This window comes from Bombyx mandarina, chromosome 21 (genome assembly GCF_030267445.1).
Source record: "Bombyx mandarina strain Sakado chromosome 21, ASM3026744v2".
In the NCBI taxonomy this organism is placed as follows: Eukaryota; Metazoa; Arthropoda; class Insecta; order Lepidoptera; family Bombycidae; genus Bombyx; species Bombyx mandarina.
Genome location: NC_143227.1, coordinates 10,064,659 through 10,201,790, shown reverse-complemented (window position 1 = coordinate 10,201,790; position 137,132 = coordinate 10,064,659). Strand labels below are relative to the sequence as shown.

The 137,132-nt window shown below is 38.0% G+C and overlaps 5 protein-coding genes, 2 long non-coding RNA genes and 2 other non-coding genes across 11 annotated transcripts; 2 read left to right on the top strand and 7 right to left on the bottom strand.

Annotated features, from left to right (window-relative positions):
• Positions 1-44,126: 44,126 nt before the first annotated feature.
• Positions 44,127-47,906, bottom strand: Cyp6au1 (cytochrome P450 Cyp6AU1). Its single transcript, XM_028181442.2, has 2 exons — positions 46,552-47,906; positions 44,127-44,850 (listed from the first exon to the last, which is right to left on the bottom strand). Exons 1-2 carry the CDS (start codon positions 47,873-47,875, stop codon positions 44,684-44,686), a joined length of 1,491 nt encoding a protein of 496 aa, XP_028037243.2. The 5' UTR covers positions 47,876-47,906; the 3' UTR covers positions 44,127-44,683.
• Positions 47,907-79,796: 31,890 nt separating this feature from the next.
• Positions 79,797-79,915, bottom strand: LOC114248285 (5S ribosomal RNA). The gene has a single exon (XR_003624938.1). It is a non-coding gene; the product is annotated as a 5S ribosomal RNA (ribosomal RNA).
• A 2,815-nt stretch (positions 79,916-82,730) lies between these two features.
• On the top strand, positions 82,731-82,849 carry LOC149500469 (5S ribosomal RNA). The gene has a single exon (XR_016324936.1). It is a non-coding gene; the product is annotated as a 5S ribosomal RNA (ribosomal RNA).
• Positions 82,850-85,534: 2,685 nt separating this feature from the next.
• LOC114248253 (putative ATP-dependent RNA helicase DHX34) lies at positions 85,535-104,829 on the bottom strand. 2 transcript variants are annotated; one of them, XM_089736300.1, is made up of 20 exons: positions 104,021-104,829; positions 103,773-103,891; positions 103,378-103,544; positions 102,747-102,950; positions 102,165-102,297; positions 100,548-100,696; positions 100,047-100,154; positions 99,382-99,487; positions 97,748-97,953; positions 96,311-96,514; positions 95,260-95,445; positions 94,568-94,665; positions 93,315-93,525; positions 92,015-92,086; positions 91,153-91,334; positions 89,501-89,611; positions 88,810-88,931; positions 87,865-88,014; positions 86,978-87,116; positions 85,535-85,836 (listed from the first exon to the last, which is right to left on the bottom strand). In XM_089736300.1, the coding sequence occupies exons 1-20, from the start codon at positions 104,545-104,547 to the stop codon at positions 85,551-85,553; spliced, it is 3,480 nt and encodes a 1,159-aa protein (XP_089592426.1). In that variant the 5' UTR covers positions 104,548-104,829; the 3' UTR covers positions 85,535-85,550. The 2 variants fall into 2 exon arrangements, with proteins under 2 accessions (XP_089592426.1, XP_028037241.2); XM_028181440.2 differs by having other exon boundaries at positions 92,015-92,077.
• A 250-nt stretch (positions 104,830-105,079) lies between these two features.
• Positions 105,080-107,871, bottom strand: LOC149500468 (uncharacterized). Its single transcript, XR_016324875.1, has 3 exons — positions 107,547-107,871; positions 106,970-107,090; positions 105,080-106,878 (listed from the first exon to the last, which is right to left on the bottom strand). It is a non-coding gene; the product is annotated as an uncharacterized LOC149500468 (long non-coding RNA).
• Positions 107,872-114,003: 6,132 nt separating this feature from the next.
• LOC149500467 (uncharacterized) lies at positions 114,004-114,848 on the bottom strand. Its single transcript, XR_016324872.1, has 2 exons — positions 114,723-114,848; positions 114,004-114,361 (listed from the first exon to the last, which is right to left on the bottom strand). It is a non-coding gene; the product is annotated as an uncharacterized LOC149500467 (long non-coding RNA).
• Positions 114,849-116,641: 1,793 nt separating this feature from the next.
• LOC114248248 (ubiquitin-conjugating enzyme E2 Q2) lies at positions 116,642-127,471 on the top strand. The gene is made up of 8 exons (XM_028181434.2): positions 116,642-116,939; positions 118,398-118,514; positions 119,997-120,100; positions 121,180-121,315; positions 122,395-122,566; positions 124,861-125,052; positions 125,433-125,660; positions 127,033-127,471. Exons 1-8 carry the CDS (start codon positions 116,778-116,780, stop codon positions 127,062-127,064), a joined length of 1,143 nt encoding a protein of 380 aa, XP_028037235.1. The 5' UTR covers positions 116,642-116,777; the 3' UTR covers positions 127,065-127,471.
• GSTe6 (glutathione S-transferase epsilon 6) lies at positions 126,047-135,505 on the bottom strand. Of its 2 annotated transcripts, none has more exons than XM_089736298.1 (7): positions 132,889-135,505; positions 132,451-132,668; positions 132,256-132,314; positions 131,718-131,865; positions 131,176-131,369; positions 129,606-129,750; positions 126,047-128,463 (listed from the first exon to the last, which is right to left on the bottom strand). In XM_089736298.1, exons 2-6 carry the CDS (start codon positions 132,589-132,591, stop codon positions 129,606-129,608), a joined length of 687 nt encoding a protein of 228 aa, XP_089592424.1. In that variant the 5' UTR covers positions 132,592-132,668; positions 132,889-135,505; the 3' UTR covers positions 126,047-128,463. The 2 variants fall into 2 exon arrangements, with proteins under 2 accessions (XP_089592424.1, XP_089592425.1); XM_089736299.1 differs by lacking the exon at positions 126,047-128,463 and adding an exon at positions 128,470-128,725.
• A 139-nt stretch (positions 135,506-135,644) lies between these two features.
• LOC114248254 (phosphoribosyl pyrophosphate synthetase) lies at positions 135,645-136,755 on the bottom strand. Its single transcript, XM_028181441.2, has one exon. The coding sequence runs from the start codon at positions 136,694-136,696 to the stop codon at positions 135,668-135,670; it is 1,029 nt and encodes a 342-aa protein (XP_028037242.2). The 5' UTR covers positions 136,697-136,755; the 3' UTR covers positions 135,645-135,667.
• Between the last annotated feature and the right edge of the window lie 377 nt (positions 136,756-137,132).

Genomic DNA, 137,132 nt, shown 5'->3' with positions numbered 1-137,132 from the left:
AATTATAATATGGTCAAAACATGTTAACGTTGACTTCCACGGTGAAGGAATAACATCGTGTAATAAAAATGAAACCCGCAAAATTATAAATTGCGTAATTATTGGTGGGAGGACCTCTTGTGAGTCCGAGCGGGTGGGTACCACCACCCTGCTTATTTCTGCCGTGAAGCAGTAATGCGTTTCGGTTTGAAAGGTGGGGCAGCCGTTGTAATTATACTTGAGACCTTAGAACTTATATCTCAAGGTGGGTGGCGCATTTACGTCGTAAATGTCTATGGGCTCCAGTAACCACTTAACACCAGGTGAGCTGTGAGCTCGTCCACCCATCTAGCAATAAAAATAAAAAAAACCTTACAAAACCCTGCAAATAGCTTAGCTATAAAACATAGCTCAGTCACAGAAGTTCAAGTGCAGTAGCTTTTATAAGCTTTTGTTTTAAAAACAAAGTTGAAATACTTGAACGAACACGGAAACAAACTTAAAATCAATTTGTGAGCTCCCCTCAGACACAATAAAGGTTGATAATGGAAACTTTAAAAATTAACTAGTTCGGCGCACGCGACGTCACATGTGACAGCCAAATGTCGCGTGACGTGACACGCTAAATGTCACGACGACAACCAAATGTCACGGAGGTGAAATATGGCGGGAAATAGCGTAGGGCTTCCTATTTCTTATGTTGTAAACGTAGACCAATTTTATGAGTTAATAAATCGCTATCTAGATTTTTTATTTTTAGAATAGATTTGACGTTCGTTGTCAAATTATAAAATAATAATATCGAATGTAAGTTGAGTTGAAACAAAACACAAACACGAAATAAAAACTAGTTAATACGTGAAGCAAATAATTTGTATCCCTTTTTACCAAAATAGCGCGGACGGAGGACTATGAAATTTTCCACACTTATAGAGAATATAGAGAAGAAGTGCACAATGCTAATATTTTTTGTAAAATAATGCATAAAAGATACATTAAATTAATAAAGAAAACATTACACACACTACATACCATGTATTTGACGCACACACACATGCATACTATTGTTATTGTCAAACTTTTGTTCTAGACGTCTGTTGTCAAATTGAGAATAAATTATATATTGTTTGTCTTTGTTAATACTTTTTATAGTGTAGTCTTGGCGAAATTTGTGATTATAGAAGTATAAAATACAATCATAATAGTGTACAAACTTACGTTCCAATTAATTATAGTCGAATTTCGACTACTGCGGGACCACTAGTAAAACCTTAAAACATTATTAATTTCAAAATTCATTAAAAAAAAGGCTAATTTTAATTCTGCGATATAAATACAATAAACATAAAAGACCGTTTAAATATCGAAGCCAGCTACTTTTTCAACATAACAATATGCACATCAAGAAGTCCCACAAAGCGTTAGTCCGTTCTCATTTGCATAATCAACTCTCATCAGCCGCATTTGCATCTGAAACGCACAACGAATTAAATCCAAAATATAACAAAACCATTGCGTAATTTGTTTTATTCGCTCCCGTCAAATCTTAAGTCGATGTGATAAAGTCGAAAATGCTTTGGCGAAACGTATAATTTGTTGAGCCTAAAACTGCGGTTGGCGTATTTCAAAATAAGCATTCGAACGTCTTGTCTGCCAGCAATTTGTTTTGAAGAGAGAGAACTTCTAATTTGCAAAAAGAACGAGCGTTCTATGTTTAAAAAGCATCGTCACGCAATCTAGGTAAGGGTGCGTTTGAACTTGCAAGAATATATCACAATTTCACCCAAATAAAAATAGAAAGGTATTATTAATGTCACATACAAATCCTTTTTTTTTCCTCTCCTCATTAGCAGACGAACTGATGGAGACTAGTAAGAACAGGAAAATAGCTGAGAAGCCGTCAATGCTTAGACTTATTTCAAAATTAATTTGAATGATATTTTATAACGCCAGGGTAACGAGGAGACTGACTGTGGATATACGCAGTGCTATATGACGAACATATACCCTAGAGCTTTCAAGCGATACGTGAGAATGTGTGAATTACAAAGCTCAAGCCCACGCTTTCAAGTAACGCTTTGCTTTGTTGAAGACTCTCAAACTTTACAAGCCAACTTAATGTAGCCTGTCAAATGAGAGCGAAACTTAACACCGCTTGAAATATCGATCTCTTAGAATCGCAGAGCTGTGACAAAGAATTTCGACTTCAAACGTCATATTAATTTAGAGTTGGCATAAGAGAAAAATTAAACAGAATTCAGTTATTGGTGAAGGGTAGATTTTCGTCTTAATTTCACTGAGAAACTATTTATTACATACATATACATATATATTGTTATACTGTTTTTTTTTTATTAGCCTTGTAGGCAGACGAGCATATGGCTCACCTGATGGTGAGTGGTACCGTCGCCCATGGACTTCAGCAATGCCAGGGGCAGAGCCAAGCCGCTACCGACCGCTTAATACTCTCCACAAGCCCCATTTGAAGAAGGACATGTCATAGCACTCAGGAAACACCGTGGAGGGGAACTCATTCCTTATCCGGATAGTACGTGGCAAAAAAATCCTCTGGAAACGCATTGTGGATGACCGCAGTGGCTCCAGGTAGTATGAATAAACTCTACTCCGGTGGCAGGTGGTGCGATGGTAACAACGAGATGATGGTATCATCTCAAACAATTCCTCAGGCCTCATGGAACATACGGTACAAAATACAGAGGGAACCGAAGTCCCTCCGCAGACCCAGAGGTTCCAAAAGATTCGTGAGAATGGGGTTATCGACAATCCCAACGGCCCTCTTCTGTATAGAGTCTGGAAATGGAAGCTGGTTACCCAAATCAGAATTCCTAAAGTCTACTGGTCAATTTTGATAGCTAAATCTAACGTGCAAAATAAAAAGCATTTTGAAATGATCTTAATTGCTTCCAATCAAACAATTACTATAGGTAAGCACATTACATTCTCACCACTGTCTCGATGTTTGATTAACACTTAATCGCGATATCAGATTTAATTCAGTGTCAAAAAACAAAAATATGTTTTACGCTCAACTGTGATCGCGTCCTTACGAGCTCCGAATTTGAATTTGGAAATATCGAATTATGCCTTAATGTTGGAGTAGGTAGCGTTTGTTAAATGAGTGTGTAGTCTACTGGACGTACCGCATCGTATCTCTTTACCGAGTTCTTAGGTGTCTAGAAGTCAAAGGGAATCGAAAATAAATTAATCAAAAAAAATGTAAAAGCGTTTTTAAACGAAATTCTAGAGATTTTAAATAATCGAAAAATTCGAATCCCGGGCTTCGATAAATTAAAAAAATAATATAACAAAGGTAAATACAGAAGTGTGCATTCAACATGCAAACTTGAAAAAATCAGCGTTCGTGCTAAAGATATTTGAAATTTAATTAAATATCTATATATTAAAACGCTTATAGCTAAAACACACGCACACACACATACACACAATCAAATGAGTAATCTAAGTGAATTTAGAAATTTGCCATCTACCAAATCCTACTTTAATAACCAATATTAATTTAAAATTCAATTACAATGTACCTACCTACTTGATTCAGAATTTTGTATTGCATTACCTAAAAATAATTTACGTTTTGTTTATAATTTAAAAATAGGATGACTCTGTTATTCGTAAAAAGCTAATCTCAAGAAGCACAGAATTCATTCAAAGTCCATAAGATGTGATGGTAACTTATAGCCGAAAACAAAATAGTTCAGTACTTTTTTATCTCGAAACATTCTGTTCTTACATTTAAATATTGACGAGTACTAAAATATTAATATAATACTACATATAACACTATATACATATATGTATATAAATATCATATTATTGAAATAGAACTATTTTCACGCCTGTACAAAAAAATTAAAAAAATAAAAACTTTACAGGTACCTACAAATTCGAATCTTTAGGTCTCAGTGATTACGGTTGAAATTCGATCACTCGACTAAGACTAGTTATAATCTTAACAGATATTTCGATCGAACACGCCGCTCTAACTTCGGGACGCGAATTGTAAACATTTCGAAATTTGAATTTGGAAGCATCGGTGACGGAGACGTTTTGCCGCCATTATAAATAAGATAACAATGAAATAAATTTAGAAATAAAACGAATTTTATCTTTTTTTTATTTATTGCTTAGATGTGTGGACGAGCTCACAGCCCACCTGGTGTTAAGTGGTTACTGGAGCCCATAGACATCTACAACGTAAATGCGCCACACACCTTGAGATATAGTTCTAAGGTCTCAGTATAGTCACAACGGCTGTCTCACCCTTCAAACCGAAACGCATTACTGCTTCACGGCAGACATAGGCGGGAAATATCTAAAAATAATTTCACAAAATCGTTATAGAGAATGACGTACTTTAAGTTAAATTGTTTCTCGCCGAATCTTCTCAGCGCAACGCGATTCCGGTCCGGTGGTAGACTCTGGGAAGCAGTATTTTTTGCTACAGCTTGCTAATTTTTTTTATTGGATAGGTGGATGGACTAGCTCACAGCCCACCTGGTGTTAAGTGGTTACCGGAGCGCATAGACATCTATAGCGTAAATGCCGCAACCCACCTTGAGATATAAGTTCTAAGGTCTCAGTATAGTTACAACGGTTGCTCCACCCTTCAAACCGAAACCCTACTGCTTCACGGCAGAAATAGGCGGGATGGTGGTACCTACCCGTGCGGACTCACAAGTGGTCCTACCACCAGTCATTACGCAAATTATAATTTTGCGGGTTTGATTTTTATTACACGATCTTATTCCTTCACCGTGGAAGTCAATCGTGAAAATTTGTTAAGTACGTATTTCATTAGAAAAATTGGTACCCGCCTGCGGGATTCGAACACTATTGCATCTCCATCCACCAGTGCATCCTTTAGGCCACGACGATTTCAAAATTACGGCTTGTAGGTATTAGCAAATTCTCTCAGATTGAGTCCGTGACGTCACCTTCCCGTATCGGCGTAGGTATTTGACTCCGTATGCCACTAATGGATAAGGTAGAAATAAAAACTTTTTAAGCTAGACTCGTCACAGCTTCGAACCTATCAACGATTATTTTGTACAGCCGTCCTTCGAATCTCAAAGTATGTTTACGTGATTCGCGGAAGTAATAAGCGGGTTTGTGGTACCTACCAGGGCGGGCTTACAATAACATCAAGTAGCTATAATATTTCATTTTTACTTACGGCAGCTACTGATATTACCTTTGTAAAAATAATAAGTGCTAAAAAAAGCTACTTATTTAAGCGCCTAATAAGTTCCTGTATTCTCAGAATCTGTTCGACACTTTGTGAATATAATCAGACGCTTTTGTTAGTAACATAAAGTAGCGTTTATTATTTGCCAAAATTGTTTGTTTCACGAAATCTATTCGAATTAAGTATGTAGTAAGTATTTATTTTCAAAACATTCTGATATAAAAGCAAAATGTCGTTCGATAAAAAATTATGCAAACCTCTTCAGGCGCCACGCGTTTTCGAACGAAATAATTCTTGTTCGAAAATCTTTTTGAAAACAAAACCATAATTCCTAATTCGTGCGACCTCCGTCACCGAGCGCACGTGTCAACATACCTTTCGAATTTCGAATATCAATTTGTCGCTTCGAGGCTACAAAAGTCCGTGGGAAGCAGATCACGTGCCTCGAAATTCAAATTATGCGGAATGTTTCTTCGTGTGATCGACCGTTGCGATTTTCGAACGACTACCGAACACTTTAAATTCCAGTTTTTTTTTTTCTTCAGAATTTAAGCTGTCATTTAAAGGCATTCGGGAACATTTGAAATTCAAAAGAAATTCCTCGCATGATTCTAAATTTGAAATTAATATTTTAAATAATCGGCTAGGGCTAGTGTAGGCACTTATCTGAATTTTTGAAGGTTTTTTTCAGACGATTATTTTTATTGTATTTTGCTTAGGGTTCAAACATAAAATCAATTGATCAAGTAACAAATGAGGAAGTAATTTCCTTATTAAAACTATATTAGAACTAGTCTAGTAGGTTTAACAATAAGTTAATCGTCTAAGTGAGTTAAGTGTCTCTAGACGCTGTTAGTACCATGATTAGATAATAATTTTAACAGAACCAACTCCCTAACGCCTTAAGGGTTAATCGAAAAGGCTAACTAACAATTCGATCAAAGAGAACAAAAAATAATATTCTAAATTCGGATTGTTATAATAAACTTCTGTAACGGCAGCCGTTCTCGGATTCCGACACGGAAGCACGAACGCAACAAAAATTTAATCGAAATTAATCGAATTAAAATCGGACGGGAGCGAGCGATTTGCCGAAATCACTCGATTATATCTCCGGGCACGCTTCGTATCGCACGCAACTATAATTTTTTTAAACAACAAACACGAACGCATCTTTTGTTGTTACTCAAAAAAATAGACTGTTCTGGAAATTATTTATCCACATTTAATACAAAACTGAGGTGAATAACAAAACATTTTATTAACAATGTTTATTTATGAATACATTTTTTTTTCAGGAAGCAATCGCAACCTTCATTCGATATAAGCTATTCCGTTCGCGCTCGCAACTAATTGAATATGACTATCCTGGTCTAATGCGACATGCGACAAACAGTGACATCTACGTGTCGTCAACCAATGGCAAAAGCGGAGCTTCCATTGGCCGAAATACTTACTGAACAAATAATCCTGAAAAACATAAAAACTTGCTACCCCAAATCACTTTCGAAGCAACGAATTAATGTAAGCTATTCTTTATATATTAATCTAAAATAATTTCTCTTGCGTATTTTTTCCCGACCACTGTATTATTGAAACTCGCTGAAACATAACCACTGTTATGTGTCAAGCGTCGTAAATATTTAATTCGAAGCTGTCGCCCCTAAGACCGTACAAGTAACTGTAATAATTTATAACAATGGAAACGATTCGAGAATGTAATGAAAAACGCGTGGGCGGGCTTAAAACGGTTGGTTAAAAATGTCACCGGCACGGACGCGCGCTCGTCTGCTATTGGTCCAAACTGTCACCGTGTCGCAACGCGTGACATCCGTTATTGGTCGGACCACGCCTTTCCGGAGACGTATTCAAAAATTCGAATGACAGTTCTGGAATTTCATTCGATTTCTTTCAATGGAATTTTGTTTGTTCGAGTTGAAATGTCTTTTTTTTATTGCCCTTGTACACATCATAATTTGACTGGTTCAAAATGACATTTTCTCGACTGTTAACAAGAATTTTTATAGAAATTTTTGTATTCACCCTACCAATATCATCTTTAATATTCCTGTTGAGAAAAATCTTAGATTTTTTTATTGCCCTTGTAGGCAGACGAGCATACGGCCCACCTGATGGTTACCGTCGCCCATGGACTTCAGCAATGCCAGGGGCAGAGCCAAGCCGCTGCCTACCGCAATGTCGTGTAATGTCTCGCCGTTCGACGAGTACCTTCGGAGTTGCGCGGAACTATTGATTGAGACGAGCGCCGGCCGACGCCCGCCACTTGTCCCGCACAACGTGACAAATGATGTCCTCCGACCGCGTTATTTATTTACGTTGCGCACCGATTGCTTGATTCGATTTTCTTTTATTTGAATTTAGAATATGCACCGACTCTTAGTTAAATTGCTGACGTAATAGGTATTCCTTTTTCGAATTTGAATTACGAGACTAGAGCTGAATTTAAGTAACAAAACGACGGATGAAGGGTTATTTAGTTTAAGTGACATTTTTACAAATTAACAGAAGTGACATTTAAATTTTTAAATTAGGAAAAAATATCATAACAGAAAAAAACTTGTTCAGATAATTTGAATGGGTTAAACTTAATTGAAGTTCAATTAAAAAATACGAACTGTTGATGCTAATACCAAATAAAACGGGCATTTAATTACAAAGATAATAAATGTTGCGTGTTAAGCGAAATGTCGCCTAAAACAAATAGCTTTTCGTCTCTTGAACGTAATATTTTAAAATCTAAAACAATGTAGGTATTAGGTACATCTTGAACAAAGATACCCAATTACGAGTATTTTTGTGATACAAATCTTCTAATTCCTTTGTTGTATCCACAGCCACTAGGCATTACAAAATCTTAACGCGCGGAACATTGACGTGGTTCGACATTAGGGCACGTACATACCTACTTACGTACCTTACCAAGTAATCTTCAAATACCAAAATTCTAAATACGTAATACTGATTCCGTATCTTCGTATAAAGCTTTTATGATACCTACTGACTTGCACGATATAGGATATACCACCTGCCCATCACGTTGTAGAAGTATTTATATTTTGCCAAACATCTCTATTATTAGGTAGGAATAGTCGAAAGTTAGGAAGTCGTCGTGGCCTAAGGGATAAGACATCCGGTGCATTCGTGTTGAGCGATGCACCGGTGTTCGAATCTCAGGCGGGTACCAATATTTCTAATGAAATACGTACTCAACAAATGTTCACGATTGACTTCCACGGTGAACGAATAACATCGTGTAATAAAAACCAAACCCGCAAAATTATAATTGGCGTAATTACTGGTGGTAGGACCTCATGTGAGTCCGCGCGGGTAGGTACCACCACCCTGTCTGCTTCTGCCGTGAAGCAGTAATGCGTTTCGGCTTGAAGAGTGAGGCCGCCGTTGTAACTAGGTATACTTGAGACCTTAGAACTTAAGTATATCTCAAGGTAGGTGGCGCATTTGTGTCGTAGATGTCTATGGGCTCCAGTAACCACTTAACACTAGGTGGGCTGTGAGAACGTCTACCCATCTAAACAATAAAAAAAGTAGCTTTTTATATAGATACCGAACAACATAGGTACAATGAAAATGCTCTTACTACGAAAGCTCCAATTAAACAGTTTGTTAACGGCACGCTAGGTCGGCCCTAGGTATAGTTTTTAATAAAAAAAAATTGTATTTTCTTTTCATTAATAGCTCGTTACGAAAGTTTTTCTAGTAGGCAACGGAATGAAATTCTAAACTTTATCGGCGTTTGGTTATGCGAACGTTTTTACGTAGTAGGTACCTACCACAATTTAATTCAGAACGTTAAAATATTTCTTGGTTCTATGTTTGCATGAAACGATTTTATTCAGACGAGGCTCAGAATAAAAATCACTCATATTTTACGTAAAGTTTTAAAATCGTAAAAATTTAACATAAAAAAACGACTTCATCAAATTAAATTGCGAATATTCTAGATGTTGTCGAAATAAATTAAAAATGCATTATTATGGATAATCCAAAAAGTACTAGTCAGATTTCAATTAAATTTAACGGAGACAAAAAAGAATCATCAGCTTTCAAATAAAATCTATACTTAATCTATACTAATATTATAAAGAGGAAAGATTTGTTTGTTTGTTTGTTTCGAATAGGCTCCGAAACTACTGGACCGATTTGAAAAATTATTTTTCCATTAGAAGCCGACATTGTCCCTGATGAACATAGGCTACTTTCTTTTATTTATTTTTTTGTTTCATGTGTGTTTTAATGTTTCCGAAGCGAAGCGAGCGCGGGCCGCTAGTATAAAATAATTATCAAAATCGATACACCTAAAAAAGTTCAGAGTGTAACGTCACTCATACGAGGGCGGCACTAAAAATTTCGGGAATTAACGAAGTGACACAACATTACTATTTAAAAATGTATTTATTGCTTTTCGAAGTATTCTCCGCGAAATTTGACACATTTTTCCATACGATGGAACCAATAATTGAAGCAACCATTCCATTCGGAAGTTGGGGTCTCCAAAATGGCCGTTTTGTAGGCGTCCACAGCTTCTTCAGGTGATGAAAATCTCTGTTCACGCAATTTATTATTTATTTTAGGGAAAGTATAGAAATCATTAGGGCTTAGGTCGGGGCTTTATGGCGGATTGTCTAATAATTCTATGTTTTCTTGCTCTAAAAACTCTTTTGTTCTGTGCGCGGTGTGAGAACTCGCATTGTCGTGATGGAGGATGATGCGGCGGTTGCAGTTCTCTTTACGGAGTTCAGAAACGACCTGTGGCAAATAAATGCTAGCATACCATTCTGCATTAACCGTTCTTTGTCCCTCAAGAGGAATAGTCGTAACATGGCCGGTTTTGGAGACAAACGTGGCCACCATTTTTTTTGCAACACTCTGTGAACGAACAATTTTTGTTGGCTTTAACTCATTTTCAAACACCAAACTCGTGACTGGTTTTTTGTTTCGGGTTCGTATGCGTATATCCAGGATTCGTCACCTGATACAATGTTGTATACAGCATTTGAGGATCCTGCGTGGAATCTTTCGAGAGTTCTAACGCACCAAGTAACGCGAGCCGCTTTTTGCTCTTCACAGAGCGAATGCGGTATCCATCGGGAAAACAACTTTTTTACACCTAATTGTTCATGCAAGATTATTTGTATTTGACTCATGCCAATGTCTAAAGTTGCCTGAATTTCGCGGTATGTCACATGTCGATCTTCCTCAATCAGCTTACGCACAGCATCAACGTTTTCTTGGGTGACTGCAGTTTTTGGACGACCTTGACGGGGATCATCACTGAGCTTGACACGTCCACATTGAAACTCAGCAAACCAGCGATAAATTGTGGTTTTAGATGGGGCTTCATCACCAAATGCAGAAATCATCAGGTCAACACACTGTTTTTGTGTTAAACCACTTCGAAAGTCATAATAAATCATCTCTCTTGAATTTTCTCGAGTCAATTCCATTTTGTCAACGACTAAACAAGTTTGACAAAACCTCGTGACAAGACCGAGAATCTTTTTTTAAATAAATAAATGGTATTCGATTTTTAAAACCAAGGAGTTTTCAATTAAAAAGATTTTAATATGACAGGAACAGTGGAAATATTCCATTCCCGATACTTTTAGTGCAGCCTAGTACAAAAAAATTGCCGCTTTTTTTTTCTTCCATTTGTAGGCAGACGAATATACGGCCCACCTGATGGTGAGTGGTTACCGTCGCTCATGGACATGAGCAATGCCAAGGGCAGAGCCAAGCCGCTGCCCACCATTTAGAACCTCTTTTTTGGAAGTCGGTTAAAATTTTTACGTAATTACAATTTTTTAAGCTACCCTCGTTTAGACTTTTGAAATAGTTTCTATTTTTCCAATAACCAAAAAAAAAAACCTAACCTCATACGATATAAAGTTAATTAACATGAAAAAAGGATAGGAAAAGCAAGGTATCTTAGATAAAGGGGAAATAAATAGGAATAGTAGTGCAGCTTACGAAACAGGCCTTTCGAACATTAAACTTTATCTGAGACGGTAAAAGCTCCGCATACGAATATCAACAAGTTATGTTATTTTTACATATTTCATTTTACGGTACTTCATTACCTATCTAAAAGGACTAGTGGTCCCGCCGTGGTCGAAATTCGATTATAATTAATTGAAATTATAAATTTGAACATTATGAGGGTTCTATAATCTATAATCACAGATTTCGATACTATAGACAAATAACATTAAAGATAAACAATATTAACCTATTCTCAATTTGACCACAGACTTTAAGCAATAATAAAAGTTTGACAATAAACACAGAGTATATACATTTAAGTGTGTGCGTCAAATCATGGTAGTGTGTGTAATGTTTTATTTATTGATGTAATGTATTATTAAAGCATCATTAAAAAAAAATAGCATTCAGTGTGCTTAGTGTGAGTTTTTAACGTTCTCGATAGCGTAATAGTTAACTCAATTTTGTATGCAGTTGGAACAGCGCCCCTAGCGGCAATCGTAGCCAGACGTTACGACTCCATACAAATATGAGCTAACTTTTACGCTATCGAAAACGTTAAAAAACTCGCACTAAGCACACTGCACTCCTTCTCTATATTCTCTATAAGTGTGGGAAATTTCATACTCCTCCGTCCGCGCAATTTTCGTAAAAAGGTGTACAAAGTTTTGCTTCACATATTAATATATAGATAAACATGTCACACGAACAATAAATATAAAAATGAGGTGTTGACATAATTGCACTTCCAAATCGTTGTTTACAATCCAACAATTAAATAACTAGATTTCTCTTGATCATTAGCTCTTAGAGTAAAAACGTTACAAATGACAACCTCTGATTCGGTTCTATCCTAATGACACCGTTTGACCGTAATCGAAAAAAAAAAAAAACAAAAAAAATATCTCTTCTTCAACCCGTATCCACCCAATGCTGAGTGTAGGTATCTTCGAATGCACCCCACTCTCTTCGGTCTCTTGCCTTTCGCATCCAGTCTCCACCAACCACTATGAACAGGTCATCGGTCCACCTCGTTGACTGTCTGCCCACGTTACGACGTCCAGTACGAGGTCTCCACTCCAGTACTTTTGTGCCCCACCGATTGTCAGTGCGACGACATATCGCCTTTTCGCATTAAAAGTGTACCTACAATTTCCAAAAATATTCGAAATATGAGTTAATATGCGGAAACATTTGGTATCACCAGTATTTTTCTCATAGATACTGTCAAAAGAGAGAGTTTAGTAATAGTTCTATTTTTTTTTAGTTTGCCTATGTTTTGACTACTATTAACAAAATTAATACATAATTTTATCTTAGTTTAAAAGACAGATAATGTAACTGGTAAAAAATAAGAAATAAATGTTGCAAAGATGATTAATATTAAAAATATTACATGTTAAACCTTCAAAACACTCTCCTGTAAAATTAGTAAGTTTTGAGATTATACAGTTTTAATGCGAGAAGACGATATGTGGCCGGCCCACTTCCATTTTCTCCGAGCTATTACTTTGGCTATGTCAGTCAAACCAGTTCTTCTGCGGATTTTGGTAAACAAAAAAAAAATGTAGTAAAAAAAACAACACGAGTCCCTCGGATGGTATATGTGGATCGCAATACACACGAGTGAACGAATAAAGGTTTAGCGGGCAGTAAACCGACTTCTAGGAGGGCCACTCACTCCGATGAACATTATAGGAGCTCCGTTCACACTGACACGTCGGATCCGATACGATTTATTCACAACGCTACTCAACCCTTTGACTGCTATATAGGTCACCGGTGCCCTGCGTGGCGCGCTAAAGTAATTATGTCGATTTCTGTTACTAAGGCGTTTGCATTGCCTAACTTTCCCTTCTTTTGTTTTTACTGGTGCTAGGACCTCTAGTGAAGCCGCGCGGTTAGGTACCACCACCCTGCCTGTTTCTGCCGTAAAGCAGTAATGCGTTTCGGTTTGAAGGGTGGGGCAACCTTTGTAACTATACTTGAGACCTTAGAACTTATATCTCAAGGTGGGTGGCGCATTTATGTCGTAGATGTCTATGGGCTCCAGTAACCACTTAACACCAGGTGGGCTGTGAGCTCGTCCACCCATCTAAGTATACATACTGTACAAGTTTAAACAATTCAAATACAATAATCATATGTAATTTTGCCTACATATTGGAGCACCTATATATTTTTACGATATTAACGCGAGTGAAGTCGCGTGCACAAGTTAGTTATTTCAAATTTTTAAATTCATATTTCAAATATATGGAAATCACTAATCATTGTAAAGTAAAATTTATCAACAAGAATACGAGTAAACAATTTATCATCAATAAAAAAATCTACAACGAATATCTTTAGATGTGAACGTACCTAAAAGTACTCAAGGAAATTACAACAACTGACTTTTATAGTTACCTTAAATGGGAAGAAGTGTACAGCATTACAGTGATAAAGCAGATTTTCAGTAAAAAGCTCTAACAAGAATCAATGCAGGCTTTCTGTGAGCGTAGGTACCTCACGAACCGTGATGGGAAGCACTTGCTGGCCTTGTACTTCTTCGGTAGTATAGTGGTCAATATCCCCGCCTGTCACGCGGGAGACCGAATTTTAATTCCCCGCCGGAGAGTCCTTTAAGCCCAGTGAGTTTCCGGATCTTTTAAGTGGGTCGCGTTTCCGATCCGGTGGTAGATTTTGCGAAGCATTACTATTGTTAGAGTCAGTGTTAGCAACACTCCGGCTTGAGCCCCGTGAGCTCACCTACATGTTAAGGTGTGGTGTATTGTAGTCGTCGCGGCCTAACGGATAAGACGTCGGGTGCATTCGTGTTGAAGCGATGCACCGGTGTTCGAATCCCGCAGGCGGGTACCAATTTTTCAAATGAAATACGTACTCAACAAATCTTCACGATTGACTTCCGCGGTGAAGGAATAACATCGTGTAATAAAAATGAAACCCGCAAAATTATAATTTGCGTAATTACTAGTGGTAGGACCTCTTGTGAGTCCACGCGGGTGGGTACCACCACCCTGCCTATTTCTGCCGTGAAGCAGTAATGCGTTTCGGTTTGAAGGGTGGGGCAGCCGTCGTAACTATACTTGAGAACTTAGAACTTGTATCTCAAGGTGGGTGGCGCTCGTCCACCCATCTAAGCAATAAAAAAAAAAGTAGTATGTACAAGTGTTCACCAAAATCGATCTTCTTAGCAAATAATAAAGAAATGCTTATTCGATGTATCGAAGTCCTCGTCGCTTAAAGGATAAGGCGCTCAGTGTCTTCGTATCCGACGTTGCGGGATAGATAACAATTTTTCAAGAAGATAACATATGCAGTATGTCTATAAGATTTCGACGATGTAGGAATAGCATCGCCTAATAAAAATCAAACCTGTTAAATTATAAACTGCTCATGGTGTACGAGAATACGTCTAGTCATACCCAAGTGACTATCGTTATTCTGTCTATTCCTTTCCCAAAGTAGTTCTGGTTTGTTATAAGGAATAATTGAGACATAGATTTTTTTTTATTGCTTAGATAGATGAACGAGCTCACAGCCAACCTGGTGTTAAATGTTTACCGGAGCCCATAGACATTTACGACGTAAATGCCACCACCCATCTTGAGGTATGAGTTCTAAGATTTCAACATGGTACAACGGCTGTCCCATCCTTCAAACCCAAACGCATAGCTGCTTCACGGCAGAAATAGGCGGGGTGGTGGTACCTACCCATGCGGACTCACAACGTCCTACCACCAGTACTTACTTAGTTACTGGTGGTAGGATAGGTTGTGAGTTCGTTCGGGTAGGTATTACCAGCCTGTTTCTGCTGTAAAGCAGTTATGGGTTTTAGTTTGAAGGGTGAGGCAACTATTCTACTGTAAAAACTAGACTTCAGAACTCATGTCTCAAGGTTGGCATTTACGTTATAGATGTCTATGGGCTCGGGTAACCTCTCAACACCAGGTGATCCGCGATCTCGTCCATCCCTTTAAACAATAAAAAAAAGGAATCAACTCCTCAAGTCGATGATTGTGATGATGCGCTTAAAAATTGCACGACATCTCAACGTATGCTGTGCTGCCCATTTTATCTTCTAATCAACGTTATTTTACCGATATTCGATGCAGTAATACACTCGTATCTCCGCATGATCAATTTCGCGACGCGATCGTCTGGACACACCCAAAAATCAATTCGGATAAAACTTTTCTCACGAGCGGGATCACACGCAGTTAAATCGAAAGAAAAAAAAACTCCTGAAACCCCTATAAACCCACAAAATGAAAATACAGTAAAAAAAACACATATAAAAACCCCTCGGGTTCGTGCGAATGAAATGGAATGCAAATCTTAGTGGTGGAATAAACAAATTGCTGGCACGTGGTTTTCCGGGATTAAATGGCCCTGGCGAAGGAACTCTTTATGGGCGTAGTTAGAGCAGTGTCGCTAATAACGTGTTTGTATCACTGACTGAGAGAGACAAACGATCGGTTGTTGATTTTCAATTTAATTAACTTAATGGGAACACAGTTCACGGGTCTGCTAGTCATTCAAGAATTTCGTTAGAGATCTTCTAATTCTATGGTACTATATTGTTATGGCATCCTCAGAAATTATAAGTCGTCGTGGCCTAAAAGATAAGACGTCCGGTGCATTCGTGTTGAGCGATGCACCGGTGTTCGAGTCTCAGGCGGGTACCAATTTTTCTAATGAAATACGTACTCAACAAATGTTCACGATTGACTTCCACGGGGAAGGAATAACATCGTGTAATAAAAATCAAACCCGTAAAAATTATAATTTGCGTAATTACTGGTGGTAGGACCTCTTGTGAGTCCACGCGGGTAGGTACCACCACCCTGCCTATTTTTGCCGTGAAGCAGTAATGCGTTTCGGTTTAAAGGGTGGAGCAGTCGTTGTAACTGTACTTGAGACCTTGGAACTTATATCTCAAGGTGGGTGGCGCATTTACGTTGTAGATGTCTGTTGGCTCCAGTAACCACTTAACACCAGGTGAGCTGTGAGCTCGTCCATCCGTCTAAGCAATAAAAAAAAACATCCAATATAGTAAAAGGCAGCTTGTCAATATGCCTTAAACAGCAAAGTAATTCCACGTTTGATACGCGAGGCAATTGAAATAAAAAAACTAAAATTTTTACACAGAAAATAGTTAGCATTTGCTTATCTAAAACCCTCCAACCTTTTATCGTGAATATTAAAACTTAAATCAAACCAACTGTCAAACTTCAAGATAATATTAATTCGTTCTGTGTGAAATGAAACGTAAAAATCTAGAAAATATTTTTTAGCAGAACAGAATGTAGTTGGAAGAATACTCAAACTGTATATGTAATCTCAAAACTTACTAAATTTTACAGGAGGGTGTTTTAAAGGTTTTAATATGTTACTTTTGTTGATATTTTTAATATTAATCATCTTTGCAATATTTATTTTTTATTTTTTACATTATCTGTCTTTTAAAGTAAGATAAAATTATGTATTAATTTTGTTAATAGTAGTCAAAACTTAAGTAAACTAAAAAAAAAACCTAAAACTAAACTACGCTCTTTTGACAGTATTTATGAGAAAAATAATGGTGATACCAAATGATTCCGCATATTAACTGCATTTCAATGACGATGCATTGCAATGACGATCAACAGTGTAATGAGTAAGAAAAAGAAAAAGACACCCACAGATGGAGCTTGGAGATTTCATTTATTATATATGTAGAATTTATTCAGGATCTCATGACCTAAGAGACTGTACCTATATAATCAAACTGCGCAATAGTCGATATACCGATGCTTCCCACTTTAAACGAATTAATAGAGAGTCGATCAATCGACGGTTGGCGCTCAAAGGGCTAAATACGATTTTCCTAGATACTTACATAATATATTTTGTTACATTGATATTTTCCACAACGTCACAGAATCCAGTTAATCTCTTGATCCCCGTTAGGGATTTAAAATGTTTTGGATTAATTGATTAATTAATATCATTTGAAAATGCGTCATCTGCTCAGGTAAATGCACCTTCGAATTTTTTTTGCAACGAACCGTTCTAATCTGGTCTTTAGCGACTGATAAGTTAAGATTAAGGATTGGAATCTATGTAATTAGAATTATAATATATGTTTTTTTTCCTGTCTATTCTAGTAGCCTTGATGGTACTATATTCGCCGAACGATTAGGTAAGCTCACGGGGCTCTAACCTGGTAACGTTGCTAACACTGGCCCTAGCGAGAGCAGTGCTTCGCAGAATCTACCACCGGATCGGAAACGCGACCCTCTGTGAAGATCCGGCGAGAAACTCACTGGGCTGTATCTGCGTGTTAAATATGTCTATTTGGATATTTTTTGGACAGATATATAGTCACGTTGCTTTAAAAAAAATGTTTTTTTATTGCTTAGTTGGTTGGACGAGCTCACAGCCCACCTGGTGTTAAGTGGTTACTGGAGCCCATAGACATCTACAACGTAAATGCGTCACCCACCTTGAGATATAAGTTCTAAGGTCTCAGTATAGTTACAACGGCTGCCCCACCCTTCAAACCGAAACGCATTACTGCTTCACGGCAGAAATAGACGGGGTGGTGGTACCTACCCGTGCGGACTCCCAAGAGGTCCTACCACCAGTGATTACGCAAATTATAATTTTGCGGGTTTGATTTTTATTACACGATGTTATTCCTTCACCGTGGAAGTCAATCGTGGACATTCGTTAAGTACGTATTTCATTAGAAAAATTGGTACCCGCCTGCGGGATTCGAACACCGGTGCATCGTTACATACGAATGCGCCGGACGTTTTATCCTTTAGGCCGCGACGACTACAATGTGTAGAAACGAAAACTGTTTAACTGTTTACGAAGGTAGGATAAGGTGATCGTAAGCTATGTCTACCGCTCAGGTTTGTCAACAGTTCAAATTATATAGTGTAATTCAAAATGAGGTTCCTTCTTTGAAACAACGCAAGGTATGAACTTTTCGCGTTGACGCAACCCGTAATTACAGAGAACAATTTAAATTTCAAGCAAACTCGAAATTAGTGCAAAACAATGACATTGTAAAATCTCTTGAGCAAAAGTGCAATAACTCAAAATATCCGCGTCCGCCTCCCTCGTTAGTGCGCTAAGTACGAATTTTAAATTCATCTCGAGCCATTTGCTCGCGATCGCGCTGCGCGGGACACATGACGTCATTAGTCAACTTTCTGTGCCTACTTGGACGGCACCATCATGATACTTGTTTTGACATTTTATTTATTATGGATTAAAGAAAACCATTATTAAATTTGGGTTTAATGTTTAATTTCGTTCGTATTTCTAGCTTAATTATTAGAAATCTTTAAGAATTGATTGCATATAAATTATATGGGTAGTAAAAACGAGCTTTAACAAAAAGCGTTATGTTTATTAAATTTAAATAGAATAATATATCTTATTACATGAAACTTAAGCTTTAATGTATATTGTATCTAAACATGTCTATTTGACATTCCGTTTTCAATAAGTGTACCAAAATTGGCATTACTTTCAGCTATTTATATTAATTTACATACTTTTAGTGGTAGGCAGCGGCTTGGTTCTGCCCCTGGCGTTACTGACATCTATGAGCGACGGTGACCACTTTTCATCAGGTGGGCCATATGCTCGTCTGCCTACAAAGGCAACAAAATAAAAACATTGTAATAGTATGAATAATGAACATTTTCATTAAAAGATTGGTTTATTGTCATCAATTTTAACTTTATAAAATGTTCTTAGAATTATTTCAGTAGAACATTACATAATTATATTTGCATAGTAGTAGTATAATACAGTATATTGAGTGTACATACCACACAAGACTAGTGCAGCACATGCATTTTATTTACATGTTAAATAAAATGCATGTGCTATAATTTATGTACATTTTTTATCGAATATAAATAAATATTTAAAAAACAATGTACATGGTCTTAGTATACTCCTTTGAGCTATTTTATATTCAACAATAATCGCACTTCAAAGGGAAACTTCAGTGGCGCGTCTGAGTTGATACGCTCATCTTTTATAGTAATGTTATAAAATAATTTTATAAAGAACTATCGCTAATTACAATAATTCCAGGGGCACGTTGGTATAATCAAATGCGCATATCACTACAGTCGACTATTCAAAGGACTGAACTTTGTAATTGTCTGTATCCTGGTCACACCATTTTGAATTTTAATAATAATATAATATTCATCATTTATTCATATTATGTAATTCATTTCAATAATGTCCTATTTTGAATACAAAACATTAATACGTTTAAATACGACCAACAAAAAAATAACACGAAAATAACAAAAACATCAACATTTTTAATCTGCCTACATGAAAAGTCGGCGTAGTGTCGCTGGCGCGGCGGCGGCGACATGACGAATGGGCTCTCGCTCGCGTTCCAAATTTAAAATCTGCCGCGTAACGTTAACACTAATGGCATTGTTTATGGAAGCTGCCACGGACCTGCCAGTGACTTACCAATTTGCACGCATCGCCAGCACGGCTTCCTTGGTCTAAATGACGCTTGAAAATTATTTTAAGTGCGAGTCGTTTGCCGTAGCGGGAAACTGTTATAACTGTTGTTTCGTTAGTGTGTTGGTTATTGATGAAAATATATTTAGTCTTTTGGTTCCCGCCACGTTCGAGATCATGAATATCCAAAGAAAGAAAATTAAAAAAGAAAAAAAAAACATAAATGAAAATCATTTAATTCAGACCATTGTAAGTCCATATGTTGTTAGTAGAGTAACGCTTATAACTACATATATAGTAAAATTAAAATTAGCAAAATTATTAAAACATTTAAACATTTAATTCATAAATCTGCGTTGTTTTGAGGCACCAGGTTAAGAAACGCAGATAACTTTATGTTTTAGGTGATGCAAAAATGGCCTGAGCAATACCCAACATATTAGTCAGAACTTCAAACGTGATTCCAGATCGTCTATAGAACTAATTAAAGTATTCGCATTAAACATTTTGATAAATAAATGATATTACGTGAATGTAAGTGCCTTACATAAAACGTAATGCAATTAGAAATAGCTCTAAAAACAAATTAAACTGTCTTGTAGGTAGCTCATTTCATTACACTAACTCCCAGACCTATTCAAAGTATTACCTTGGAGTTTGTTAAGGTACGGTTGCATTCACGCGCTGCTAATATTTAGAATTATTTAGGATTATTCTTATTGCTCGAGAAACGTGCTTGTCAAGGCTTAGCTGTAATAGCTTATTAGACTACCAGGAAGTTGGTAGAGAGAAAAAAGAGAAACGTATAAACTATATTTGCTAAGTTTTTGAAGTGAAACTTCTTTAGGCGCATGAGGGTAAAATTTTTACAGATGTAACGTCACGCAGGTATGCAACGGAAGTGTCGAAAAAGAGAGAGAGAGCGATCGAGACCGATTGAGAGAGAGTAAGACAGGGCAAACGTAGCATGAAACATCTAGCCATGGAGTGAGAGTAGGGAGCAAGCAAGTGAGAAAGATCGAGAGAAAAAGTGAGACAGAATTCTCAGTTCCTACATACTTTAAAACATACGTATAAAGTATTTTATTTTTAATACAGCGCCATCTGTGAGATGTTTTAATACTAACGTATGTATGAAACCTCTTGTAGTGAATTTTAATTTAGGATATACGTGAAGTTAAAATATCAATTCACAGAGGGTGCTACCTCATACTATAAAAGGTGATTTACAATTATTTACTAATGACAAAATTTTACTAATAATATACTTATACATTTAGGATAATTGTATTTTAATTTTTGAAGGTTTCACTTCTAACACGTGTGAGCACACATGCTATTTTTTATTTATTGCTTAGATGGGTGGACGAGCTCACAGCCCACCTGGTGTTAAGTAGTAACTGGAGCCCATGGACATCTGCAACGTAAATGCGCCACCCACCTTGAGATATAAGTTCTAAGGTCTCAAGTATAGTTCCAACGGCTGCCCTACCCTTCAAACCGAAATGCATTACTGCTTCACGGCAGAAATAGGCAGGGCGGTGGCACCTACCCGCGCGGACTCACAAGAGTTCTTCCCACCAGTAAAGTAAGTGGAAAGATACGGCTTATGGACTCTGATATTTAGAATGCTATAAGTTTTTGGGATGGATTTGTAACTTACGCTGGAGACCACGGGCTCAGCTGGGAGGGTTGGATTATGTTAACAACAGATCTAGTGTTCAGAAGATGGTCCATGGGATCACCTACTGCCAATTTGAAATTGCGAACAGATCTAAATACAAACTCACGGGACTGTAATAATTAGGCTAAATACAGGGTTCAATCAGGATGTCTCTAGGGCAATGGCTCTCAACCTTTTTGATTCAGGGACGCACTAACATACTCGTAACAAATTTCGAGACATCGTCATACGTCTTTAACCTATTAGTAAAAGTAGTATTATCAAAAGATACAATATTTAGCCCACATGTTTGCCAGAGATGCAATTCTCCCGGTTCGCTTTAGATAAAAATATTGTCAAATTTATAAATCTCGCGACAAGTTGGAGGGGAGTTTTGCGACACTGTAATATGTCGCGACTCGGTGGTTGAGAGCCACTGATCTAAGATAACATATTAAAGCAAAGGTAATGAATATATCATTCAATTAGTCTCTCCTGTGTGGGTGTATCTATGCATTTTTTTATCACATCGACTTGGTAAAATTATTTACGGTACTTCGGAAGAGGCTGTTGTGGAATACCATCGCCGTGTAGATTTCCGGGCTTAACTAATGTGTTTTATGAAAACATATCTCAATACAAGTTTAAACACGGAACGTGCTTCTCAAATGTTATCATTTCTCAAATCTTCTTCTATATCGTTCCCTCACTACTGAGGATCGCGACCACATGCGATGTACTTCCAATGCGCCCGATCATGGGTGGCATGGACTGCATGGTACAGACTACCACCGAGTGCTTCTCTTGCTAGATCTGACCATCTGGCTGGTGTTCTGCCCACGGCGCGCTTGCCTTCTATTCGACCCGTAATTATGAGCTTCTCTAATTCATGTCTGGGAGGCTGCATGATGTGTCCGAAGAAGCTCATAACACGTTCCCGGCAGATGGAAGAGAGCCTTTTTCGGATGTCTAGCTGCCTTAGAATGGACTCAAATTTCTCAAATACATTGATTCAAATGAGGTGATGTAAAATAAATATTTCGAGAATGCCCTTCAAACGAGTTCGCATTCTGTCTAGTCTGTCCATAAAAACGATTACATAAAAACTTTTACATTTTTCAACTTTTTAATTATTTTGAATTTGGAACACGTATAGGTATTATTTTAACAATTTCTTTTTATTTTGCGCCATTGCGCATATTTTTTCGTATTCATTATCAAATTACAATATGGAATGGGGTGTTAAAGAAAATAGGATTACATTGAACAGATTAAAGGCCTGTATAAAAGCCAAAGGTGGCCATTTTGAATAAAAAATTTTTAGCTGAGTCTTTAATGAATATGTAGGTAGGCATAAATTTTAATAATATTACATTACTTCATCAAAAAAAAAAATTTTCATTTGTAACAAAATTTATGGCTGGACTAGGCATATCGGTGTTCTAAAAGCTTACCGTGCTATATTTTAAAATAAATAAATAATTGAAAGCACGTCAAAGTCCGCTACGCCCTTAACAAAACAAACTCTGATTTTAATTCTCAGCGGGATACAGATGTGTTCCGTTCACATCTAGTCGTAGTCTCGTGGACGGACGAACTGATTAGTAACGAACGTATTTAATTAAAACAATTATGATCCTAGGTGAATTCGTGGCGTACTTCATAGCTTGGAGCTGTTGCTGTATTTTGAAGAAAAAAAAAACAAAAAAAAAACCGTGCGCGTGAATGAAGTGAAACTTCTTTTTCGATTTGTAGTATTGTCGTTTTCTTCATTTTTCATCCTTAAATTAGATTGCTCTTGTAATAGCGAATGCTGTGTATAAGAGATGCGACATCTTCAACATTTATATTATATATATTTTAAATTATAGATAAAAAAAATATTTTTTTTATGCTTTCATAAAATAATGGACTCTACTCATTGCTAACGCTCGCGCAGGCCTGTAGCAGGTATACTACGAGCATGCGTTCTAGTGCCACGCATTCACTCTCACACTGTCTCTTTCTAGTATGGTAGCGTTAAACTTTTAACGCAACCTTGTTGGAAGTCGCATTACAAGTTTCACTTCAAATAGAATATCTTCTTCAAATTTCTACACTCTTTTCTTTGAAATCAGTGGCGAGTCCTGGTTGCATTTCCACTCAGTTACAACATCCCCACGAAGATACGGCGCGTTACAAAGTTCGAGTTGCCAACAGTTACAAGACGCTGGCTAAAGAGCTGGCCATTACCATCACAGAAGCTCCAACGACCGTCCAATTTAAGACCGAAGTACAGCAGTTTCATCAGAGCTCCAGACGCCTCCCATCGCGACATGGATGTTGACAAATTGTTTCCTCTAAGGCCCTGAAAAGGCCTGGGATTTATCGAGCACACCAGGGCTCTGAAACTGCGATAGTTTAAGACAATTTTTTTTGTATAGAAACTAGCGACATCTTGTATCGGATGCCCCTAAACTTATATGTTATTAAAGTTAAGGCATTTAATTATTGTACAACTAAACACAGAAAATAAAAACTACAAAATCATTCAAGTCTTTATTTGTTATAGACAAATTGATTAAATTTCCTCAGTTTGTGGTTTCCGAAAATTTACAAAATCCTTCACTAAAAATAAAACATAGGATAGGTAAGATGTTACTGCCATCTACAGGAGTGATGAGAAACTAATCGAAGCGAAACCATCTAGGTGCCTACGCCCGTAAACTTTTTTGTTGAGTGGTTTAGTTGCTTATCTATAACTAATTTATGTGTATTATCTTTTTTTTTATTGCTTAGATGGGTGGACGAGTTCACAGCCCACCTGATGCTAAGTGGTTACTGGAGCCCATAGACATCTACAACGTAAATGCGCCACCCACCTTGAGATATAAGTTCTAAGGTCTCAAGTATAGTTACGACGGCTGCCCCACCCTTCAAACCGAAACGCATTACTGCTTCACGGCAGAAATAGGCAGGGTGGTGGTGCCCACCCGCGCGGACTCACAAGAGGTCCTACCACCAGTAATTACGCAAATTATAATTTTGGGGGTTTCATTTTTATTACACGATGTTATTCCTTTACCGTGGAAATCAATCGTGAACATTTGTTGAGTACGTATTTCATTAGAAAAATTGGTACCCGCCTGAGATTCGAACACCGGTGCATCGCTCAACAAGAATGCACCGGACGTCTTATCCGTTAGGCCACGACGACTTTCTATGGAGCGCACTACTAAAAATACTGAGTTCTTCTTCTTAGTCATTTGCATTCTTGGCAGAGTGGTCGTGGTCATCAGTTCGGGTGGTGGTGCCTTTCACAAGACGTCGCCATTCCTCGCGTAAAGCGGCCCTTCTTGTGCATTCGTTAATGGGAGCGTTTAGAACTGCCTTTATTTGGTCAGTCCATCGTAACGGTAATCTGCCGCGCGGTCTTATACCCTCAATCATGCCCTGCACCACAAGGCACTCAACTGGCCGTGACACAAGTCTGAAGAAAGTGAGAATGCGGCCCTGAACAATGGAGGATAGACGCTACTTGATGCCGAGTTCCTGTAGAATTGACTGATTCGTTCTGAACTCCGTCCACGATATTAGCAGCATTCTTCTCCAGCATCACATTCCAAGAGTATCTACCCCCTTTTTCTCTGCTTCTTCTTTCTTTCCCATTACCCTTTGCTGGGGTGGAAGGATTAAATTAAAAAAATAAATTATTTACATTGTTCTGTTCTTATTTTCTCACTTTCTCTTAATCAGGTTTCAGCGGTCTGAAGAGAAATGAGGAAGACGAGCGCTCTTACAATTCTAATTTTAATGGCTTTGGTGATATTTTGACAAGATACGATGAGATAGATACGAGCACAGTATATACCTGTATCTATCACATATGTACATAAGTGTCAATTTGTGATGAGTGATTCAGTCTAGTTTATCGATTAGGATAACCATGGTGCTGATCCAATTTGTACTTTGACTTGACACTCAGGATAGAACAGGGTTTTGACTGTGTTATGTGAATGAGCATTAAAAATATACCAATTTAGAAACATCCAACTGTCGTAGCAACACAGACCACACTGATTTTAAAATCAATAAAAAATTAATAACCCAAAAACATTTCGTCAGTGGCTCGGAGAACAGACGTCTCAGTGGTTAGCTTTAGTGTTGCCAGTTAAAAATAAACTCGACGCGGGTGGTCGGTCATGGAGATCAATTAATACTTATTAACACATAACACACACAGCACACGAATTCGATACGTAGATAAGAATTAAAGATTACCTTATTGAGTAGTAACACAGTCAGGTGTTAGGCCGTTATATAAATGCACGCGAGTTTTAATAGTCTTGCAAATATCTGTGCACAGCGGAAAAACGCTAATATCACTAATATAATTAGAGAAGACCGGGGCATCATGCACTGGTATCCCTTAATATATTTTTTAATTGCCCTTGGGGAAAGACGAGCGTACGGCCCACCACATTTGCGTGATTACTGGTGGTAGGACCTCTTGTGAGTCCGCGCGGGTAGGTTTTTTTTTTTTTTTTTTTTTTTTATTGCCTTTGTAGGCAGACGGGCATACGGCCCACCTGATGGTGAGTGGTTACCGTCGCCCATGGACTTCAGCAATGCCAGGGGCAGAGCCAAGCCGCTGCCTACCGAGGTACCACTACCCTGCCTATTTCTGCCGTGAAGCAGTAATGCGCTTCGGTTTGAAGGGTGGGGCAGCCGTTATAACTATATTGAGACCTTAGAACTTATATCTCAAGGTGGGTGGCGCATTAACGTTGTAAGTGTCTATGGGCTCCAGTAACCACTTAACATCAGGTGGGCTGTGAGCTCGTCCACCCATCTAAGCAATGAAAAAAAACCTGATAGCGAATGGTTACCGTCGCCCATGACCATCAGCAATGCCGGGAACAGAACCAAGCCGCTGCCTACCATTAATAAACTATTAACGGCTCTGACAAATAGCCCTCAACCCAAGGTAGATGCAGCCACATTACAAAGCACTCCTTGACTGTTTTTTTAATGTAAATTATGTTTTGGTATGCAATAGAGTGTCTCTCTCTCTCTTTCTCTCACTCCCATTGTCGTATCCACCTACAGTCTCTGATAATGTTTCCGTAACATGTCAACAAAAAAGTAATCGCCAATGTACAAACGGTCATCACCTAATGTCTGAGAAAGATTAACTGATCTGATCTGACCTGACTGATGAAGATTAAGTGAATTCTATTGAATTTATTTGATATAAATGATTAAATCACATAAATCGAATTATTTTTAGACTAAAATAATACGATTATAAATATCTAATCTTCCGATTATATTTCTTGCTGAATTCGTCAGTAATTGTAGCAACTGATGAATTCATTTGCTTAGAATAATCTTAGGTATATGAATTCGTCTGATTTTTTTAAATCTTTTCTTCGACTTTTTTATTTATTTTTTATTGCATGGATGGGTGGACGAGCTCACAGTCCACCTGGTGTTAACTGGTTACCGGAGCCCATTGAGATCTACAACGTAAATGCCGCCACCCACCTTGTGATATGAGTTCTAAGGTCTCAGTATAGTTACAACGGCTGCCCCACCCTTCAAACCGAAACGCGTTACTGCTTCACGGCAGAAATAGGCAGGGTGGTGGTACCTACCCGTGCGGACTCACAAGAGGTCCTACCACCAACTACACTCACACTATAACGATAAATAGTGTTTTCGTCAATTTTCCAGACTCTTAGATATAATTAAAACTTCTATGGTTTAATCTCGCGTATTTTATTGTTATTTTATTATTTCTGAAGTTTCAAATAGTTTACCGTAAAAGGAATATTAATTATAATCGATCAAATATTTAAATATATTCTATTCAGTCGACTAGTCTCGTAGATGTCCGTTAGACCCAAACACCAATTCGAGAAATTCAATTTGAAAAGTTAAAATCATGGACAACCGAACCGCGTCTGACATCTAGAAATAATTACACACATACATGCCCAATTCTACCATACATAATATGTAATTTCAACTAACCAATGAACAAAAGAACCACAAACAAAACACCTCTACATTAAATGCTCCACATAACAGTTCCAGAGAAACTGACTAATTAATCTTAATTGTGCTTTTGCAACTCGAATATCCCCATTCACGATGGACCTCTTAACGACAAACAAAGGTCAAAGAGTTTTATGAATGACAGGGGTCCGCTCAGGCTGGCGTAGAGCTGTGTCATTGAGTCATTGTGGCCCGAATGGCATCGCAATGCTAATGACACTCATTGCCCGCCAATCAGTTTAGCGCACTGCCGCTTGCTAAACGTATTACGACTTGAATACGGTGACCATCATTTTAAGCGAACTCCAGATATTTTTATATACATATATGTCGGCGGCGCGCCAGGGATGGCTAAGCGGTAGTTTCCGTCACCACTCGTATTTGGTTGAACTCAGTTTATAAAAAGTCAATAAAACCTTTTGAATAATAATTATTGAAACTCAACACACACAACTTTCACAATGACAGGATAAACCAACAGTTTCGTTGCACATACCGACAGACTCACTGACTGAGACGGACGGAATGACTGTCTGACACGGAATGCCACGACTCTGTCCACGTACCGCCATTTTATACTGTGGCGTTACGGAGTCTACCCTTCATTTTGTGATATTTATCAAAACAACATTTCATCATTTAAAATAATAATCAAAACCACCGTCTTAATATTACTAAAAGTCGTTATCCACGACATATATTTTTATTAAACGGTTTTATTTAGCTCGACCTGTACGGAATTTGTTTTTTATTTATTTGGGTCAAAATTAGAAATTGAAATTTAAGCACCTTCCCGTTGTCAGATTGATCTGAAATTTGGTACACACATTTAATTTAGATGACAATACAATATAATAAAATCAATGACATTATAAATCTAAGATGGCCGCCGATACAAAATGGCGGATTACATATTTTTCCTTAAACCCCTCAATATGGGTATCAAATGAAAGGGCTACACTAGTAAAACACGATGATTATGTCAAAATTTAAAATTCAAGATGGACGCCGTTCCAATATGGCGGACTAGGTACATATTTTTCCACAACCACCACAATATGGGTATCAAATAATAGGACTACACTAGCAGAATACTGTCATTATGTCAAAATTTTGTATTAGGTGTTACAAGTTACAAAATGGCGTATTAGGGGCATGATTAGTCGTGTCGAGAACAGTTGCGTCCAAGATTGTGTGACGTTAGAGGGGCAGATAAAAAAAATTAGGTAATTAGATACCTCGTTAGTAAGCGGTAGCTATACCACCCAAGTTAAGGTAATAGGTTAAAACGTGCCGAGGATTGTATGGCATTAGGGTGGGTAAAAATGTAATGTCGTCAGCGCTTCCCCCTCAAGATTGGGCGCATCTTGTTGTATATTAAGCCTTGCTTCTTTATTGGACCTCTGGGGGGGTCGACCGTCAAAATGCCCCTTAATCGTGGGAACAACATGGTAACAATAAATAAAAAAGCAAACAAAAATAAAAACGAAACTGCTGCACAACGAAAAAGAAGGCTCGAAAAGGCAAAAGAAAAGTATAGAACGAAACGTGCAAAGGAAAGTGAAAATGAAACCCACAGTTGACTACAGAAACGAAGAGAACGGTTAGCAACAGAAACACCTGAGCAACATGATACCAGGTTAATAGCACAACGTGAGAGACAAAGGCAGCTGGTAGAGTCAGAAACACCTGAGCGTCATGAGTGCAGGCTAACATCACAACGTGACAGACGAAGAGAGCTAATAGCGTCAGAAACACCCGAGCGTCATGAGTCCAGGCTAGCATCACAACGTGACAGACGAAGAGAGCTAATAGCGTCAGAAACACCCGAGCGTCATGAGTCCAGGCTAGCATCACAACGTGACAGACGAAGAGAGCTAATAGCGTCAGAAACACCCGAGCGTCATGAGTCCAGGCTAGCATCACAACGTGACAAACAAAGAGAGTTGTTAGCATCAGAAACATCTGAGCGTCATGAGTCTAGGCTAGCATCACAACGTGACAGACGAAGAGAGCTAATAGCGTCAGAAACACTTGAGCGTCATGAGTCCAGGCTAAGATTACAACGTAACAGACAAATAGAGCTATTAGCCACACGGATTTCCTCCCGTATTAGGAGGAGGAATCTCACACCACCGATTACTCTCTTTAGACAACCCATACCCTGGGGTAGGAAGGTCAAGTACCTGGGCGTTACCCTGGATGCATCGATGACATTCCGCCCGCATATAAAATCAGTCCGTGACCGTGCCGCGTTTATTCTCGGTAGACTCTACCCCATGATCTGTAAGCGGAGTAAAATGTCCCTTCGGAACAAGGTGACACTTTACAAAACTTGCATTAGGCCCGTCATGACTTACGCGAGTGTGGTGTTCGCTCACGCGGCCCGCACACACATAGACACCCTCCAATTTTTACAATCCCGCTTTTGCAGGTTAGCCGTCGGAGCTCCGTGGTTCGTGAGGAACGTTGACCTACACGACGACCTGGGCCTCGAATCTATCCAGAAATACATGAAGTCAGCGTCGGAACGGTACTTCGATAAGGCTATGCGTCATGATAATCGCCTTATCGTTGCCGCCGCTGACTACTCCCCGAATCCTGATCACGCAGGAGCCAGTCACCGTCGACGCCCTAGACACGTCCTTACGGATCCATCAGATCCAATAACCTTTGCATTAGACGCCTTCAGCTCTAACATTAGGAGCAGGCTTAGGGACCTCGGTAACCGTACTCGTCGAACTCGACAAAGAGTTCGCCGTGCAACCTAACCCATGAATCAGCTCGCTGAGTTTCTCGCTGGATCTTCTCAGCGGGTCGCGATTCCGATCCGGTAGTAGATTCATTCGCGAAGCAGCTACTCTTGAGCTGTTAGGTCTCCTTCGGAGGCGCTCGGGTAGCTGTTAGCAAATCCCACCTCTCCTGGCTGAGCCTTTGCTCGCCCACGTGTCCTGGTGAAACTGGAAAGGCCTCCGGGCCACCAGTAATCTTTCAATCATAAAAAAAAAAAGAAAAAGCTATTAGCGTCAGAAACACCTGAGCAACATGAGGCCAGGTTAACAGGATGGCGTGAGAGACGAAAGGAGTTAGAAGCTTCAGAAACACCTGAGCAACGCCACGACAGGTTAAATAACCAACGTGAGCGTGCACAGCAACGCAGAGCTGAAAATCATGTACAAGCGTTTGAAAATGCCATTAACACATCGTGTATACACGTTTGTGACATTTGCACGAAGCATTGATATCCTAACCAAATTCATACTGTACGTTACAACACAGCTGTATTAGGATATCTACCTGCAGAACTGTCTTCAAAAACAACATTACTTTTATGTTCGCGCTGCCAAACACATGTGACCAGTAATAAAACAATAGCACCATCAAAGGCGTACTGGAATAATCTGGATCCAGGTTCAATACCAGATGAGATTCAAGCGCTGACGCAAGCAGAGCAGCGATTGCTGTGTAGAATCATCCCGCTTGTTAAAATCGTAAAATTTACTGGGCTATACGGGCAGTACGGTTTCCGCGGACAAGCAGTGTTGTTTGCCCAAGATATATTTGAGGTCAGTGAAAGATTACCTAATATGCTTCCAAGATCTTCCAGCCAGGTGGGTATCGTTGTAGTTACAGAACGTTTGGAGAATTTGAACATCACAAGAGAGTTCACTATATCTCGCGAAAAATTCTACAGCGCTTTAAGATGGTTAACTAGAAATAACCCACTTTATAGAGATGTACGCATTGACGAAAATGTACAGATTAGTGAACAAGACTTAATACGACTTAGTGTGCCAGATATACCTGAAAACGGTGAACCTGAATGAATTGAAATTCCAAATGTATTCATTAGTATTAATGACGTTGCTAGAATTATTCGGGCTTCATGGCATCAAGGTGACCACAGCGTTTTCACTTCGGGATTTGCCGGCGTGCAATGTAACGGCATGCACGCTATTTACCCTAAAGCCATACAGTTTCCAGCAAAATTCAATTATGGTACGGCTGAAAGAAGGATGTTGCCCTTAGTTTTGTCATGGGCATCCACCGTCCATAAAATGCAGGGCAGCACCGTCGACCATGCAGTAGTATATTTGGGCTCAAAATTGTTTGAGGAAGGACAAGCATACGTGGCTCTAAGTCGAGTCAAGTCTCTGGAAGGGCTATCTATGTATTGAGGAATTAGATTGTACTAAATTATCAGGTAAGAAACCATGTAATAATGATGCACTGAATGAATTAAATAGAATGAGGAATATTCGGTAGACAATTTCACTAAATACTAAAAACAAGAAAATAAAAATCGGTAAAAAACTTTTAAGTTAAACGGTTTTATTTTATGTGCACTGAAAACTACAAAATAAATAAATAGTTACTTACCTATCAACCTACGTAGGTCATCTCGGTCATTAATATCTCTGATGGTAGTGGTTGTCATAACATGAACCATGTCAGCGGCCGAAAGGCAGTTCATGAAAGAACACTAACACCAGGGTTTGCTTGGTAGGTAAACTAAGCAGCCCACACTATAACAAGTAGGTATTTTGACCTTCTAGTTCAGAAATATTTTAGTACTAGGCAGAATAGCTTTTAGGCATATTAGACTAAAATAAAAACGTGGGGCCCATTATTATTTCTGTATTACTTTCTACTATACTAAGTGTGGATTGTATCGACTTATTATAATCGTCATCATCATCATCCTAGCGGCTTATCCCGGTCGCATCCGAAACCTCATAGCTCCGGAGTCCAGGGTCCGCTGAATCGACTTACTATAATCGTAACTGGAGGTTTTGACCATCAATAACCAGCCGTGGCGGCTTCACCAGCGAACGCCGAGCTCATGATCTACCAAAGTATAAGATACCACAGGTATGATTTCAGAGGGGCCCCACGTTTTTATTTTAGTCTAATATGCCTAAAAGCTATTCTGCCTAGTACTAAAATATTTCTGAACTAGAAGGTCAAAATACCTACTTGTTATAGTGTGGGCTGCTTAGTTTACCTACCAAGCAAACCCTGGTGTTAGTGTTCTTTCATGAACTGCCTTTCGGCCGCTGACATGGTTCATGTTATGACAACCACTACCATCAGAGATATTAATGACCGAGATGACCTACGTAGGTTGATAGGTAAGTAACTATTTATTTATTTTGTAGTTTTCAGTGCACATAAAATAAAACCGTTTAACTTAAAAGTTTTTTACCGATTTTTATTATGAATAAATTTTCTACTAGTATAGCGCTAGCTTGTAAATTCTGACTACCAACATCTGAAACAACTATATATATATATACTAACTATATACAGGGTGTTACAAAACTACCCGTAAAGCCGAAAGGAGGTTAAATGGGGCCTTATAACGAGTCCATTCACAATATTTAAGAACCGTAGTAACGCTGTATAACATACCCCAAAAAAAGTATTATTATTTTTATTGATGTGCAATCCCTATTTCAGTAAAATTAAAGAGTAAACTACGCAGAATGTACCTACTACATTTCTACCTAATTTGCGGAAAGACAAAAATATTCTATTCTTCTTCGTCGCTTTCTTCATTGCTGAAGGTCGTGTCCCTGAAACTTGACCGTGGCCTGTCTCGTGAGCTGTTTCCACCTCGTCCGGTCCTCAGCTTCTCGAATGGCGGTTGCTACAGTTAGGGCGGTTATTAGATCACACCAACGGCTAGGTAATCGGCCCCGGGTCTCTTTCCTTCTACTTTGCCCGTCACAATCACTTTGTCCAAGTTATCTGACTGTCGGCGGGCAATATGACCAAAGTGACCAAAGTAGCTGAGGAACACAAAAATATTAAAAGATTTGAAATTGGTAACATTTTTTTTCCAACTTGATATTTTTTGAAGCCAGTACTCAAGTATAATGACATCCTTGTATTGAGGTAGCAAACATTTATGAATGAAAAATAGAAAAACTATTCTAGACAATTATAAGGTAAAATAGGTACGTAGGCCTTTCTGTTAAATAATCTAGTTCCCTGACATGATAGCTTACTAGGGTTGACAGAATTTTTGCTTTGATAATTAATTATATTTATTACGGGGTGTTTTGTAACACGTTTTATATAGAATAATAAAAATTCCGTTTGTTGTATGACTAATTTTTGGGTTGCATTATCTTTTTTAAATTTTTAATTACGTAGATTGACGAGCTCACAGCATATCTTGTGCTACGTTTACCATAGACCGTGGACACAACAACGTGCGTGCCACGAGGCTGAAGTATATTATAACAGATGTCGTACCTGTAAAGCCAGAACGCATGACTGCTTCGACTGCAGAAAAAGCGGGATGGTAGTACCTACCTATCATCGCTTACCCATGGAGGCTTTTTATTCGCTACCCACAGTAAATATACCAAGTCCAGCCATAAGGTCTGTTACAAAAAAAAAATGCATTTTTTTAATGAAGCACCTAATGTAATATTATTAAAATTTATACGTACATATTCATTAAAGACTCAGCAAAAAATTTAAAATAATTCAATTCAAAATGGCCTTTTATTTTATACAGGTCTTTAATCTGTTTGTCCACCAATCTATGGATTTACGTACTGTTTCCAAGGGATTTTCGCCACTGCTGGCTCCAAAGATTTTTCAAGAGACTCAATGTCACCGTGTCGTTAAGAGCAGGCTATGTCCTCTAATATTGGCCATAATTTGAAGTCTATAGCGTTGAGGTCTAGGCTAGATGAAGGCCAGTCTTCAGCTCTTATAAAGTCCGGAACGTTGGTTTCAAGCCAAGCTTGGGTAGTTCGTGCCTTGTGACCAGGTGTAGAGTCCTGCTGGAAAGTCCACGGTATATTTTTAAAAAGTGTATTGCTGAGAGGTTTCACAACATGATTCAAGACTGTATCTTGATACACTTTGACTGAAGTTTTCGCTCCTTTTTCACAAAAATGTAGTTTTGTGACTCCTTGATAAGACATGCCACACCAAACCATCGCTGACGCAGGATGATGACCACGTTGTACCTTTCCGACCACTTGAGCAGCTTTTTTAGAACTGTGAGCGAACACTTTATCATTTTGCTTATTGTAGTGTTCTTCAATTGAGAAAATTTTTTCATCCGTAAAGAGGGTATTTCTGTGTCTTTCACCTGCGTATCGCAACACAAGGCATTTTGTTCGATCCACTCTCTTTAATTATAAAGACTGATTTAGGGCATGTCCTGTATATTGACGATAAGCACTGAACTTCGGGTCTTGTTTTATAATACTGAGTTTTGTCACTGGTGGTAGGACCTCTTGGGAGTCCGCATGGGTAGGTACCACCACCCCGCCTATTTCCGCCGTGAAGCAGTAATGCGTTTCGGTTCGAATGGAGGGGTAGCCGTTGTAACTATACTGAGACCTTAGAACTTATATCTCGAGGTTGGTGGCGCATTTACGCTGTTGACGTCTATGGGCTCCAGTAGCCACTTAACACCAGGTGGGCCGTGAGCTCGTCTATCCATCTAAGCAATAAAAAAAAAACTGACAGAGCCCTAGCTCTCGCGATTAGATTCTTAGCTTCCCAATGGATTTCGATGAATTCTGACTTTAACAGCATTAACAGGTTTTCTAGTTCTAACAGCACGTGGTCGCCCCGATTATTTCTGGTCTTCGACAGACGAAGTGTTGTTGTATCTGTTGATAGTACGATATACGAACATACGGCTGGTACCAAGCTTTAATGTGTCTGGAATATGGCCGGCGGCTCCATACCCACTTTGTGCCAAAGCGATCACTGTAATCCTATTTTCTTTAACACCAAATTCCATATTGTTATTTGATATTGAAAACGAAAAAATATGTGACGCAAAATCGAAAGAACTTTTTAAAATAATACCTATACGTGTTCCAAATTCAAAAGAATTAAAAACTTGAAAAAAAGAAAAGTTTTTATGTAACAGTATATTATATAGTTAGTAGTATAATACTCAGAGAGTACTGCTACTGATTCTTCGGGGGATTCCTTGGTCAATTCAAGACACACACGGGAAGAAATCGTTTGTCGCTATTCAAGGACGAAGCCACATAGCCGATGCTGATACCCACCTACCGATTAATCTGTATTGTTGTCAACAATCATATATATTTATATATACCTAGTCAGGTCATAAATTCTGTGACATGCTTAATGTAAAATAATTGAAACAAGTTTATTCATTATGTAACCATTTATATACCAAAATGAACTTAACAAAACATAGATTTTTATGACACTAAAGTTTATTCAAAATGACCTCCGTGATTTTGAATACAGGCCTTCAATCTGCGCGGCCAGTCGTCTATCGCAGCACGAACGAGGTCCATGTCAATATCGGCGGCTGCCTTAATCAAGGATGTCTTGAGTGACTCCAAATTGGGATGAGGCTTTGAGCACGCCTTTTCCTCCAAGTGTTGCCATATCTTGTAATCTAACGGATTCAAATCTGGACTGGAGGAGGGCCAGTCTTCGTGCCGGATAAAGTCGATTTCACGCGCCGCCAGCCAGTCTTGTGTGCTCTTCGCTCTATGAGCTGGCGCTGAATCTTGTTGGAATACCCAGTGCCTGTTATTGAACATGTTATGAGAAACAGGTTCCACAAGGTTCGTCAGGACTGTATTTTGATATACAACTGCATTTGTTTTTACACCTTTCTCACAAAAATGTACTTCTGTTAAGCCCCAATAAGAAACTCCCAACCATACCATGAGCGAGGATGAAAAATGACCTCGTTGGACACGCGGAATACGGTTGCTCGCTTCTTCACTACTGTGTGCGTACACCTTATCATTTTGTTTGTTGTAGCTCTCTTCTACGGTAAAAATTTTTTCATCCGAAAAAAGAATTTCCCGATATTTTTTTCCCGCGTACCGCTTCAACAAAGCGCGGCATCTATTCAGTCTCAGGTCCATTAGACGAGCATTCAAACGATGTCCTGTTTTTCTTCGATATGCCCGAAGCCCTAAGTCTTCATTTAACACCCTTTTCACCGTGGTTCTGCTTAAGCCCATATGAAGGGCCAACAGTTTCTGCTTACGTTTGGGATTTCTTTGAATTCGCGCCTTCACAGCTTTTATCACTGCTGGAGTCCTAACAGACAGAGGGCGACCACTTCTTAACCTGTCATCTACACTAGAGTCTTCATTGTATCGTTTGATGGTACGATAAACGAATCTTTTCGTTATATTCAAAATTTTCAGTATGTTAAAAATTTGAATTGGCGCGTAACCGCAACGATGCAACGCAATAACTGCAACACGGTCTTCGTTAAGCGTCCACTCCATATTTAAAAATGATTAAAATTCTAAAAGTATACATTTTTATTTTCATGAACAATTCGAAATTCGAATTCAATAAACTTTTTTGTGGCCAGCATTCTAAAAGAAAAGTTTTTACTGTGTGACAATACTTATGACCTGACTAGGTATTATCTTATTGTTTGCACGTTTTAACATTAACATTTTTCGCATTCGACAATCTTTGGAGAAAAAAGCCATTATGTGGCCGATTGTGAACTTTTTTAAAAATCATGGTCACTATATTCCCGTGTTGCGGCGTGCGTCGGTCAAACTCAGGCCCCGTGTTAATTTGGGAGCTTCCGCCATATTCATCATACAGATCATTGTTTGTTTTTATTTGAAGTTTACTCAGCTATATAGAGACGAATACCTTTGTAATAACTATGGTCTTAGAGTTGAAAAGGCTTGCAATTGTAGGAACCTTACACTGTTGAAGTACGCGGCTATATTGATAGCAGTCTAAGCATATTAAACATGAAAGGTCATGTTGAAATTTCAAGTTATTAAAATACACTTCATCTATATATTAATACGTGAAGCAAAAACTTTGTACACCTTTTTACGAAAATTGCGCGGACGGAGGAGTATGAAATTTCCCACCTCATAGAGAATATAGAGAAGTGCAGAATGCAATTTTTTTTTAAATTATTCATTAAAAATACATTAAATCAATAAAGAAAAGATTACACACACTACCATGTATTTGACACACACACATATACTCTTTGTTTATTGTCAAACTTTTGTTATTGATTAAAGTCTGTAGTCAAATTGAGAATAGGTTAATATTCTTTATCTTTAATATTACGAGTATTTGTCTATAGTGTAGTCTTGGCGAAATCAGTGACTATAGAAATATAATAGTCTTTGACAATAGAACCATAATAATGTATAGTCGAATTTCGACTACTGCGGGAACACTTGTATTAGTAAACATGAGTAGTAGCACAGATTACTAAATAAATAAGTAGCAGTCGCTTCCCTGGTTCTCCCGTCTGAATGGTAAAATCAGATGAAAAGTCGCATTAAAGGTCAAAATATTGGGTTTACGGACTTGGAAAATAATTTCGGGACACTTCGATCCTTGCGATCTTTGATGTCATGTATTAGTACCAATATCCTCTCTTTTTTATCTATACATATAAATAAAATTAGAGTGTCTGTTTATAGTATTGAAATAATCGCTTTTTACTACATGCATATGAATGTACCTATATACGGTACATACACCAAAATAACATTTTTTACAATTTTTGTCTGTCTGTCTGTCTGTTCCGGCTAATCTCTGGAACGACAAGACCGATTTTGATGAGACTTTCAGTAATAGGTAGCTGATGATATAAGGAGTAATTTAGGTTACTTTTTTTAGACTAGCTTCGCCCCGCGGCGTCACGCGCAGTTATTGTCGTACCGCGCGCAACATGGCGGGTTCGCCTATCAATAGGTAATAAAATTTAATGTTTCCGAAGCGAAGCGAGGGCGGGTCGCTAGTTGATTATATGGGTGATCAGGCTCACCTGATGCTACGTAGCTGCTGGAGTCAATTTAAATTAGTAAAAATAATAATAATTATGTATTATAATAAATATAATAATAATAATAATGTAGCTTAAAGTATTACAAGATACCTAAATAAATTGGACAGCAACATTAACGTTGGTATCCTACAGAAACAGGCAGCTATTCACACATCAATTATACTTAGTAAGGTGCTTGGAGACACAGTATTCGTACATAACACACAAGAACACTACACACAAAACACGCCACGACCGCCAGACATACAACAGCCACTCGACACACAACATTCATCAAACACACAAAATCCAACAGACACCACTCATACAATGGCAACACAACAGCCTATAACGCAGCGAGGAGGACGACGAGGAGGACGACGAGGAAGAAGAAGAGGCACTACTCACGCACAGTAACACACGCTGGGGTTCTCTACATCATTCAGTCATTTTATATATATACATTTTTTTTTTCCACATAAAATATCATTAAAATTTTGGGGTATAGATATCTTTTTCCTGTGGGAAACGGGACGGGATATTAATCAAAGCCGACACAAGTCGAGGAAGAAAAACCAAAAAAATAATATAAGAACAATAAAATAATAACATAAAAACGTAAATGCCGTCACCCATCATAAAACTTGAGTTTCAACAAGTCCATTCCTTCACCATAGAAAAATTTAAGCCAGCTTGGAGGATTCGAACACCAGCCCAGCCGAATCGCTCGATATCAGTATACTCACCCGGCGATTTATCCTTTACATCACAACGACTTACAATTTGCCAGTTTTCATTGCGAAATATTGAAAAGGACAAATCACTTAAATCTCATGTCCATAGAGTAAATAGTCTTGAAGTTAGTTAATTGTGACAGACCAACAGATGCACATGATAAAATCGTAAGTATTCTGTTATCCGGTCACATTCGAAAATGTGGTTTTGGTGTTGCCAACATCAACAAAAGAATGTAATCTAGGTGTAGCCATGACCTATTCAACGCACTTCCTATACTTCCAATATCATTCGTTTGATAAAAACAAAAACGATAACAGTATTAATCATTGTCTCAGTCGAAAATAATAAAAGGCCTTACACACCCTAATTGCTTGAGTTAGAGGCCAAAATATTTATATTCCGGTGTTACCAATGAATATGCATTATCACAGATAGGACAGCTTATCCGATGCAAACCAGTCACCGGAGCCCAAAGAATTGAAAGATAGAGAACTATCATAATCGTCACGATGATACCTAATATATAGTTGTCTATTCGATTCACTGCTATTTACATACCTAGTCAGGTCATAAGTATTGTCACACAGTAAAAACTTTTCTTTTAGAATGCTGGCCACGAAAAAGTTTATTGAATTCGAATTTCGAATTGTTCATGAAAATAAAAATGTATACTTTTAGAATTTTACTCATTTTTAAATATGGAGTGGACGCTTAAAGAAGACCGTGTTGCAGTTATTGCGTTGCATCGTTGCGGTTACGCGCCAATTCAAAATTTTAACATACTGAAAAATTTGAATATAACCACAAGATTCGTTTATCGTACCATCAAACGATCATAGACTCTAGTGTAGATGACAGGTCAAGAAGTGGTCGCGCTCGGTCTGTTAGGACTCCAGCAGTGATAAAAGCTGTGAAGGCGCGAATTCAAAGAAATCCCAAACGTAAGCAGAAACAGTTGGCCCTTCAGATGGGGTTAAGCAGAACCACGGTGAAAAGGGTGTTAAATGAAGACTTAGGGCTTCGGGCATATCGAAGAAAAACAGGACATCGTTTGAAAGCTCGTCTAATGGACCTGAGACTGAAGAGATGCCGCGCTTTGTTGAAGCGGTACGCGGGAAAAAAATATCGGGAAATTCTTTTTTCGGATGAAAAAATTTTTACCGTAGAAGAGAGCTACAACAAACAAAACGATAAGGTGTACGCACACAGTAGTGAAGAAGCGAGCAACCGTATTCCGCGTGTCCAACGAGGTCATTTTCCATCCTCGCTCATGGTATGGTTGGGAGTTTCTTATTGGGGCTTAACAGAGATACATTTTTGTGAGAAAGGTGTAAAAACGAATGCAGTTGTGTATCAAAATACAGTCCTGACGAACCTTGTGGAACCTGTTTCTCATACCATGTTCAATAACAGGCACTGGGTATTCCAACAAGATTCGGCGCCAGCTCATAGAGCGAAGAACACACAAGACTGGCTGGCGGCGCGTGAAATCGACTTCATCCGGCACGAAGACTGGCCCTCCTCCAGTCCAGATTTGAATCCGTTAGATTACAAGATATGACAGCACTTGGAGGAAAAGGCGTGCTCAAAGCCTCATCCCAATTTGGAGTCACTCAAGACATCCTTGATTAAGGCAGCCGCCGATATTGACATGGACCTCGTTCGTGCTGCGATAGACGTGATTGAAGGCCTGTATTCAAAATCACGGATGTCATTTTGAATAAACTTTAGTGTCATAAGAATCTATGTTTTGTTAAGTTCATTTTGGTATATGAATGGTTACATAATGAATAAACTTGTTTCAATTATTTTACATTAAACATGTGACAGAATTTATGACCTGACTATGTATATGTCGGGACGTTTCCCCCAAAATTTGTCCCAATGTCCGGTCCTGCGTTACCCGGATCTTTTTTTTTTTTATTGCTAGATGGGTGGATGAGCTCACAGCCCACCTGGTGTTAAGTGGTTACTGGAGCCCATAGACATTTACGACGTAAATGCGCCACCCACCTTGAGATATAAGTTCTAAGGTCTCAAGTATAGTTACAACGGCTGCCCCACCCTTCAAACCGAAACGCATTACTGCTTCACGGCAGAAATAGGCAGGGTGGTGGTACCCACTCGCGCGCACTCACAAGAGGTCCTACCACCAGTAAATCCTGAGGAATCCCGCGTTTTGCGTAGCATAACCTGAAGTATTGAGAAGTTGAAGTGACAGTGGACAACAGAAGAACAGATGAAGCGATCTGTTGAAAATAGAATTTGACTTGTCGCCTCCACCCCAACTTTGTTAACTAGTATTCCCGAAAAGAGAAACATCCGATAGCTGTGTCTTCGCTGTTCTTATGAATGAATGACCAATGACCCTGTTTCCTATGTGCTTCGATATGCGAGATATGTAACGAAGCGTAATTTGCAAATATAAATTGAACGACATATTGGATCATTTCTTAATAATATGGAAGATAAATGTCAGGGAATACCCAGACAGGAAATACCCAGTGATGTTGTTTGTACTGTGGAATCATTTAAAAGTGTCCTATAAATCACTGCATAGTATAAAACAAAGTCGCTTTCTCTGTCCCTATATCTGTCTGTCCCTATGTATGCTTAAATCTTTAAAACTACGCAACGGATTTTGATGCGGTTTTTTTAATAGATAAAGTGATTGAAGATGAAGGTTTATATGTATTATACTGGTGGTAGGACCTCTTGTGAGTCCGCACGGGTAGGTACCACCGCCCTGCCTATTTCTGTCGTGAAGCAGTAATGCGTTTCGGTTTGAAGGGTGGGGCAGCCGTTGTAACCATAGTGAAACCTTAGAACTTGTATCTCAAGTTGGGTGGCGCGTCTACGTTATAGATGTCTATGGGCTCCAGTAACCACTTGACACCAGGTGGGCTATGAGCTCGTCCGCGCATCTAAGCAATAAAAAAATAAAAAAATAAAATAAAAAATAGTATAATAACATCCATTAAATAGTGGAAAAATCAATAATAAATTACAGTTTCCGAAGTGAAGCGAGGGCGGGTCGCTAGTATCGTATAATGAAAGGATGTGTAATTCCGAATAGATGGAGCTACTATATTTCATTTCCAATCATTTGTATGTATTTTCAGTAATCCGATACGAAATCCGTACTTAGATAATATCTACGAGCGACTTGCACGATTAAATAATAACATCGTGTAATAAAAAGATAATCAAACCCGCAAACATTATAATTTGGGTGGGGCACCCAAAGTTGGCGTCTGTCCTAGTCTATACTTAATATTATAAAGAGGAAAGATTTGTTTGTTTGTTTGTTTCGAATAGGCTCCGAAACTACTGGACCGATTTGAAAAAATCTTTTTCCATTAGATGCCGACATTGTCCCTGATGAACATAGGCTACTTTTTTTTTTTTTTTTTTGGTTTCATGTGTGTTTTAATGTTTCCGAAGCGAAGCGAGGGCGGGTCGCTAGTCTATTATAAACTTGGAACTTATGTCTCTGCTGTGGCGGCATTTACGTTGTAGATGACTATGACGATCCGATGACCACTTAACGGCAGGCGGACCGTGAACTAGTCCACCACAAAAATAAAACACGTCATTAAAATATGTAGAATGCTTTTAATACGAAAACTCCACCGTTCACTTCATCATATCAATACGAACGACCATTGAACATTGATTATTCCACACCAGACATAGATTATTTGTTACGTTTATCAGATACACAACAGCAACTTCGTTCAGGTGGATACGATATAATATATATCACATCGATAGCTACGACACGAAGACAACGAACTATCATTAAAATCGCATAACCCACAATCTAATTAATTACATTACATTAACGGCTTAATTTCACGGTTTTGGAACGAAGTTCCTTATGGGACGATGCGGAGGGGTACCCTAACCGGGAAAAAACGTCCGTAACGTAAGATTTTTATTAGTAATGTACACAGTATACGACTTTACTTTGTAATAACGTACAAATTAGTAATGCACACAGTGTACGACTTAACTTTGTAATAACGTACAAAAAATAACATATTTTTTATCATTCATTGACCACGATCTCAGAGCGTTCGTTTGCGCAATACACTAACTCTTATGCAAACAACCGTGAATGAAGTGTACCACAATAAGTTCGCACGTTACCGAATGACCGTGGGTTGTTGCGAAACCTCCAGTTTTATCTTCATTATACCTCGAATAGAACTTAAAATTATTATAATAAAGAACTTCTTTTTTATTATCTTTCTTTTTTATTATCGTTACATTGCGTGCGACATTTCGAATTCGTACTTTCTTATATTCATGATCAGGGACAGCTGAGTTTTGTTATCTGTGGACATTTGAATATTGTGCTATCTACCGTCTATCTTTGCATAACAAAAAAAAACCAAACTATTACGTTTCATTTCGCACAGGGCGAACCATTGCTATCTTAAAGTCTGACAATTTGTTTGAATTTGGATTTTTACATTTACAATAAAAGGATCCCAATTGTTGTGCACAGACAACGAACCAAACCAGCGCATGACTGATATTGGTTTTCGCACGCTTTGTTTCACCATAGACCAACAAGAATGTTGACGCAATATTTATGAGATTCATATAAAAGCTATGGTTTTCTAGAGCCGCGAGAATGTCGTAAACCAATTAGAAATCAATGAGTTAAAAACGTTTATTCCTTGTGGTATTATAAAATAGTTTTATAAATGTTCACGAAGTTAATGCGAGAGATACAGACAGATGTTTTGTTAATTAAAAATTCTGTACTACGTAATTTATTTTTTATTTTTTTATTACTTAGATGGGTGGACGAGCTCACAGCCCACCTGGTGTTAAGTGGTTACTTGAGCCCATAGACATCTACAACGTAAATACGCCACCCACCTTAAGTTTTAAAATCTCAGTATAGTTACAACGGCTGCCCTACCCTTCAGACTGAAACGCATTACTGCTTCACGGCAGAAATAGGCAGGGCAGACTCACAAGAGGTCCTACCATCAGTAACATTTATAGGTAGGTATATATAAAATAATTATGATTCTTTTTTCATTTGAAAGTTGTGTACAGAACGAAATACATAATTGAGCTTACTGAAAGCCGTATTAACTAATTTAGAATATATTCTAAAAACTATTAGGTACTTTAAAAAATACGAACAAAAATCACATTACATTTTTTTAACTAAACATTATTATTAAACATATGTTTAATTCATAGAAACAACAAAATATTTCCAAACTTACAAACTAAACAAACAACACTTATAATTAAAATAAATAAAATTAATTATTTTAAAGCCGAATTCCAAATAGTACATTGAATGATATTCAATCAGCTGCCCACTATTTTTCCATAGCGGACAGGTGGTGGCGCTATGGACCACTCGAGGTTGTGTGATTACCATAACCCATTAGCACCCACCACCACAATAACGCCAAATTCACAAACATGATAACCACCGCCAATATTGAGAGAAAATATCGACATTTTGAGATTATATTCAGTCATGTCAATATCACTGGTGATCGATTCATATTACGTGCAGTGAATGAGTAATTTGTGGTCTCTGAGACATACCATAGAGTAAACTAAACTGAACTCTATGATGAGTTCTAAAACGAACAGAGATGTAGGTACATTATTCTCGTTATTAACTTAAGAGAAACCTGCAAATTGACATTTCCAAAGTTGCCTTTACGGGCAAAGTCGTTTAAGATCTTGGTAGTATATCAACATAAACGCCTCCTTCAGGCTCCAAAGCCGTCCTTAGGGGATCAATCTTGTAAGAATCCTTCGTTCTCGTAGACGGAGCCACTCGATACTTCGTTAGGAACTTGACCATGCAAACTTTGTATTGTAATTTCGCTAATCTGATGCCTGAAACAAAAGATTTTCAAATTATTATTTCAGTTCTGAACAGTCAATGTTAGAGCATATTATCATTAAGTTGTTCACAGTGAATGTTTATAAGCAACAGCTATTATATTTAAACTCTTCGTTAGCTACAATGAAAAACCACATTAAAACTAGCCTGTTTTAGTATCATTAGAACATCGATCTATTTAGAACAAGCAGACAATGTTGTTACATGTCAAACTTATAAACTTTTTAGGCTTTCTCTCACATTATTTTAGACTGTTTACGACGCCTCTCTCACATTATCGTCAACTTTATTATCCTAATATCTTTTTGGCCACATAGATCATTCATCTTTACTTCGCCTTTTGCTGTTGGTAGGACCTCTTGAGAGTCCGCGCGGGCAGGTCCAGCCACCAAAGCAATAAAAAAAACATGCTCATAGCACGATAACCTTCTTTATTAATCGTACACAAGTCCCGTATCGGTTTTGTATTAGTTAAGATTACTATATTGCATGACACGATATTAATTACGGCAAAAATAAGGAAATTATTTTCGAAAAAAAAAACGTATTTTCCACAACGCTATAAATCTGACGTTACGTAAAGAAAACGAAGTTTTAATGATGAGAAAGAATGATCGTATATTTATGAATAATGAAAACATCCTAATTGAATGTATTATTGCATGGTGATCTATAGTTTCAGACTACTGATGCAATGCGAAAGTGACTTTGTTTACATATTACGATTTCATAAATAAACAATAAGCAAAAAAAACACTTTTCTGATTCAGTTATTCGTGAGCACATCTCAAACATCAATGAACATTTTCGAATAATGTAACTTGTAACTTAAGGATGTATTATGAATTACGTTGGGCTATACTTAGGTGTCAGAATAAGATATAGGTTCCAGTAACCACTTAACACCAGGTGGGCTGTGAGCTCGTCCACCCATCTCAGCAATAAAAAAAAAACAAATATTTCGAAATAATGACAAAGTCGATCCAATCCGAACCGACCTTAAAAATATTGACTGATAACTATAAAGTGAACGATTGCTGCCTTATTTCAAAAATAAGCTGCAATATTAAAATAAAATTCAAACAGACCTATTTCAGTTAGCTGTTTCGACATGATAAGGTTTGATTTAGAAAATCAAAAGGCTGATACGCCACTACAAATGGGACTTTAAATAGTGAATAAAATGAATACAAAGTGGATTCAGTAAGTATTTGTTCAAGAATAGCTTGTAAAGTCATTATCGTTAACATTAATCTACATAATATGTATATGTAGGCAGCGGCTTGGCGTAGGCAGCGGCTTGGCGTAGGCAGCGGCTTGGTTTGTAGGCAGCGGCTTGGCTCTGCCCCTGGCTGACGTCCATGAGCGACGGTAACCACTCACCATCGGGTGGGCCGTATGCTCGTCTGCCTATAAGGCAATAAAAAAAAAAAATCTACTGGGATCATAAGCCTCCTTCAGGTTCGGAACAATGAAAAGTCCTGTATTGTGTACCGCATCCACTTTCATCAGGACAGGAGATAAACAACACATAAAAAGTTTGTCCGGAAGTGAAAAGGCCTACAATAAGTAAATTATGTAAAGTGATCAACATTTCACACATGACAATAATTTTGCAAGAAAAATGCAAAAATACTGTAGCACAAACAGTTGAAAAATGCCGTCAAATTTTATAAAAAAATTAGGAAACTTACCTATACAGGTCCGTGGGCCGATTCCGAAAGACAAAAACGCACAAGCATGCCGGCTCTTGTGATTCTCTACAGAAAATCTTTCAGGATCAAACTTCTCAGGTTCAGGGTAAATTTTCTCGTCGTGATGAAAAGCCAAGGGGGGTATGAGCACTAATGTTCCCTTTTCGATCTCTATGTCCGTCCCAGGTATCGTGTAATCTTCTAAAGCAGAGCGTTGGAGTGTGTTCGTTGTCGGGTGCATCCTCAAGGTTTCGAGGAATATCATCTCCAAGTAACTCATCTCGTTAATCGCTTCAAGAGTCAATACGTTGTTATGGTTTTCCAGCACCGTCTCTATTTCCCTCATTAACCTTTCTTGAATGCTTTGATCTTTCGCCAAATGGTACAGAGAGAATGTCAGCGTGATCGTATTATTAACGTATCCGGCTGCAAAGAAGACAAACACTTGACCGGCCATCACATGCTCGGTGATTTCAACAAAATCTTCGCTGCCATTTTTCTTTTTTAATTTATCACAATTGACACCTAACAGCATATCCATCATGTCGTTTCTGTTGGCCGGCTTCCCGTTCCTTTCGTTCTTAATAAATTCGACAATCTCATAGCAGAAATTGTTGACGGTCGGCCCGAAAATCGATCGGTTCGTTTTCCTCAGAATTCCCGGGAACACCATATCCAATTCGCTGATGTAGCTGTTCTCGAAGACAGCAGCGTTGAGCATCTCGTACACTTGCATGTCGTTGATATCGGTTTCCATGCTGAAGCTGCAAGCCATTATAGTCGCGATATTGTACTTGAGGAACAGGGATACGAGCTCTTGTTCGGGTCGCAAGCGAACTTCGTTGGTGACGTGGTCCACAAATCGGTCTCCCGTTTGCGACAACACCCTAACCATGTTCTTTAATTTCCCCGAACTAAACATCGGCGTCAGGTGGCTTCTTACCGCCTTCCAAGCGTCAGCGTCAGCATGGAACAGGTTGTCTCCGAGCCCTTCCTTGCTGAACTTAATGCCTCTCTCGTTGAACTTGGCATAGTCTTTGATCATTATCTGTTTGACAATATCCAAGTCGCGCACTATCAACGTAGGAGACGTCATTCTGAACATTCCCACTACCTTCTCATCGGGGTACTGATCGTATATCTCCTTGAAGACGGTCGCGATATGCTTCCTCCTGTGGAAGCTTTCCTTCAAGTTCCCAAACAAAAATTCCGGCTCCGGACCGGCTATATTTTTATTTTTCCAATATTTGTATTTATTATTGAGATAAAAATAAATTAACACCACTATTGAAGCGAACACATACAGGAGGTAAGCCGTGAGCATCTTGGAGTGACCACCGAGGAGGTTTGATTACTAAGAAACTGTTCGTCGCTATTTATAATAAATTATACTGTTTTCCCCTGCGTCAGAGCACGCGCCGTGTCAGGCCCACGCGCACTGAATGTACCATTAAATACATATGGATATTCGTAGTATATTCAATTCGTCTTCATTCATTATTGACGATCGTCACAACGCTTATCTACATAATATTTACTACGTAGAGTTACATTAATTCATATCTGATTAATTTTCATTACACTTTTTTCTACCAATAAATCAGAAAACAATAAATGTCGCATAATAAACACATATAATATTGCGATCAAGATAGTCGTTATTTTTATTTTCGCATTTATTCTGATTGATGAACAAATCGATTTAATGGAACAATTAATTTAATTTTTAGTCTTATTTTAAAAGTTTTTTTTTTTTTTTATTGCTTAACTGTGTGGACGAGCTCACAGCCCACCTGATGCTAAGTGGTTACTGGAGCCCATAGACATCTACAACGTAAATGCGCCACACACCTTGAGATATAGTTCTAAGGTCTCAGTATAGTCACAACGGCTGCCCACCCTTCAAACCGAAACGCATTACTGCTTCACGGCAGAAATAGGCGGGGCGGTGGTACCTACCCATGCGGACTCCCAAGAGGTCCTACCACCAGTAATTACGCAAATTATAATTTTGCGGGTTTCATTTTTATTACACGATGTTATTCCTTCACCGTGGAAGTCAATCGTGAACATTTGTTGAGTACGTATTTCATTAGAAAAATTGGTACCCGCCTGCGGGATTCGAACACCGGTGCATCGCTTCAACACGAATGCACCGGACGTCTTATCCGTTAGGCCACGACGACCACAAACCACCATTTATTAGTATGTTCATTATAAAATGAAATTATTACGAAAATTTAAGGTTACTTAAGGTTACTTAAGGTAATCTTTACAACATCCATTCATTTTATTCAAAATAACAGACATACTACGGAAAATGATCAACGAATTCATTTTCCTTTAAAAATTTTTGTTATTGACGTAAATGAGTAATTGAACAGAGAGCCAAGCATTGGCTCCCTTTGAGATATGAGCTCAGTGTTTGAAACGCACTCACATTTATTTCTACCCTTCGGTTTAGATCCACGGGCTCATCGTTTTAAAAGAGACAGAGTAGTGACTGGATTATCATTACCCTTCTTACCCGTTCTCTTACCACACAACCTATCAGCTGCATCCGAGATAACATTCTATCAGCGAAGCAGCTGCTCTTGAGTTATTAGGTCTGCTTCTGAGGCGCTCGGGCAGTTCTTAGCAAATCCCAACCCTCCTGGCTAAGCCTTTGCTCGCCCACCTGTCCTGGTGAAACTAGAAAGGTTTTCCGGGCCACCAGTAATCATTCAATCATAAAAAAAAAACATTCTATCTCTCTCTAAGGTGAACGTTAGAAAGAGTTAAACAATCCGCCAACTTAACAGCAATTTGTAGTTTTGCATAGGCAAACGAATCCAAAGCTCACCTAATGTTAAATGGCTGTGTACCAGGCATTGCTGATATGAATGACCGCTAGCGGTAATCGTATCCGCTCACAATCAGGTGGGCCGTATGCTTGTCTGCGTACATGGGCAATAAAAAAAAGTTCCGCAATGAAGGATAAATAAAAATGCTTTGCGACCATAAGCGCCTCATTCGAAAATGATTGGGCCGATAATTTTGGTTTTATTAGCGTCGTAACAGTCGATACTTATATCGGAATCTTAATTCCCAATATAAATCGTAAATTATGTGAGCTGCAATGATTCTTCATTATTCATTGTTTTTAATTTAAACTGGTGTAGCAGTAATGCATTTCGGCTTGAAGGGTGGGGCAGCCGTTGTAACTATACTGAGACCTTAAAACTTATATCTCAAGGTGTGTGGCGTATTTATGTTGTAGATGTCTATGGGCTCCGGTAACCACTTAACACCAGGTGGGCTGTGAGTTCGTCCACCCATATAAGCAATAAAAAAATTAAAAAAATATTTAAAGGGACGTATGTAATTCCGTTTTCCGCTGGCACGATTTTGAAGGATTGTTTTAATGCGCTTAAAGAGATCGCTGTATTAATTTTCTATTTTTCAAGCCAGACAGACTGCTTGCTGCTAAAAATCAAACTGTTTTAATGCGCTTAAATAGGTCTCTGAATTAATTTTCTATTTTTCAATTCACGACACATATGCTCGCTGCTAAAATCGAACCCTTTAATTAAGCTTTGTGTAATTTTACTGGACCTCATGTCGCATGGTCGGAGATCGCATTCATATTGTGATATATACGGACCTCAGTAAATAAATAATACTACATGATGTACTTATTGTATGGGGATACAATAAAAATAAAACGGTTTTCACCAGAAAAGTGTTTACAGGTTTCCCGCAAACATTTAATTGTATTTTTTGTTCAGCAAAACCCATGACTAATTCGATGGCGATCTGTGGCTCACTCGAGGATAATATTAAATTATTACAGATCGTGTTTTTGACGAGATGCCGTTGGAATCTTATGTCTAGACGCGAAGTAACAAAAAGATTTAACATTTTTTGTATTGCTTAGACGAGTGAACGAGCTCACGGCTCTGCTGGCGTTAAGTGGTCACTGGAGACTGTAGACATCGACAGCGTAAATGAAGCCACTTACCGTGAGACATCTAAGTCTCAGTTCTATATTACAACGGCTGTCTTACTTTTCAATCCGTAAAGCATTATTTCCTCGCGGCATTAACCCTTAGACACAGCCCACTGAGTTTCTCGCCGGATCTTCTCAGTGGGTCGCGTTTCCGATGCGGTGGTAGATTCTGCGAAGCTCGGCTCTTGCTAGGGTTCGTGTTAGCAACGTCATCAGGTTTGAACCCCGTGAGCTCACCTACTAGTTAAGGCGACGCTGAAATAGCTTCTCAAGGCTATCAGCTTAGGTAGGAAAAAAAAACCTTCGCGGCAGACACAGACATGGCGGTAGTTTCTATCCATACGAGCTTACAAGACGCTCTACCCTACGAAGTTGTGCCTAAACATAATCAGCGTTTTCACCAGCAGAAGTATTTTTAATCTTATTGTCTATCCATCCGCCATTTTACTTATTCGTCTAAGCAAATAGAAAAAAAAGCTAGCCATTTATTACTTTGTTTCCTCTTATATCATTTCGCCTTCTTCAGTTACCGCATTTAGGATTCCCTGTGTGTTTTCCTGTTTTCAAACAAGGTCACCTGGTTACATGACGTGTTTCACAAGTTCAAAATCAAATTGACGTACGTAATTAATCTGCTTTCAGACTACGCTATACCATAGTGCTGTTGCTGCAACGGCCGCAACGCACCATCGCGGTCAGGGTCATCCGTGGTTATCGCACCATCTCTTTTGAGGCGGCGTGTGTACTGGCTGGGACGCCGCCTTGGGTCCTGGAGGCGGAGGCGCTCGCCGCTGACTATCAGTGGCGGGCTAACCTTCGTGCCCGGGGCGTGGCGCGTCCCAGCCCCAGTGTGGTCAGAGCGCGGAGGGCCCAATCTCGGCGGTCCGTGCTGGAGTCATGGTCCAGGCGGCTGGCCGATCCTTCGGCTGGTCGTAGGACCGTCGAGGCGATTCGCCCGATTCTTGTGGATTGGGTGAATCGTGACAGAGGATGCCTCACTTTCCGGCTCACGCAGGTGCTCACTGGGCATGGTTGCTTCGGTGAGTTCCTGCACCGGATCGGAGCCGAGCCGACGGCAGAGTGTTACCATTGTGGTTGCGACTTGGACACGGCGGAGCACACGCTCGTTGCCTGCCCCGCATGGGAGGGGTGGCGCCGTGTCCTTGTCGCAAAAATAGGAAACGACTTGTCGTTGCCGAGTGTTGTGGCATCGATGCTCGGCAACGACGAGTCGTGGAAGGCGATGCTCGACTTCTGCGAGTGCACCATCTCGCAGAAGGAGGCGGCGGGGCGCGTGAGAGACGCACAAGCCCGCCGCCGTCGAGCGGGGGCCAGGGAGGCGGATCTCGCCCTAGCCCTGGCCCTCTAAGTGTTTCGGGTCCCCCTCATATGTCGGTCTGGGGCCCGGCGAAGGGGGCCTAAGAAGACGACGTGCAAGCTGCTCTGCACGCGTTTTACGCAAGAGCATCCGGGTGATGGAAGGCCGGCTATCCTCGACCCACGCTGGTTCTGACCCAGCGGGGTATTTCGTAGGATAACCTATTCAAACCAGCGCCATCTAGGCGGGCTTCGGACAGCCTGCCGACCGAGAGGGCTGGTGGTCGTGGCGCCGACGATCGCTGGCCCGGCGTCCCGAGGGGGAGGGTGATGGGAGAGATGTGCTCCGCACTAAACGCTTCACTCTCCTCCCCTTGCCTTTCATGAGTTCTGTCTCATGCGAGGGTTGGACGTTGGTTGTTGAGCGACAGGAGGTTTTAGTCGGTTCGACTCCGACATGCCCCACCCTCCATCCCCAGTGGAGGGTGGGAGTCCGGCGATTTCCTCCTAACAAAAAAAAAAAAAAAAAATATAGTGCTATAGTATAACAGTGTATACTTAGCCAATAATATATAGTAAGTTTTTTTATTTTTTATAGCTTAGATGACTGGACGAGCTCACCTGATGTTAAGTGGTTACTGAAGCCCATAGACATCCACAACGTAAATGCGCCACCCACCTTGAGATATAAGTTCTAAGGTCTCAAGTATAGTTACAACGGCTGCCCCACCCTTCAAACCGAAACGCGCTACTGCTTCACGGCAGAAATAGGCAGAGCGGTGGTACCCACCCGCGCGGACTCACAAGAGGTCTTACCACCAGTAATTACGCAAATTATAATTTTGCGAGTTTCATTTTTATTACACGATGTTATTGCGATTTGCGATATTGTTGTGCTATGAGCTGTATACTATATGCTATTATATTATAGCGTAGTCTGAAAGCGGCTTTAGAATCATACGTGATAAAGAAATAGCATAACAAATGTATGTATTGTGAACTAGTTTAACGTGTCCAAAAACAATTAATTTCCACGAATCAAACGCTGATAATTTATAATAAATGAGATAAAACAAAAAAAAAATGGAATAACATGATAAAAGAAAATCGAGAAGATTGCGTTTGGTTATTTCGGTCGTGTCCATATCACACCTTTAAAATTGAAGTGGCTTAACCCAAAATTATTGTTTTTTGGTAAACGCCAAAAATGTTATTGAAGAATCTTATTGTATTTTTTTTTTTGTTTCGATTTTTAATAATTTCAGGTATGCGCATTATTTGAAAGAGACGGAAAGAGTATTTTGTCCTTTTCTAGAGCCTGTTAATTTTTTATAAACTGACTAGCTTTTGCCCGCGACTTCGTCCGCGTGGAATATTCAGTTTGGCATAACGCTAAATTTTACCCGCCTCTTTATTTACGTAGAATATCATCTTTATAAAAACACCTTCACATATAATGCTTTATTTTAGAACAAATTTGGTTAGCATAAAAACGTTATAGAGAACCAACCTTAACATACAGACATATGCTATCGCGGACTTTTTTTTAAAAACAATTCTCTCATACATTATTTTAGCGAAACTTTAACCGTTTCCGCAGCGCACGCAGTGGAAGCTCTCAAAAGGGAATAAAACACCGATTTGAAACATTCTTTATTAGTGCTCCGCTTGCATTGGTCTTAGCGTGATGGTATATTGCCTATAGCCTTCCTCAATAAATGGGCTATCTAACACTGAAAGAATTCTTCAAATCGGACCAGTAGTTCTTGAGATTAGCGCGTTCAAACAAACAAACTCTTCAGCTTTATAATATTAGTATAGATAGGATACATGTTTTTAAGAAGGGTCCTTTGAAGTATAAAACGAATTTTCTTTAAAAATTTTAGTTAAGCCACTTCAATTCTAAAGGTGCGATATATTGTTCGCGTATGTGTATCTAAAATAGAACTTTTGCATTTAAAGGGCATAAAAAATAAGGGCTGTGTCTGAGTCGTTTATTTTTTTCAATGTCCATACATTGTTCGCTACGTCGTGATATCAATATAATTTGATGCATGTCAGGTTTTCTGCGTGTTTTCGGAACAATGTGTTGCACCCGCGGCGTTCTTCATGGTCGAAACTTATCAACGCTGGTACCTGCACTGTCCGCTTTACACCGTAGTGTATTGATGTTTTCTCATTCCTGCGTACCGAATGGAAAGCAGTCGACGTCGCCCAAAACACGTCATTTCGGATCCTCCCGATCCACTAACGGTGCTTATAAGTACCCCAAGGTATCGGTCATTGTTCGAGTTGAACCCGACGAAGGACTCGGTGAGTAAATTAACCTACAGACACAGCCCACTGAGTTTCTCGCCGGATCGTCTCAGTGGGTTGCGTTTCTGATGGTAGATTCTGCGAAGCACGGCTCTTGCTAGGGTTCGTGTTAGCAACGTCGTCAAGTTTAAGCCCTGTGAGCTCTAGAATAACCCCTCGAGGTTACTAGAAAAGGTAGGAAAAAAAAAGATTTATTTTAATAGCTAAACTCATATTTCGATCAAATATATTATATTCTTATATCTATATATTAATGCGTGAAGCAAAAACTTTGTATCCCTTTTTACGAAAATTGCGCAGACGCAGGAGAATGGAATTTTGCACACTTATAGAGAATATAGAGAAGAAGTGCACAATGCTAATATTTTTTTAAATAATGTAGGTATAAAAGATACATTCAATCAATAAAGAAAATATTACACACACTACATACCATGTATTTGACGCACACACGCATGCATACAATTTAATTTTATTGTCAAACTTTTGTTCTTGGCGTCTGTTGTCAAATTGAGAATAGATTAAATATTGTTTGTTAATATTTTTTATAGTGTAGTCTTGGCGAAATTTGTGATTATAGAAGTATAAAATACAATCATAATAGTGTACAAACTTACAATTCCAATTAATTATAGTCGAATCTCGACTACTGCGGGGCCACTAGTAATATTTCAAATATAGATAGGTATGTCATATTAAAAATCGAGAAACGTCGGTAGTCACAATTAATGAGCCATCGCAAATATGTATTAATAAATATATCGAGAGGTGAAAGGTTAAAGCGACATTTCGCTTAATACATTTATCTTTGTAATGAAAGGTCTGTTTTATTTGATATTCGTATCAACAACACGATGTTTGTTGATTGAACTTCAATTAAGCTTACCCTTATTCAAATAGTTAAAGAAGTTTTTTTTGTTATGTTTTTTTTCCAAATTTTAAACTTTTAATGGCTCTGCTGTAAAGTTGCAAAAAGTAGATGAAATCAAAGCGACTTAAATTAAATCAAAGCCTTACATCCGTCGATTTTTTTTTTTATATTTGCGTACCACAAAATCTAGATGCAGCAGAATATTAGGATAACAATCTACCTCAATATGACTGGCTATTAAGCAATTTAAATTTAATATAAACTACTTGATTGAATTATTCGTCTCTAAGAATGAACTCAACTAACCTTAGTTATTGTCTATTAAGAATTGGAGATATGCGAGTATATTTTTTGGAAAACTTTTTTTCCAATACAACACGACATAGTGATTTGAATTATATTGGAATATAGGCAATCTTCGTTTTGGGGTAATTCTGGTGATTTATATTATTGTCCTACAGTACAAAAGTGGAAGAGTAATTTAGATAATTTGGAAGTGTCTAGGTAAACAGTAAAATACATGGTTATTGTCATCGTCGGCAAATCTTTTACTCAAAGATTTTTGTCATCCAGCTGATTACATTGGTGTTCGGACGAAAAATCTGTGAATGGTTTTAGCTGCAGGAAAGAGTCGTGTTTTATTATAAATAAAACAATGAATTGTAACATAACAGTGTAACAAACGATCCCATTTAGCATACTCGAGCGACAAAAGACGTCCATACGCTTCGGTAGCCGCGGGCCAAATGAATTCTTCTCGCTTTTTTTGAATGCGGCTACGCAAGAATGTGACCAAGTTCGTGCGGTATGGTTGCCAGGGGCTGTTAACAAAATACTTGTTTTTTTTTTAAATTCTTTTGAAACTGAACCTATTTTCATTGAGTTCATACTTTTGAAAGCTAATAGTAATATAATAATATTCCCGGATCTAACCAACAAAAGCATCAACATTGTGTCAATGATTACGAATTGTTCGACGAAATAATTTTTGCAATTTTAAATTTTTAAATTTAAAATTTTTATTCTGCCTTTTTCTTTTTATTTGTTCGTTTATCCTTTTTTTTTGGTAATTTGAAATTGACATTGAAATTTGCCCCTGATCTTTCAACAACGGGTTAAAGCTACCACTGGGTTAAGAGACAAGAGGTTTAAGCCTGTGAGCTTGAACGATGTGAGCCTTGAACGATGTTGACTACTCGATAGAAGTTCTTTCCTTTGCGGCTTAACCGCGAATTTTGCGCAATCCACCAATTCCGCTTAATGTTTTTGAAATAACATTTTCACACAATAACTTCTTGTGAATATTTCCTTCCCACATTGGTTTTGTCCACGCGCCAAACCGTAATGTTTTCCTGTTAACGTTGTTACGTCACTTAAATCGTGTTATGTGAGTTATGTAAAGGCACGCGCGTTCGCAATTTGTTTTTATTCATTCGCGGCATTTGCAATATACGTAAACAATGACAAAAAAAAAACGAACATTATCTTGTCATAGATAGTTAATTTATTTACGAACATCAATCTAGAAAGCAGTTACGTGAAAGAAACAAAGTGCAATTTACAATTAAATATAGAATTCGTCGTGGCCTAAAGGATAAGGCGTCCGGTACATTCGTATCTTGCGACGCACCGGTGTTCGAATCCCGCAAACGGGTACCAATTTTTCTAATTAAATATGTACGTACTTAACAAATTTTCACGATTGACTTTCACGGTGAAAGAATAACATCGTAAAATAAAAGTCAAACCCGCAAAATTATAATTTGCGTAATTACTGGTGGTAGGACCTCTTGTGAGTCCGCACGGGTAGGTACCACAATCCTACTGCCTATTTCAGCCGTGAAGCATTATTATTTTTTTTTTTTTTTTTTTTTTTTTTTTTTTTTTTTTTTTTTTTTTTTTTTTTTATTGCTTAGATGTGTGGACGAGCTCACAGCCCACCTGGTGTTAAGTGGTTACTGGAGCCCATAGACATCTACAACGTAAATGCGCCACACACCTTGAGATATAGTTGTAAGGTCTCAGTATAGTCACAACGGCTGCCCCACCCTTCAAACCGAAACGCATTACTGCTTCACGGCAGAAATAGGCGGGGTGGTGGTACCTACCCGTGCGGACTCACAAGAGGTCCTACCACCAGTAAATTGCATTAATTGCGTTTCGGTTGGAAGGGTGGGGCAGCCGTTGTACTGTAAAAACTGAGGCCTTATATATATTATCTCAACTTAACATATGGTGGCCCGTGATCTCTAAGCAATAAAAAAACATATTAGAAATCAACATAAACATACCAATATAACAGTGTGTATAATGTATTCACAGTATACTACTTCGACATATAAATAATACTAGTGGCAGTAGTCGAAATTCAACTATAATTAATTGAAATTATAAGTTTGAACATTAATATCACAGATTTCGCCAAGACTACACTATAGACCAATATTCCTGGTGGTCACCTGAAATTGCGAGACTGCAGTCTCCATTCTGGCGAGCCGCCAGTGTGCTAGACACTGCCGTCGCCGTCACCTGCGGCGCGACGACCCCGTCGTGTTCGCAGAGGAGGAGACCCGGCTGCACGGCGAATATCGCGCTGCGAAGGACGCCCTGCGGCTGGCCATCAGGCGGGCCAAGGAGCAGAACATGGAGAGACTCTTGGAGGCGCTCGAAGCGGATCCATGGGGGAGCCCGTACAGGCTGGTGCGCGGCAAACTGCGCCCATGGGCCCCCCCTTTGACTGAGTGACTTCAGCCTCAACAGCTGCGGGACATCGTTTCGGCGTTGTTCCCGCAGGAGCGGGAGGGTTTTGTTCCCCCCGCTATGGGTGAGCCGTCGGACGCCATCGACGGCGAAGCTCCTGTTGAGGTGCCCCGTATTACTGGGGCAGAGCTCCGTGTGGCCGTTGTCAGGATGACTGCAAAGAACACGGCCCCCGGCCCGGACGGAGTCCATAGCCGGGTGCTGGCCTTGGTCCTCGATGTCCTTGGGGACCGGCTCCTGGAGCTATTGAATGGTTGCCTGGAGTCGGGACGGTTTCCGTTGCTCTAGCGGACGGGCAAACTTGTGTTGTTGAAAAAGGAGGGGCGCCCGGTGGATACAGGTATCGTCCTATCGTACTGCTGAACGAGGCGGGAAAATTGCTGGAGCGTATTCTGGCTGCCCACATCGTTCAGCACCTAGTCGGGGTTGGACCTGACCTGTCGGCGGATCAGTTCGGCTTCCGGGAGGGCCGTTCGACCGTGGATGCAATACTTCGCGTGCGGGCCCTCTCGGACGAGGCTGTCTCACGGGGTGGGGTGGCGCTGGCGGTGTCTCTTGACATCGCCAACGCATTTAACACCCTGCCCTGGTCCGTGATAGGGGGGGGGCACTGGAGAGGCATGGGGGCCCCTCTACCTCCGCCGGCTAGTTGGCTCCTATTTGGAGGCCAGGTCGGTCGAATATACTGGGTACGGTGGGACCCTTCACCGTTTTCCGGTCGTGCGTGGTGTTCCGCAGGGGTCGGTTCTAGGACCCCTCTTGTGGAACATCGGGTACGACTGGGTGCTGAGGGGTGCCCTCCTCCCGGGCCTCCGCGTTATTTGTTACGCGGACGACACGTTGGTCGTGGCCCAGGGGGATGATTATAGAGAGACTGCCCGTCTCGCCACAGCGGGAGTGGCCCTCGTCGTCGGGAGGATAAAGAGACTGGGCCTCGACGTGGCGCTCAGTAAATCCGAGGCCTTGTGGTTTCACGGGCCGCGGAGAGCGCCACCTGTCGACGCCCACATCGTGGTTGGGGGCGTCCGGATAGGGGTCGGGGTGCAGTTAAGGTACCTCGGCCTCGTGTTGGACGGCCGGTGGGCTTTTCGTGCTCACTTTGCGGAGCTGGTCCCCGATTAATGAGGACAGCAGGTTCTTTGAGCCGACTGCTCCCGAATATCGGGGGGCCGGATCAGGTTGTACGCCACCTCTATGCTGGGCTGGTGCGATCGATGACCCTGTACGGTGCGCCTGTATGGGCTGAGCCGCGCAATCGGGCTACTATGGCTCGGTTCCTGCGCCGGCCGCATCGCACCGTTGCTATCAGGGTCATCCGTGGATATCGCACCGTCTCATTCGAGGCGGCGTGTGTGTTGGCGGGGACGCCGCCATGGGAGCTGGAGACGGAGTCGCTCGCTGTCGACTATCGGTGGCGCAGTGAGCTTCGTGCTCTGGGCGTGGCGCGTCCCTCCAAAAGTGAGCTGCGGGCGCGGAAGGTCCATTCTCGGCGGTCCGTGCTCGAATCGTGGTCGGTTAGCCAACCCCACGTGGGTTCTACGGACCGTCGAGGTGGCTTACCCAGTCTTTTATGACTGGGTGAATCGTGGCCGAGGAAGCCTCACCTTCCGTCTGGTGCAGATGCTGACTGGGCACGGATGCTTTGGGAAGTACCTGCACCGGATAGGAGCTGAGCTGACGACGAGGTGCCACCATTGTGGACACGACCTGGACACGACGGAGCATACGCTCGCTGTCTGCCCCGCTTGGGAGGTGCAGCGCCGTGTCCTTGTCGCAAAGATAGGACCAGACTTGTCGCTGCCTAGCGTCGTGGCGTCGATGCTTGCCGGCGACGAGTCTTGAAAGGCTATGCTCGACTTCTGCGAGTGCACCATCTCGCAGAAGGAGGCGGCGGGGCGAGTGAGGCAAAGCTCTCCTCACTACGCAGAAACCCGCCGCCACCGAGCAGGGGGTCGGGACCGGGGTCCCGTCGGTAACCCGGCCCCCTAAGAGCTTCGGGCTCCACCCGCTTTGTGCGGGGAGGAACCTAGGCGTGGGGCGGCGTGGTAGGTCGCGTTCCCCCGACCGCTCCGGGGGAAGGTGTAGCGCGGCACTATCAATCGGGCTCTTGGCCCGTCGACCGAGGGAACCGGCGGTCATGTTGCTGGCGGCCGCCGGTCCGGCGTCTGGGGGACGGCGAGATGGATGTAATGTGCTCTGCGTAAACCCTGTCCCGCCGTCTCAATAGCTCCGACTGGGTTTCGGCCCGGTCCGGGGTAGGGCGCCGGCTGTGAGCGGCAGGAGTTTTTAGTGAGGTTCGACTCCCACTTTTCTCCTGGGGTAAAAAAAAAAAATATAGACAAATATTAATAGTGACAAACAAGAAACATATAGTGTGCATGCGTGTGTGTGTCAAACACATGATAGTGTGTGTAATGTTTTTATTTATTGATTTCATGAATTTCTCATGTATAATTAAAACATATATTAGCATTGTGCACTGCTTCTCTATATTCTCTATAAGTGTGTAAATTGTCATACTCCTCCGTCCGCGCAATTTTCTTAAAAAGGGGTACAAAGTTTTTGCTTCACGTATTAATCTTCTATATATCTATATAGTTAGGTATATATAAAAATGAATTGCTGTTCGTTAGTCTCGCTAAAACTCGAGAACGGCTGGACCGATTTGGCTAATTTTGGTCTTGAATTATTTGTGGAAGTCCAGAGAAGGTTTAAAAGGTAGATAAATATGAAAATTCTCTGAATCAAATGAAAAATATCAATTTTGCTGTTCCTTTGATGTGTCCCCCGTAGGACGGATTCATTTTGTTTGTTTTAAGTTTATTTTGTACAAAAGTTTAGGTCTTTTATTTATCGATTGAGGCACCATGAAGTCTGCCGGGTCAGCTAGTATAAGATAAGAATATTAACATAAGCAAACAATAATTTACAAACGACCAGTAAAGTCCCTGACTATTGAACTAATCAGTAAGGTATTAAACATCCTATAATTAGATCGTCGTGACCCTTTACATGGGCACAGGTCAGACTTCTAGGAATTCCCCTTTACAGGGGCTTGAACTTCCTGTCTGTCAAGACAGATATGATCTTATTGCTGGATAAATACATAAAATTTATTAATACGCTTTTATTAGCTTCAGACGTATGTATCTATGTTTGCAACGGAATCTTTGAACATGATTTTGACCCACTGCAAAACGTCGGATTAACTCGAAATTTGGTATACTTACGAGGGCAGCACTGAAAATTTCGGGAATTAACGAAGTGACACAACATTACTATTTAAAAATGTATTTATTGCTTTTCGAAGTATTCTCCGCGAAATTTGACACATTTTTCCATACGATGGAACCAATCGTTGAAGCAACCATTCCATTCGGAAGTTGGGGTCTCCAAAATGGCCGTTTTGTAGGCGTCCGTCCACAGCTTCTTCAGGTGATGAAAATCTCTGTCCACGCAATTTATTCTTTATTTTAGGGAAAGTATAGAAATCATTAGGGCTTAGGTCGGGGCTGTACGGCGGATGGTCTAATAATTCTATGTTTGCTTGCTCTAAAAACTCTTTTGTTCTGTGCGCGGTGTGAGAACTCGCATTGTCGTGATGGAGGATGATGCGGCGGTTGCAGTTCTCTTTACGGAGTTCAGAAACGACCTGTGGTAAACAAATGCTAGCATACCATTCTGCATTAACCGTTCTTTGTCCCTCAAGAGGAATAGTCGTAACATGGCCGGTTTTGGAGACAAACGTGGCCACCATTTTTTTTGCAACACTCCGTGAACGAACAATTTTTGTTGGCTTTAACTCATTTTCGAACACCCAAACTCGTATTGTTTTTTTGTTTCGGGTTCGTACGCATATATCCAGGATTCGTCACCTGATACAATGTTGTATACAGCATTTGAGGATCCTGCGTGGAATCTTTCGAGAGTTCTGACGCACCAAGTAACGCGAGCCGCTTTTTGCTCTTCACAGAGCGAATGCGGTATCCATCGGGAAAACAACTTTTTTACACCTAATTGTTCATGCAAGATTATTTGTATTTGACTCATGCCAATGTCTAAAGTTGCCTGAATTTCGCGGTATGTCACATGTCGATCTTCCTCAATCAGCTTACGCACAGCATCAACGTTTTCTTGGGTGACTGCAGTTTTTGGACGATCTTGACGGGGATCATCACTGAGCTTGACACATCCACGTTGAAATTCAGCAAACCAGCGATAAATTGTGGTTTTGGATGGGGCTTCATCACCAAATGCAGAAATCATCCGGTCAACACACTGTTTTTGTGTTAAACCACTTCGAAAGTCATAATAAATCATCGCTCTTTAATTTTCTCGAGTCAATTCCATTTTCTCAACGACTAAACAAGTTTGACAAAACCTCGTGACAAGACCGAGAATCTTTTTTTAAATAAATAAATGGTATTCGATTTTTAAAACCAAGGAGTTTTCAATTAAAAAGATTTTAATATGACAGGCAGGAACAGTGGAAATATTCCATTCCCGATACTTTTAGTGCAGCCTAATATTAAGGACCGATGACAATTCAATATATTAAAAAAAAATTGAAAAAATAGAAATTCAAGTAAAAAATGACAAGTAAATAATATTTAAAAAAAACTTTAGTTTAGTTATATTATAACATAAGTAGGTATATTTATAACTACATAATATATTTATAACTACTTATACCATGCACCCCACGCTTTTTTACAATAAAATCATTTTTTCTTACACTATTTTGAATTCAAATTGATTTTCTATTTTTTAGTTGGATTTTCTATAAAAGCGTATTTTGTTAGTTTTTTAAACTATTCTTTATATAACATTGGTATAATTTCATGCATGATGTAATGCCAGCGATAGTGGGAGTGTTTAATAAGATTGAATTTACACATGCTCGTATAAAAGGATTGACAATGACAAAAGAATACTTGGTGCCATATCTCGTTAGATACGTTACACCAACACTATAAGAAAAACAAAAGAATAACACAATAGGTATTTAGTAACAATTGGTTGGGTTCTTCAATAAAATACTGATGACAATATTAGGAATTTATTGCACACCTTGCATAACTGGCGGTAGGCGAATAACTGCCCCCGCAGGAGCGTCGCCTGACATCGCACATACATGTAACCTCTATACGATTTATCTTAAAAGAGGTTAATATGTTATAAAGATGACATAAATGAATTTTTGAATATTGAAACACCAGAAGAAGGAACATTAGAAATATAAAAAGCAATTTGAGATTTTGAAATACATATAAAAAAACATACAAAAGTGGTGAAGCAATAGCTTTAAATGTTGTTTCTCTTTATAAGAGCAACTCAATTCGTGCTATAGTTTTACTAAGCTAAACTGTATTTTGGTGTAAATAAAATAATACATTATATACATACCCGTCATATTGTAATACGCAACATTGAATATTATCTACACTACTGGTAGGTACTACTGATTATCTTACTAGCTGCTTATTTGCTGAGGTTAAATGATTAAAGCACAACTACTCTAAATTAGAGCTAGAGTGGGTGAGCAGTCTCCTCTTAAGGTCCAGGACTTGGAATCCTCACTCCTACAGGATCTGCAGAAATCGCAGAAGGCTTCCGCGCGGCTTAGGGCCCCTTAATTGGAATACCACGGCGTTGTCCCACTCCGGGCCATAGATGGGAACGGAGTAGGAAGGGGGGGAAAGGGGAGTTGAGTACCACTCTCATACCGTTAGGGGGAACGGGAGATTAATACCGCTTCCATACCCTTTGTACGCGTTTCCGATCCCCTGAAGGAGGTACCGCCTCTCGAAAGTGTGAATTATAGAGGGGCTGGTGAAACTAAATCCCAAGGGAGGGCACTAGTTTCTGTGCAATTCTTAATCTACGATGTTTTGCAATCGTCGTGTCATAAATGATAAGCCGACAGATGTACTCGTATCGAACGACGTGACCGTTCCGGTATTCCAATCCCGGAGACAGATAACAATTTTACTAATGAAGTATGTCCTCTACTAATACTCACGAATGACTTCCACGACGAAGGAATAACAGCGTACAATAAAAATTGTAATTAATCGGTCTATGAAATTTAAAAAAATATGCACGCACTTCGGTCGCTCTGTGTTTTGTACAGTTTATTTCACGGGGACTGAGTGCTCTAAGATGGTGATCGTTCAACGTGAATTAGGCTGCAGCTCGTCCGCCTTCATAAGCATTAAAAACAAACCCACGTTAGACAGTGCCCTATAAGAATTATGATATGAGTTCTTATAGGACTTTGGAGAAATGATTAAGGTACAATTAGGTACAGCACCGAACATAAACAGTGTTTTATCGATCATGTCATTTACCTTAAATTTGGAGTTTATGTTACTAAATAACTCTGACTCATTGGTCTGTTTATGATCTCGACTCTTAAATCTGCCGAAAACGGGACGAGGCCATTATATTTATACTGGGCGCGAATTAATTGTAGAACGGAACCAAGAATAAGAGTGTTAAACATCACAGCTCACCTGGTGTTAAGTGGTTACCGGAGCACACAGACATCTACAACGTAAATACGCCACCCACCTTGAGATATAAGTTCTAAAGTCTCAGTATAGTTACAACGGCAACCCCACCCTTCAAGCCGAAACGCATTACTGCTTCACGGCAGAAATAGGCAGGGCGGTGGTACCTACCCGCGTGGGCTCACAAGAGATCCTACCACCAGTAATATAAGCCTTTGATTTGAAACTAAACACAGCAAAATTGTGTTCTATAGGTATTTTTCATAGCCCTCGTTACGAAATTCCCTATCGTATAAACGATTAGTTAAAGACCTCTGGCTCATTACAATCTATGGAATTTCACGCGTAATTGCGTTCAGAACCGAGATATTTAAAAAAGATTTCTTTAAATAAAAATAACAGTATTAAGCGGATTAATGGTAACTTATGACGTCATGGTTCAAGTCTTTGTTTGCCATCGACTGCAATGAATATTATATCGTTTTAATCAGGTCCGATTGTCACCATAAGCGCAGACATAGGTCCGGCATTGTTGTCTTCTCTACTTGAATTTTATCTGGCCGTAACAGAAGACTGTCAAAGAAAGAGAAAGAAGAAGGATTAGTGAAACGTGTTACTGAAGAAGGATGCTCCGTATATCTTGGACTGAGCATCACATAAACGCCCTGATCCTAAAGGAACTTAACAACTCTCAAAGAATCTCGTCAACAATGCTGTCCAGGATTCTCCGATATTTTGGTCACGTATCGTGACGGCCAGCAGAGTCTATCGAGAAACTTGTTGTTTAAGGTAGGGTCAATGGTAAAAGGCTTTGTGGACGTAGCCCCGTGCGCTGTAAAGTCAAGAAAAAAATCTTACCGAAACCCCACTTAACGAATGCGTATGCCAAGCCTTAGTTCGCGAATTATGGAGAATAACTGTCAAGGCAAGGATAAAAAAGGACTGACTATGATGATGACTGACCATGACTGCTCTGCCAGGAGTAACCGACTATAATGATGATGAACAAAGGAACATTTTAATTAGTAGAGAAAATTTTCAAACCTTACTGACAAGTTCCACAATTCTGTTGCCACGAAGCAGTTCTGGATTCCGACTTGAAGGCTGAGAGTCTTTGACCTCCCTGAGGTATGGCGGTATTCACGTCGTAATATGCATGAGCTCTTATCAGACTATTTGGCGTGAACGCGAGGAGCGAAGCTGTATGAGTTTTGTTTTGTTAATTTAGTGATTCTTCAGCATTAAATGAGTAACACCGATGGTTTATGATAAGCATTTTATTTTATTGCTTAGATGGGTGGACGAGCTCACAGCCCACCTGGTGTTAAGTGGTTGCTGGAGCCCATAGACATCTACAACGTAAATGCGTCACCCGCCTTGAGATATAAGTTCTAAGGTCTCAGTATAGTTACAACGGCTGTTCCACCATTCACATAGAAACGCATTACTGCTTCACGGTAGAATCAGTGGGTAGCGATTCCAATCCGATGGTAGATTCTACCTGTGCGGGCTCACAAGGAACTTCGTTCCTATCCGGTGTCCCACGACACCACACATCTTTTTTTTTCGAGATGTTCTCAACTATTGCACTGTCGATTGTACCCATAGATTATACACTTAATATTATGATTGTACAGATAATTGATGTGACATTTGTCACGTATTTCTTGTTAATTGGCCAATATTTTACATTGATAATTACTTTGTTGGTACAATTAAATCAATAAATAAACACCCTATAGTATGCGGTAACCACTCATTATCAGATCCGCCGTGTGCACGCCTATCCAACTATAAAGAATAATAATAATAAATAGTGATTAAAAGCAAAACAATTTAAGTATTCATTTCCATAAAGATCAAGATATTTTTTTCAAACTCCATGTGACACCATGAGAAAGCCGATGCGTCTCGCGAGGGGCTAATTGTCCTCAAGGGAGGAAGGGGAAGGACTTTGTAAATAGCCGGCAGGCAATTTGCGCATCAAGACTTGCCGCGAACGCAACCAGTACTTACGCGCTAATTGCAGCGTACAGCTTACAAAATAAACATAAGTAAAAAGGCCACATTAAAAAAAAAGATATTAAACGTGTTTGAAAAAATCTATTCGACATATTTTTTTGTCCGTCAAATTAAGCCTCAAACCATAAAGTGGGGAATAGTATATTAACAACTCACAATACTAAAAGGGACGAGACTTTTTGGCGGGAACGCGAGGAGTAAAGTTGTGTGATTTGTTTTATTTTGTCTATTTAGCGATTCTTCAGGTTTAAATGTGTAATAACGGTGTTTTATTAACTGCTTAGTATTTGCGAAAGTGCACAAATTTGAGAAAATGAAACAAAGCCGCTGAACGTAACTTCTCGGGATCCTCCGAAAAGTCCACTGAAAAGTCTCCATTTTACTGAGATTGTATTTCATCCCATATCATCGTATCTCATTTCATCTCATGCCATGTTTCATATTAATCAACTTCATTCCATTTTATAATATAATTTTTCATAGATTTTTTTTTATAAAAGATTAGGCTGTACGTTATGATACCTTTGCCTTTCCAGCTGGAAAAATAAAACTGCTACTAAAAGTGACAAATGTTGTGTTTAATGTTGTAGGAAATAGGAGAAGGATATACTTATCGACTCACTCTGAAGTTCCTTGATGGACTTTTAATTTTTCATTTTTTATACAAATTGATTAACAATATTCACAAATCTTCGTTTTAGCACAATCAGCGTGTTTTCGTTTTTTGCCGCCATTTTTTTCAACTTGTTTTCTTAACGCACACGGAGTGTTATTTGTAGCGTCATAGCGTCAAATAGATGACGTCGATTGAGGAAGACTTATGCAAAAGGAAATCACAACAACGAATTATGTAATTGCTTAGGTATCTTGCGAACAACAATTTTTGGGGAAATTGTTATTGTTTTTTTATAATACAATTACCTTTGATTACCTTTGATTAATAATACCTTTGATTACAATCAAAGTAAATGTCATTACGTGCGCGAGTAGAAGAAATCAACAGTAAACAAATCGTAGATAGCGCTTAAGTAATATTTAATACTAGCAAATCGGGCCGGGTTTGCTTGTATTTAGACCTTGCTGTTCGATCTTGACTTTGACACACAATCGTCCGTTAAGCCGGCCTAATAATTTTCCGAAAATTTCATCAAAATCGGTCAAACCGTTTTAATGTCTATAAGGGACATACAAACACACGTCAACCTTTATATACATTTAATATTTCTTTAAAGATATGTATATCACTGATCTCATTAAAAGCTGCAGCAAACGTAAAATCATGAAATCATAAACATATCCTGTGTCTAAAGTCTTATTCTCTAAAGTCTAAGAATATTAAACCGATTTTGATTAACTGTATAGTATTCTATTATCCGGCCCTATTATATTATCCTTATCAAAGATCCGGCTCGTACAAACTCTTGTTTTCCCCATATTCCTATACGCTGCGGAGACATGGACTTTGCGGCAGGTCGAGAGAAAGAAGATTGATGCTCTGGAGATGTGGTGCTGGAGACGAATGCTTGGTATTTCATGGACCGAACTTCGCACCAATATCTCCATTCTTCGAGAACTCGGCATTAAGCAGCGTCTTTCGGCGCTCGTGCATGGACGCATACCTACTATCATTTTTTGGACACGCTCCCGGCGAGGAAATGACTCCATAGAGCGCCTTGTCGTTCAGGGCAAAGTATAAGGAACCAGATCGCGTGGAAGGGTGCCCATGCGATGGACCGACCAGATCAAGTCGGCAGTTGGCGGCTGTTTGCATGAGTGCACCAGGCTCACCACAAACCGAGAGGAGTGGCGATTGCTCGAGAGGCGCATAACATCTGCCCACAACAATGATGCTGGACGACGACCACGATCGCTCTGACAAGAGTGATACGACATACGATACGAGATTATATTCTAATGAAATACGTACTCAACAAATGTTCACGATTGACTTCCACGGTGAAGGAATAACATCGTGCAATAAAAATAAAACCCGCAAATTTATAATTTGGGTAATTACTGGTGGTAGGACCTCTTGTGAGTCCGCACGGGTAGGTACCACCGCCCCGCCTATTTCTGCCGTGAAGCAGCAATGCGTTTCGGTTTGAAGGGTGGGGCAGCCGTTGTGACTATACTGAGACCTTAGAACTATATCTCAAGGTGTGTGGCGCATTTACGTTGTAGATGTCTATGGGCTCCAGTAACCACTTAACATCAGGTGGGCTGTGAGCTCGTCCACACATCTAAGCAATAAAAAAAATAAAAAAAATAATTCACAAATAACCGTCTGTATTCCTAATATTACGCAGAAAAAAACACAAAGAGCATAAATATGCTATCCGTACAAGTTGTTTTAGTACGTAGCGGAATTCCCGTTCTTTCAAATGCGTGTTAAATCTGATGGTATTTCAGTTAAATTGCTTGTTAAATGTACCTCAATGTCGTTCATGGTGATTTGAAAAAAAAAGTGTGTTTCAGTTATAAATAAATGATGGCTTTCTTTACTGGTTTTCTGACTTGACATACAGATCTTTATTTTGCTATACGAATATTTTCTAGCCAATGTTCACACCAAAAAGCAATAAAAAGAGATACAATGGCTTTTTATTGACATAAAAAATAAAACTACGACAGACTAGGCTGTATAGGCTTACGCTCTTTGCCTGCTTATTGGCGAATTTAAAAACAACAACTACAATATAGTTGCCGGCTTCCGGTTTTTCATTTCATTTTATTATTATGAGGATATAATAATAATTTTTTTTTTTTTTATTGCTTCGATGAGTGGACGAGCTCACAGCCCACCTGGTGTTAAGTGGTAACTGGAGCCCATAGACATCTACAACGTAAATGCGCCACGCACCTTGAGATATAAGTTCTAAGGTCTCAGTATAGTTACAACGGCTGCCCCACCCTTCAAACCGAAACGCATTACTGCTTCACGGCTGAAATAGGCAGGGAGGTGGTACCTACCCGTGCGGACTCACAAGAGGTCCTACCACCAGTAATTACGCAATTTATAATTTTGCGGGTTTGATTTTTATTACACGATGTTATTCCTTCACCGTGGAAGTCAATCGTGAACATTTTTTAAGTACGTATTTCATTAGAATAATTGGTACCCGCCTGCGGGTTTTTTTTTTTTTTTTTTTTTTTTTTTTTTTTTTTTCCTACCTAAGCTGATAGCCCTAGCGGCTATGTCAGCGTAACCCTAACTTTAGTAGGTGAGCTCACGGGGCTCAAACCTGACGATGTTGCTAACACGAACCCTAGCAAGAGTCGTGCTTCGCAGAATCTACCACCGGATCGGAAACGCGACCCACTGAGAAGATCCGGCGAGAAACTCAGTGGGCTGTGTCTGAGAGTTAATTTACTCGTCGAGCCCTTCGTCGCAAGCGACGGGTTCGACGAGAACGGTGACCGGTGCTTGAAGTACCTAAAAGCACCGTTAGTGGATCGGGAGGATCCGAGATAACGTGTTTTGGGCGACGTCGACTGCTTTCCATTCTGTCCGCAGGATCGGGAATGTAGTTACCGGCGGCCACGATGAGAGGGTTCTCGTGTCGTGCCGCTTTATCGAAGTGGCGCATGGACGCCGACTGAAGATACTTACTGATGGACTCTAAGTCCAGGTCGTCATGGAGGTCGACGTTCCTGACGAACCACAGCCTGCGGGATTCGAACACCGGTGCATCGCTACATACGAATGCACCGGACTTCTTATCCTTTAGGCCACGACGACTTCAAAATGTACGTAATGTACGTAAGGGCTTATTTCTAGCAAAATTAACCACAATTAACTTATTTAATACTGTAAATAATGATGCGAGCAATTATTGATTTCGAAGAAAACAATGAACAACCTAATTTTAGCTGCAGGAAAAAACAGATTTCTCATAAACCTGGGTGAGAATATAAAAATCGTTTTCTGAATATGAAACGATATTTCTTTGTCTATCAAATCAAGTTAAAACCATCATCAGTCGACAACTTTTTTTAGGGGCCCAAACGCCCATAGAATATGGGCATTGTCCTTTGGCATACTTATTAAGGACCGATGACTATACAACATTTTAAACATGCATGGTATCAATAGTTATAAATATATTATGAACAGGTTTGAGTTTCTACTCTTCTGGGTTGCTACTCTTCTAACCCTTCTGGGTTATTTTGACAATATCCTGAAAAGCACCCTATGCTTTTTTTACAATAAAATATTTTTTTCTTACACTATTTTTAATTAAAATTTATTAAAATTTATTTTCTATTTTTTAGTTGGATTTTCTATAAAAACGTATTTTTTAACTATTATTTTTATTTCTTTTTGTTCACACTGTAATACGGGCATTCTCTCGCCAAAATCCACATAGTCTTGAATACACCGGTGTACACCGGTTCTAGTCCGATCACTGAAGTCAAGCAACATCAGGCGCGGTCAGTACTTAGATGGGTGATTATCTCGGGTCACCACGTGATGTCGGATTTTTGTTTAGGTATCTGCTGATAACATACCGGTCATAGTTAATCGTTCATAGTTAGACGTCGACCATTTTGGTAATCGTTTACAATTATAATCCAGGTCCTATCTAAATCCGCTTAATCATGCTTTATAATCTCATTTAGAGAATTTAATGCTCTATAAACGCGGTACTAGTATATATTTTCTTAAACGTTCCCTAAGATAGGCAATGGTTTTTTTTCCCACGAACAAAGTGCGTGCTAGATATAATCTATAACAAGCCGTTACGCTTTAAGTCCAATGGAGATAATTTGGATTTAGTTCCGTATTTTTAAAAGTATGTAGGTACTAATGATTAAACATACGCATAACTACCTACGCTATGTTAATGCAGTAATAAATGTTTTATGTAATGGAAAGAAAAAAAACCGATGTTTTCCTTGTAACAATGATTACTACTTTATTTAATGTGTTCTGACTTCAAACTTATAATGCAAGATTGCGATTTCAAGACAAAGATAAAGTACCTCTATTACCTATCCATATTCAGAGCATCACACTCAACGAGCAGTATGTAACCAAATTAATCCATTTCATAGACACGAGCTAGGCATCTATTGTCCGATCCCTGAAGGAATACGTGTCTGACAATCCTTTTTTTGTCTATCTAACTGCTAGTAGCCTCGATGAGTTATTCTGGCTTCATCATGATACGTGGCCTTTCTTACGGGGATCAATCTGAGAGAATTTGTGAAAATCTACCCTAGAAATAGCAGTGCTTCGAAGAATCTACGTACGGATGGGAATCACTACCCACTGATTCTGCCGTGGAGCAGTAATGCGTTTCGGTTTGAAGGGTGGGGCAGCCGTTGTAACTTTACTTGAGACCTTAGAACTTATATCTCAAGGTGGGTGGCGCATTTACGTTGTAGATGTCTATGGGCTCCAGTAATCACTTAACACCAGGTGGGCTGTGAGCTCGTCCACCCATCTAAGCAATAAATAAAAAAAATTGAGAAGATTTAGCGAGAAACTCAATGGGTTTATGCGCCTTAATAATTGTATATGTTATGTTCTAAGTCGCGAATACAGCTCGATGTTCAACAATATATTGCTACGCTACATACAATTAAACATATCTAAACAATTATCCCATCACATAATAATAACAATAACCGATAAAAAATTAATTTACGAATGCATCCAAAGTCCGCTCTGCGTTTAATATGAAACATCTTTTGAAACACCAATTATATCTGATTGTAGGGCCATTAATGTTTTGCAAAATTCAATGAACAATAATGGCCTTTTGTGGCTACACAATAACAGATATGACAAGATATGACGACGGGACCTCCTAGATTCTATTCCAAATGAATTAATTTAACGAGAATTTTATCTTATAGTTAAAGAAATAAAGCAGATATTAGCTGTGAAAGCTTTATTGTATTTATGGTGGCGCTATGTCTCCGAAGCGAACACAATTTCACGGTATTTCGGAGCGCGTTCACGCTTTTATGAATTTACAAAGAAAACTATTGAAGTAAGTAGTTATTTTCGTATCTTGTAGGTATTGTATTTCCAAATTTTGGGTTTGCGTAAATTTAACTACCCATTCGATATTCAGGTAGTTATTATTTTTAGTATTAGATTTATTGATAATCGACGAGATAACTGGTCTTCTAGTGCAAGGAAGGGCTATGATACAAGACCAAGACAAGAGGCGGTAGGGACCACCACCCTCCCTATTTCTGCCGTGAAGTAGCCGTTATACCTACTGAGACCTTAGAACCCATGTCAAGTGTTTTTAATAATTTTCCTTGTATTTGTATATTTTGATTTGATTGATTTAAACATCTCATATCCGATATTTGGGCTCGAGAATTTTGATTAAGCTGGAAATTTGTCTTCGAGTCTGCGGGACCTTCCAATGAGACACGGACGAATAATACTCATCCCGACAGAGGGTGAACCTAGTGTACGATACTTGTAGATTAGATTAAATCATGTAGGTTTACGAAAAAGAAAAGATCTTCCACCGAGCGGGTGATATTGCTTGGTAGACCGACGGTCCGAATGTTGTTGTTCTGAGCTTTTATGCATATATGCAAGCTTATCTTGAAAATGTCGTAAGCGAGATTCAGACATCTGTCCAATATCTTGTATTTTGTGATGGTTAACGCCACAAATCATCACATCAAAAACTGAACAAAATACTTATTAGCCATCTATCTGCACTTTCGTACAACAAATCTCAATTGGAATCCAAGTTATTCTAAGTGAATATAATTTCAAGTTCAATTCAAGTCATTTAAGTACTTAAGTAAATTGTGATCGACAAAATACGATTAAATCCTGTTTCACTGTCGCCAGTTAATAGCGGTTGCGTTTCGTCGGTGTTCGTATCGGCGATGCGATCGCGTGTTGGCAAATGATGTTAATTTTCGTGTTTAACAGCAAAACAAAGCAATCGCTATCTGGTTGCGCATCGCTCACGAACCAAGCTGGCTGCCTTATCTGTTTTGGACCTGTTTTAAGGAGGTTGTTGCGATGGGCCAAGCTTTTAATAATACTATTATAGTGGAGCATTGAAACTTTTTTATAACTGAAAATGGCGTATGCATAATGAAAATTTTCAGTTTTTCTGTTGCTTTGTCATTTAAAATTTGTCATGGAATAGAAAAAGCTGACGTAAAAGAAAAGTTGCTTGTAATGAAGAAAAGGCGGTAATAATGTTTTTTTTTGTTCGCATGAAATGTTTTTTTATTGCCCTTGCAGAAAGACGAGCATACAGTCCACCTGATGGTGAGTGGTTACCGTCGCCCATGGACTTCAGCAATGCCACGGGAAGATCCAAGCCGCTGTCTACCGTTAAGTACTCTCCACAAGCGTCTTTTATGTAACAAAATATTACGACATGTATTCGCTAGCTCGCCAGGTCAAGCATCTTGATTGATGCGGAAGGCTTTCGTTTGCTGACTTTGGTTCGTAAGTTTACGAAATACCAACATGTGAAATCGCATATACCTATAGTTAGCTTAGAAAATGTTTTTTTTTTCATTGCAGTATCTACGAACATGCTCTTAGTCTCTCTCGGTTTAGGTAGATAGTTACAGGTCAACTAAAAAAGCAATTTCAAGGTATACGTCGCCAAAACTACTTACTTACTGGTGGTGGTTTCACGGAAGAAATATGCAGGTTAGTGGTATCTACCCGTGCGGACTCACAAGAGGTCCTACCACCAGTAATTACACAAATTATAATTATGCGTGTTTCATTTTTATTACACCATGTTATTCCTTCACCGTGGAAGTCAATCGTGAATTTGTTGAGTACGTATTTCATTAGAAAAATTAGTACCCGCCTGCCTGATTCGAACACCGGTGCATCGCTCAATACGAATGCACTGGACGTCTTATCCTTTAGGCCACGACGACTTTAGAACTTGTTGAAAGAACTGTGCTTTAACAACGATAGGTGAATTAACTCGCAACGAATGCCTCCTAAATTGTAAGACTACGCAGATCAATGGTACCTGGTCGTGTGTATTCAACGCTAAGCAGGACTCTCGGCTTTTATTGTTCTTCTTATACAAAATGCTATCATTTGAACGTCAAATCACAATCAGGCAAGAAGACGAATGGCTTGATAAGACGCTGACAGCTGACGCGTGCCCAAGTCATTTGGAATACTTCAATGAACATTAATCATGCACAATTTTAATTCACCATTAATTTTCCTTATATATTAACCTCAAAGAAATATTTATTATAATTGGTATTGAATCACCGTGTTCTTAGAAATACGAGGAAAATAAAACATAATGTAAGTAAAGCTTGCCATTCCCAGTTGCAAGTGATAGTTGGCCCCTTTGACGTAATAAAATAAATTGCTAGACCATGTCATTCATCAAGGTTATCCTATCACCTTCTGTTGGTACGTAGGTACTTGGAACAACAGTTACATATTTCACTGAGTGACTGTTGGCTAAAGAGACATTGATCCAATTGCTTTTGTCAGAAACTGGTTTTCTATCACTACATAGTATAAAACAAAGTCGCTTTTTCTGTCCTTACATCCCTATGTATGTTTAAATCTTTAAAACTACGCAACGTATTTTGATGCGTTTTTTTTAAATAGATAGAGTGATTCAAGAGGAAGATTTATATTTATAATAACATCCATTAAATAGTGGAGAAATCAATAATAAATTACAGTTTCCGAAGCAAAGCGAGGGCGGGTTGCTAGTTGATAATAAAGACGACCGATAGTTCAAACGTGCTATTTCATTGATTGTTCTTTGCTATAGTCGCAATTTCAATACAGTGATAGATTAACTCGCGAATTCACTTTGAACTAATAGGCCTTGTTCGGAGGCGCTCGGATAACTGTTAGCCTTCCACCTCCCGGGTGAGTCCTGAAGTTCACCCGCTCATCCTGCTGTAGCTGTAAAGGCCTCCACGCCACCGGCAATCTGTCAATAAAAAAAAGGTCAAGTTCGTCTCAAGGCCTTCGAAGGTTTCACTCTGTGCTTTTTAAAATTATTTCTATTTGACTTGGAGTTAACTTTAAATTGTATATAAACATCGTTTACTTTTTCCTACCAATGCTGATAGCCTTGAGAGGCTATATCAGCGTTACCCTAGCGCGTGGGTGAGCTCTAGGAGCTCAAAGCGGAAGTGTTGCTAGCACTAGCCCTAGCAAGGGCAGTGCTTCGCAGAATCTGCCGTCGGATCGGAATCACGATCCACTGAGAAGATCCGGCGAGAAACTCAGTGGACAGCTGCCAAAAATGGTCTTCAGCCGAAATCTTCCATTACAACGTAATTTTAAACTGATATCATAAGTGTGACAATAAGTTCTCTAGTTTGAGAACTGAATTGAATTCTGAGATATTTATTTATTTATTTATTTATTTAGACACACCAACAGCAATACACACAAAACATTCAAGCTTAAAATTAACATGTATAAAATTAAGTACTGGTATGTAAGCCAGTTACAGGCATGTACAGCAATCTCTTATAACACACTATGACATGTTACAGCAATATATATATATTTGAAAACAACACGAAAACAAGAGCCAACTACACACACTACTAACTTTACAGATTACTAAATAAGAAATAATGCACATATTTATATAGTAAAAAATTATAAAACTATAAAAAAAATTTAAAAATTTAAAAAGTCGAGCGCGGCAATTCAAAAAACATAAATACATAGAACAGACTGCGCAATGTAATCAGAATGACATTCTCTCATCAATTATAAGCAAAGGAACTTGGATACTAGTTTGTTTTTGAGACCAGGACAGGTGTCGTTAAAAATGTCAATGCCGTCAATTAATGCACATATTTGGTTAAATTCACTGCAAATCATTGATAAAGGGGAATATGTAAGGAGGTTTGTTCTACTTGCGGGAATATGGAAAATTTCAGTAATAGGATGCCGTGGGCAGTGGTATGGAACGCTAAAGTTGATTTTCTGAAGTAAGTGGCTACAATCTATGCTTCCGGAAATTAGTTTTTTTAGGAACATGATATTAATTATTCTACGACGGTTGCCGAGCGATATAATTCTTATTAGTTAAACGAGTGATCGAGCTCTCACGGTCCATCTGGTGTCAAGGGGTTATAGAGTTCATAGACAACACAAACTTGAAATATGAATTTTAAATTTTAGTTTTTTAACGCCGCATCTTTCAAACCGAAACGCATTACTGCATCGCGGCAGAAATAGGCGGAGTGGTAGTCCCTTTTATGTGGGGGCACACAACACGTCCTACACCCAATAAATGTTAAGTTGCAATGAAATTATATACATATCTTCGGTACATCTGGTTTTAGTTAAATTAAAATATAATAAATCTATCCGTTGATAATTTCAAAAATACTTGCTGTGGGAAACAAGCTTTGCGTGTTATAGTCCTATCAGGGTGTTAGGGGTGCCTTATCTATATAGTCGAGCTTTTCGCTAAGATGCACGAACTTCGTGCAGATGTCATCGCGAGCCGACGTTTTGACGTCAGTAAAAATACTTTATAAATTTATCAATGGAGTTACAAGTAATTATCAGTTGTATTCAGTATTTAAAAACTGTCAGAAGAAACCCGCAGAGTTAGAACAGCTTTAAGTTATATAATAATTTTAAATAGACAAAAACCGATTTCAAATAGAAAAAAAAAAGATATTCCAAAACAAATTAATATACACCAAAAACAATAATCATCGAACTCGGTTGGCGTGATATTGAGTTATTGTGTTTTTCATCTATTTGTCGCGCACGTACTTAATGCAAATTTAAGACTTATATGGTTTTCTCATGGATACCACTATCAGAGTTGGACTAACCTGAAATTGGACTATGGGAAGCGTCAGCTTTCTAGTAAAAAAATAATCATCAAAATCGATTTTCCCAGTCAAAAGTTATGAAGTAACAAACATAAAAAAACATAAAGTCGAATTGAGAACCTCCTCCTTTTTTTAAAGTCGGTTAAAATACGACTATATTTTAAAAACTATAAAGAATAAAAATAGTCCGTTACCAGTCATGCAGTAAAGCTTCGAATCTATTTGTTAACAATTATATTATTATACTTATGTACAATTAACTTAAGAACAATATACCGTAACTACAGAACAATAAGGTGTTACTACAGTAAATATGGTATAGTTGTTTTTATTTTTAAGCTATTGCATAGCTTCTATCGCGGGCCTTGAGCGCGGCGACTGAATCAAGAAATTCCGTAACGAAAATAACCTGACACATTCACTACGCCTACTATGTAGCTCGCGTTCAACACATTCACACGTTGCGCTGGTGTAGTGTTGGTGAATAAGCGCGCGGCATGACGTCGCACTGCATGAGCATCATGAAAAGTCTGCCCATCTCTCTCTCACGCGGTCTACCTTATGAGTGTGAAGGGGACAGTTAATGTTTTGCTTTTGTTAATGTTTAAAAATATAGCGCGGTCTTATTTTTATTATTGTTTTAATATTAAATTATTATTATCTAATTGTTATTGCATAAGTTGATAAAAAATGCTTTGCAATAGCTTTACCGCAGCAGTCCCCGAGTGCCACACGTGTTTTATTTTTATTTTAGCGACTCGTAGACATAATTAAAATTACTTTATGGTTTAATGTTATGTTATTTAACCTTAACACCTTTGTCATCCGTGACCACTAAAATTGTTATGTAATCGAAACGTTCGAAATAATGTAATATACAATACAAAAACTTCATATGTAAACCGTAAAAGAAGTTTTAATTGATCTGTATTTTTTTTATTGCCTTGTAGGCAGACGAGCATGCGGCCCACCTGATAGTGAGTGGTTACCGTCGCCCATGGACTTCAGCAATGCTAGGGAAGAGCCGAGCCGCTGCCTACCGTTATTACCGTATTCGATGTGATTTACGCTAACTTCAAGACCTTCGATTAACTTGAAAATTGGCATTTGAATGTAATGGCTTCTTGCGGCATCATCGATCCAATGTCGAATTTATACTTGTCGGTAGTTATTATAAACATAAATAATAGTTTAAAAAAACTAACAAAATACGTTTTTATAGAAATTCCAACTAAAAAATAGAAAATAAATTTTAATAAATTTGAATTAAAAATAATGTAAGAAAACATGATTTTATTGTAAAAATAGCATGGGGTGACAGATTATTTACTGAGACTTTAATGGACTTTTTGGAAAAACCCAATATGTCACATCGAATAAATAACACTAAATGAACGGAATAAAATAATGCACACAACTTTATTCCTGGAATTTCTGCCAATTACAACAACTTAAAAAGAAATAATTACTTTAAAATCACCAGGATATAAAAAAAGTGATAATTTTTACTTCGACTTGCGATTGCAACGTGTTTTTTTTATTGTTTTCAAACTTATCAACTTTCGTTTTGTTACTATGAACTAATAGTGATGATAAAAAACGCAGATACGAATTCGGCGTTGCTTTGTTTTTTGATTTGAAGAATAACTAGTTACCCGAAAGCCTTTCCAGTCTCACCAGGACAGGTGAGTGAGCTGGGCTTACAGCTGATCAATCACCTCCTAAGGAGACCTAACAGCTCAAGAGCAGCTGTTTCGCGAATACATTTAAAACACAATTCTCTTCTACGGTCTCACTTATGAAAATTATGTATATTTTAAAACTAACCAACTCTACAGTATGCATGGAGGTCAATATGGTCACCTTTACGTGTTGTGTCTGCATTTAAAAAAAATCGAATAAACATGTCAATTACAAATCAAATCAAAACTAAATTCTTCACGGATAACCGGATATATAAATAGACAACGAGGTTTGGATGTTTTCTGTACCCTACCTCGATTTCAACACGAAGTTAATTAAGTGTATAAACATAGAACCGTTTTCGAGACAAATTTTGTGGTTTCAATCAATCTGTTTTTATTTATTGCTTAGATGGGTGGACGAGCTCACAGCCCACCTGGTGTTAAGGGTTACTGAGCCCATAGACATCTACAACGAAAATGCCGCCACCCACCTTGAGATATGATTTCTAAGGTCGCTCAGTATAGTTAAAACGGCTGCCCCACCCTTCAAACCGAAACGCAATATGTTACGTCATTATATCAAGGGGTAAAAGGCTATTTGGCTTAAGCAACATTAATGCAATTTTACAAGAGAGCCCTTTAAACTATAATATCTAAAAATTATCATAACAAAAAAACTTGTTCTGCTATTTGAATGGAGTAAGCTTAATTGAAGTTCAATTAAAAGCATCGAACTATTGATGTTAATATCAAATAAAACACACCTTTAATTATAAAAGTAAATGTCACGTATTAAGCGAAATGTCGCTTAAACCAAATAGCCTTTCACCCTTGATATATGTACTCGCAATAGGTCGTATAGGTCTACATCTAAATAAAAATTTAGTTTCGACTTCATTCAATCATTTCGTGATTTTATTGATAAATTAAAACCAAAGCGTTACACGTTAAATAAAGCAAAAAGCCAACATCACGTGGTGTTCCCAGGCGGTCACCCATCCAAGTACTGACCACGCCCGATGTTGCTTGACTTCGGTGATCGGACGAGAACCGGTGTATTCAACATGGTATGGACGTTGGCAACATTTAAAGTGTATTTTGCCATCATTATATTTCTTCATTACAAAACGTCATAACAATATGTTATTCTCACGAGGTGTTCCCAACCGGTGAACTACCTACCTAGCTAGGTACTAAACAAAACACTATGTAATAGGTAATCCCTCTAAATTCTGATTATTATTAAAAAAGAAAAATCTGGGTCAAGATGTACAATGTTTGTCCGTCATTCTTACTTATGAAAGCGACAGTGAAAAGCAACATCCATGTGATTAACCCTTTGGGCGCGAACCGTCGACTCTTTAATGATGAGTATAAAGTGCGGAGCGTCGGAATACCGACTATTTGCGCAATTTGATTATACCTATATATTATGTATCGACCTGTACCGACGTGTTATGGGTCGAGCATGCATAACATTTTGAATAAGTTAATAATAAAAATAAATATAATAAAAAGTAACTATCTAAAATACTTTCTAGTTAATACCTAATATTTTTAAATTACCAGTTCAAATTGTTTTGCACTTTAGCATTGATTTTTATAGGGTATACCTATATATTTTTAGAAGGTACTTTTTCTCAAAAGTCCTTTGTCAATTTCTGCAAAATATGTGAAAATAAGCTCAGCAGTAAAAAGTATTTAGTTAAAATGAATTATTTTAGTTCAGATCTCTACAAAGATGAAACTTACTTATTTAAACACTAGCGACCCGCCCTCGCTTCGCTTCGGAAACATTAAAACACACATGAAACCAAAAAAAAAAAAAAAAAATTAAAAAAAGTAGCCTATGTTCATCAGGGACAATGTCGGCTTCTAATGGAAAAAGAATTTTTCAAATCGGTCCAGTAGTTTCGGAGCCTATTCGAAACAAACAAACAAACAAATCTTTCCTCTTTATAATATTATTAAGTATTAAGTATAGAAGTCTAACACGTGTGGCACTCGGAGACTGCCGCGGTAAAGCTATTGCATAGCATTTTTTATCAACTTATGCAATTATAAATCGACAATAATAATTTAATATTGAAACAACAATAAAATAAAACCACGCTATATTTATAAACATTAACAAAAGCAAAACATTAACTGTCCCCTTCACACTCATAACCTAGACCGCGCGAGAGAGAGATGGGCAGACTTTTCATGATGTTCCTGCGGCAGTGCGACGTCACGCCACGCGCTTATTCACAAACACTACACAAGCGCAACGTGTGAATGTGTTGAACGCGAGCTACATAGTAGGCGTAATGGGGGTGTCAGGTTATTTTCGTTACGGAATTTTTTGATTCAGTCGCCGCGCTCAAAGCCCGCGATATAATCTATGTAACAGCTGAAAAATTAGTTTGAAACGACTTAATTCGCATGTAAACAGATTAATTTGATATGATGACATTATAGCATTTTTTTGCCGGCAATTACGTTGAGAGCTTGGAACCGGACACGTTCGACAATTGCTATTTCTGCACACGAAAAACGTGATATTTTTGAACCCACTCCACTGTTACCCCGAGGGAACGAAAAAGTGGTCGGTCAGTCAGTGAAGAGTTGAACGACCTAGTTTGAAAGTCAGAGATTGACGATTGACAATCCTCGCAAAATTAATTTTAATAAAACGAAAATAAATTAAAATATAGGTGTATAGCCACCCAATAAAGCATCCGAATATTCATAATAAAATGTTGCTTGTCATGAAAATGTGAACTTTTTTTCACGAATAACAACAGATATTTGCTTTAGGTCATTAAAAATCTATAATGTGACGCATGTTTGCTTAAATCTTAATTGTTCTAATAGATTTTCGGTACCTACCACTTCGTACTACTGGTGGTAGGAGCTCTTGGGAGTCACTGGTGGTAGGACCTCTTGGGAGTCCGCACGGGTAGATACCACCACCCCGCCTATTTCCGCCGTGAAGCAGTAATGCGTTTCGGTTCGAAGGGTGGGGTAGCCGTTGTAACTATACTGAGACCTTAGAACTTATATCTCGAGGTGGGTGGCGCATTTACGTTGTAGATGTCTATGGGCTCCAGTAACCACTTAACACCAGGTGGGCTGTGAGCTCGTCCATCCATCTAAGCAATAAAAAAATAAAAACGTCATTACGGATCCTCCGGATCCATTAACGGTGCTAACCACAAGCATCGGTTACCGTCCTCGCCGAAACCGTCGCTTGCGACTAAGGGCTCGACGAATAAATTAACCCATAGACACAGCCAATACCGTCTTTACCATAAGGGCACACGGGGCCCGTGCCCAGGGCCCCCATTCTCAGGGGGCCCCGAAAGACCGACAATTTCTCTCACACGTTTATTCTCAAAACATTTTTGTCGGGCACATTACACTTTTTTCACAAATCAGTAATCATTACTGCTTCACGGCAGAAATAGGCAGGGTGGTGGTACCTACCTGCGCTGACTCACAAGAGGTCCTACCACGAGTAATTCAGTACTCCAGATCCAGCCAACCAGATCTTCTCAGTGGGTCGCGTTTCCGATCCGGTGGTAGATTCTGCGAAGCACTGCTCTTGCTAGGGCCAGTGTTAGCAACAGTCCCGGTTTGAGCCCCGTGAGCTCACCTACAAGCTCGGTGAATCTAGAATAGCCCCTCAAGGTTACTAGAATAGATAGGAAAAAGAAGCGCTGCTTAGTCTGCTGCTGCTAATGCTGAATTCAATTTCTTCACAATTGCTATAGGTACGTTTTGAATATTTGTGCTCAAGGGTGACCAAAGAAAGGTCTCAAATATATTAAGTGTATAATCTATGGAAAGGATGAAGTTGGCTTTTTGCTGTTTTTTTGGTACTGATATTCTTCGTACAATTCGCAAAATCAGTCGCCAACGTCCATACCATGTTGAATACACCGGTTCTCGTCCGATCACCGAAGTCAAGCAACATCGGGCGTGGTCAGTACTTGGATGGGTGACCGCCTGGGAACACCACGTGATGTTGGCTTTTTGCTTTGTTTTTCTCTTGGTATCTTGTGACGACACACTGATATTCAGCCTCCAATATAAAAATCATCGCCCACGTCCATACCATTTGTTATCGAGCAACACTTCCGGCCTCACATAATTAATTATTTACGAACTTAGGAAATATATAGAACTTATTATTGTCTTATAATATAATTAGTAATTTCATAATCAAGTAAATAGTTCATTCATATTTCTTTATACTTATAATATTTTATTGGCGCCTTCCGCTTGACAGCTTCCGATGTTTAATATTACCTACTAAGTTTGTATTTAAATAGGTCAAGATGATTGTATAAATACCGGCGGTTAGCATATCTCTGTTGCATTCGTATTCTACCCACCGTAACGTGTACTAAAGAGAATATAATATTTCGTGTGGATGTAAATTGTCTCAATTGTCGCCGCCACCCTGAGGATCCGTTTATACATTTTAAAAACTCAAGCTCACGCATTTACGACATGAAAATCTAAAGTTTAGTCTAGACTGAAGCGACGGATAATGGTAATACGACTACTAGCATCACAGAAATTAGTTTTAACATTTTTCGTAACTCTTATTTTATTTTATCCAGAGAAAATCTAAAAAAACAAACCAAAGGTCGACAGCAGCAGCTAGTTTTTTCTTTCTATTTCTTTGCAATGTGAACAAGCGCTGAGAGCGAGTACGAAAACTAGGATTTAAAAAAAAAATGCCGAAGAGGATTCCTAAATTAAATTACGGTTTTTAAAGGTGAACATCCACTAGTATAACAAGGGTCTATATTATTTAATACGTCTCGAAGCGAGATACTCTTTTATCCAACCAACTTTTATAAACCATTTTCTTGGATTTTCTCGATTTTTGGATAACTTCTTCATTATCTATACAAATGATTGGTATAATAGCAAGATTCGATTTTTTTCCCTAGCTAAGCGTCGGTAGCCTAAGGGCTAATACCAAGTAACCGCGGAGGGGTGAGCTCACGGGCTCAAGCTGAGAGAATTGCTAACACTATAGTAGAATTATTTTGTCCGTGCAGTTTTGGTCATAAAAAATCGGAGCGGTGCAGCGAGTATTTCGCTCTTTCTTCCGAGTGGAAGGTGAGTACGAGCCTTATGGACGGGCATAGTGATGCGCATTATTGTTGTCGATAAGCGTTATCGATAGTGTATTTAGTTTTGTCATTTTGTGGGTTAGTGATAAAAATGAAAAAAAAATCACTAATCGAACACTTACACGACATATCGCCGCAGCAAGTTAATGAGAACGGCAGTAATTAACACTTTGTAACTTTTTGGTATCTATTCTCATTTCAGTGAAAAATTTTAACACATTGTTGATAATAACACGAGCTTGTGCTGATATAGGTACGTTTCCCAACAAGCAAAATATTTGAATAAATTCTGCCGTTTTGGTACCAAAGGAGTAGCCATTGTGTCACTAAATAAATTCAGAGTGCGAACGCACAAAATCACGTTTCTCTTCGACATATGTATGTCGGCGCAAATATGACTATTTACCTACTGATCATCAACTAATTACTCTGTGATAAGAAATTGATGTTAAACAGTTCCTTTTATTGTAATTTCAATACTTTAAAACGTGTTTGAAAAACGTGTAAACCCGCTCACGTGTTTGAAAAACGTGTAAACACGCTCACGTGTTTAAAACGTGTCAACACGCTCACGGGTACGAAGCCCCATAAATACGGCCGTGCTGTCTAGCACTGATTGATTCGTGTCCGAGCCGTTGTACTGTACGGATATCTCTGTAACGTTGTTATGCTTCTCGTGCAATATACGAAGTTTTCGTGAAGTTCTCGTGAAGTTTTGTTTCGGAAACCCAAACATGAGTCATTCTTCAAGAAAGTGATGACCGCGACGTCGGCGGTGCTGACGTCACACTTTTTAAAAACAATACGGACGTCCCTACATCCGCCATGTACTATAATTTGCAGGCAGGTACAACAAATGACTCATAAAATAACAATGTCTCACCACCATTCGTATACCACCCCGCCGCCGTGTACCTGCCTTCGATGACTCATTTGTTTTTATCGATAATGACGTTACGGCCGCGCAACATGCTCACCGCTCTAGCCGGGCTATGTTTTATGACCCAAGCTGCACGGACGAAATAATTTTACTATAGCCCTAGTAATCGCAGTGATAAGAATTCATCTTGTAATTTATACATAAACTAGCCGTACTCGCCCGCTTCACTGGGCATATGAAATTAACATTATTATTTATTGTCATTATTCCAACACTCCAACACTCTTGTAAATATTAACCTATCCATTAAGTACATGTATTTTCTAAATGGATACCAAGTTTCAAGTCAATCGGATGCACGGTTCAGTAGTTATAACGGAACATCCGAAAAACCACTGTAGATTTGAATATGCAATTTCGAAAAGGGCACATATCTGAAAATGTAAAATGTTCAGGAAATGAAAAAAACTGATTATTTTCTAAAGCAGTGTAAAATTTACAATATTAACTTTTGAAATATATTTTAGTGTTAATTAGCAATTGAAAATTACTGGAATTATTATAAAATGGGTGTAGGTAAGCCGCAAACTACATGTATATGAAAAAACGTATTTGATAAAATATGCGACATGTGCCCTTTTAGAAATTGCATATTCATTTATATATTAGTACAGATAAGACAAACACACACAATTCTCGAACATTTATTTCTTTTTACACGTTTTCTTATGTCTCAATATATCGACCGGAGTCGAATACAAAACCGCCTCGCAATTCTCGCACTTAAACTCCTTGCAATTAGGTTTATTCTCCTTTACAGTTTTACTAGGGCCGGGTTCCTCTTTCGCCGCTCTCGCCGAGCAAGTGAACAGTTTGTGTTGCAGCCTCTCCAATGGCGACAGACACATCGACATCTCGCATTTCTCACACGTCCAAGGTAAACCATACGTTTCTTGATGCGTGTTGTAACTCCAATCTGTGTCGACAACGCTGCAAGAGGATATGATAATTTAAAAAATAATCCACAGACTATTATTACGTGTCTCCCGTCTTTCACGACAATAACAAAAGAATAATATATAACTATAAACAAATAACTGGGAACAAACCACCCAAAGTTATCCGGCCCCAAATTAGGATTTCCTGTGTTATAGGTACCAAAGAATGACATAGATACTTATATATGTGTCGGAGACGGTCATTAGTTTGGTAGCTAAAAGAAACGCAGCACGATTCCCGAGAGATGGCAGCACGATTGGGGTATCGTCCGAACTCGGCTAACTTCGTGCTACGACAGAGCCTAGCCGATGGAGGCGCGTAGACGCCATCACACTTACCAACCAAACCTTCTTGAAGAGCGGTGCCTACCTCCTAAGAATTGTCATTCGTTTTCGTTTGCTAACGTCAAGAGAAGATTTCTAAATTGTTCTAAGACGACAAACGTGATTGGTGTACTCGATATTTCTCTAAGCTCGATCACCCTATTCGCCCCTACTATGTCTGACGATGGTGTTAATAATTGTGGCCTCTCCGACATATGTATATAGATATATAGTGTATAGACAGTAAACACTCAGACAAAGAGCAAACAAATCTGTTCATCACACGAACGTTTGCCCGATGCGGCAACAAAAATTATTGTTTCGAAGATACAATCAATTTGTGTTACAGTATAACATAAATAAATATATAGATAAATTAAATAATCGATATTCGTGTTATATAACTTATTACTTCCACGAGTGGCATGTCGTCACAAAGCAAAATTACTATGAACGGAACACGATTTCGAGGTGTCGACGATCGAGGTAGGTGTACAGAAAACATCCAAACCTCTTTGTCTATATAACCGTGAAGAATTTAATAGACCAATACCACTACCGATACCAATAGTGGTATTTTAATATCATAGTTTTAACGCCGCGATTGACTAATACTAATACGAAATAAATTCTTTAGCTTAGAATCTTTGAAAACGTAGACATTTAAAAACTTACATTTCATCATCCATTATCAGTGATTATTGTAAACTTTGACGACCCTATAGATACTGTCTATGACGTTTATGGGTGACCGTTGTAAAGCAGTGGCTACACGTCTACTGGTGTATTGAATAATAAAACAGACTCACCAATTATAAACGATATTATCGGTGACGTAGACACCGCCTTTCTTCTCGTGAGGACGACATTCGAAGCCTTCTTCGAACGGATTAGGGTCGATATTTGGATGCGCTTCATCATTACCGTAGTACAGTATCTTTAGGTCGCCTGAAAACCATTTTACATTTTCCTTTAGATTATCCTCAGTATTAGTATATAACATGACACTACGTGAGATGGCTTTGCATGACATAACGTGATGTGACGTGGCATGGCGTAACGTTACGTGGCGTGACGCGATGAGACATGGCGTGGCATGACGTCACGTAACCTAACGTAACGCAAAGATCTCTTACCCCTTATCCAAACTTTGATGGCATTCTTTCGAAGACTTTATAATGCCGGGTAAAATTAGTAAAATATTTCTATAGGGAATCGAATTGACACTTTAGTAGAGAGAAGCGTTCTCAATACGTTGTCTATGAGCTCCGAAAATAATTCAACAAATAACAGATATTTATTAGATATTAATAGGTATTGTTACGCCGGTACGAGTAACGCCATCTATCGCCGAATAGTCGAACGAATATCGATGGATCCAGAATGCTCGAGAATTACAACGCCATCTATTGTCAGATAGCGGAAGCTGCTACTAGACAGGTGTGGAATATTCTCGATAATTCTAGGGATGAGGTATCGGCTATAAAATCGTTGTAGGGATGGCACGCAGTCAGTGAGTAATCGGAACTACTCGAAGCGAAACAGCGAACGGATTACCTGAAGCGAAGCGGAACAAGCGAATTAAGAGTTTTAAAGTGTTTGTTGAGTGTTTTCAAGTGTTGAATACAGTTTTTAAGTTGTACTTTGGTGATATTTTATTTATCCCGAACCCCAGCGCGTAACAGTATTATCGTACCCGGTAATAATCTCTTGATCGTATAATAAACTTCGCTGTTCATGTACGAACTGATATCGCAGGACAGCTCGTACTGTGTTTCCTCGTACGACAACTTCGAGTGCTTCTGTTTCTCCAATTCCGATTCCACCGTCTTCGCTGGGTTCGCGTCTGCAACCGACAAAAGCGTCGTGAGATGATGAATTGCAATTTTTTTATTGCTTATCTAAGCAATCAGCTCGTCAGATCAGGGCTGTCAGCTCGTGCCATCTGGTGTTAAGTGATTACTGGAGCGCATAGACATTTACAACATAAATGCGCCACTCACCTTGAGATATGAGTTCTAAGGTCTCAGTATAGTTACAACGGCTGCCCCACCCTTTAAACCGAAACGCATTACTGCTTCACGGCAGAAATAGGCGGGGCGGTGGTACCTACCCGTGCGGACTCACAAGAGGTCCTACTACCAGTAAAGAACCAACAGACCATTGGTTTTTTTTGAAGTGAAACTTCTTTAGGCGCATTGAGAGTATAATTCAAATCGCGACAGATTCGTTACGGCTAGAGAGAAAAGATACAATTTAGGAAGAGCGAGAGTGAGAGAATAGGCAGAGCGTCTTGCGAAACACTCGACCGTGAAGAAAGGGAAAGGACAAAGCGAGGTAGGTCGTTTCTCTTATACACTGTATTCCTTATTACAAGAGAAATTAGATTTAAAGATGAAAAACGAAGATAATCACAATACTATACCTAATACGCAATGCACAATTTTTTCTAATGTCTGACATAGGCGTATCACTCGATACGAATGCACCGGGCGTCTTATCACCTTTAGGCCACGACGACTTAATTCTGCCGCGCAAAGGGTTCATGAAAAGTCACGTGTCTATGGTCTCCAATAACCAAAGTACAAAGTACTTCTTTCTTGCACCACCTACTGTTTGAGTATATTTCTACGTCACCAACCTGCAAGCCGTCGGTTCACAAGATCGTTCCACCTCCGTCTCAGCCTAACAGCTTTCATCAGCAGATTTAACCCGGTTTCAGGATAAGGAAACTCCAACAGGAGCCACGAGTCACATACTATCCTGTAACAGAGCAATACGTTCAAATTGATTTCTCAACGCGGGCGAAATTGCGTAACTACTGGTGGTAGGACCTCTTGTGAGTCCGCGCGGGTGGGTACCACCACCCCGCCTCATTCTGCCGTGAAGCAGTAATGCGTTTCTGTTTGAAGGGTGGGGCAACCGTTGTAACTACACTTGAGACTTGGATTTCAAGGGCTCCAGTAACCACTTAACATCAGGTGGGCTGTGAGCTCGTCCACCCATCTAAGCAAAAAAAAACTAAGAAAAAAAAAGAATGAGTTCGCAGCCCACCTGGTGTTAAGTGGCTACCGGAGCACATACACATAGCAACGTGAATACCGCCTTAAGATACGAAATCGAAGTTTCAATTTTGTTCACGACAGTCCTATACAGACTGCGCTGTATATATAAGCGGAATTGAGGTACATAATCATACAGACTCACATTACGTCACACCATCAGTGAATACACATTAATACTAATAACATTATCTTCATCTTTTAAGCCGATTACTTTAATTGGCTAATATAAAATTAAGCCTTATGCGGTATGGGTAGAGTTTGTTTTACCTTGTGAATCCTATATTGGTATCAATGGAATGCGCCAATAGCAGCAGGGTCTGTGCGGCCGGCATCCTCATGGAATTCACAATGTACGGCTTAGTTGTTTCGAGCAGAGACCTGTAATATTGGTACAGTACAGTCGTGAACAAAATTTATTTATTTTTAGTTAACCTAATCGCTGGTAGACTAAAGCGCTCTGTAAACGATCAAATCGTTTGTCAAATTTTACATGTTTGTCAAATTATTTGACAGTATGCAGCTTTGTTTGACGCGTTTGTCAAACAGCCAACGTGTTTGACGCGTTTGATGGAAATCTTGATTGACGGCGTGTTTGACAAACAAGTTTGAACGTGTATGGGAGTGTTTGTCAAACAAGATCTCAGTCGTTGCTCGACACGACGTCTCGTTACGGCAGGAGAAAACCGAATCTACGAAAAAGTTAACAAACTTGTTTGATCTTTGGTTTGATCGTTTTAGCTATTGTTTGATGAAAATGTAAATCTTGACAAACAAATTTGATCTTTAACAGGGTGCTTAAAGGCTTCTAGCTACTAACGGACCGGTAGATGAGCTCCCGGGCTCAGCCTGCTAATTTGCTAACACTAGCCCTAACAAGAGCAGTGCTTAAAAGAATCTACCACCGGATCGGAACAGCGACCCACTGAGAAGATCCGGCGAGAAACTTACGAGGGTCAGACTTTCACCTGCTTTAAATTCGATTATTCATAAATAATTAAGCGCATTGCATTTGTTCGGGGTTAAGTGTCTGGCAAAAAGAAGAGATTTCGTCCCTTGGCGTCGCTCAGTTGAGCAGGAACTTGTCGTCTTGGGCATGATATGGGAGGAGGTAGAACAGAACTGCCCAAGACCGATGCAAATAACATCATTTGATTCGAGCCCTATGCCCCAGCAGAGGATAATGGAAAAGAAAGAAGAAGAAGAAGACTTTCGTGGGTCACACTCTGCTAGTTATATAGCAATTAATATAATATAATATACTAGCTTTTGCCCGCGACTTCGTCCGCGTGAAATAGTTACTTTGGCATAACGCTAAATATTACCCGCCTCTTCATTTATGTAGAAAATGAAAATATTTTTGAATAATAGAATGTTAAAGAGCTATTTAATGTACCAAAATCACGCTTTTTAACCGACTTCAAAAGAGGAAGTTATCAATTCGACCATAATTTTACGACCATAGCATAAAAAAACGTTATATATAACGTATACGTATATATACGTAACCTCAACATATAGACATATTATTATGCTTTTTCGGACTTTTTTTTAGATCTTTTAAAGGGTAACAATTTTTTCATACATTATTTTAGCGAAACTTTAACCATTTCCGCAGCGCACGCAGTAGAAGTTCTCAAAAGGGAAAAAAAAACAGATTTTGAAACATTATTTATTGGTACTCCGCTTGCATTGTTCTTAGCGTGATGTTATAGCCTTCCTCGCCTTTTTCGATAAATGGGCTATCTAACACTGAAAGAATTTTTCAAATCGGACCAGTAGTTCCTCAGATTAGCGCGTTCAAACAAACAAAATCTTCAGCTTTATAATATTAGTATAGAATCTATATATTATAGTATAGTCTAGTATAGTTTTTTAGTTGGTCTTTAAAGATGTGACCACATGCCGCAGGTAATACTTACAAATAACACAGTAACTGGTGTTTTGCTGACAAGGGTAGTTTACTCTTGTACCCGGCGGGCGGGTCCGTCTGTATGTCCGCCTCCGTCAGCATCAGCACGCGGGGCTGCTTCCCGAAATACGAGGTGGGGTGTAGGAACACGAAGGGCTTACTCCAAGTGTGGTACAATTGTTCGGCTACGGACTGCAAAAAACATTGGTATTTTTTTTTTATTACGTCAGTTTATGTGGGTAGACTGAATTGAAATTTTCTTTTAAACATTTTATGGCCTGGTAACGAAACCTTTAAGCCAAGTCCTATTATGAAATGAGATGAGGTTGATTGATGCACGACTTTAATCAACTAAATGAGATGGGATGAGTTAAAGTATCAGTAAAATGTTGGTTGTTTACTGAGAGTTTTTCAGCCGATTTTTTGGAAGAGCAGCAGAAGCTATGTCTAGTGATTTTGATAAAATTTTTTCGTATTTATTAATTAAAAAAAAAAAAAACAAGAATTTAATTACAACGCCATTTACTGGGTCAAGTTGTTTATCTAAGCTAAGCCACGTAAACGAACAGACCAAAATTTGTGAAATGTGTTGTAATCTGTATAGTGAATGTGTGTTGTGTTTTTTTAAGTGATGGTTTTAGAAGTCAAACGAGTGACACCGGCTACATTTTATATCGAAAAAATCACATTTCCACAGGAAACTATACTGGCATTTTTCTTTGACTATGCGGTCGAATCCGCGGGTAGTAGCTAGTTATACACATAATAGAGATGAGAACCAACTAAAATTCGAATAGTTGAATGACGGATATTCGATCTTATGTCTATGATCCCAAGAGCTACTATAAGTTTTTTATCGACTCTACTCTTACCTTGCAATAATTGAATTCATCGGCAACTGCTACTTGTGGGTACAGCGCTCTGGCTAAAACAATCTGGAAATGCTTCAAAACATTATTATTTATAGACACCCAAAGATTATCATCAGTACATTTTAATTATTACATAATATTTTCTGTGGTCTCAACATTTTATGTTGAGTAAATATGTGGTTTTGACCGCCCCTGTACTTATAGCGGTATCAAACATAGCTAACCGCTTAGTTTTTCTATTTTAATCGTGAGCTTTTTAACTCTGAGAGCTTGTGATCACTGACCTTGAGACATGAGGTCTATGTCATAATGGCATCATAGAACGTCCCAAGCCGGAACACATGGCTATTCGCGATAGCAACAGGCGGGACGTTGATTCCCGATCCTGCGGACCGAATGGTAAACAGTCGAAGTCACAAAACACGTAATTTACGGATCCGATCCACTAACGGTGCTTTTAAGTACCCCAAGCACCGGTCATCGATTTCGTCGAGCCCGTCGCTTGCGACGCAGGGTTCGACTAGTAAATTAACCCACAGACACAGCCCATTGATTTTCTCGCCGGATCTTCTCAGTGGGGGGTCGCGTTTCCGATCCGATGGTAGATTCTGCGAAGCACGGCTCTTGCTAGGGTTCGTGTTAACAACAACGTCTGGCTTGAGCCCCGCCAACTCACCCACTAATTTGGTGAATCTAGAATAACCCCTCGAGGTTACTAGAATAGGTGGGGAAAAAAAACGTGTGGCACTCGGGGACTGCCGCGGTAAAGCTATTGCATAGCATTTTTTATCCACTTATGCAATTATAATTAGACAATAATAATTTAATATTAAAACAAGAATAATTTAATATTAAAACAATAATAATAAAATAAGACCACGCTATATTTATAAACATTAACAAAAGCAAAACCTTAATTGTGCCCTTCACGCTCATAAGCTAGACCGCGCGAGAGAGAGATGGGCAGACTTATCATGATGTGCATGCGGCAGTGCGACGTCACGCCGCGCGCTTACCTACAAACACTACACAAGCGCAACGTGTGAATGTGTTGAACGCGAGCTACATAGTAGGCGGAGTGGGGATGTTAGGTTTTATTTTCGTTACGGAATTTCTTCATTCGGTAGCCGCGCTCTAAGCCCGCGATAAAAGCTATGCAATAGGTTAAAAAAAGGACTCGTATGGCTTCACAAGCAAGGTCTTGCTACCAGTAAATGTCAGTTGGGGATAAATCGCCTTTCTGACCACCACGGAACGGCGGTGGCGCTAGTACCTGAAGGCAATACACCGTAGACCTTACCTTCAGCATGATAAAGTCCCGTCCACTGGACGCGCTGGAGCCGGATATCAGAGCCTGGATCCTCTGAGCGTCGTTGCTCATACGGAATTCAATATCCCTTATATCGAAAACATTGTCATCCTCATTCTCATTCTCGTCGACGATCTCCCACGAGTCTATCTTCAAACGTTTCTTGCGTTTCGAATCTTCAGCCGATTTCTGTTTGTATTGCCTGAAAATAAAAAATGTGTGCAAATTTAGGGGAAATTTACTAATACTAGTGGTCGCCCAGGGGTCGACATTCGCCAATAATTATTAATTGAAATTATAAGTTTGAACATTATTATGGTTCTATTGTCAAAGACTATTATACTTCTATAATCACAGATTTCGCTAATACTACACTATAGAAAAATAAGAATAAAGACAATCAATACTGATCTATTCTCAATTTGACCACAGACTAACAATAAACAAAAGACTATATAATTCTTCTTCAAACGAGGCTAGTGGAAAGTATTAAGCGGTAGGCAGCGGCTTGGCTCTGCCCCTGGCATTGCTGAAGTCCATGGGCGACGGTAACCACTCACCATCAGATGGGCCGTACGCTCGTCTGCCTACAAGGGCAATAAAAGAAAAGAAAAAAATATGCGTGCGTCAAATGGTAATGTGTGTAATGTTCCTTTTATTGATTTAATGTATTTTTTATGCATAATTAAAAAAAAAATAACTTTCTACACTCCTTCTCTATATACTCTATAAGTGTGGAAAATTTCATACTCCTCCACCCGCGAAATTTTCGTAAAAAGGGGTCAAAGTTTTTGCTTCACGTATTAATATACAGATTTATTTGCCCCTATTTTTTATAAAACGGTATATTAAATAATTCATTTTGTTTTTGTTCGCATCGGTTGGTAAAAAAGTAGACGCCTAAAATTTATCGGTAGCAAAATTTTTCGTAACGCAAACACCCCAATCACTTGGACACGAACTTCTAAGGGCAGAACTGCAGTTTTACAATAGAATTGAGACACCTTATGTCTTAACTCACGGCCACAGGGGAGTTTATGTTATAATGCCTATAGGGTTCGGTAGTAACTTAAGACCAGGTGTCTCGTGAGCTCTTTCACCAATCTACACAATAACATAAATATTACAAAACATTAAAACGCACTAGTAAAAATTTGGGGACACATTCCGGATATGCAGAAATGAACGATTCTAAAAGAAAAACCCTTTTGATTAGCTACAAATTATGAAGGTATTTAATATACCTCCTCATGTCCTTGAGCTGTTTCATCTGGCCGTGACGTAACGCCCTCTCCGCTGAAGACATCGTCTCTGGTTCAGGAGTCTCAGCTAGATTGTTGTCCTGTTACCACACAATTAAAGCACCAGCAAAACTTTGAGAGGCTGCAACCCATAGACGTCTCTATCTCGAAATTGTCGTGATTATGATACCCTTTAGGGCAGGGGTTCCCAAAATAATTTTGTCTACTGCCCACTTTGAAAATAAATTATTTTTTAGCGCCCCCAAATATTCATATACCTAAAAACCACTATAGTAAGAGTTTAGTCGGTGTCTAAGAGTCCTCATAGATGACATTACAAATCGCCTCTCATGCTTCTGCACAACGCTCCCATTTTTTTCTGGGTCTGTTACCGCCTTTAGGCCTGCAGCGTTATCGCCCACTTTGGGAAAGACTGCTTTAGGGTAATACGCCCGGTGTGTTCGTATCGAGCGAAGCGACAGTACCGGTTTTCGAATACCCGCATATAAGAACCAATTATTTCTAACGACATTACGTACTAAAATCATTCAGGTATATGTCAACTGTATAATGGCAACTGTCAAAAGGTCGTTCAATTTTACTAAGTAATAAATAAATAAATAAATAATGCCGTTTTCGCTATAAAATCTAGTCTGCCTATGCCGTACATCAAGTCCTCAATTTTGATACCTTACCTGCAAGAGGCCTCTTAGTTGTGCCGCCAATTTAGTCAGCTCGTAAAGTCGCTGTTCCTCGATGCCCCGCCTCTTGCACCAGCTTCTCCCGCCGCGCTCCTCAGCTTTGACACGCAACCAAGCGCAGTACAAGGACAGTAATGTCAGCGGGTCACCGTGGTCTGATTCATCAGGCTTCCTTGCATTCTAGACATCAGAATCGATGGATATGTAGCTCACGGTTGCTCACGCTCACCCACGCATAGCTCACGGCTTATTTGGTGTTGAGTGGTAACCGGAGCTTGTAGACGTGACAACATGTGTGAATAGTGACGACGTGAGGTCAAATCTTCAATTTTATTGTATAGCAGCCGTCGAGCCCTTCGCGACAGAAATGGGCAGGATTGTTCTTATCTGTTAAGACTTGCAAGACGCTACTACTGTTACACGCTAGTGTTATTCTTAGATCGTGAAAATCGTTCGTAATCTTAAAAGGGTATTTAAAAAAAATATTTATTTATTTTTATTGAATAGATGAGTGGACGAGCTCACAGCCCACCTGGTATTAAGTGGTTACCGGAGTCCATAGACATCTATAACGAAAATGCCGCCACCCACCTTGAGATATGAGTTCTAAGGTCTCAGTATAGTTACAACGCCTGCCCAACCCTTCAAACCGAAACGCATTACTGCTTCACGGCAAAATAGGCGGGGCGGTGGTACCTACCCGTGCGGACTCATAAGAGGTCCTACCACCAGTAATTACGCAAATTAAATAAATAAATAAATAAATAAATAAATATTTACTAACAATCACGCCACGTTAACTGGTCCCGTGATAAGTTCGTAAAGAACTTGTGTTACAGGTATCAGATAACGGATATAAATGTAAGATTTTTTATTATACACATACATATATTTAATATACATCCATAACCCTGGAAAAGACATTTATATTTATCATACAAATATCTTCCCTTGGCGGGATTCGAACCCGCAACCCCCTTGTGTAGTGACCATGTCACTTACCACTACACCAGACGGCCGTTAATTATAATTTTTTCACACCTACCTCACAATCGAAATCTCGGTGCGCTCTAGTGGTGAAAATGGAACGAATCCCTAAAGCGGCGGTCAACGCGAGAGCAGAGTCTCTCTTGTGCGTCTGTAAAGTTGCGCTCCCGATGACCAGGGCTTTCGCTAATGAAACTTCAACTGGCAGATTCGATAAAGCTTTCCCTAGCGCTGTTAATTTCTCGTTTGAGGTTAAAGCGCCCTGCAATGAAAAAAGTTATTTGTAACGATTTCCCGAACAACAAGAATATATCGAGGGGTGAGAGGCTTTAAGCGACATTTCGCTTAATAAGCGATATTTATCTATGCAATTAAAATCAAAAGTTCGATGTTTTTAATTGAACTTCAATTAAGTTTACTCCGTTTAAATAGCTCAAGAAGTTTTTTTTTTGTTTTGATTTTTTTTCCAAATTTTACACTTTAAATGACCCTCCTGTAGAGTTGCAAAAATAGTCTTTCACTCCTCGATATAATTTTATTCGACACTTTGAACATAATATGGTTTTAGGCATACTGAAATATTTGTAACGCATGAGATGACTTATGGAGGCCATAGAAATGATAAGGTGAATGTGAAGACACGAAATGTGAGACATGAAATCCTTGAAGTTTAAGACCCGATCGCCCCAGACTATGTTTAACCAATCTATTATATTTGCCAGAAACAAATACCTATGAGACAAGGATAAGAAGACCCTGATCTTAAATAGCTAAGTACATATGTTTTACAAATATACTGCCTAAGATGGATATTTATTGTGTAACCTATATCTAAGCGTATATTGCCCGGGATGGTACCAGGAGATTGGAAGCACAACTGCAGTTAGCTTTACGACCAAAGGAAGGAAACTGTCCATGTTGGCCATTCTTAATATCAGTGTAAGTATGAATTAAATTAGCAGCCTGGGACGTTATAGATAAATTAGGTTGAGAAAGTAATTTGATTAATGTAGTGATTAGCTCCGCAAATGATAATATGCAGTGAAATAAAATGAAGTTGATTAATATTACGAAACATGTGATGAAATGAAATTAAATGAGATGAGATGATATGGGATGAAATATAATCTCAGTAAAATGGTGGTCATTTACTGAGACTTTCTCAGTGGACTTTTTGGAAGATCCCGAGAAGTTACGTTCAGCGGTTTTGTTTCATTTTCCCACATTTGTTCGCTTTTACAGATATATACTAAACAGTTAATAAACCACCGTTATTACACATTTAAACCTGAAGAAACACTAAATAGACAAAATAAAACAAATCACACAACTTCACTCCTCGCATTCCCGCGAAAAAGCCAAAAATGATTCTTTGTCCACTATGCGGTGCGCTAGGGTGCGTTGCGACCTCGACCTTCTACAGGAAACTAAAGGTCTAACCACACTCTAACCCTTTTCAAACAGCTTAATAACTAAGTCAAAAAATCCTTCTCACGTGCTGTTTGAGCTCCAACAGAGCATTCTCGATGCTCTCCTCGGGCGGAGTATCGATGAAAGGGAAGCGCCTGACGTCGTTCACCCCCAAAGAGCTCATCAACAGGAGCAGAGAGGCAAGCGGGACCCTGGACACTTCCGGAGTACTGAACGGCTCCATATCGGTGTACTGTTGTTCGGAATATATCCTATAGCAGACGCCGGGACCTGTGCTGACAATGAAACTCATGTTAATTCGTAATCCTAATAATTTCGGTCCTTTTATATGTGTTTTTTATTACTTTACGCCTGTAAATGATATTGAAGAAGTCATCACTACAAATAAATAAAATTTGAGTGTCTGTCTGTTATAAAATAGCCACTTTTTACTAAAGGCGTAAGTATGTATACATAGTAAATATACCAAAATTACATACATTTATTTATTTGTTTTGTCTGTCTGTCTGTTTGTTCCGGCTAATCTTTGGAACGGCTGGACCGATTTTGACGGGACTTTCACTGATAGGTAGCTGATGATATAAGGAGTAACTTTTTTAGACTAGCTTCGCCCCGCGGCGTCACCCGCGGTACGACAATAACCGCGGGAGTTAGCTAGTATTAAAATAAAAAGGGAAGAAATTAGTGAATACTGGAAAGTAAACTAGTGATTTTTAAAATTATTTTTTGTCTCTTTGGTTGTTTATTTGCGTGCGGCGCCGAAATTATATTATATGGATTTTTATGTACAGAGAGACGGGAATTGATTTGGACTAGATTTACGTATTATTTTTTTAAATTGTTAATTACACAAAACCTTATCGTCGACACACTCCGGAACGCGAGTTTTCGCCTACTCAATACAAAGTATACTCTAAGCGGGAGTAGCTTCGAGCGAAAAGCTATTCGTAAATAAATTTGTCAAGCGTCCCATATTCGACGCCGGGTCGAATATACATGTATCCGAATACAGGAGACAAGTACACCCAGGCATGGATAGCAAACAGTGGCCCTGAACATTGCACCACGGGTATCGGTGTGCTTAGGGCGAAATTATTCACTAAATATTGTTGTTATCATAACATACATTGTAAAATGTAGAATTTTTTTTATTGCTCATTTTTATTGCTTAGATGGGTGGACGAGCTCACAGCCCACCTGGTGTTAAGTGGTTACTGGAGCCCGTAGACATCTACAACGTAAATGCGCCACCCATCAAAATGGAAACTTGTACCTTGAACGGACAAAATATCTAAATTTCAGCTTAGAGAGTTACATGTAAGCAAACCTGTATGCTTAATGCGAGTTTTTTAACGTTCCCGATGGCGTAAAAGTTAACTCAAATTTGTATGGAGTTGGAACAGTGCCTCTAGCGGTCAACGTAGGCAAACGTTCCAACTGCATACAAATTTGAGTTAAATTTTACGCCATCGGGAACGTTAAAAAACTCGCACTAAGCACACGGATTCGACTCTCGATCGAAGTATATTCCTTAAAACATTAGTATTTGACTTTTGTTGTACTGCTTCTTATCTATACGCAGTTAAGTCTTGTCGTTTATTTGCAAACGAAAGAGCTATAATGACTGTGCCTGGAAATATGCCAGGGTTTATGTATAAATTTTCCGCTCAAGTTATATAAAACATCGCAATACATTACCGGTTCTTCCGGCACGACCTTTTCTTTGGTCGGCGCTGGCCTTCGATATCCAAAACTCCTTTAACCTCTGCATCTTCGATGTCGGGTCGTAGCTCATTTCTTTTACCTACAAAATATGCTATGCTTTGTCAATCTCGATCTATTTACCTTGGCTAACAGTTATCATTGGATCTAACTTGCAACCATTTTAATTCATCCAATCATAAATTTGATTCGAGTTGCCAAGTTATTCAGATATTTCCAATTTAGTTTATTGTTTAGAAGGTCATGTATGCCATGTTATAAAAAAATATCGCCGCTAACCATTGACTTAGGCATCGCCAGAGATACGACTGCCTCCCATAAAACACAGATTAACCTTCGAATTTAAATCACAATACCGACATAATGTCTCCGCGAGCCTATATCTAGGTTAATGCATTATTTATCTACCATTTAACAAAGTTGGAAATGAAAGTTTATCTGTGAAGCGATAGAAATGTACTGGCAGAGTATTCTTAAAGCCTATGTATGGCACTATCATCCGACCTACTGCTTTTAAAGTTATTTTGATTTCCAATTTGAAGAGTATACGATTGCCAATTGTCATTTCAGGTCTTTCGTGATCAACGCATTTGTTATGTTGTACATATGACTTGGGTATGCATTAATAAGTATGAACAAACCTTTCCGGAATCCACAACGAAACGAATACCATCGATTGTGACAGAGGTTTCTGCTATATTCGTTGATATAATACATTTCCTGACGCCCTCTGGTGGATAATCGAAAACCTGTACAAATTTTATCACGTATTTAGAAAACAAAGTCGTCGTGGCCTCTAGGATAAGACGCCTGGTATTGAGCCTGGTATTGGACTCGTATTGAGCGAAACGACTATGTCGGTGTTCGAATCCCGCAAGGCATCAATTTTTTTGATCTAATAGTATCATATTGTATTGAAAATTAAACGCACAGAAATTATAATTTGCATATCAACTGATGGTAAGGCGTCTCAAGAGCCTGCCCGGGTAGGTAGCACAAATCTGCCTATTTTTGAAGAATACAATCGAAGAACAAAACGGAGACCTGCATACGAATGTGAAGTATGTTCACGAGTACTCACGATAGGCAGCGATTAGGAAAACATTGACATGGTTAATAACATAAACCACGGTTGCACGTACCTTATCTTGTTCGGCAAGTGACAAACCGCTGTGTAATGGAAGGACGATCCAATTTTTCGTCTTTTCCGCATACTGTTGCGCCGCGTCACATATCGCTGTGATTTCTTGAACTCCAGACATAAATATAAGGAGATCACCTCGTTCATCCTCTAGAAAAAATATATCAAATAGATGTTATTTTTTTATTATCATTGACGCATGTCCGAAATTTCGACTATTTTTTTATTTTTTATTGCTTAGATGGGTGGACGAGCTCACAGCCCACCTGGTGTTAAGTGGTTACCTGAGCCCACAGACATCTACAACGTAAATGCGCCATCCACCTTGAGACATAAGTTCTAAGGTCTCAGTATAGTTACAACGGCTGCCCTGTCCTTCAAACCGAAACGCATTACTGCTTCACGGCAGAAATAGGCAGGGTGGTGGTATCTAGCCGCGCGGACTCACAAGAGGTCCTACCACCAGTGTCTCAAAGCGGCTGCTATCTCGATGGGTTCCGGTAAGTACTGGATTTGGATAAGCTAGAGCGAGCTCGTTTGTCAATTAAATTAATCTCATTTATTTTATTTTATCAATTAGTACTCATTATTATTATGATTACATTTGTTTTTGTTTGGTTGAGCATTGGTTAATCGGTTGCATATTGGTACAGTTATTTATTTATTTATTTATTTAGACACACCAACAGCAATACACACAAAACAGTCAAGCTTAAAATTAACATGTATAAAATTAAGGTATGTAAGCCAGTTACAGGCATGTACAGCAATCTCTTATAGCACACTATGACATGTTACAGCAATTTTACAAACAACGGAAAAATAGGCTAAATTTAAATGTTAACAGTACGACAAAAAAGTATATTTGAAAACAACATGAAAACAAGAGCTAACTACACACACTACTAACGTCACAGATTACTAAATAAAAAAGTCGAGCGCGGCAATGCAAAAAATATAAATACATAGAACAGACTGCGCAATGTAATCAGAATGACATTCTCTCATCAATTATAAGCATAGGAACTTGGATACTACTAGTTTGTTTTTGAGACCAGGACACGTGTCGTTAAAAATGTCAATGCCGTCAATTAATGCACATATTTGGTTATATTCACCACAAATCTTTGATAAAGGGCAATATCTAAGGAGGTTTGTTCTACTTGCGGGAATATGGAAAATTTCAGTTATTGTTTGTATTATACTTTTTGCCACTGTACATTTATCATTCGTATAAGTGCTTTTAAACACAGAGTGGTTTTTATACTTATAATAGTAGCGGCAGACCATAGCCCGGTTTCATTAGTTAAAATAATTTATAAGGCAAAGAGAATACTGCTTGTTGAATACTTTTTTTTTTATTGCTTAGATGTGTGGACGAGCTCACAGCCCACCTGGTGTTAAGTGGTTACTGGAGCCCATAGACACAATTTAAATGCGCCACACACCTTGAGATATAAGTTCTAAGGTCTTAGTATAGTCACAACGGCTGCCCCACCCTTCAAACCGAAACGCATTACTGCTTCACAGCACAAATAGGCAGAAAGAAATTGGCAAATACATGTTGTATTAATGAATTTTCTGTAGCAAACTATAGTCGACTGTAGTCACAGCTTACTTGGATATTTATTGTCGATCAACTGCATTATTTGCACATAAGGCTGAGGATCTAATCTGTCATCTCTTGTCGGTCTTTCTTCCATAAATATTGGTTTGTAATTTAATTCAATTGTATAAAGTCGACCTGGTACCTTAAAATAAATAAGATTGTCATAAACAATTATAATTTCAAGAAGTCTTGCATATACATGTTTCCAACAACCACCACTACATGAAAACACCACTCAATTTCACAACTCTTTTAGAATTGTCAAACGTCTAAAAAGATTTTTCTCTCTACTGTACTACCTTATATTCCACAGAGAACGCTCCAAACAGTGTTTTAAGTCTATATTTCACATCGTAATGAGACCTTAACTATTTTTTATTTGTTTATCGGAACAAAAAAAAGCTTACAGTGCACTTGAGTATGAGGTGTTTAGACTCAGCTTTTCATTGGACCTGTTGTTTAACTATTCACTGTCTCATGAAAAAACAGACTAAGTACAATTCTATAGCCAGAACAAATGGAAGCTGTCTTCTCCTGGCAGAATTACAGCAGAGGATCACAATCATTATATAAAATCAATCAAAAGTTTACCTGTATAACAACAGCCAATTCACTTGCAAAATATTCTTCAAACAGTTTTATGTTTATTGTAGCAGACATCAACACTAATTTAATATTGGTTCTAGTATGTACCAAGCATTTTAAAATACCCAGTAGAAAGTCACCCATTAAATGCCTTTCATGAATCTCATCTAAGATAATTACATCATAGCTAGGTAAGGTTTCTGAAGACATCTGTAATGAAATGTTTCCTTAAAAAAATTGCACTATGGCCATTATTCTTACTCATATCTGAATCCCTTAATGTTTCACATACCCAAATCCTAATGATAATATCGACGCTTGAAAGGCAAAAGTGACTAAGCGACAATGCGTGAACTTTACAGTAGACTAATTTAAAGTTGAAATTAATTTAAAATATACATTAGAAATACCTGAAAAAAAAAAAATTTTAACGAATCTAGTTGTAGGATTGAAATGATTTTAATAGACATAGAAATATATTTTTTTGTGCATTGAATATGGTTATTGCCTATGTACAAATCAGTTATTGTCGCTTAGTCACGTTTGCCTTTCAAGCGTCGATATCATTTTAATTGTTTTCTTAATTTAATTTTATAAAGGGTGTACAATATTAGCAAAATTAATTAAATTACCTGACCTGTCTTAGAAGTAAGCCTTCGGTGATGAAACATATTTTTGTATCAGAGGTTTTGCTCTTCTCAAAACGTATCTGATAGCCAACTTTACTTTCAAACTGGGTCAGCATTTCATATGCAACTCGTTTTGAAAGGGACACACAGGCTATCCTTCTTGGCTGTGTACAGGCTTAAAATTACAAATTTAATACTCATTAAACTATTTCTCCTCACATTATAGAGCAAATGATTTAGGTTTTAAAAAAAATAATGTGTCTTAAATTCATTTGAGCTTTGAACTTTTATTAGTGGAAGGACATGATGTAAGACTGCATTTATGCATTATGTCCTATCCAATTCAATATTTTGTTACAAAGTACTAATGATATTGAACATCAAAGTTTTCACACAATCTTACCAATATTTTGAAAACCAGCTTCATGCAGATACTGAGGCACCTGTGTAGACTTGCCACATCCTGTATCACCAGCAACTATGACTACCCTTTCATTCTGTACTGCTGACACAATTTCATGTCTGAAATAATTTTATAAAAGTATGTCATTTTCCTAGTCCCCTTATATTCAGTTACTTTCTTGCTGTACTTAAATAAGCTTTATACAAAGAAGCAACTACAAATGCTACAATTTACTAATATTTATTTACCTATAATTAGCGACAGGTAACTCTTTTTGTGTTTGTCTCAGCTTTTTCAATTTCTCAAATTTTTCCTTATTCTTAAAATCTAAATAAATCGAAACTATCTCCAAAAATGCATCAAATATTTTTCTGTTTAATTTTTTACGGTTTCCTGACTCGCATACTGTGTCTATAAATTTCATAGAAGAAGTAAAATTAATGCAATGACATTTTGAGAATGTTTCACTGTTTGTATCTATAATATCTTTGCCACAGTTGGGTTCTAGCAAAGGTTTTCCTGACTTCTTTAAAGTGGCTTCATACTTCTTCAGAAATATCCAAAAATCACTCAAACTATTCACGACAGTATTGCTTTCGTTGCTGTAAAGCATTACTTTTTCTAAATCTCGTTTATAGTCCAAGAAACTAAATTCATTTAGAGGAGTTAGAGGACTTGGACTTCTTCTTCTTGGTCGATATCGTTCATGGTCAGGAGAAGGTGTTCTAATTCTTTTTGATGCATATTGTCTTTTTAAATTTGGAGATCTTCTCATATTGTTTGTTTTCTATACATTTTCTTTTATAATTGGGCGTAACTTATCAAACAAAAAAAAAATTGGTATGTGGAAACAGAAACTTGTCAGTTATCGTCATTGCTGATAATTATCTATGTTAAATGGTATGTTATTAAATTAATCGTTATTAATTAACAACAAACTTTGGATTTTTGTGACAGATCCACTGAAGTAGGAAACCTAATCTGATTGCGGTACCCATAGATTATACACTTAATATATTAGAGATAGATGCGCAACTCTCATTTTTATTTTTGCTTTAGTTAAAGCCCGGTCCAGCAGGCGTCGCTACGGTCGATTATTAGTCTCCCTACCCCCCACCAGGTGGCTTTTTTAGTAATTTTAATATTTTTAATAACTCTCTTTATGAAAAAATCTTATCGTTTAGAATCGCTGAAATTCCCGGTAGTACTTATGAGTTATTAAGGAATGTTTGATTGTGTTCAGCATTCTAATCGATAAGATCTTTTCATACAGAGAGAAAACAGTTTTTTAAAATAAAAAGCTGTAATTCTCTGTAAGCTATTTAATTTCCCTATATTACAAACAATTTTCTGTTAAAAGATTGTATGAACGTACAATTGTATAAAATTTCGAATAACAATAACTCCTCTAGATTAATCCTACTAGCGTACTTATTAACATTAAATCGAAAGTTATCTAAAAGTTAATTAAGTCTAGATAATCAAATCATTCAATGTCAATTAAGTCATTTGTGCGAAATATAAACATGTCAGCTTTCCATTACAAACATAGTAGACAATTTGAATTAAATTTAATAAATTTGTTTCTTAACGATAGCAGTTCTTGCTTAAAGTTGATCGTGACAGATCATGACCTTGTATGAAAATATTACATCTATAAACACTACCTATGCTTCGTCATACAATAATTGTCATTTAAACTAGCATTGTAAAGATAATACACACACTAAAGTGAATACTAAATTATTCTTAGCATTCTTATAAACATTTAGAAATTTAAGAAACGATTAACCCACAATCATGTTCATAACATGTGACATTTTGTTCTGCACAAACGTTTTGTTACATGATTTGAAAAACAAAAAAAAAACAAAAAATGTTTAAAAAATGTAAATATGATTTAAAGTACTCTTAAATATTGATAGTTTGTACTTAATAACGCTTATAGTAATCTTAGACATGATTACAATAGTTATACTTTTATTCCCTATCTAAATTATTTCTATTCTGACGTTTCTGATGCTTTAGCTTTGGTAATACTAGATGAAACAAACAGCAGATTGAAAGACAATCATCTTAAAGTTAATTACATTCATTACAAACCATTAGTTTGCATTTTGTTACAAAAGAAACTGATGTTCGTTACATGCAAATGAATTATAAACATACACATGCAAACATAAAATGTAAATTTATCTTTTAATCCAAATTAAATGTACATTAATATTACATCTAAATAATAGAAAGGGTTTCGAAATTTTTTATTGCACTCAACAGCAGACCAGCATGCAACCCGGCTCATGATAAGTGGTCACCAGTGCTTATAAACTTCAGCAGTGCCATAGGGGTTGCTGTCTATAAATTAAGTTTTAATAAATTATTAATATACTCAAGTCACAAGCATATTGATTTCACATAATGAAAATGTAAGAAACATAATCATGTTTGGGCATTTTCATTTATATCTGCTCATACAGAAAACACAACTTAGCAAATATATTCCACAGTTAATCTAAATAATTGCAAATAATGCTTTTGAAGACCATTGACTTTTGATCATTAATTAAAATCATCTTCTCGTAGAATTTAAAAAAGGTTATTTACAAAAATTTATATCAGTATTTTCATATATGAGTCGTCTATTATCAAAGGTGGCAATCTGTGCATTTGGATTAAAAAATGTTATTGATATGTCAATACAGATTGATTTGAATATAATCGTCTCCTTCAAAGAATACGGTTCAAAACCTGCATTAAATAAAGATTAATACTTAACCTGTTATTTATCTAAGATGTCGTTCAGAAGAGTTTTGTGACTGCCAATGGAATACAAAGTCAATAATTCGTTTTTCTGATTTACCAATAATTGTCCAAAAGTCACATTGCCGGCTTTGATAATAGTCGACTCATATTACTAACTTACTAATTACAACTATTCAAACATAATACTATAACTATAAGAACTAAACAACCTATTTTAAAACAAAATTGGCATCAATTTAGTTCTTATGAACTATTTCAATAATTAATTTATAAATTATAAACATATTTAAAAAAAATTAAGATCCCTTGTGAGTTCACGTTCCTTGCTGAATCAGTTTCTCTTCTGAAACGGAGAAACAAAGTATCTTAAGTATGTAACAAATATTGAAAAAATACGACCAGGAAAAATTTTGTGTTAATGTAATCATACTTACAAATTAATATATTACATAACACGTTCTGGTTCAAATATAGTGCATCAATCTTTTCATGTTTCAGACATTTTAGTGCTCCTTATAATTTTTCCATAAAATTTTGTCATTATCAAACCTTTGTCTACAAAAATAAAAACATTATTTTATATTGGGTAGAAGGATGAACGTGGTCACAGGCCACTTGGTGTAACTTGGTTATCAAACACCAGGAAACAAAACGTGAATGCCATCATCTAACTTTGGATGCGAGATCAATTGTGCTGTATTTTATTTAAACAGGAAATCATGACTGATTGATCATTCCAAAAAACTAGTTCGGGCCCACTTGACAATAAGCATATAATACGCTGAGTTGCAAAACATAAATACTGCCACCCACTCGGGACAATTTTATTATCTGAGGTGTGTGTGTGATAGTACGAGACTTAATACCGACTGTTTTGATCAAAACTTAACATATATGATAGCTAGGCAGCAGAAATAGGAAGGACCATTAGTTGGTGCTAATTCATTTAATTATATTATGAATAATAATTCTGTTAGCAAATAATATACCGGGAAAATAGTGTAAACTCACCGTTATCAAGGCATCCGACATAGCATTTCATTTTCGATCTTGAGGCATGCTGATTTTTAATAATAAACTTTCTGAAATGAAAATAGTTACACTGGCTTACGAAACGCTAACGAAGAAAAAAGTATTGGAGCCAAGTTATGTCTAAAGAGAATTCAAAACAGAGTTTCTCAATGTCTAATCGTCTAATATTCTCACAAAGCTAAAAGTTGCTCTAAATTAATACTACAACGTAAAATAACTCAAAACAAAACAAAAAAAAAACGATTTAAAAAATTAAAGCGTTATGTACGACATTTTGAAAACTTTTTTTTTTTTTTGAGATTGTTTTATTGGCCCTGGAGTTTTGAAAACTTCAAAGCAGTGTTTCCACTTACGTTTTTTTTACCACATTTTACCCTAGTTTCTTTTGAATTTATCCTTAAAATTTCCTAAACAACTTTCATAAATCCTTTATATAGAAAGCATAAATAAAATACAGAAAATAAACCACAGCATATTATTTAATGTAGGTATATATAATCTAAACGCCCCCAGAAGATCATAGATCTATAGGATTAGAATTTTCAAGGAAGTCGACGCATTGCTTTTATATTCTTTTGCTGCACGCAACCTAACACTGTTCGGTTCTAAAATTAAGCAATTGTTTGCTGGCATTCCCAACTTTCTATGAAGCAAGTCGTTCAGGGTTTCGTTAGAAAGCCTGTTTCTTTTGTCAGTTTTTACATTTGAGAACACTGAATAATCTTTCTACCTCAGTCTTTGAAGAAGGAACTGCTAGCAAAAGCGAAATGACAATTACAAGGTTTTCGTAAATGAAATTACCATGATAATCTTTCATGGTACATGAAGTACCTGTATATTACAATACAAGTAAGTTCTGGTGACATCAACGAAAATAGGTAAATAAAAATTTGGCGGATTATACTTATTGGGATTCTGGGGAATCCCTAAGAAAAAAGCAGTGGCTTAATCTATGATTTACTTTACTAGAGGGTTACTGTTGAATCAAACCTTCTTTATAGTTTTTATACACAACTCTGTTTTATTCTTTTACTTGTCAACTCGACTTAATGTCATTCTCTCCATAAAATAAAATGTTCATTGTTTTACTTTAATTATCGTTTATTTTAAAATTCACAACAGTTACTAGTATAGGCTTTGCTTTTTACCCCGAAATATCCTAAATCCTGGTATTTTTTAAATTGTCTTTATCATCCAAAATATCAGCTATTTTTCCCTAAAAAAGGGAGAATTCCCTAAAAGTGGAAGCACTGCTTCAAAGTACGCTAACATTTTTATTGAGTCAGAACTCGTATCTGCCATCTAGTGAGTTTATTAGTTCATTAAGGCCAAAACGTTTCAAAAATGACCTCGCCGGTTCCTAAAGATGACGCTAGTTGAATGTTCTTTTCCTTTGTATGGGAGTTGCACCCCCCTGGCGGTACCTACGCATTGACAGCATCTTTTGTTGACAGTGTCAAAAATAAGGGTGATACCAATATATTAGTATTCACTAAGATATTCGTAATCCAGCTTGTATTCGTGTATTGGTAATCAGTCGAATTCTGATATGCTAATATTCCGTATTCACTTATTCATAATATTAACCAACTCACATCGGTCGAGTTGTATCTATCCACAGAACACTGTTACTTCTAGTGAAGTATCTATCACACGAAAATATACTGGCATACGCCGTACGTGTCTCGCGGATATCTGTCTATCAGATTCATATGAATACTGCACGCGCTAAGAGTAAGTGAAATAATCTTTAAGTTTATATACTGAGCAATGAAAATAAGTACATTTCGCTTTGAGTTTTTTGTATTACACTATTTTGTATAGCACTTTTTACATGTCAAAGATGCTAGTGGGAATTTTCAAATGCACTACTTTTTTATGTTTGAACCTTCATTTCTTGATTCTACTAAAGATTCTACTCAAGACAAAATATTGCGTTTTCACATTTATTGGAATAAAATCGGTGAGCTTTATTTTCATTATTTTAATTTTATTTTCTGTTTCTATATAAGTTGGATTTAAAACGATGATTTGAAAAACGAAAGTAGGTAGTTGACAATGTTTACCAATTTCATAAATTAAAATATTTTTAGACAAAATGTAATACTGCTACAACAAAATTAAGTGTTTTTACGTAATAAATTATGATGACAATATATTTTTGCGGTGGTATTTATTTATCTTCTAAGAACTTCTCAAAATATAAATAAAAGTTTGATTTTTGAATCGAAATAACTTTCTAACCAAACGATTCATGGATTATAATATTATAACTGTTGTGTACCTACTAGCGACCTCAGTACCGTGTCAGAGGATTTTTTCGAAAATTGGAATATTTGGTCGGTGGTACCGGCCTGAAATGAGTATTCCAATTCTCCAAGTCTTTCGGTAGAAAAAGTAAAAAAGCTGATGTTTTTATGCACCAATAAGAAATAAATAATATTAGTAACTTGTTGTTTATTATTAATGTACAATGTTGACCAAATTCTGATTTAATAATAATATTCATAATAATGTACATAATATTACTTGTAAAATATTTAGTATGAAGTCGAATTCCTGGATACAATATACCATACCATATTTATATTAATTTAATAACTAATTTATGTGTATTATCTATGATTATTAACTTATTTCACGAATACCGTTTTATTTTTACTCGTTTACCCGTTTTATCGAAGTATATTAAGATATCAGGATATATTCACGTATTAGTTAAGGTATTATAATATTTCATCATGAATATATTCGTATTAGCTAATATTGACGAATATCGGTATTAACCCATCTGCAGTCAAGAACGTTTTTTTTTAAGGGATTTTATGACTTGGTAACTAGGACCTTTAAGTTATTGTCAAGAACGTAGGATCACCTCGGCATAGATTACTAACGTGAACTACCTACGCTCTTCGATCAACAATACAAGTAATTATTGTTCATCTTAGACAGGTGAATGAAGTTAGCCCCTCAAAAAAATTTTTTTTTCCTATTTTCTACTTATTTTCTATTAATTCGTTTGTTCATCATTTGTTCTTGATTGTTCACTGTTAATAATTGTTTGTTCTGCATTTATTTATTTTAAAAAAATTATTAAAAATATATGTACAAGTTAGCCCCTCGATTGCAATTTTTTATATTTTTTCGTCCTTAATGACTCGTAAATATTCATTTTCGATTGTTCTTATATAAAACACGTTTGTTCTCTTTCGAAATTACTCGTTTTTTGTTTAATTTACTATTTGTATTAGTTGATTAAATGTATGCAAAATATGTGTACTGCGCATGCGTCAACTATAATGCCTAAACTTTCTACACGGTTTTAATCGTGAAAAAAAAAACAAATATAAATCCTGAAGGAGCAATTAATTGGTATACAGTTTAATTAAAAAATAAATAAATGAAATAATGTACATTGGCGTAAAGTTAGACCAAATACATTTTTTCCATCCTTCTACCTATCGTTATGAAGGTATAAAAAAGATAGGGAGTCCACATAGTAATATAAACAAATAAGTAAATAATAATTATGTTCATTATTTATTTTTCAAGAGATAATGTAGGTATACATTATAATAACTTTTTTACACAGTCGAAATTATATTCCTAACATTAGTAAAATAACATTTTAATAATTTTTTTATAGGTTATGTATTGAAAGTGTTGGAAAATTATTTCATGTTTTAGCTGGAAAACGACATTGAGAATTATATGCAATACAAGATAATGGGCTCCATCAAATGAATTCGAATGAAACCAAATTGTTTACCATCCAAATTCGATTGTCGGGCAGATAGAAAACGAAAATTCACTCAAAGTGAACCTCGGCCTACATTTGTGAAACGGCAAAGACTCACTATTGTCAAAGTGATTGAAGAGACGACTAAAAATGAGATGTGTTATATTATTATACCTTTGCCATCTTGTAGTCAAGGTAGGTGTAACTGTCAATAATTAGTAACACTCACAGATCTCATAATCAAATAACAATATCAGAAAAAAGGAGAATAGTTAGTTAGTTAGTGGAAATAGTCAAAATGGGCAAGTGGACCTCAGTTCCTATTACATAAGGTACTAGGAAGTTTGTGATAATGAAAATTTATTACAGTGTAATATCACTTACTTACTATAACAGTGAAGAAAACATTGTGATGAAACCTGCACACCTAAATGTTCTTAGGATTTTCTAAGTGTGTAATCCACCAACCAGCACTAGGCCAGCGTGGTGGACTAAGGCCTAAAAACCCTGTCAATGGTAGTGGAGGCCAGTGTCCAGCAAGGGGATATATTATATGGGCTGATGATGATGACTAGAAAGTTACATACTACTACTACTACTACTACTACTACTACAGTACACATATAATCCTATATATTTACAAACTATAAGTTTGTTGGGTACCTAGAAATTGCTAACATTATTTCATATTTCCAGATGTCCAGCCACTTGAAAATAGGTGTAGTAATGACAAAGCTATCCAAGTAGCTCCAGCAGAGGAACACAAAGGCAAGGAAAGTGTGTATTGCCACATCACGCCTTAATATATCTGAAGCAAGTACAAGTAAACAATCAGAACCAGCAAAAAGAAAACTGTTGTTCCTGAGGACAAATTTGACAGTGATGAGTCAAATGCACCAGCAACAGAAGGATCAACAGTTGACTATGAGTTATCTCTCTATATCTCCACTCCATCAAAGACTTGTGCACTGCAGACTATAGCTCTCAAGAAGACTAAAAAAGTTGAAAAAATGAATGTGTTAACTTTATCTAAAGTGAAAAATAAATCACGTTTATATATTGGTCTTCCACAAGAATTATATTTCATAATAGGCTTGATTGAGAAACATACAAATGTTTCTGAACAAAATATAATATTATGTTTGATGAGAATAAAATTAAATAGAACATTCTCTCAATTGGCTGATGATTTCAATCTATCTGTAAGTCAAGCAAGCAATATATTTTTCAACAAACTCCCAGAAATTGCAAATGTAATATCACCCCTTGTTACAGTATAAAAAAAAAACAATGCAATAAATATATATGCAGGAAGGATAATTGATGTCAACTTGGTGGAAAATAGAAAGTTTTTAGATAGTTTGCCACCTACAATTAACTAAGTACCTATAATTAAATAAGTAATCCTTACTTATAAATAGGAATTTTTGTATTTTCACTCTTCATTCAAAAACTACTGAAGAGATTTTAATAAGACTTCTATGCTGGTCTTGTATGGCTAGCAACTCATTATTATTTTGATTCTGTTTTCCACAAATGTCCTAAATATGGGCTTATATATATGAAAAGGAATAAAGATTAATAATATGTAACCTTTGTACCTGTATGTTAGGAATAATTTTTAAATAAAACATATTTAAATTGGAATATTATTTTTATTAAATCACATTCACTTTATACACATCAATATTTTGTACTCCCTAAAAGGTAAATAGGTATGAAGATTTTTTTTAGTATTTAACATTACATTTTTGTGTAAGATTCGAAAAAATGTTATTCTTCCAAAAAGAAACTACATTACCTAACAACTGTGCAAATTACTCGGGATCAAAATCAATACTAATTATAGTGACCTGATTATTTTTTTCAAATTTGCTTTTGCTACACAAAGGTAGCAAGTTTTACTTTTAGCATAATACATATTCATTTGAACTTGTGCATAATATCTTTCTTTAATTTTTTTTTCCATTTTTTTTATGGAAACATATCATTACTCACTTGCTTTTTTGTAGATCTATCAAAAAAACATAATTTATGATTTTTTTTAACATAGTGGGCGATACCCTATTATTCATATTAATTATATACGGTGATGCGAAAATTATTTCTTTACTGAATTATTTAAGAATGATAGACATAATATAATATTTTAATACGTTTGTTTATAATTTTTAATCTATTATTTAAAAATAAGTTATCTTTAATATTTTTAATTTTTTGATTTATGGGGTTGTCACAGTCATTATTATAAAAATAGAAATTATGAGGAAATACAAATGTTTAATACAAATTATTTCGAAATAAATTCATATCAATCCAAATTAATATTTGAACTATGAAAATTGTATGGTATGGAAACAGAAATATATTTTATAATTGTAATGATTATTTATTCCATGCAGTGCCGGTTAGAGAAGCTGTGCAAACTAGAATAAATTCTAATAAAGAATAAGAATAAACTTTGAAGAGAAGAAGAAAAGAGCTTTCTTCGAAGCTCAATTCTACAAGGGTATTCAATCAGATAGCTATCTATCTCTGTCTTTCCTGTGTGAAATTTTGGTATGTCGAAATCTTGGATAAATCCAGCAAAGTTAAATAAAGTATTTACCTAAAAAATATGTTTATGCTTAAAGTCACGTGTTTATGTTATTCGAAAATATGAACCAATTTTTCAATCGAAGATTAAAACAACATTAATACTGAGAATGAATATTTATTTATAAAATACACATATATGTTTTGACCACAAAATTTGCACGATAATTAAAATTAATATTCATTAATATTAATTTAAATAAATATTAATTAATCTTCTTCTATAACTCATAGTCAACTGTTGATCCTTCTGTTGCTGGTGCATTTGACTCATCACTGTCAAATTTGTCCTCAGGAACAACAGTTTTCTTTTTGCTGGTTCTGATTGTTTACTTGTACTTGCTTCAGATATATTAAGGCGTGATGTGGCAATACACACTTTCCTTGCCTTTGTGTTCCTCTGCTGGAGCTACTTGGATAGCTTTGTCATTACTACACCTATTTTCAAGTGGCTGGACATCTGGAAATATGAAATAATGTTAGCAATTTCTAGGTACCCAACAAACTTATAGTTTGTAAATATATAGGATTATATGTGTACTGTAGTAGTAGTAGTAGTAGTAGTAGTATGTAACTTTCTAGTCATCATCATCAGCCCATATAATATATCCCCTTGCTGGACACTGGCCTCCACTACCATTGAGAGGGTTTTTAGGCCTTAGTCCACCACGCTGGCCTAGTGCTGGTTGGTGGATTACACACTTAGAAAATCCTAAGAACATTTAGGTGTGCAGGTTTCATCACAATGTTTTCTTCACTGTTATAGTAAGTAAGTGATATTACACTGTAATAAATTTTCATTATCACAAACTTCCTAGTACCTTATGTAATAGGAACTGAGGTCCACTTGCCCATTTTGACTATTTCCACTAACTAACTAACTATTCTCCTTTTTTCTGATATTGTTATTTGATTATGAGATCTGTGAGTGTTACTAATTATTGACAGTTACACCTTTTTTTTTTTTTTTTTTTTTTTTTCGGGTAGAGGGCCGAACCTCCTACGAGGTCCCCGCGCAAAAGGGGCGCGCGGGGTATGTGAGACTCTACGATCTGCATAGTGTTGTGAGCAGACCGCGGGCCCAAGGATTTTAGGGCCCACCCACTAAACGACTCCCCTGCACTCTTACACCCGACGTCCGATCCCCTCCGAGGTCAGAACCCGGATGAGGTAGGGGGGGCTACCGCGGTCAACACTACAACCAGACGGCGCGGCTCACCCCAAGGACGCCCAGCCGACTGAGCCTTCGAGGCAAATCGAAGGCTCTGAAACGTCGGCCGTCTCGGTACGGCAGCCCGTCGGGCCGCCCGGACGGTGCCGCTGGTGTCCCGGAATACCCCGCTGGACCAGAACCAGCCTGCCGGGTCGGGACGCGATACACCGTCGACCGGTCGCTCTATTTACTCCACGGCAGCGCGCTAGAGTGCTGGTAGCGCGCCGCGCGGCCTCACCCCCTCAGGTCGCCCCTTGACTTTCACCGGGGGGAGGCCGCTACCTACAGGGGCCGGGACGTACGGGCGTATTCCCGCCTCCGGCCCCCGGCTCGACGGCGACGGATTGGTGCGGAAAGGGAAGAGCTCTCCCTCTCTCGCCCCGCCGCCTCCTTCTGCGAGATGGTGGACTCGCAGAAGTCGAGCATCGCCTTCCAGGACGCGTCGCTGCCGAGCATCGTAGCCACGACGCGCGGCAGCGAGAGGTCCTCTCCTATGACTGCGACGAGGGCGGCGCGTTGCTCGTCGAAACCAGAGCAACGCGCCAATGTATGTTCCGCTGTGTCTTCCTCGTCGCGGTCCGCGCAGTGGTGGCACTGCGCCGTCGGTTCCCTTCCGGCTATCTTGAAGAGGTACCGGCCAAAACACCCATGGCCGGTCAACATCTGCGTCAGCCGGAAGGTGAGGCATCCGCGGTCGCGGCCCACCCAGTCCACGAGAACCGGGCGGACCGCCTCGACGGTACGGATGCCGGCCGACGGGTCCGCCAAGCGGCGAGACCACGCCTCCAGCACGGACCGCCGAGATTGGAGCCTCCGCGCTCGAACTACACCTTCGCCGGGGCGCCCTTCCCCTCTAGAGCGGAGGTCGCTACGCCACCTGTAATCAGCAGCGAGCGCCTCCGCCTCCAGGTCCCAGGGTGGCGCCCCGGCGAGCAAGCACGCCGCCTCGAAGGAGACGGTGCGGTATCCTCGGATGGGCCTGACCGCGATCGCGCGCTGCGGACGTCGCAGCGCGGCGACGTTCTTGCGGGTCAGGGCCTGGCACCATACCGGAGCACCGTATAGTGCCATCGACCGCACCACCCCCATGTATAGGCGGCGCGCCGCCTCATCGGGACCCCCGACGTTTGGAAGGAGCCGGCTCAAAGAGCCGGCCGTCGCCATCAGCCGAGGGCCCAATTTCTTAAAGTGAGCGCGGAAGCTCCAACGACCATCCAGTTCGAGGCCGAGGTACCTGAGACCGGTCACCCCGACCCCGATGCGAACGCCTCCGATCACGAGGTGGGCATCCGCAGGCGGCGCCCGTCCCGGCCCGTGAAATAAGAGGGCCTGGGTTTTTTCGAGCGCCACCTCGAGCCCCAACCGTCGGACCCTTGCGACGACGCTTGCCACACCTGCACAAGCCAGACGGGCAGACTCCCGGTAGTCCCTCCCCGGGGCTACGACCAGCGTGTAATATATTTGAGAGTAACTACTATTGACCAATCCAAAGTACTCTATGTAGTTGACTGCTATGCCCTCTGTCGGATAAGTAAGCTCTTTACAATTTTCGACAATGTGTTCCGCCATTTTGCTTGATAGAGGAGTGAACGTAAAATAAATTCCATGTATTTTAACGTGGATAGAGACTATTTATAATAAAAATTAGTGTTCACACACACTAATGGCTTGCTTAAATACCCTTAAGTTAGAAATTAAAACATTAGAACAAGTGTTTCCAAAAAACCATGAACGTTTTCAGATAATGTCAGCTAGTGTCGACGAACTGACCTGCAGGTTCGTTGGCAAAAATGGAAAGAAATATGAAATACACGCAAACATAACTGTAAGTAATATCTAGGCACAATAATTTACTATTATTCTTGAAGGGGGATTTGTGATAAAGATAAGTTATTGATTACTTTTAGAAGTAGACAAAGGGTCGTTGTTTATGAGGGCAGGGCTGTCAACAAAAGGTTTACGGAAATGCAATGAACATTTCCTCATTTCAAACGAATATTTCTGCATGTGCAGTCACTTAACATTTTATCTAGCAGCGGCTATTTTTGTACAAGAAGTGAAAACGAATACTATTGTAATAACTACTCATATGATTGAATATTTCAATACATGTGAATCATGACTTATTTCATACAGAAAAAGTTTTTTGTTTATGTAACGGTATTCAGGATAGTTTTTGGGCCAAAGCCTGCTTAGTCACACCACCTGCTTTTTGTCATGTACACAATAAAAGTGTTAATTGCATCAGTTCTCAGCGATACTTTGTTAATGACAAGTTGAATGTGCTCTAAATGAAAACCAAACATAAATGACATTTCAAATCAGTTGAAAGTTATATTCTATTAGACAATCGTTATCAGTAACAGTTATTAAGTAAAGTACAGACTTAATTAGTTTCCCCTTTTTTTTTAAATTTGTGTAGATATTGTCTTATATTAATAAAATATTAACATTTGAGCTGTGTTTAGATGTTAAAAACATTTTTAAGCATTGAAATAGTTTTGTAATAAAACCAAAAAAATTAACACATTAAAAATATCATTCATACAATCTTTATTAAAACAGATAAATGTAATGGTATATAAAACAGTGTTAATATTATTATCAAAACCGAAATAACTCTAATATTATTGAGAATAAGGTGATCTAATAATTTAATTTTTACAATTAGTATGGTTTGTCACTTTTGAGGAAGGCAAGAAATGAAGAAATGGTTTAAAAGTAAAAGTGATACCTGTACTATGTTATGTTGTTTTTGATATTTTTTTTTTTTTTTTATTGCTTGGATGTGTGGACGAGCTCACAGCCCACCTGGTGTTAAGTGGTTACTGGAGCCCATAGACATCTACAACGTAAATGCGCCACACACCTTGAGATATAGTTCTATGGTCTCAGTATAGTCACAACGGCTGCCCCACCCTTCAAACCGAAACGCATTACTGCTTCACGGCAGAAATAGGCGGGGCGGTGGTACCTACCCGTGCGGACTCACAAGAGGTCCTACCACCAGTAATTACGCAAATTATAATTTTGCGGGTTTGATTTTTATTGCACGGTGTTATTCCTTCATCGTGGAAGTCAATCGTGAACATTTGTTGAGTACGTATTTCATTAGAAAAATTGGTACCCGCCTGCGGGATTCGAACACCGGTGCATCGCTACATACGAATGCACCAGACGTCTTATCCTTTAGGCCACGACAACTTCGAAATATGTGTTATTGATTACAATTTAGTTTGTGTATATAAAAATAGAACAAAGTCTTAATTTTGTAATAATTCAGGAAACATACCCCACCACACCACCAGTCTGGTTTGCAGAAAGTGAGGATCCAATTGTGACAAATGCTGTTCAGATACTCACTAACACTCAAGGACGAGACAATCATGTAATAAACCAGGTAATACAGTGTATATTATTAATAACTTTTCAGAATTTATTGATTACTTACGATAGGGCTTAATATAAGCCTGTCTAATTCTTGTCTAAACTTGTTTGATGTATTAAATTAAAATAGTCTATTCAACTATAGAATATATAGAATAGTTCAAAGATAAAGTAGTCTAATCAACTTATAATCATAAGATTTGTCTTTATGTAGCAATAAATGAGAAATCTATTCAATATTTAATACTGGTATTCTAATACAGCTTTAAGCTACTGAGAGCATCTTTTGATTCTTTTGTACATTTATATTTTATCTTTATTTTGTATTATTAATTAATATTTTGTTACATATTTAGTATCTGGTGAAGGCTCCAAACCAAACAGTATTATCAAAAAAAAAAACTATAAAATCTTTATTGATGAGTCATTGATTAGAGGGTAGTATTAGTTTGTATACCTGGAGTAAAATTTCACTTCCAAACAATATTCAGACTATCCAAGTATAGAAAATAATGGTGTGAGTTAAAGGAATAGAAATGGTAATAGGTAATAATCTGGAAACTATGAAGCAAATAATTCACTTGATTAATTTTTGATTGATTTGGTTTAATGATTAAAATTCAACTGGTTTTCATTATCATAATAACCATTAACCATAATGCTCACCAATTATGAGACCTAGGTATGTTTAGGACCTAGGACATCTTGATATAGTCAACTTAACAAGGAATTTACATAAAGTAACAGTAAATATTTTAATTTCTTACAGTTGGATGTATTTATTGTCTTAAATAATTTTACTGTTTATCTTTTAGGAATCTTATTAAAGTATCAAGAAAATATATAGGCATATGGTAGTAACAAAAAAAAGAATACATAATATTATAAACAAATCTTCATCATTGGGTGTGTAATGGATTTGGTCAACCCCTTTTCAATTAGAATAATAGAAGTTCTATGTATTAGCTGACGGGCTGGTTGACTAAATCAATATCTGTCAGAAAAAATACAATTATTTGTCGTTTTAGAACTTTGTAACAATAGACTTTCATCCTTACTTGGTAACTTGAAATTTTGTTTGAGTGACTTGTCACGCATTCTTATCTCCCTATTGGGGCCTGTGTCCATATTCACCACGCTTCTTGAAACAAGTAAATTAAAACTACAAAATGTTAACAAAGAACATTTCTCATTAACAAGTACTAGCGACTCGCCCTCGCTTCGCTTCAGAAACTGTAATTTATTATTGATTTCTCCACTATTTAATGGATGTTATTATACACATAAACCTTCCTCTTCAATCACTCTATCTATTAACAAAAACCGCATCAAAATCCGTTGCGTAGTTTTAAAGATTTAAGCATACATAGGAACAGAGAAAGCGACTTTGTTTTATACTATGTAGTGATATTGATAGTCACGTCGAAGGCATTGACCCTGGTTCCAAAGAATGTCAGATAAACTTATTATTACTAAAATGCTTTCTTCATTTCAGGTTGGGATATTGCTGCGAGAGCTATGCAAACTACATGGAGTACCAGAACCCCCAGACTTAGATTCATTATCCTTGCCAGTACATCCAGCGCCCCCTCAACACAGGTTACTAAAATTGATTAAAACCCAAGATGGTATTATTAGGGATTTCTGAAAACAAAACTATTCATCAAAATTGTTAATATATATAATTGTGTAATTACTGGTGGTAGGACCTCTTGTGAGTCCGCACGGTAGGTACCACCACCCTGCTTATTTCTGCCGTGAAGCAGTAATGCGTTTCGGTTTGAAGGGTGCGGGCAGGCATTGTAACTGTAATGAGACTGTAACTATATCTCAAGGTGGGTTTATTACATTTACATTGTAGATATATATGGGCTCCGGTAACCACTTAACACTAGGTGGGCCGTGTGCTCGTCCACCAACCTAAGCAATAAAAAAGGCCCAAAAAATCAGTAGAATTGATCCATAATAAATAATTGATTTTAAGAAAACGACTCCTAAAATCCTTACTAGTATAACAGTTAAAAAATAACTAGCATTTATTTCCATAATATGTTTTTAGCTTATGTTGTTTTTTATCATTTAATTGTAAATAAATAAATTATCCAGCTATCATTCTAATATCAAAACTTGTTTATCAATATGGTAGTATGGAAATATTTTTACAATGGGTACAGAAACTTAATCTTTTATGTTTTTGATTGTTATTATTTCATTTTCTCCATTTCACATCTACATACTTCTGGAATTGTGCTGTACCTAAATTAATTTTTCTTCATTGAAACTATTTGCTAACTATGCTAGTTTTTGTTTTATATCTTGTGATATTAATTGTTGTGCAACATGTTTATCAATTCATTTAAAATTGAATTATATCAAAGTGTGTGTGCAGTGAGCCACTGCAAATCCTTTAGTGATAGATTTTTTCAATACTGCCATTTCGTGTTTAGTGTCAATTTTGATCAAAACTTCATCTAATTGTCTAGAAGAGATAGCTTTTTTGTGATAACACTGCTGTTTGTGAAAACATCTCTGTTTGTATCTATTGTGTATTCAATTGATTTTATACTTACTGTACTGCATGCTATTTACATTGATGTATAAATAAATATAGAACTTACATTTATTATTTAATTGTAACAAAATGTATAGTTAATTGATATTGAATTTATCATTCTCAGAGTACCAAGTGTCACATCAAATGGTGCTGAATCTGGTACAGAGGAAGATGAGGAAATGGCAGCTGAGGAAGATGACTCTGAAGGAGAAGATGACTTGCCACTTGAGATGGTTGAAGATGCTGGCCGTAGCAACAAGGTAGGAATAGCAAGAATATGATAAAAATGTAATTGATTGTTATATGTACATGTTCTTAAATATTTTAAATGTAACTGTTGAAATAGTTGTCATATTTGTGAAGTGACACACTGAAAATCATCTTTGACTTTTTTTTGATGATTTTTATGGAGTTATTTAACATACTGTACTGTAATATAAAATGTTGAACTGAACAATGTATTGGTGGTGACTATATTACATTAATTATTAGACAAAAACACATGCGCCTAACTCATAGTGTTCATGGCCTAATGGAGAAAAACTAACGGATTTGTGCTATCCATACTGAGGTCCAATCATAAAACTCAAGAAGTACTCATACAATGAATAAGGCTCCACTCTTTTCCAACAAAAAAATAATAAACTTTTGAAGTTATACTTCTTTAGGCGCGTTATGAAAAATTGATGAGAGTGAAATTTTACGATGCGCGGGCACCGTGACACAAAATTAACAGAAATGAAGTTGCCCACTAAATCGCTCATTACAATACGACCGACGTAACTTGGCGAGTCTGAATATAGCCGCAAGTGAACTTTCGCGCATGTACACTCGTAAAAAAAGTGTTATTAGCATTCATTTTTTAGTAATATAAATGACAAAATTATTATTTAATATAATTCACACTAAATATTATTAAATTATTAACGTTAAATATTTATTATTAATTATTTAATATTTAAAAAAAATAAAATAATGTATAACTTCTTACGCGCGTACATAAGTACACGCACCCTTTTTTTTTAATAGCCTTACTAGGCCTCATGACAGAGTTCGTGAAAGAGTTTCCGCTGTTTAATTTACTAATTTGAATTTTAATCAAAATCACATAACAATTTCTAGCTTGTTTAAAAAATGAATGAATTAAATGAAAAAGAATAAATAAATTTTGATATATATTTGTTACTATATAGAAATTAAACTATGATTTTAAACTTTCTTTTTGAATTATGTATTCATCCGTTGGACTTCTCATCTCTACTTCACTCATATTAATCATAGTTGAGTTGTCTGAATTTCTTGTATCATGCTAGTTAATGAAAATCAATTTAAATTACAGGACGACATGGAAACTGAACATTTAGCGACACTAGAGCGACTGAGACAGAACCAAAGGCAGGACTATCTATCCGGCAGTGTGTCTGGCAGTCTCCAAGCCACGGACAGACTCATGAAGGAGCTCCGGGACATATACCGTTCACACTCTTTCAAGAATAATATGTATTCCATTGGTAAGTATCCACCACATTTATTGACTTTTTAAAGCTTAGTTAACTTCCTTAGGTATGCATTTTAGATATATTACTTATATTTACTTACCAGTCACATAGGGTAGACCAGCTCACGGTAACTGATGTCAACTGGGCAGTGGCATGTATGCTCTAAATGTCTATGGATTCCACTAACCACTTAATGCCTGATGAGCCATGAGCTCGTTCACGTTTCGTTAGTAACAAGATGGTGGAAGTTTTAACCTATTTGTGGAACAGTTGTTACCATTCAAACCAGTATTTCGATACATGACTGATTCATGGTAGAAATAATTTTTTCGTTCAATTCATAGTCATAGATATACTATAATTAGTTATTTAATACAGGCCTTGAAATCAGTCTTAGAAGTTAGTATAATGTGCAGTGATAATGGACAAATTATATTGTTTTTTTTATTTGTTTCTCTATGGTTCTAACATTACTAGTGACATTCTTTGTAATAACAGCAAAACATAAAATAGAGAGCACTGGTTGATACTAATGACGAAGAATGAATGATCCAATTAAAACAGTAGATTATATTATACCAAGAATAATATTTTAAATAGATAGTGCAGCGAAAAAAGGTGTGTAAGGACAACGCTTTTTATACTCAAGAAGTAATAGTATACCAAATACTTGGAGGTATAAAGTAGGAGTGGGTAATATCGGTTTTGCCGCGTATCGAATCGTATCTATATATGGAGTATCAATATCGGATATTGAATCTATATATTTTCTGAATCTATATATTGATGGATGCTAGTAGATTTTCTCTATTCATGATATTTGAGATTTGAAACGATACGCTGATATAATATCGTAGTAGATATAGATTTAAGTCAACGTTATACGGTTGGTTTTCTGATATCAATTTATAATATGATTTTAAAGTAATAAAAAGAACATGAAAATAAAAATATCAATAAAACTTTCCTTCATGCTTTTATCAGGCTTAGGACTGGCTACATTATTTTCAGTTTTTAGTATTTTGTGTCTTAATTTAAAATTACAAAATATACCAAAAGAGTGTAGATTTCAAAAGTTTAATACAAACACAAGAAATAAACTCAATTATTTGGATTCAACTAAAAATAGAAAAATGTGTACTTTAAAAATCAAACACAAAAAACTTTTAAGTATTTATAAACACTTGTCCAAAAATTCTAGTTCAAGGTCAAAGCGCGTGAAATTAAATTCAACGATGCAAATAGGCTATACTGCATTCAAGTTAGGGTCGAAAGTTGAAACTTCTTTCCTAAATTGTATCCTGCTGATACGCTAAGAATAATCTACAGAAATATGGACTTAAATATAAGGTTTACAATTGTATGGATAATGCCTATTTCTGTTTCATTCATCACATGATATCCCTATCGTGCGCTCACTCACTCTGGCCGATTCGATACGAACCAAACGAATATTGCTGATATTCACGAATCGGTACGATATGCCTATGCGCATCACATCGAGCAATATCGTGTATCGGCTGATATCGATATATAGATTTCGATTCACGAATCGGTACGATATGCCGATGCGCATCACATCGAGCAATATCGTGTATCGGCTGATATCGATATATAGATTTCGTGCGGGGCGATATCGGATTCAACGATATTGCTGTGATATATAGATATTGAATCTAGATACGATTTATATCACCCACTCCTAGTATAAAGTGAACAACACGTCGGTTCGTGAACCTTGGCGGGCGTCCCTACCGTCTCGTAGAAGATCAGTGACGCCGCGCGTCATTTTATTTTGACGCGTTTGATGTAAAGGCGTTGCGTGTAGTGCGTAGTAATAAATCATGAACTGGGTGCTTAGTGCGAGTTCTTTAACGTTCTCGATAGCGTAAAAGTTAACTCGAAATTTGTACGGAGTTGGAACGATTGCCTGCGTTTGCCGCTAGGGGCGCTGTTCCGACTGCATACAAATTTGAGTTAACTTTTACGCGATCGAGAACGTTAAAAAACTCTCACTAAGTGTCCCACTGCTGTACCACTGTCACCTGCGTTGTTCAGGAGCCATGCTATTACTGTTCACTTATTGTGGGTCTGTACGAATAGGTACTGCCCAATTTATATATACGTCTTTCTGTCGCACAGCAGTAAAAATTCCGTTTGAAGGTTATGACAACCATACGATTTAGTTATTAAATTCACATATTTTGGCTCAAGTAACTACTTAATACCAGTTGAACTGTGAACTCTTCTAATTTATCAAAACTAATAAATGTTTCCTTTCAAATAAAATTAATATATTTTAACAGAATTAGTAAACGACTCACTATATGAATGGAACATCAGACTGCGCTCCGTGGATCCTGACAGTCCACTACACAACGACCTCCTCCTGCTGAAAGAAAAGGAGGGAAAAGACTCTATTCTTCTCAACATTATATTCAAGGAAACTTATCCATTCGAGCCGCCTTTTGTGCGTGTTGTTTATCCTATAATCTCAGGTATGTTCTCTATATAATATAATGACAAAATGTGAAAAAAATTAACTGCTAACAGGTAAAAAATAAAAATTAACATTATTAAACATCATAGTTATTTTTGTGCATACTGTACATATTTTATTTATATATAATATATTCTATTGACTTCTAATGAATGCTTATTACAACTTCTCCTTGATTCGAGTATCCTCAATGCTGAGAGTCGTAGCCTGCTCTAACAACTTTCTCGTGTATTATCCTGCGCCATTCTTGCCTATTATTATTACAACTAACTAAGTCCCAAGTGGAATCCAAAGAGCTCCAATCTAAGTGAAATCTAGTTTTTTATTTATAGTGTTCTGTTGTTTCACTTTAACAAAACATTAATTTGTAATTTTCAGGAGGCTATGTATTAGTCGGAGGTGCGATATGTATGGAGCTATTAACGAAGCAAGGCTGGTCATCCGCGTACACTGTGGAAGCGGTGATCATGCAGATAGCCGCCACCCTGGTGAAGGGCAAGGCTCGGATCCAGTTCAGTGCCACCAAAGTTGTTTCACAGACTCAGTACAGTCTGGCCCGTGCACAGCAGAGCTTCAAATGTCTTGTTCAGATACATGAGAAAAATGGTGAGCAGTTTATTATGTTTCTATGTAAAAATGACTTTAACCAAAACTCATCTTTTACTTTTTATTGTTTTTTTTTTTAAACTGGCTATTGAATATCATTTAGACTGGTGTTGAGCTGTGTGCTGTCTAATATATTTAGATTGCATTGTATTTGATCTATCACAGTGCACTACCATCTATCTATCATGTTATATCTTGTAGTGGACATGAAGAAGTCATGTGGTTTGTGATATATCAAATCCTCAATCCAACCCAAAAATAATTGAAGGTTGCTAATTAGCATTCACCTTAGGATACTGATAACTATACTGCATCAAGTAAGCTGTGGAGTTGTATTGTAATCAGTAGTGTAATAATGATAGATTGGATAATAAAAAGACACTTAATTTATTTATTAATAAATTTAATGAGTGTGTTCATTTGATATTATTTTGAATTACATTGATACATATTCTTGAAAATCTTGTGATTAATCCGAATAATTGTTGACTATAGCCAGTTACAAATACAATAAACAAATTAATAAAAAAAACTTTTTATGTATTTTTTTATTGAAGAAATGTCTGAATACGAACTAAACATGATTAGTACATATTTTTAACATAAACTCTGTTGTATATAAATATATGAATGTTTAATATATTCTGTTTTCCAACAACATAATTACTATCGTAAATACGTACATTATAACAAACTAGCTGTACCCGTCCGCTTCACTGGGCGTTTAAAATTAACATTATTATTTCTCACCCCCACAAAGATTCTGATCATTAACGCCCCCGCAACTGGTGTAGGGAGTCCAACACTCATATAAATATTAGCCTATCCTTTAAGTATATGTATTTTCTACATGGATACCAAGTTTCAAGTCAATCGGATGCACGGTTCAGTAGTTATAACGGAACATCCGTAAATACCACTGTAGATTTATATATTAGTACTGGCGACCCGCCCTCGCGTTGCTATGGAAACATTAAATTTTATTATTGATAGCTGAGTCCCGCGATGTTACCCGCGGTTATTGTAATAATATCGCGAGTGACGTCGCGGGGCGAAGCTAGTCTAAAAAAAGTAGCCTAAGCTACTCCTTATATCATCAGCTACCTATTACTGAAAGTCTTGTCAAAATCGGTCCAGCCGTTCTAGAGATTAGCCGGAACAAACAGACAGATAGACAGACCGACTGACAAAAATTGTAAAAAATGTTATTTCAATGTATGTACCGTATATATATTCATATGCATGTAGTAAAAAGTGGTTATTTCACTATTACAAACAGACACTCCAATTTTATTTATATGTATAGATAGATGAAGCCCCTATTCATGTAAGAGTTTTAATCGTTTCATACTAATATTTATCTAATTTTCAGGCTGGTTCACACCTCCGAAAGAGGATGGGTAATTGGAACTGCGGAGCACTGTGTAACAATTTGTTACGCCCAACGTAACTACCATGTTAATATGAGTGATAGCTGACTGCGCGTCAACATTTCCATAACGTTTGTCTGTCTGTATGCGCGACTCGTTTTTATGTATGTGCTGAATATGAATGGACGTTTTGCGAGTATTGTACGTGTATTATTGTAAGTGGTAATGTTCTGAATCAAGTGCGGGGCGTTAACGAAAGACTATACAAGACTTATAGGAAGAAAAATTAAAGTTTACTGTGTAACGTTTTTTGTAATCATTAATTTCTCATTGAACGTTAACCGTATGGTAGCCCTAGAAGTTACTGGAGTGTAAAGTTGATAAGATCTTTGCATTTCTTTAGTTATTATTGAAATAAATGAAAAAAAACCTGTGATTCTTTATATTTGTTTTGTTTTTGTATGATTGAAACCTTATTGATAAATAGACTTATGAGCGAAACGAAATAAATACATTATTTTTCCATAAACGGAAATCGGATGTTTTAGTTCCGCGATGTAAAGCGAACAAAACTGGGGTCAACAAACTTAAATTTTATGAGCTGTACATCGCGGGAGTGAAATATCCCTTTGCTTGCTAAGGTAATTTATTTTATTTTATTTTTGTTACTGTGTACATGGATGGACGAGCTCACAGCCCACCCGGTGTTAAGTGGTTGCTGGAGCCCATAAACATTAACGTAAATACGCCACCAATCTTGAGATTTAAGTTCTCAAGTCTCAGTATAGTTACAACGGCTGCCCTACCCTTCATACCGTAATTACTGCTTCGCGGCAGAAATAGGCAGGGTGGTGGTACCTACCCGCGCTGACTCACAAGAAGTCCTACCACCAAACATTAAATAGCTGAAGCGATATTTGGATTAAAAAATGAAATTTCAAAGGTCGTATTTCTATACAAAAGAAGTCATGTGTTTCGGTTTGATTTGTAACTTCGATCTCTTGTTTGGTTTCTGAAGCCACGTCACGTATAATATTAATAAGACGTAAATAAACAACGTAGTTTGAAGTTTGCAATAATACAAAGGTATTCCAGTTGCTAGTGTCGGGAGTGGTCATTTTGCGCCATATATCATGTCTTCAAATTATATAATATACTTAAAACTACACCATAACCAAAAAACCACCAACACTAGGTCATTTAATTAAAAAAAATGTCATTAAATTTCGTACTCAAAAAACGATCGGCTTACAGTGTAATAAAAATTGAAAATGTACATAGAACCAGTCAAGTAAATTGCCCTTTACAACTCAAGCTCTACAAATGGTAAAAATTATAATTATATATTCGCGAATTCCCTCACTGATTTACTGTTTGCCATCTGTCGAATGTTGATGGCTCTATCCCGAAAACGTTCAAACTGCCAACGCCGACTATAAAGTAATTGATAATCTGTTAATGATACCGAACCCACAAGATGAACAAACTAATATTTTTTTTATTTTATTGATGTGAAACATCTATAGCAGCGCGTAAAACCGATTTCTGGCGTGGCGACGCATGCCGTGCATATACAGTCTATATGCAGCAGTGTGTACGGTGTGGCGACGCGTCGTCATGCGCAATCGACTGTGCGATTCTCTCCCACTCGATCCGGCGTTAAGCCATCTCTCTCGCTACACTGAGCTCGGATACCTATAGTGTACACTCCGTAGTGTATACAGTGTTGTTTACTACAGTACACATAACCTGTGTTTTACTTGAAAACAAATTATTTTTTCGTAATATTTTATTTTATCCTTGACATATTTAGTTCCACAATCTGTTCTTTTCTACATATGAGTCTTCTATTATCAAAGGTGGCAATCTGTGCATTTGGACAAAAAAATGTTATTGATATGTCAATACAGATTGATTTGAATATAATCGTCTCCTTCAAAGAATACGGTACAAAACCTGCATTAAATAAAGGTTAATACTTAACCTGTTATTTATCTAAGATGTCGTTCAGAAGACTTTTGTGACTGCCAATGGAATACAAAGTCAATAATTCGTTTTTCTGATTTACCAATAATTGTCCAAAAGTCACATTGCCGGCTTTGATAATAGTCGACTCATATTACTTTTACAAAATAATGTCGATGTTTCACATCTGCCTGGCGTCCCGTGACGGCTCACAATTTTTTTTTAATTTTTAAGACGAATACATTTCATATTGGGTTTATTGGTGGTAAGCCGTCTTGTGAGCCCGCTCAAATGGGCATTGCCACTCTGCCTGTTTCTGCCGTGAAGCAGTAATGCGTTTCGGTTTGAAGGGTAGGGCAGCTATTGTATTGGAAAAACAGACTCGAAACTCTTTTCTCAAGGTTAGTTTCGGCATTTACGTTGTTGATGTCTATGGACTTCGGTAACCAATGAATACCAGGTGGCAGGGCCGTGACTTATAAGCAATAAAAAAACGTGATTCTAAAGGAAAACGTGAAAATTTAATTTTCTTAAAAATTATAAGACTAGTGAAAATAATAAAAATGCCAAAGCTTAAAGTAGTGTTAAAGAGTAAAGTAAGAGACTTTACCTAAAGTTTTGATTGCTGATTGTGTTTAGTATTGTCCATTAAGGCTATCAAACCGGCCACATGTAGCTCGCTTCCGGGAGTGTTGATCTTTCTACAATATTCTTTATCGTTCATTCTGTTTATCCATTTGCTAAGTTTTGGATATCTAAAAAAATTATGTTTGCGAAATCAAATTTTGACACGAAAATAAGATTCACGGATATTTCCTAACTTGATTCTATTCTTGAATTATATATTTGACAAAAGAATATGTAAACGTCAACGGTAATGCGAGCGCTCTCTGTAATCTATGACTTCCGCCATTTTGGAGGGATTATGGATTTTTTTCTGGTTTTATTTGTGCACATAATAAGGTATACCTAGTTTGCAGATGCTTGCTTGATAAATAATTGAAAAAGAACCGGTTCACATTTAACGCGTTTTTCGCCACAGACTATCCTCTTTTCGAACCGACTCCCTTCATAGTGTCCCCAAGCGTTGTGACCTGTCCCTCTTCAAACGAGATTTGAGGTGAATTCTCAGCAATACGGCAGTCGTTACGGCATTTTGCCCCTAGAATTGTTCCATGAGCATCGGTGTCTACTTACCATAAGGTAGACTGTATATTCATCTGCCTATCATGGCAATAAAGACGGGGCCATAGTCCTATTGGAATTCCCGTCGCTTTCTTAGAATCTGTTGCATTGAAATAGTATCTAATTCAGAGCAGATACGGAACCTTAATAGGGACGATTGATAGCCATAGTGCGGGGACTCGCAAGATGTCCTACCAAGGGTCTCAACATAGGAATTAGCGTTAAGTAGGAAAATAAACAAGGAAGGTATCACCAGTACGGGACGGATCGAGAATTTGTAACTCTATGAAGCCGGGTTTGTATATTCTTAACAGGCAGACAAGATGAGCCTTATGGCTTACCAGATGATCTGTAGTAAACTAGTGCCCTATATACCAATCGAACTATCGTCCATGTTGTCCATACAACAAAACTAGAATTTAATGCACACACAACGATTTACTTAGCACCATCCTACGTTTTTCTGCGGCGAAGCAGTCATTCGTTCCGGTTTGGGGTAGCCACTGTTAAACAGTTGCAACCATTACTGGTGTCTTAAGGTCATTCACATCCAACACCAGGTAGGCCGTCAGCTCAGCTGCCGAACTAGAGCCAAAAAGATATACTATATTGGGTATTGTTCCAGGGGGAGCGCTCTGAGGAATTATTCAAAATGATCCCCTCATCTCCTTTTTATCATCGCACCTCCCGTCATCGAAGCAGACTTCTTCCATATTATTTGGAACCGCTGCGTTCATCGACAGTGCGCTTTTTTCCCAAAGATCATTTTTGCCACGTACCATCCGGCTTTGGAATGAACTCGCCTCCACGGTGTTTTCCGAGCGCTATGACATGTCCTTCAAACGAGGCTTGCGGAGAGTACTCAATGGTAGGCAGCGGCTTAGCTCTGCCCCTGGCATTACTGACGTCCATGAGCGACGGTGATCACCTACCTTCAGGTGGGCCGTATGCTAGTCTGCCTGCAAGGGCAATAAAAAAAAAAGTAAAATTTAAACCTTTTCTCATCTACCGGGTATAAGCCGTTCAAAGACGAAATAGTGGTTATTGCGCTTATGTCCGCTACAGTGACAACTTCATCAGCTAGATACAAATTCTCTGTTAGATAGGATTCCATTATTAAATAAGCATCCTTGATGTTCTTGATCATGTTTCGATTCAATTCCGCTAATTTTCCTGCATACGTTGGTGCCTGAAAATATGACAGAGCTATGTACCTACGACAAACAACTTTCAATTTAATAATGCTTAGTATTGGGGGTGAATGAAAAGGCCACTACCACATCTATAGGTATAAAGACTTCAATATATAAAGAGGAAGTCGAAAAAGAAATGGAATAATGAAATATTTTTGCCAAAAATAAGGATGAGGAACATTTAAATGTAAAACGGGCTTTATAAAAACTGATTGAGGACATAAATAAAAGATGCTGTATAGTTAATCATGTTTCATTAAAGATACCCTATATGAAAGATCTTTAGTATCATACTATGATAAATGAAAATAAGATTTTTAATATTATTGTTGAGCGCGGCTTACCATAACGGCCCTCAATCTAGTGAATAGCACTCCGCAGTCAAAGAAAAGTCGTTGATTTATTGTAGCTCGTTTCCTTTTCTCGCTCGGATAGAGATGAGCGTGTTCCGGTTTACCGTATTTATCGATCAAGTACAACATAATGGCGTGACTGAAATGGGTGCAAAATTGGGTATTAATGGACAATAAAAAAAACTTGAAAATTAATAAATACGTTAGTGTTCCACATAATGGACATAAGGTTTTTAATAGTTTTTATTATGCCGGAAACAAGCAGCACAAGAACACGGACACCCAGTCTCTAAATATCGGAAATAAAATCCGGACTCCGCAAAGGAGACATTAACAACCACTAGATTAATGAGTTTATTGAAAATACTAAAAATAACTACGAGTATGGTTTATAAATTGTTTTGTAATTGTTATCAAATGACATACTTAATTACCGACGCGCGATCACTTATTGTCTGATGTATTGGTAGACCTTTACAAATATTTAATTTTATGACCACTGTACAAATCACTTTGCCTAACAACTCACCTATCCGCGAGGTAGAAATCTCTTTCCTCTAATATAGGAATAGTTCTCATTGGATTTTTCTGGAAACAGTAGGTATGTATGTAAATTAATTATTTTGGTATTAAAATCTATTAGAGACTCTGGAGTACAAAATAAAAACTTTATTAAAAAATAGTTAATATATTGTTTACAAAAAAAAAAAAGATCTGCACTTACTTTTTTAAATTCCGGTGTGTCTTGTTGGCGTAATATTGGATTCAGTTCCTGCTCGTCAACTTTTAGTCCCAATATATCAACAATCATCATCACAGCCCTAGCAGGCGGACTGGCGTCAGTCTTGTATAATATCGGAGTCATTTTATCAATTTATATTTCAAATTTTGTGTTTATCCTATTTTATTAACCTACGTGTATTATTTTCTAAATTAGAATTCCTAGAACATTAGGTACAATGATTTATAAAATATGAAATAAAAGTGGAACTATTTAAAATAAATGATTCTAATAATAATAGCGACTTAGTTTCATAAATATGTAACGATGCTTAGACGGGTGACAAGCTAAAATATGTTGTTCTCATTTTAACACAATATTTACATAAAATACAATTATAATGTTAAGTAATTCGTTTTAGGTTAAACTTGATATATTCACCTTGATCGCTTGCTTCGTCAAAGTCGTCAAACTAAAGTCCAAAGTATATTCGAGGTCTATGTCTAAGATAAGACATTAATTAAACGATTTTCTCATAGATGTCGCTTTACTTCATTTATGTTTAAGAGCCAAATCGAGACCGAATGAGGACCTTTATTAATTTCCAGTGAGGACGATGTTGTTTTTTTTATTACAGGTACCTATATAACTTGAGTTTGATCCAAGTAAATGGGAACATTGTGTTATTATTATGTTTTCTTCTTAGTTATTGTGTCTGAATAATTTACTTGGGTGTGATGTTTGTTAAAATACTTACTACTTTTTTGCACTTATTTGCGATTTCGCCATTCGACATACCTAGGTAATTATTTTATGTAAGCAGCAGGTGAAGTGTAAATGTCTTATGAATTTTTGTATTCAAGATAAGCTCACGAAAATATTCTCATTCGGGTAAGATGCAAATGTAAGATGTAAGAGGCGAGTGTAATTTTATTAGGCTTCAAGGTCTTTCAGTTCAGGTTTCATTGAAAAACCATTTGACCCTACATTTGCTGTCATGAGAAAGCTATATGAAACTACAAAAAACTTACGAACGTCAAATGTCTACGGAAGTATTTAGGTACTACCAGCTACCAATAGCAACAAAGACTTAAGAACCATTTTGCTCCTATGTTTGTTTTTTTTTGTTTATTGACGCGTTATTAATACAAAAAAAAATTAATTGTTTTTTTCCTTTTTTCAAAATGTCAATACTACTTAAAAAAGAGAAGATTCATGTATATAAATAAAAATAAATTTTCAGGCCAATGATTATTATAGAATTTCAATGATTAGTAAGCATTAATTTATGTATTTACGAATATATACCTATATATATGTTTTTTTTGGTCAGGAGGAAATCGCCGGCCTTCCGCCCTCCCCTGGATGGAGAGCGGGGCATGTCGGAGTCGAACTGACTAAAACCTCCTGTCGCTCAACAACTGACGTCCGGACCTATCATGAGACAGAACTCATGAAAAGGCAAAGGGGGGAAAGTGAAGCGCTTATTGTGGAGCACATCTCTCACATCACTCTCCCCCTCGCGGCCCCGGGACGCTGGACCGGCGGTCGTCGGCGCCATTTCGGTCGGCAGGCTATCCGAAGCCCGCCTAGATGGCTCCGGTTCTAATGGGTTATCCTACGGAATACCCCGCTGGGTCAGAACCAGCGTGGGTCGAGGATAGCCGGCCTTCCATAAAATTCCTAAAACGCGTGCAGAGCAGCTTGCACGTCGTCTTCTTAGACCACCTTCGCCGATCTCCAGACCGACATGTCAGGGGAACCCGAAACACTTAGAGGGCCCCAGGGCTTGGGCGAGATCCACCTCGCTGGCCCCCGCTCGATGGCGGCGGCTTCTGCACTCGCAGAAGTCGAGCATCGCCTTCCACGACTCGTCGTCGCCGAGCATCGATACCACAACACTCACACACAATAACAAGTCGTTTCCTATTTTTTCGACGAGGTCACGGCGCTATCTCTCCCATGCGGGGCAGGCAACGAGCGTGTGCTCCGCCGTGTCCAAGTCGCAACCACAATGGTGGTATTCTGCCGTCGGCTCGGCTCCGATCCGGTGCAGGAACTCACCGAAACAACCATGCCCAATGAGCACCTGCATGAGCCAGAAAGTGAGGCGTCCTCTGTCACGATTCACCCAATCCACAAGGACCGGGCGAATCGCCTCGAACGTATTTACGAATTAGGCAATAGTAACAGTACCTACACCTGAAGAAGCAGTGTAATATAATAGTAATAAATGGAAATCTAATAGGTAATTTGTAGGTACCTAATTAAAACTTTTTGCAACAGTTATTAAATTCCTTAATTACGTTGAGGGTGGCTTAGGCAGGGGTTATAATGAAAGTTTTTTTACCTCATTACGTATTCTCGCTGGACGACAGCAAACAGCTCCCACTTAATACAAGTTAATGCTATGCTTCTTGTTTTGTTTTTTTCGGTGAAAAATATTCATTGCGAAAGTTAATAAAAACCACTAAGTATATAGTATTTTATATGTTAAGTTCTTTAAAAGGTATTAATAATTAAAGGGATAATCGTTCTTACCAATTCCGATCAAAGTTTAAACTATAATTGCTTAATCTTCGTTCCCAATTTTGAGTAAAGTTTATAATTGCTTTTATTTCGCTGAACAAATTTGGATAAACTTTTAGATTACTAGTTAGACACAATATAGACACAATGATCCATGCTTGTGAACTGTATTGGTAGATATGCTATGATTGCGGTCATGACATCTTCAGATCTTGACCCAATTAGTGAAGATTTTGAAATAGTCAACATGAATTTTGAAGATTTGAAATGTTTTTAAGACAATAGTCAAGTAAAAAAATATGATGTTAGAAAATCATTACCATTAATTGATATGGTTACTGGCTAAACCATAAATATCTATATAAAAAAATATTTCTAATGAAATTAGTATGAGTTTAATAGATTCATAAGTCATGTTACATGTTCATGTGTGTTATAAATTAAGTATAGTGAATACTTTTTCCCCCCGTAGCGGCACGTTTTCTACAAAGTTCCTTAACATGAATATGACTTGCAAATAATCAGTTTTTTTTTTAGAATTTAGTTTTCAAGTTATTGATGATGGTTGTTCGATAAGCTTACGTTCTACAAGATGTTCCATGATCACCGTCGATAGTGAATATCAGTAAAGCAAGGGCTACACATTCGATCCCATTATACTACTGATAATCTATTCATACAAACAACTTTATTAATATGGCACGTTAGTAAAAAGATACGACACGGATTCGGCATAATGAGTACGCCTTATGGCTTCCGCGAGCATCACAGAAATGTCTATTGTTTGTAACTTCGGACACAATTTCATATTTTTTTCTTGCGGTATGGTGTTTGTCACCACGATTGCTTCCAAGGACGAATTGTTAATTTTTTCGATAGCGTTCCCGGCAAATATTCCGTGGGTCAAGAACGCGTAAATTTTATTGGCGCCGGCTTCACGGAGCGCTTCAGCACCTTTGAGGATTGTGTCACATGTATCAGCTAAATCGTCAACCATGATTGCAGTTTTATTCTTCACATCCCCAACAAGAACCGTAGAATCTCCTTCGTTAGCCCTTTGTCTTTCCTTGTGGATAATGGCGAAATCGATATCAAGACGATCAGCGATTCCGGTCATCCTCTTCACCCCGCCTGCGTCTGGAGACACCATGACGCTGCTTTTCCATTCTGGGATATTTTCTTTGATCCACTTGGTAATAGCTGGCTCAGCATAAAGATTGTCGACGGGAATATTGAAGAAGCCCTGGATCTGTGATGCGTGTAGGTCAATTGTGATGACGTGATCAGCGCCGGCTACAGAAATCAGATTAGCAAGTAGCTTGGCCGTAATCGGCGCCCGGCTTTTCTCTTTCTTGTCCTGTCTCGAGTACGGGAAGCAGGGCACAACCGCCGTCACTCTCGACGCTGATGCAATTTTGCACGCGTTTATCATTATGAAAAGTTCCATCAAGTTATCGTTTATTTCCCCACAGCCACTTTGAACAATGTAGACATCCTCACCTCTAACGGATTCGCCGATTTCAACGTTGGTTTCTTTGTTACTGAACTTCTTAGTGGTGGCCCTGCCCAAGCTTAGACCTAGCCTTGCGACGATAGTTTTCGCGATGTCTGGATGAGAGCTTCCAGTAAACACTTTTATGTTCGGCATTCTGGCACTTGGGTTGTTGAAGTGTTTTTCTTCTTTATTGATTTCTTTCACTTGTTTTTCTTCAAATTGCATTTATATAGTGTACGACGAAGCGGTCACTTCGTTGGTCAGATCTCAATTAAGAGTTAAATTACGTTATATTCTTATAATAACAATAAATTATCTAGGTTCGCGGAGGGGTCACTTAGTTACGTATCCCCTGCAATGGAAGTGTACTGTTACTTATCTCTGTTTGTTGAAGTAAATAATAGTGTTTTGTTTAAAGTCAACATATTGTCTTGATAGAGACTTACTTCTTAACGTAAAGAAGTTTATCTTTAAACCTAATAAACATAACTTACACGAACTTTACGAATAATAACCTAATACCGACGGCCATTTTCAAATGTTACGATTGCCACGGTTACAAATAACGAAACCATGACAACAAAATTTTTTTGAAAATTCTTTTTTACTAATTGATTTATAATTATCAAAATACCTATAATAAGCTAAACCAACTAACAAA

What these genes read in the sequence shown, in the direction of transcription:
- LOC114248253 (XM_089736300.1), bottom strand. Translation starts at nt 104,547, where the DNA reads ATGAGAAGATCTCCAAATTTAAAAAGACAATATGCATCAAAAAGAATT. An exon ending in AATTGGCTGTTGTTATACAG is followed by an intron (nt 102,298 to 102,746) that starts GTAAACTTTTGA and finishes ATTTATTTTAAG; the next exon opens with GTACCAGGTCGACTTTATAC. An exon ending in CACCAGTTACTGTGTTATTT is followed by an intron (nt 89,612 to 91,152) that starts GTAAGTATTACC and finishes CCAATATTACAG; the next exon opens with GTCTCTGCTCGAAACAACTA.
- LOC114248254 (XM_028181441.2), bottom strand. Translation starts at nt 136,696, where the DNA reads ATGCAATTTGAAGAAAAACAAGTGAAAGAAATCAATAAAGAAGAAAAA.
- GSTe6 (XM_089736298.1), bottom strand. Translation starts at nt 132,591, where the DNA reads ATGACTCCGATATTATACAAGACTGACGCCAGTCCGCCTGCTAGGGCT. An exon ending in CTAGATTGAGGGCCGTTATG is followed by an intron (nt 131,370 to 131,717) that starts GTAAGCCGCGCT and finishes TCATATTTTCAG; the next exon opens with GCACCAACGTATGCAGGAAA. An exon ending in TACCCGGTAGATGAGAAAAG is followed by an intron (nt 129,751 to 131,175) that starts GTTTAAATTTTA and finishes TAATTTTTTTAG; the next exon opens with ATATCCAAAACTTAGCAAAT.
- LOC114248248 (XM_028181434.2), top strand. Translation starts at nt 116,778, where the DNA reads ATGGCTTGCTTAAATACCCTTAAGTTAGAAATTAAAACATTAGAACAA. An exon ending in ATGCTGGCCGTAGCAACAAG is followed by an intron (nt 121,316 to 122,394) that starts GTAGGAATAGCA and finishes TTTAAATTACAG; the next exon opens with GACGACATGGAAACTGAACA. An exon ending in GAATAATATGTATTCCATTG is followed by an intron (nt 122,567 to 124,860) that starts GTAAGTATCCAC and finishes ATATTTTAACAG; the next exon opens with AATTAGTAAACGACTCACTA.
- Cyp6au1 (XM_028181442.2), bottom strand. Translation starts at nt 47,875, where the DNA reads ATGCTCACGGCTTACCTCCTGTATGTGTTCGCTTCAATAGTGGTGTTA. An exon ending in CGGCCCACGGACCTGTATAG is followed by an intron (nt 44,851 to 46,551) that starts GTAAGTTTCCTA and finishes CTTTTGTTTCAG; the next exon opens with GCATCAGATTAGCGAAATTA.